The sequence below is a fragment of the Dasypus novemcinctus genome, chromosome 5 (genome assembly GCF_030445035.2).
Source record: "Dasypus novemcinctus isolate mDasNov1 chromosome 5, mDasNov1.1.hap2, whole genome shotgun sequence".
NCBI lineage: Eukaryota > Metazoa > Chordata > Mammalia > Cingulata > Dasypodidae > Dasypus > Dasypus novemcinctus.
Window position 1 is genome coordinate 54,741,081 of NC_080677.1, and position 144,179 is coordinate 54,885,259.

At 37.5% G+C, this 144,179-nt stretch overlaps 1 protein-coding gene and 1 pseudogene across 1 annotated transcript; both read right to left on the reverse strand.

Moving 5' to 3' along the window:
* Positions 1–9,035: 9,035 nt before the first annotated feature.
* LOC105747320 (protein tyrosine phosphatase type IVA 1 pseudogene) lies at positions 9,036–9,767 on the reverse strand (annotated as a pseudogene).
* Positions 9,768–31,005: 21,238 nt separating this feature from the next.
* On the reverse strand, positions 31,006–110,385 carry SDHAF3 (succinate dehydrogenase complex assembly factor 3). The gene is made up of 2 exons (XM_004470742.4): positions 110,084–110,385; positions 31,006–34,051 (listed from the first exon to the last, which is right to left on the reverse strand). Exons 1-2 carry the CDS (start codon positions 110,255–110,257, stop codon positions 33,848–33,850), a joined length of 378 nt encoding a protein of 125 aa, XP_004470799.1. The 5' UTR covers positions 110,258–110,385; the 3' UTR covers positions 31,006–33,847.
* Between the last annotated feature and the right edge of the window lie 33,794 nt (positions 110,386–144,179).

A 144,179-nucleotide genomic window follows, 5' to 3' on the forward strand; every position in this document is an offset into this window, starting at 1 on the left:
CCACATCAATGATATAAGTTCTTCCATTGCTAGAATCATAGTAAGTCTATAGTAGAATACAAGTCAATCCACTCTAGTCCACAGTTCATTCTCCGATCCTAAGGATTCTGAGATGGTGATGTCCACTCCACCTCTAATTGAGAGGGGACTTCAGTCCCATATGGCTGATGGATGGGACTCTCTTGCTTGCAGTTGTAGCTCCCTCAGTTCCTTGATATAGTGGTTGTCCATCATCACCTCCTTGTTAGTTGTCCTGGGTGAGTCTAGTGAACTGAAGAGTATGTGCTTCAGCTCCATTAAGGCTCAGGGCCTAACTGGCATATGGCAGCCCAAAGATTCAAGTCTCTTGGACATGTGCCTACCAACTCCAGCACCAACTATAGGTTCAAATAGAAGGGATCAAAGAGCTGTGTATAGGGAAACCACTATTAAGTCCAATTCTGTCACACTGTGGAGCACAAAACTTAAAGTAGGGCCCACTGGCAAGGCACTAAATTCATGAGCTATCTGCCCTGATCATAGCACCTGGGTGTCTCCAGAGCCCTCAGGAACCCTGCTATTTGGGGTAGTGTCTAATTTGGCAGTCAATGAGATCCTGCTGAGACGTGCATCAGTGTAACCTCTGGAATGACCTCTGACTCACTTTGAAGTCTCTTAGTCATATAAACTCATTTATGTTTAGCTTTTCCCCCTTTTGGTCAAGGTTTTTTTCCAGTTGCATTGCTAGTTGGTGTTTGGTAGTAATCCCCCTCAGTGTCAGGGAGGCTTATCCCTAGGAGTCATGTCCCACACTGGGGGGAAGTTATTGCATTTAAATGCTGAATTCAACTTAGAGAGAGGCCACATTTGAGCAGCAAGGAGGTTCTCAGGAGGCAATGCTTAGGCACCCTATGATGTGCTAAGTTTCCATTTCAAGAGGAAAGGCTCATAGGCACAGTTATCAATATCAAGTTCTCATCAATGGACCATTCTCCTTCAGGAGCCATTGCCTCTGTATTTGGGGGATTCTTATTTTACCATCAGATAATGAGGCAGAGATCACCAGGATGGGAATTCAATATTCTTTCAGTTATTGTGTGAATCTCTATGCACCATAACAATATCCCATGAACATTTGAACACTTTTATATGATTTATATGTATGCCCAGGTGAACTTCCTCCCATGTGTCCCCCATCACTGACACCCCACACAATTGGTCCTCTGCTGCCACAATTGTACCCTTCTGTTTTCCAAAACTTCTTAAAAAATGAGGCCAATAAAATAGCCAAATACAATTAATAAGGAAATGAAATAGTAATGATAGTTTTAAAAATAAGAGATAGAAAAAATTAGAAAATTGAAAAAAAATGTTGGATAATGAAAAAGTATTTATAAAAATTTTTTTACTCTTTTTCATTCATCACAGTAAGATCTGTTGTCCTGTTTGTACAGTGACATTTTCTTTCATTTATTCCCCCAATGTCTTACTTTTTTCATTTTGTCTTCAAAGAAGTTTTAGGTCACAGCAAAGTCATGTACAGAATATAAGGGACTCCCATATAACCAAAATCCTCTCCCTTTTTCCCCTCCCCTATTAATAAACTTTTATATGTGGATGGTACATTTGTCATAATTGATGTACAAATATTGAAACATATCTACTAACCATAGTCAATGGTTTACATTATGGTTTACATTTTGGACCATACACTTTTATAAATTTTGATGAAAATTAATTTGCCCTGAATCTATTATTGCAAGATCATGTAGAACATTTCCATCGCCCTCAAAATGCCACCTGTTACATCTGTTCTATTCCTCTCTCACCTAAGACCCATGGCAACCACCAGGTTTCACTCTTTGCAGGACAAGATTCATAGTTATTTGCAACAACACTGAGGGCTTGACACATTGGTCTGTCCTCCCCTACTGGGCACTACCCATGCTGTTGAGAGACTTTCCCCCCTCTATTTGAGAACATGGCAGGCATCCCCTGGATGGGAGTCCAACACCTTCTGACTCATTATGTGTGTCTCTACACACTGATATAACACATTATGTCAAGATGAACACTCATGCAATCTCTAGAAGCCTGCCACATAGGTACCCTGTCCTGAATGGCCCCCACATCCAATGCCCTAAACCAGTAACTCTACCTTGCCCTATTGCCAAAAGAGCATTCCCAACATTGTAGCTTCAACTACGTACCCACCAATTCCCATGTTCACCTGCTCCTTCCCCAAACCCTCCCCCCCGTTCCATGGACAGTCTAAAATCCCCTCCACACACAATCCCTGACATACCTACCCTACTTAACCCAATAGTATCACTGCCCACTGGCATGTCTCTCCACTGCATATAACTACACACTTTCACTTTATCATAGATTTTGCCCATATGGGCATTGGCTCACAGCCTTCTTCTCCCTTTCTATTTCCTGTAAACCTATCTTCCAGGCTCTCACTCTGTGAGCCTCCTCAGTTTGATCAATTCAAATCAGTGAGGCCATGTAATATTTTCCTTTAGTGCTCGGCTTCACTCAACATAAGGTCTTCAAGATTCATCCATATTATCCCATGGTTTAATAATGTGTTCCTTCTTAAAGCTGAGTAATATTCCATTATATGTACATACCACAATTCATTTATCCATTCATTTGTTGAATGGCATTTGGGTAGATTCCAACTTTTGGCAATAGTGAATAAGTTCGCTATGAGCATAGGAATGCATATATCTGTTCGTGTCCTTGCTTTCAGTTCTTCTGGGTATATACCCAGCAGTGGAATTGCTGGATCATATGATAGTTCTATAGTTAGTTTTCTGGGGAACTGCCATGCAGTCCTCCACAATGATTGCACCATTCTACATTCCCACCAGCAGAAGATGAGGGTTTCCATTCCTCTACGACCTCTCCAACACTTGTAGTCCTCTATTCTTTTTAATAGCTGCCAGTCTAATGGATGTAAGATGATATCTCACTGAAGTTTTGATTTGTATTTCCATAATAGCTAGTGCTGTTGAGCTTCTTTTCATGTGCTTTTTAGCCATTTGTATTTCTTCTTTGGAGAAGTGTCTATTCAAATCACTTGCCTATTTTTTAAATGGGTGTGTCATCTTTTTTTTGGGGGGGGGATAGAATTTCTTTATATATGCAAGATATTAGATCTCTATCAGATATATGGTTACCAAATATTTTCTCCCATTTAGTAGGCTGCCTTTTCACTTTCTTTTTTTTTAATAGATTTTTTTATATTTTTTAAAGATACATAGATCATACAAAATGTTACAATAAAAAATTCCCCCACTCCCCACCCACCTGCACTCCTCCCACATCACCAAATTCTTTCATCAGTGTGGCACATTCATTGCATTTAATGAATACATTTTGTAGCACTGCTGCACAGCATGGATTATAGTTTACATTGCAGTTTACACTCTCTCCCAGTCCATTCAGTGGGTTATTGCAAGATATACGATATCCTGCATCTGTCCCCGCAATATCTTCAGGCAAACTCCAAGTCCTGAAAATGCCCCCATATCACACTCTTCTTCCCTCTCCCAGCCCTCAGCAACTCCTGTGGCCACTGTCTCCACATCAATGATACAGTTTCTTCCATTGCTAGAGTCACAATAATTCTACAGTAGAATACCAGTAAGTCCACTCTAATCCATATTTTATTTCTCCATCCTGAGGACCCTGGGATGGCAATGTCCACTCAACCTCTAACTCAAGAGGGGGCTTAGATCCCATATGGCTGATGAATGGAATTCTCCTGCTTACAGTTGTAGACTCTCTCGGTTCCCTGGTGTGGTGGCTGACCATCTCCACCTCCCTGCCAGCTGTCCTGAGCAAGTCCAACAAACCAGAGAGTAGGTGTTGCAACTCTCCAGTGTCTTCTTAATATCCTTAATCTCTTCCTTCACTTCACTAAGTTGATTCATGATATTTGCTTGGACATCTCTGATTAGTTGTTCCATGTTCTGTATGCCCTCCTGTTTTTTAGTTGGTTCATTGGACTGGGCTATGTCTTCCTGTTTCATAGTAAAGGTTGTAATTTTTTGTTGGTGTGTAAGCATCACTTTATCTTGATGGGTTTATTCAGTTGATTGGCTTCTCTTTGTAATCTAGGGTTTTATTTTGTTGTTTTTTTAAATGTATGTGTGGTAAATTTTCTCTGTGACACTTCGTTCCTCTTTTTCTATTTCCCTGCTCTTGTCTATCTTCTTTTGAAAAAAAAATTAGGGCAGAGAAAAAGAAAGAGGTAAGATGAAAGGCCAGGATCATAGTAATAATAATAGTAAAAGGTAGAAGAGGAACTGTATGAGACCTAGGAAAATGAATAATTAACTCAAGTAAGAAGTGCAGAGGAATCAGAATTAAAAAGTGAGTATATACAATGAGAAACTGAATAGAGAAAAATATATAGGATGAATTAAAAGGCCAGAATGATGAGAAGAAAGGGAAAGAGAAAAGACAAATAGAAAAAAATGTTAAAAAGGGAAGAAAAAAAGAGAGAAATAAAGTCAAGGAAAGTTGAGGACCAAACAAAAAAAGAGGTGGAATGTAGGAACAACAACAGAAAGCAGAAGACAGAAAGATGAAGGAAGGAAAAGAAATAGCATAGGTGGACAAAATTGGTAAGCTAGGGAAGCATCTGTGGCTCAAGCAATTGAGTTCCCATTTACCACCTGGAGGACCCAGTTTGATGCTTGGGACCTCCTGGTAAAAACAGGAAAAAGGTATCCCAGACCTGCGTGGTACGGTGCAGAACCCCACATGGCATGGAGAAGCACAGGCACCCATGCAGTAAAGAGACACACCAAAAAAGATGATGACACAACCAGATTTTTTTAAATTGGTAAACATAAAAAAGGGAAACAAAGGGGAAACACAACAAAGAACAAAGGAGAGCAGCTACTGATTTTTTTAAAAGGGGGTGGGGGAAGAAAGAGGATAAAAAAAGAAACAAAAACTAACAAATAAAAACCATGGAAAAACAGTCTTCCCTCTTAGGAGCTTCTCAGGCTGCCAGTGTTGGTCAATCAATTGCCCTGCAGCCTGTGCTCTGCAGGTTTTGAACCGGATTTTAGCAAGTAAACTAAGTTAAATTTTTAAAAGGAACCTTTATAAGGAAAACAAGTAATACAAAAAGAATGTCTATATCTTCCCTGTCCTATAGCATCAGCTGTATGTCTGATAACCCAGTAGATCACTTGTCTAAGAAGAGCTGGGAATCAAACCAGGGAACTCATATATTCAAGGTGGGAACTCCTCCACTGAACCAAACTTTCTCCTTGGGTCAGTTAACCTTTCCCCCAGGCAGTTTAGAATCTTTGCAGTTGGCCAGAGTCCTGCCGATTAGGTGCTTTTCTGTCACCGCCCCCTTTCTATTCTAATTGCTTTCTCTCCCAGGGCAGCTGGGCATGACAACCTGTGTGAGCAGATACCCTTCCCCTCTCCTGGTCAGGTCGAGGTCCCTTCTGAAATTCAAAGGGGACCTTGGTGACTGAACTCACCACAAAGAAACCACTCTCAACTCTTCCAGATGCCCCCTCCTACCAGAGAACCCTAAATAGGCCCTTGAGAATTTATTGAGGTTTTCTACAACCTGCTTCCCTCCGGGGAGTTGGAACTGTGATAGTTTTCAGTGCTGCAGGACTTGTCAATTGCCTATCTCTGCCCTCTCCAGGCCTAAATTCATCTCTCCCAGGGCAGCTGGGTGAGTCAGGCTGCCTGAGCAGATTCCCCACACCCTTTTTCCTGGGGCCACCTTGGTGCTGGCTGTTATGCCCCCTAAAGTTCAAAGAGGGCCCAGGTAACCAAACCCACAGAAAGGAAACCCCTCTCTACCCTTCACCAGTATCCCAATCCCTTCCAGAGAATGCTCCCTTCCACTTGGTGGCTGGTGGGAGTCAGGGGGTTTGAGGAGGCTTTGTGCCTTGAGGGTGGGGCTTAGCCACCCACCATTTCCAGCCACAGGGGCAAGAAATTCACAGTTTTCCCTTGGGCTCTTTATGTCTGTGTTCAGTTCCCTCCAGATGGAAGCCCTGCTCTGTGGGTTCCAAAACAGCTCACTCAGGTAAGATTTCACCTTCTCAGCGATTTTTTTTCAAGAGAGTTGGGGAGTGCCCACCTATGATGACACCATCTTGCCAGAACTCACTAGAATTTCCTTTTTTAACCACATTCGAATATACAATTCAGTGCTCTTGATTATGTTCACAAGTTTGCACTGTCATCACTACTATCTATTACCAAAACTTTTCCATTGTCTCACAGAGAAACTGTATATTTTAAGCCTTAACTCCTTATTTCCTACTCCCACCCTATCACCTAGTAATCTATATTCCAGATTCTGATTCCATGAGTTTGCTTATTCTAATTATTTCATATCAGTGTGATCAATCAATATTTGTCCTTTAATGTCTGGCTTATCTCACTTGACATGATGTCTTCAAGGTTCATCCCTGTTGTTGCATGTATCAGAATCTCATTCCTTTTTGGAGCTGAATGTTATTCCAGTGTGTATATACCACTTTTTGTTTATCCATTCATCAGTTAATAGAAACTTGGGTTGCTTCCATCTTTTGGCAATTGTGAATAAGGCCTCTATGAGTCATTATCAGTCAGTGAGCAGGTATCTATTCGAGTCACTGTTTTCAATTATTTTTGGTATGTAACTAGAAGTGAGATTGCCAGTTCATATGGTAGTTCTATATTTAACTTTCTGAGGAACTGCCAATCCGTTTTCCATAGTGGTTGCACCATTTTAAATTCCCAATAGCAATGGATGAGAGTTCCTATTTCTCCATATCCCCTCCAATATCTTTAATTTTCCATTTATTAAAGAGCAGATAGTATAATGGGTGTGAAATGGTATCTCCTTGTGTTTTGATTTGCATTTCCCTAATGGCTAATGATAGCGAGCACATTTTCATGTGCTTTTTGACCATTTTTATATCATCTTTGGAGAAATGCCCATTTTTCAATTGGGCTGTTTGTCCTTTTATTGTTGAGTTGAAGGATTTCTTTATATAATCTGATTATTAAACCCTTATTATGTATATAGTTCCCAAATATTTTTGCCCATTGTGCAGATTTTATTTTACATTCATTATAAAGTCCTTTGAGGTGCAAAGGTTTTTACTTTTGAGGAGGTCCAATTTATCTAGTTTTCCTTCTATTGCTTTGCTTTGGGTATAAAATCTAGAAACCATTGCCAAACACAAGGTCCTGAAGGAGGTTCCCTATGTTTTCTCCTAGGAATTACATAGTTCTGGCTTTTATATTTGGGTCTTTATTCCATTTTGAGTTGAATGTGTATATGGTGTGAGGTATTATTTTGTATATGGAATCCGGTTTTCCTAGCACCATTTGTTGACGAGACTATTTTTTCCCAATTGAATGGTCTTTGGCCCCTTGTTAAAAATCAGTTGGATATATGGGAAGTGGATTTGGCTCACCTGATAGAGCATCTGCCTACCACATGGGAGGTCCAGGGTTCAAACCCAGGGCCTTATGACCCATGTGGTCGGCCGGCCCTTGCACAGTGCTGATGCGCACAAGGAGTGCTGTGCCATGCAGGGGTGTCCCTCACGCAGGGGAGCCCCATTCACAAGGAGAACACCCTGGAAGGAGAGCCTCCCTGTGCATAAAAGGGCAGCCTACCCAGGAGTGGCACCACACACACACCGAGCTGATACAGCAAGATGGTGCAATAAAAAGAGACACAGATTCCTGGTGCTGCAGACAAGAAAGCAAGTGCACACAAAAGAACACACAGTGAATGGACACAGAGAGTAGACAATGGGGGGGCAGGGAGGAAGGGGAGAGAAATAAAAATAAATAAATAAATAAAATAAATCTTTTAAAAAATCAGTTGGATATAAATGTAAGTTTAGAAATCTGAGCTCTCAATTTTATTACATTGGTCTATATGTCTGTCCTTGTACCAGTACCATGCTGTTTTGGTTACTTTAGCATTATGACAAGTTTTTTGTTGTTGTTTTGTTTGTTTGGTTGGTTTTTTTGCATTTCATTTTTTATTTAGCTGCTTAAGTTCTTGTATTAAGTTTTTACAAGCTGGTAAACACTGATAAATTATTTCTCCCACAGAACTATAACCACACATTCCCAGGTAGTATAAATATATGGTCAAACTAACATTAACACACATCACCATTTTATCAATTACATAATAAAACAAATTATCAAGTATCCAAATATTAAATTACACAGCTCAAAAGGCATATAAAATACTAGATGTCTGCTGAATTCACTAGCAGAAACCTACTTCTTTCTTTGCAAGAGATTGGGAAACGAAGGGAAAATTTGCTTATCAATAAAAAGTAATAGTTGATCAACAACTTACAGTAGATATGTAAAAAGTTACAAGAATTTCAGAAATTTTGTGGTTAAGAATTATTGTAGCTACCATAACAAAGCACATCTATCTTCAAAAATATACAGTTACTAAAATAAAGAACATATTCTTCATGTTCTGTACAAGATGAAAGCAACATTTTACTAAAAATATTTAATAGCTCCCTCCCATTCATTTGTCAGTCCCTCCCAGTTAAGTTACACTCCAAAGTGCAAACATTAAATTAACCATAAGACTTTTTTGTCTGGACACATTAAATACATTTGCTTCTATAAAATGCATGTTTTTAAAATGGAAGTTTCTCTAATGTCACAAAATGAGATTCACAGATATTCATTAAATAGGCACTGTAAGACTCGGTAAAAATCCAACAATATTCAAAGGTTGCATAAACCTGGTGTGTACTGGTATGAATGTGGGAGGTAGAAACATAAACAGGCAAATAACCATATAGATCGTACTTTCAACATTTGAAATGACTGAAGGAATAAACACATAAGATCTAGAGTGTTCATAGTTCCTGGGATTTTAATTCTGTATAATACTAAAAATATATAAGTATTGTGTGTGTGCATTTTGGCACCTAATCTCTCTAAATTTCTTGTATATTAATAAGATTCTGGCATGGGAATAGATTTAAAGAAGACTTATCAGTCAATACTGCATGGTTTCAGGAAAGGTCAACTGTTACAAATAATGAGTCCGTTTTAAATGCTGACCAGCAAGAATGTGTCCAAATGGGTTGATCATAACCAAAATAAAGAGGTTGCAATTCTGTGAAACTTGCAGCTTGGTAAAACTGCTTTTCAATCAATACTCCTATGGAAGCTTCAGTAGATTTATTCACCAATATGTTGGCAAGTATGTACAACAAATTAGGTCTTCTTTCAAGTTCCACTTCCAAGGCGATAGCTTTAGGCACCCCAGTTTCTCTGTTGTTTCTGTGACCATTGGCGTCTTTGAAACACAGCCACATTTTAGGACAGTGCTTCTCCGAATTCAAAAGTTGCTTTCTGTTAAAAGCTCCATGTTGCTTTTGTCTTATGAACTGTGCTACAGCTTCATATTTCATTTCATCTTCAATGAATGCTAAAGCAACAAGCCCTGGAGATCTCTCAAGACCTGCTCCACAATGAACAGCAATGCAGCAAACAGGTACTCCATGAAACTTAATTTTTACAAGACTTAACCAATCACCAATAATATGGTTGGATGGTGGTACACCATCATTAAAAGGTCAATCAAGAACTTGGACGCCTTCTTTCTCCACAAGAGCGGTGTCATAAGTTGCTTCACATACTCTTACTATTATGGTAATGCCATACTTCTTAAATTCCTCTATAAATTTTCTTAAGGTTGCATCTGTTGGATTGTGTGTAATAAGAAATCTCATGTTCTTATATGTGACTCCCTTCATTTGAGCCATGTTAACTTAGTTCAAAACACTCAAAAGGAATATGAAAGAGTTTTAAAAATTGAATACAGAAATGATGTAAAGAAACTGAAGTCTACTTCAATATACTCCACCTGAAATTCTCAGTGCTTTAAGTATGAAGTTGGGAATAATGGAAAATGAAATTAACCTCCTAACAAGAAGTAGCCATTCTTCAATCCAGTAATACCGAGGCAATATGAAGAAGTGCACTGAGGTTTACCCCATCCAGATCAGAACTCTTGTAAAATGCTCTGTGGATTTCAATTCAGCACTTCAGTGTCCAGGTTGCCTGGACTCTTGATGGAGAAGTAGTGAGTTTCTAAAGATCACTTGTCTACATAGAAGTCATGCTGTGCCTGCTAGTAATTTCCACTGCCCTTTAGAAACTCTAACTGGACCAAGATCTAAGAAATAGGTGTACCCATTGAAGACTGTGGCCTAATCATACAGCAGGTCCTGAGGCGATGGTCAAATAGGCAGGGCAGTAGGCAGGGCATTTGTAGCAGCTGCAGGGCAGAGGGTGGCAGGAGTCAACGTGGGACCAGGCTCTCTGTAATATATTTTAAGCTCAGGAAGTTAAGTTCTCCACTTTCATTCTTTTTTCAAGATGACTTTAGTTATTCCACATAAATTTGATGATTGGCTTTTCCATTTCTGCAAAGAAGATTGTTGGAATTTGGTTTGGGATTAAGTTGAATCTATAAATCTCTTTGGATAGAATTGACATCTTAACAATATGCTGCCTTCTAATCTATGGACAGGGAATGACCTTCCATTTATTTATGTCTTCCTTGATTTTTTTTAGCAATGTTTTGCAGTCTTTTGGTTACAAGTCCTTTACATTCTTGATTAGATTTATTACAGATATTTTATGCTTTTACTTCCTATTATAAACAGATTTTTTCCCTTGATTTCTTCTTCAGATTGCTTATTACTAGTGTATAGAAATAACTACTGACTTTGGAGTGTTGATCTTGTACTACACCACTTTGCTGAATTTATTTATTAGCTCTGGGAGCTTTGTGGTGGATTTTTCAGGATTTTCTGCACTTAGGATCATGTCCTCTGCAAATAGGGAAAGTTTTACTTCTCCCTTCCCATTTGAATGGCTTTTATTTCTTTTTCTCACCTAATGCTCTGACTAGAAATTACAGTACAATGTTGAATTAACACTGGTAAGAGTAGGCAGCCTTGTCTTGTTCTTGATCTTAGGAGGAACACTTTCAGTCTTTAACCATTGAGTAGGATGCTGGCTGTGAGTTTTCCATATATGCCCTTTATCATGTTGAGGAAGTTTCCTTCTATTTCTTGTGTTCTCAGTCTTTTTCATCCAGAAGGGGTACTGGATTTTGTCAAATACTTTCATTGTGTCAATTGAGATGGTTGTGTGTTGTTTTTTCCCTGTTTTCTGATTATGTGGTTTATCACATTAACTGATTTTCTTCTGTTGAACTACCCTTGAATGGCTAGAATGAAAACCACTTGATCTGCCTTCTTCCCCCCAGTGTGGGACATGACACCCAGGGATGAGCCTCCCTGGCACCGAGGGATCACTACCAAGTACCAGCTGATGACATAACTAGAAAATGACCTTGAATTAAAGGTTCAACGCGGACCAGCAGAATATCCCTGTCTACATATAATAACAGGAGTTAAAAATACTGTTTGACCTAAAGTAAGGGGGAAATGGAAAGGACAAATGAGTTTATATGGCTATGAGTCTCTAAAAAAGAGTCTGGAGGTTGTCAGAAGGATTGCCCTTATGCACACCTGAGCAGAGTCTCAGAGACAGATAAAGTAGATACAACCCCAGATATTGGTCCTTTTGAGGGCTAAAGAGACCCACAGGTTCTATGGTCATGGCAGATCGGGTTCACTGCCATGCCCGTTGGCCCTTCTTTGGAGCTGGTGTTTCTGCATGATGGAGCTGGACTCAGATGGGATCTCTTTTCACAAGCCTTTCATGCTACTTTACTGGAATTTAGTTGGTGCTGGGGCTTAAGATATATCTAGGGGATTTGAATCTCTGGACTGACCATATGATAGCCAGGCCCTGAGCCTCAACAGACTTCAGCTCCTACATTCTGATTTATTGGACTTACCCCACTCAGCTAACATGGAGTTGAAGAATGTCAACCACCACACCATGGAACCTAGAGTGCCTTCAACTGAAAGCAGGAGGATTACATCCAATATCCATGTGGAATCTAAACCCCCTCTTGACATAGATGTGGAATGGACACAACCAAGCCAAAGTCCACAGGAAGGAGGAATACAGTAAGGATCAGAGTGGACTTAATGATATCCTATTCATGAACTATTGTGGTTAATAACCAAGAAAATGTGGCATTGGTGTGGAAAAAGTGGCCATGGTGGCTGCTAGGTGCGGGGAATGGGAGGAAGAGATGAGATGTGGAGGCATTTTCGGGACTTGGAGTTGTCTTGGGTGGGGCTCCAGGGACAATTGCCGGACGTTGTATGTCCTCCCATGGCCCACTGGATGGAACGTGGGAGAGTGTGGGCTATGGTGTGGAACACGGGACATGGGGTACAGTGATGCCCAGAGATGTACTCACCAGATGCAATGGATGTGTCATGATGATGGGGGAGAGTGTTACTGTGGGGGGAGTGGTGGGGTGGGGGTGGTGGGGGTGAATGAGGACCTCATATTTTTTAATGTAATATCTTTTAAAAAATGAATAAATTGAGTAGAATTTGGGGAAAAAAATAAAAATAAAAAAAAGAAGAGAAAAAAAAAACACTTGATCATGGTGTATAATTATTTTAGTGTGCTATTGGATGTGGTCTGTTGGTATTTTGTTGAGGATTTCTGAGTCAATACTCATAAGAGATATTGGTCTGTACATTTCTTGTGGTATCTTTATCTGGTTTTGTTATGAGGGTACTGTTGGCCTAGTAGAATGAATTAGGGAGTGTTCTCTTCCTCTTCAATTTTTTGGAAGAGTTTGAGCAGGATTGGCATTAATTCTTCCTGAAATATTTAGTAAAATTCCCGTGAGGCAATCTGGTCCTGGGCTTTTCTTTGTCTGCAGGTTTTTGATGACTGATTCAATCTCATTACTAGTTATTGGTTTATGAGATATTTTATTTTTTCTGAGTCAATGTAGGTAGCTTGTATGTTTCTAGAAATTTGTCCATTCCATCTAGGTTATCTAATTTGGTGGCATGTCCATAGTATCCTGTTAAAGTCCTTTGCATTTCATTTGGGTCAGTAGTAAATCCCCCTTTTCATTTCTGATTTTAGTCATGTTTGTTCTCTCTCATTTTTCCCTTTGTTAGTCTAATTAAAAGCTTGTCAATTTTATTGATCTTTTCAAAGAACCAACTTTTGGTTTTATTGTTTCTCTCTAATTTTTTTTCTCTATTTCATGTATCTCTACTCTAATCTTTATTTCCTTCCTTTGTCTTGCTTTCAGTTTACTCTTCTTTTTTCTAGATCTTCCAGCTTTGAGGTTAGGTCTCTGATACAAAATCTTTCTTCTTTTTTAATGTAAGCATTTAGAACTCTAAATTTCCCTCTCAGCACTACCTTTGCTGTACTTTATAAGTTTTGGTGAGCTGGATTTTTGTTTTCATTTGCCTCAAGCTACTTTCTAATTTCCCTTGTGATTTCCCCTTTAAGCTTCTGATTGTTAATTAAGAGTACACTAAGAGGATCTTGTTTAATTTCCACTTATTTGTTAATTTCCATTTCTCCCTCTGTTACTGATTTCTAGCATCATTCCATTATGGCCAAAAAAAAGGTACATTGTACAATTTCAATATTTTTTAATTTATTGAGACTTGTTTTGAGACCTAAGATATGATTTATTCTGGAGAATGGCCCATATACACTTTAGATGAATATACATTCTGCTACTATCGGGTGAAAGATTCTATATATGCCGTTGGTATGATTGGTTTAGAGTATTGCTCAAGTCTTGTATTTCCTTATTTTTTTTTTAAGAATTTTTTTTTAATTTCTCTCCCCTTCCCTGCCCGTCCCCCCAGCTGTCTGTTCTCTGTGTCCATTTGCTGCGTGTTCTTCTGTGTCCACTTGTATTCTTGTCAGCAACACTGGCTATCTGTGTCTCTTTTTGTTGTGTCATTTTGCTGCGTCAGCTCTCCATGTGTGCAGCGACACCCTGGGCAAGCTGCACTTTTTTCTCACTGGGTGGCTCTCCTTACAGGTTGCATTCTTTACACGTGGGGCTCCCCTATGCAGGGGACACCCCTGCATGGCACGGCACTCCTTGTGCGCATCAGCACTGCGCATGGGCCAGCTCACCACATGGGTCAGGAGGCCCTGGGTTTGAACCTTGGACCTCTCATGTGGTAGACGGATGCCCTAGCTGTTGGGCCAAATCTGCTTCCCTGTATTTCCTTATTGATCTTCTATCTAGATGTTCTATAATTATTGAAAAAGGTGTATTAAGGTCTCCTACTATTAATGTAGAGCCATCTATTTCTCCCTTTAAATAGTCAGTATTTGCTTCATTTATTTCAGGGCTCTGTCATCAGGTGCATACATATTTTAATTGTTACAATCTTCTTGCTGATTTGTCCCCTTTATCAATTTAGAGTGAGCTTATCTTACAAGTTTATTAAGATATATACTTTAAATTTAAATTTTTAATATTCTTGAATCCTAGTGTTTGGCTCTTTTCAGTCATCTAATTGTGAATAGCAGCATTCAGTAGATAGATACGACATTACCATGCAGATAGTTATTCTGTTAAAGTTGCTTAGCAACAATTATTCAACATTCAGATTCTATCAGCTTTTCACTGAATTGTCTTAAAAATCTGAAAAGGGTATACTATTTCAAGTATCTAGCATTGAACTCTATCATTTTTTTTGCTAAAGCAGCACAAGTCAATCCTACAGTTTGTACAAAAATAATATTTTCATTTCTTAAAGCCCATAATAAATGCCAGTTGAGCCCAGCATTTCTGCATGTTTCTGTAAGTCCAATGTAGAGATGCTCAAAGCAAAGAAACTAGTTGGAATTAATGAATCTGTGTTTTAACTTCATTAATCCTGAGAGTCAAGAAGCATTTCTTGACCAAATAAACTCTCAAAATTAAATGATGAAAAATGTGGTTTTAGATAAATTTATTAATCTTATCAAATCCTTCAAATTCAATAATTTTACATGAATCTAATTGCCATTAGAAAGATTCTATTGTCTTTCCTCCATCAGGACTCTTCCCAAAAGAATAAATTAGAAACCAGAGGAAAAATGCAAACACCCCCTCATTACTCACTGCAAAACCAACTTAATTTGAAACATATTAATATAAAATGGTATCACGGATTAAAAAGTAAAGAGCTTTGTAAAAACTAAAAGAAGTACAATAACAGAGTGACTATTATTCCTATTTTATTTCTCAAATAGATATATTTTTATATTACATATTGAACAAGTTCATGAAGCATTATGATTAAGACAAAATTGGGGTAGTTGGATTATGCAAAAAAAAAGAGGATAATTAATTAGTATAAACGAAAGGAAACCTGTGGTTGGTCCTTGATTGAAATAAAATAATTCTTTTCCCACCTTATTATTTATTCATTCAAGGTTTGTTGTTATTACTTGTTTAAGAAGGCGATGGGACATAATCCCAAAAGCTAATCAGAATTTCAGAGAGCTTTTAAAACTACAAATGCCCAGGCCCCATTCTCAAAGAATCTTCAAGGTGAGGCCCAGTAATCTATATTTCTTAAAATCTATAGATATTTATGAGCCTCAGAGATAGGAATGCTTGGTAAAAATGTTTGCTTAGAAAACAAAACATTTGTACAAACTGACGTAAAACTATACAGACACATGGAATCTCAGTCAAGTATTTCCATATGGTGAAAAAAACAAGAGTACTAAAAGTCTGCAAGTATCTGAGCATCTGAGGCTTCAAGCTTTTTAGCCATCTTTTGGAGATCTGGCCTACTATATTAACAACCTGCTGGGGTCAGAATGCTCATAAAATCATAGACTGAAAACAAAGTTTCACTAACACTAAATTTCTTATAAATTCACCTTTCCCCTCCCATCCTCTTTTGTTTTTCCTCCCAATGCTTTTTTGGGAGGGATTTATCCTTATATCACCCATTCCTTTTCTTCCTATGACCTTAAGCAAGTGCCTCCAAAATCCTTTCAGAACGCCAATTTAGGGATAACATTTTCTTAATTTTCTCCTTCCTATATACCCTTATTTTGGACAACAGCTATCTTGTATACTTCAGAAGTTTACACTAGCTTAAAAATGGGGGTCAATGAGGTATAACACACATACTGAAGAATGTATAAACATGCATGTGTAATTTGAAGAATCACTAGAAAGCAAAAAGTCATATAAATATTGCCCAGCTCAGAAAAATAAGCATTGCCACCCAGGACTCCATAACATCCCCATGTAATCATTCGCAATCACAACCTTGTTTGCTCCCCTGAGGGAAGATACTAACCTAATATTTGTAACAGTCATTTCCTTCCATCTCTTTATCACTTTACGACTATTGTCTACATTGCTAACAATATCGATCCATTTGTATTTGACTTCTCTCTTTCAATCAAGATTATATTTATGATAGACTATAGTTAATTCATTTCACTGCTATATAGTATTTCCTTGTATGGTTACAACATGAACTTTTATGTTATGGTATTCTACTATTCAATCATTACACTCTTAGGGACTCTAGGACTGGTTCTAGTTTGGAGCTGCTAAATTTATTCCGACGTAGATATTCTTTTATAGTATTCTGATCCACAAGTGCATAAGATTATCTATTGTATATATCTAGTAGTGGTTTTGGGGGTTGTAAAATAATATTAATAATAATAATGATAAAACAATAATAGCATTTCTAATCTTTAAACCTATCATTAACATATCATTTTCCTACTAATTGAATTTGGTAATATATTAGGCTTCATTTTTTAAGAAATTTTGGATTACAGAGGGGTTCAACTATGGCAGGGGAGGAGCACTGGTGTGGGTGTCATTGATGGGGGATGCATGGGTCAGAGGGAGTTCTTCAGGGCATATATAGAGAGTATATAAATATGTTCGGATAGTCATTGGGTATTGTCATAGTATGTAGAGTTACACATAACAATTGAGGGAGTGCAGAGTTCCCATCTGGGGGAGCTCTGTTGCATTCCCCAATGGAACAGCAACAATCCCCCAAGTACAAGGGCAAAGACCAGTGAAGAAGGATGGTCCAATGATGGGCCCTTGACACTGATGACTATGTTTATGAGTGGATGTGCTTGAAATTTCAACAAGGCCTAGAGCTGTAGGCCTAAGAATTACCTCCTGAAAGCCTCCATGTTGCTCAAATGTGGCCACGCTCTAAGCCAAACTCAGCATGTAAATGCATTACCTTCCCCCCAGTGTGGGACATGACTCCCAGGGATGAGCCTCCCTGGCACTGAGGGCTTACTACCAATCACCAGCTGGTGAGACAACTAGAAAAAGACCTTGAATAAAAGTGAGAAATGGTAAAGACAGATTTTATATGGCTAAGAGCCTTCAAAATGAGTTGGGAGGTCATCAAAGAGGTCACGCTTATGCACATCTCAGTAGGATGGAGGAATAAAATATGGATTAGATGGACTTACTGGTATTCTATTATAAAACTATTGTGACTCTAGCAATGGAAGAAATGGTATCACTGATGTGCAGACCGTGACCACAGGAGTTGCTAAGGGCAGGGAGAGGATAGAAGAGGTGTGATATGGGGAAATTTTCAGGACTTGGAGTTGTCCTGAATGATATTACAGGGACAGATTCAGTACATTATATATTCTGCCATAACCCACTGAATGGACTGGGGGAGAGTGTAAATTACAAAATAAACTATAATCCATGAGGTGTAGCCGTGCTCCAAAATGTATTCACCAAATGCAATGACTGTGCCACACTGATGAAGGAGGTTGTTGATGTGGGAGGAGTGGAGGTGGGTTGGGGAATGGGGTATATGGCAACCTCTTATATTTTTTAATATAACATTTTGTGTGATCTATGTATCTTTTTTTAAAAGACAATAAAAAATTTGCTAAAAATACCAAAATCAATAATGGCAAGAGCCTTATGTTTATTATGTTCCTATAATGTTTTGAGCAATTCACATAGATTAACTCATTTAATCCTTACCATCACCCTGAGAGTGAAAATGTTCTTGAGGGGTGGTATGTGTTTTCCTTTTTTTATGGATAAACTCACCTGTTCAAAATCTTTTTTTTTTTTTAAGATTTTTTAAAATTTCTTTCCCCTTCTCTCCGCCCCCCCCCCCCGGCCCCAGTTGTCTGTTCGCTGTGTCCATTTGTTGTGTGTTGTTCTTTTTGTCCACTTCTGTTGTTGTCAGCGGCACGGGAATCTGTGTTTCTTTTTCTTGTGTCATCTTGTTGTGTCAGCTCTTCGTGTGTGCGGCACCACTCTGGGCAGGCTGAACTTTCTTTCGCGCTGGGCATCTCTTCTTACGGGGCGCACTCCTTGTGTGTGGGGCTCCCCTATGCGGGGGACACCCCAATGTGGCAGGGCACTCCTTGCATGCATCAGCACTGCACGTGGGCCAGCACCACACAGGTCAAGGAGGCCCAGAGTTTGAACCACAGACCTCCTATGTGGTAGAAGGAGGCCCTATCCACTGGGCCAAGTTCGCTTCCCATGCTCAAAGTCTTAAAACCAAGAAGATGGGATTGAAAACCCATGTATCCATATATAAAGAATTCCTACATCTTGAAAATAAAAAGATAAACAACCCATTTAAAAAATGGGAAAAAGATTTAAACAGACACTTCTCCAAAGAAGAAATACAAATGGCTAAAAAGCACATGAAAAAATGCTCCAAATCTCTAGCTATCAGGGAAATGCAAATCAAAACTGCAATGAGATACCATCTTACTCCCATAAGATTGGCAGCTATGAAAAAAACAGAAGACTACAAATGCTGGAGAAGATGTGGAGGAATGGGAACACTCATCCACTGCTGGTGGGAATGCAGAAGGATCCAGCCATTCTGGGGGACAGTTTGGCGGTTTCTCAAAAAACTAGTCATAGATTTGCCATATGACCCAGCAAATATGCCCAATAGAACTGAAAAGAAGGACACAAACCAATACATGCACAGCAATGTTCACAGCAGCATTGTTCACTATTGCCAAAAGTTGGAATCAACCCAAATGCCCATCAACAAATGAATGGATAAATAAAATGTGGTATATACATACAATAGAATACTACTTGGCTTTAAGAACAAATACACTACAAACACATGTGATAACATGAATGAATCTTGAGAACCTTATGTTGAGTGAAGCAACCCAGGCATTAAAGGACAAATACTACATGACTTCAATGATATGAAATAAGTAAACCAAGCTGCCTCAGAGAGCTAGAGGCTGGATGATAGGCTTACAGGAAATTGGGGGGTAGAGGAAGGATGTAAGCTGACACCTACATGGGTGAAATCTATGATAAGCTGGAGGTAAGTGTACAAGGAAGGGATAAAATGGGGGCATAGGGTTACCTTTGGGTGGGGCTTTGTGGGCTTGAGGGGGGCCAGGGATGGGAGGATGGGTAATATTGCCCAAGAAATTAGGGGAGGGGAGGGCAACATACGAACATAGGAGATTGTCAGGTATTTGGTTGAGTATAATGCTGAGAAAACCTTTTCAAAAATATAATAAGGAAAGTTACCTGTTTAAGATGCTTAAAGGGGATAATCTGATGCAGGACAGGCTCCTGGGGAATATGTGAATGCTCATTTTGTCATAGTGGGTTATATCATTGGATAGAGATCCATATAATGAGAGTGAAGGTATACCCACATCCTGGGGAGGACTGATGCCCTCAAATAGAGGGAATTGTATCTCTCAAGAGAAATGGTGACTCCCATTGGGCAGTTGAGCATGTCAAACCCTCAACACTGTTGCAAGTATCTCTGAACATGGCCCTTCAAGCAATGAAGATTGACTGTCACTGTGGGCCCTAAGGGGAGCGGGAAAGAGGTATTGACTAGATGGAACCAATGTAACTGTGTGGGCAATAGAAGTGTTCCACAAGAGTATGCAAGGATGGATATAAGACATGTGAAATTACACCAAAAATATATAGGGGCTGATAGGCTAAAATGTAAATCATAATGTAAAACATAAGATAACTAAAATTTTAGAAAATTGTATAGTATAAAATATAAACCACAATGTAAACACAAATGTTACCTTGTTTGAAAGCTATTGTCTCAATATCTGTACATCAGTTTCAGTAAATATAGTATGAATATGTAAAAAGATTATTGGTGTGGAAGGCAAAAGGTTTTATGTTGGATATGTGGGAGTACTGTATATTGCATATTTGAATTACTGTGATCTAAAACTCTTGTGAAGATAAGCTTAATAATTAGAAAAAAGAAAAGAAAAAGATAGGACATAGACACAGAGGAAAAGATGGAAGTAGTTGCCTTGCCAATTTGCATACAGGGCAACACTTAACTGCAGTGACGGAAGGCAAAACATCAAAAACAAAGCTTTTGCATTTTTTAATTTTTCAATATCCCCATTTATTTTTACTATAATTTTTCCAAATTAATAGTATTCTATATCTAACCTTTAAACTCATCACTATATTCCATTTTACTATTAATGGAACCTGGCAATATATTGGGCTTCACTTTTCAGGAAGTTTTGGATCACAGAGAAGTTCAACAATGGCAGCAGAGGAATACTGGTGTGGGATGTTATTGATAAGGGACACATGATTGGCAGGGAGTTCTACAGGGCATATATCCAGGGTACATAAAAATGTTTGGGTATTTTCATAGTGGATACAATTAAAAACAACATCTGAGGGGAGTGCTGAGTTCCTAGCCAGAGGAGTTCTATCACAGTCCCTAAAGGAACAGCAACAATCCCCCAAGTGCAACAGCAAAGACCAAAAAAGAAGGAAGGTCCAACAATGAGCCCTTGATACTAATGAATATGCTTGTGAGCCTGCGCACCTGAAATAAGAACAAGGCCTAGAGCTGCAGGGTGCCTAAGAGTTACCTCCTGAGAGCCTCCGTGTTGCTCAAATGTGGCCAGTCTCAAAGCCAAACTCAGCATGTAAATGTGTTGCCTTCCCCCCAGCATGGGACATGACTCCCGGGGATGAGCCTCCTTGTCGCCGAGGGATTACTACCAAGTATCAGCTGATGATGTAACTAGAAAATGACCTTGAATAAAAGGGTCAGCTCAGACCAGCAGAATATGTCAGTCTACATATAATACCAGGAGTTAAAAATGCTTTTTGAACTGGACCAAGGGGGAAATGGAAAGGACAAATGAGTTTATATGGCTATGAGTCTCCAAAAAGAGCTGGGAGGTTATCAGAGGGTTGCCCTTATGCACACCTCAGCAGAGTCCCAGAGACAGATAAAGTAGAAACAACCCTAGGTATTGGTTCTTCTGAGGGCTACAGAGACCCACAGGTTCTATGGACATGGCAGATGGAGTTCAGTGCCATGTCTGTTGGCCCTACATTGGAGTTTGTGATTCTGTGTGATGGAGCTGGACTCAGATGTGATCTTTGTTCACAAGCCTCTCCTGTTACTTTTACCAGAACTGTAGTTGGTGCTGGGGTTTAATATATACCCAGGGAACCTGAATCTCTGGACTGACCATATGATAGCCAGGCCCTGAGCCTCAACAGACTTCAGCTCCTACACTCTGGTTTATTGGACTTACCCCACTCAGCTAACATGGAGTTGAAGAAGGTCAACCATCACACCGTGGAGCCAAGAGTGCCTACAACTGAAAGCAGGAGGATTGCATCCAGCATCCATGTGGAATCTAAGCCCCCTCTTGATATAGATATGGAGTGGACACAACCATTCTAAGGTCCACAGGATGGAAGAATAGAATATGAGTTAGAGTGGACTTTACTGATATTCTTTTCATGAACTATTGTGATTAGTAATCGAAGAAAATGTTGTATTGGTGTGGAGAAAGTGGCCATGGTGGCTGCTGGGTGTGGGGGATCGGAGGAAGAAATGAGATGTGGAGGCATTTTCGGGACTTGGAGTTGTCCTGGGTGATGCTACAGGGACAGTTACCGGACATGGTAGATCCCCCCAGGGCCCACTGGGTGGAACGTGGGAGAGTGTGGGCTATGATGTGGACCATTGACCATGATGTGCAGTGGTGCTCAGAGATGTATTCACCAAATGCAATGAATGTCTCATGATGATGTAGGAGATTGTTGCTATGGGGGGAGGAGTGGGGTGAAGGGGGTGGGGGATATATGGGGACCTCATATTTTTGAGTGTAATATTAAAAAAATAAAGACAAAAAAGAGAAAGCCCATGTATCAGCAGCAGAATCTGTACTCAACCACCACAACATAGTGCAATGGTATTATAGAGTATGAACATTTTCAAATTTACTAGAGAATGTCAAACTTTCTCCAAAGAGTTATTCAAATCTACACTCCCATCAGCAGGATAAGAGAGTCTCTATTACTATGAATCTTGGGCAACATTTATTGTTGGCAGACTTCCCTATTTTAATCAGTCTGGAAATTGTGTAAGGATATTTCATTGTGATTTATATTTGCATTTCCAAGGATTTAAAAAAAATTTAATTATCATTTAAATTCCCTTATTTGTGAATTTTTTTATAATTATTTATTTATTTTTAAAAATTACATTCAAAAAATATGAGATCCCATTCAACCCCACCTCCCCCACCCCCCACTCCCCCCACAGCAACACTCTCTCCCATCATCGTGACACATCCATTGCACCTGGTAAGTACATCTCTGAGCATCACTGCACCCCATAGTCAATGGTCCACATCATAGCCCACACTCTCCCACGCTCCATCCAGTGGGCCCTGGGGGGATCTACAATGTCCCGTAATTGTCCGTGAAGCACCACCCAGGACATCTCCTCGTCCCGAAAACGCCTCCACATCTCATCTCTTCCTCCCATTCCCCAAACCCAGCAGCCACCATGGCTACCCTTCTCACACCCATTCCACATTTTCTCTGTGGACATTGGATTGGTTGTGTCCATTGCACATCTATGTCAAGTGGGGGCTTAGATTCCACATGGATACTGGATGCACTCCTCCTGCTTTCAGTTGTAGGCACTCTAGGCTCCATGGCGTGGTGGTTGACCTTCTTCAACTCCATGTTAGCTGAGTGGGGTAAGTCCAATAAATCAGAGTGTAGGAGCTGAAGTCTGTTGAGGCTCTGGGCCTGGGTATCATATTGTGTTCAAGATTTTGCCCATTTCCTACTAGGTTGCACATTTTTCTCAGTGATATATAGAAGTTTTTTAGATTTTCTGTACACTATTCCTTTGGTCATCATTATATTTTTTGCAACCATGTCTTCACATCCTGAGGTTTGTCTTCTCACTTTTGACTGCTTTTGAAAAAAAGAAGCAACATGTTAATCTGTCAGATTTAGTCAGTTTTCCCCTTGCAGTTAGAACTTATTGTGCCTTAATTAAGAAATGCTCTTTTACCCCGATATTTTGAAGATATTCTCTATGTTATTTTCTAAAAGTGTTTTGGTTTGCCTTTCACATTTAGATCCTTAAGCAACGTAGGGACCAAAGTTGTTGTTTTTTTTTCCCATAAAAATTCCCAGTTGTGCCAGAACTATTTATTGAAAAGCCATCCTCCTTTCCCCCACTGCAGCGTACTGACACCATTGTCATAAATCAAGTCTCCATGTAATAAAATGCTACATTATCTTAATGAATCTAGCTCTAATATGTTTTAATATCTGGTAGGTAAGTCCTATCACATCATTCTTAAAGAGTATCTTGGCTATTCTTGACCCTTTGCATTTCCACATAAATTATAAAATAAGTTTATCAATTAAAAATAAAAATGTTTGGGAATTTCATGGAGATTGCATTGAAACTGCACGTTATTTGGGAACAATAGATATCTTCACAATATTAAAGCTTCCGAGAGCTGAGCATGGAATATGACTTCAGTTATTTAAGTCTTCTTTAGTGTCTTTAAATAAAATTTTATCATTTTCTCCAGAGAGTTCTGAATATCTTTTGTTAATTTGATTCCTAAGTACTTAATATTTGTTGGTAATATTTTAATATTAGTTTTATAAATTCTCATGTTCTATTTGTTGCTGGTGTGTAGTAATGCAATTGTATTTTATACAGTGATTTTTTTTTCATCTAACAAACTTGTTCTCATTCATTCTAATAATCTGTAGATTCTCTTGGATTTTCTACATGCACAATCAAATTATGTGAGAATAACAAATTTGTCTTGGAAAAGTCCAGATGACAGACATTCTTATCTTTTCCTCAATTTCAAACAGAAAGCTTTCAACGGTTCATCATTACATTTGCTGCAGAAGTTTGATAGAAAACCTTTAATTAGATTGATAAAGTTCCTTTGTACTTAGTTTGAGAATATTTTTCTCATGAAAGGATGTTGAATGTTTAGCAAATTCTTTTTCCATATCTAATTAAATGATCCATGATTAATTCTCCTTTAATAATTGGGTGGGTCATAGTAATTGATTTTCTAAAATAAAAGCAACTTTGGATTCCTGACATCAACCTGATCAGGTCAGGATGAATCATCTCTTTCATATATTGCTGGATTTGTCTTGCTAATATTAGGCATTTATGTCTAATATTTATGTTCCTAAGTTGTCCCCGTCTCCTTCCCGCCCAGTATTGGCAGCCAGCACTGCCCCTCTTTCTCTCCTTCTCCGTCTTCCGCCTAGCCGTTATCTAGACAGCCCACACTTTCCCCTTCCCCTCCCTTGCTCCTAACCCCTTAGCCAGCTTACTGTCCAGTAACTGCCTACTGTCCAGTAACCGCCTACTGTCCAGTAACCGCCTACTGTCCAGTAACCGTCTACGCAAGCAACAGCACCCGCCGGCACCAATCAAGTCCCTTTACGTATCCCTAGACCCTATAAAACCATGTCCCCTTCTACAATAAAGCAGACTTGTGCCCAGACCTCATCTCCGTGGTGTTTTTGTTTGCACCGCGCGTCCCCCGTGCCTGAGCGGAGAGAGCGAGGGCCCAACGGCTTCGTGCCGACCCCCCTCCTCTCCTTTGACCGTGGGGCAGCCCCCGTCCGGAGAGCTCGCCCGGCCATCTGCGTTGACCCTCCCGGAGGCCCGCAGCTGCCCACACTAAGTGAGGGTGACCAGTGGTTTTATTTTCTCACAGTGTCATTTGGTATCAAATGAGTTAAGGAGTATCTCCCTTTTTCTATTCTTTGGAAGGGCTTTTTTAAGTTTGGAATTATTTGGTTCTTGAACATTTGGATCACTCACGAAAAAAGTTGTTGAGGCCTGGAATTTTATTTCTGGGAATATTTTTAACTATTGATTCAATCACTTGAATAGCTATAGCATTTTGTCTATTTTGGAAAGATATGTTTAGATTTCCCAGATGCTAAAATAAGTACCAAACAATGGGTTGCCTTAAAAATGAGAAATTTTTGGCTCATGTTTTGAGGCTAAGAGAAGTCCAAAATTGATGCATGAGCAAGGCTTTCTCCCCAAGGACTGTGGTATTCTGAGGCTGCATGCCATGATATCTGGTCCTTGGCTTTTCTGTCATATGGCAGTCCACAGGGCCATGTCTCTCCTGTCTCGTCTGGGTTCTGTTGACTTCCAGCTTCTTCCCTTGGTTTTCTCTAAATGTCTGAATTTCACTCTGCTTATAAAGGACTGCAGTATTCCAGATTAAAGCCCAACCTGATTCAGTAACATCTTCACTGAAGTAACATCTTCAAGAGATCCCATTTATAATGAGTCTACACACACCAGAATGCAGACTAAGACCAAGAACATGTCCAAACCAAGTACACAATTCAATCCACCGCACCATATTTTTCTGGAAATGTGTCCATTTCTACCACGCTACAAATTTATTGGCCTTAAGTTCATAATATCTACTTATTATCACAACAGGAATATTATTTCTTATTTTTCATTGCTGATATTGGTTAAGTATGCCTGATATCTTTTTTCTTGATTAACTTTGGCAGAGATTTGTCACTGATCTTAAGTGTTTTAACTGGACTTTTTATTTTTCATTAGTTTATTTATTTCCTTCCTTCTAGTTTCTTTGGCCTTATTTTATAATGCTTTCTAACTTATTAAAATACATTCTTCTCTCAATAATATTCAGTAGTTCTTTAGGCTAGACATATTTAAGGCTATCAATTTCCCTTCAGGTACTGCAACCCATAAATTTTCTTAAGTATTTATTAATTATTTTCTAGTTCCACTTATATTCTAGGTTATATTCAGATTTCTTCTCTCATTCACGGGTTATTTGGAACTGTATTTACTTTCTAAAATCAATAGAGCTGCTTAATCACTTTCTTCCCAGGTAATGCCAATTTAAAATTATCTTTCTAATGAATCAAACCTTTTATGATTATGAAATGACTGTCTTTATACAAGTAATACTTGTGCCTCAACAATATTTTTTCTGATAATAGCATATCTACACCAGTTTTCTTTTGGTTAGTATTTGCATAGTAAAATTTTTTCCATCATTTTTATTTCAACCTTTCTATATCATTATGCTTAGGTGTGTTCTCTTATAACAGCATATAGTTGGATTTCATAACTTAACCAGTTGACAATCTGCCTTCAATTAGATAACTTAAGCCATTTACATTTCATGTAATTATTGATATATTTGGTTATATCTATTGTCTCTTTTTTTCTATTTATCCTGCCTCTGTTATACTTCTCTTTTTATCCCCATCTTTTAGAATGATTATGTTTTTTTCCCATTCCATCTTTCCCTCTACTATTTTGGAAGTTATACACTTACTTCTATATAAGAAGCATTTGTAGTGGTTATACTAGAAAACACATTTGTATTTAACTTTAAATTAATAAGTATCTTTATTCTCCTCTCAGATCACACAATTTAAAATACTTATTCCAATCAACTCCTCCTTGCCAATTTATACATTATTGTTCTTGTTATTTTAAATCTCATTTATTTAACCCCATATGACATTATTATTCCAAATAGTAAATGTCTCTTTCATTCAAACACATCTGCTACCTTCTTGGTCCTTCTTGTATCACTTCCCTACTACATAAGGCACATCCTTCAGAATTTCCTTTAGTAAGAATTTACAGGTGGTTACATTGGTCATGTTTTGTCTGTCTAAAATTGTCTTTATGCCACCATCATTCTTGAAAGATTTCATGTGTATAAAATTTTATGTTGGAAGTTATTTTCTTCTCAACATGTTACAGATACTCATCCCATGTTTTCATTGTTGCAGTTGACAAGTCAGCTGAAGATCTAGCTCATAGCCCTTTGAAGGTTTTTTGTGACATTTGCTTTGACTGCTTTATGAGTTTCTGTCTCTGGCATTTTTGAGTTTCTGTCTTTGGCATTCTACTCTTTCACTATGCTATGTCCATGTGAGGAATTCTTAGTTGTTCTGTTTGGATTTTCTTTGTAACTTTATTTTTAAAGAAGTTTTAGATTACAGAAAAGTTACATTAAAAATACAGAAGATTCCCATAGATTCCACCCCTCCCCCTCACATTTTCCCCTATTAATAACATCTCATTCATATTCATGTGGTACATTTATTACCACAGATGAACAAATACTGAAGCATTGCTACTAACCATGGTCTATAGTTCACATAAAAGTTTATACTTTGCACCATACAATTTTATAGATTTGGACAAAACATATAAGACCTGTATCCATCACTACAATATCATGCAGACCAGTTCCTAAAAATGCCCAATGTTCCACCTATCCTTCCCTCCCTCATACTTCAGAACCTCTGGTAACCACTATCTTTATATCGATGTTACAAGTTATGTATGTTCAGCACCATCCAGGAAAAAAGATCACTGAAGTTGATAGACAGATGGAAATGATCATTAAAGAGATTTTTCCTAATATAGACAAAGTGAGGCCTAATAAAGAAATCTCTCATGTTTACCTACTTCCCACTATTTTAATTCCATGTTTAACAGGTGACCTTCTAAATACTAATTCAGTTTTCAAGAGTTTAATATAGGCCCACAATCCCTTATTTGCAATTCTGAATCAAAGTTGTTTTAAAAAATAAAATCTCTTTCAGATCTCATCTGGCAGCAAATCCTGACCAAAATGGATAGAAAACCTTTATTTATTCCACTTAGTATGAATAGTCAAATGTTTTACTACAGAAATATTAATGTATTTGATTACAGGGTACCACTCAAGACCCACTGGGGTGTTTCTTAAATTTTAGTATGTGCTCCTTATTACCTTTTTAAAAGGCTAAAACATTCTGAATTCTGAAACGCATCTGGAAGAAGGTTCTCTGGAAATGACATAAATATTTTACCTACTGAAGACTGGCTGCCAGCAATCCTGGACTCATTTGTCACATGGCAAGGCACATGGTAGCATCTGCTGGTCTCTCCCTTCTCTTCCAGGTTTTGTTACTTTCAGCTTCTTGCTTTTGTGGCTTTTTCCTTTTGTCTGACTTTCATTCTCTTATAAAGGACTCTAGTGAGAGGATGAGAGGATGAAGACCCACCGTGGGCTACACCTTAACTGAGGTAACCTCATCAAAAGGTCTTACTTACAATAGGTTTAACCCACAGGAATGGATTAGCTATAAGAATATGATTTTCTGGAGTATGTACAGTTCAACCACCACACATGCCTTTGTTCCTGTAGATATTTTCAAACTTTTATACTTTTAAGCATAGAAATGTAGCTTGTTTATATTATGTATGTGCCAATTCCAGGATCTGAGTTTTCTGGTGATACGTTTCTGCTCTTTCCAATATAGTGCAAATTTTTCTTGTGGTGTTTGCTTTTATCTACCCATCCATCCATCCATCCATCCATCCATCCATCCATCCATCCATCCATCCATCCATCCATTTCTTCATGTATTTAAACTTGATTATTTTTTCCTAGAAGAGTTATTTGTGACTCTTTGATTTGGTAGTAAGATTTGCTCACATCTGTCAGGCACTTTTCTTGGGGTTATCTTACACTAAATTCATAGCCTAAGTTCTATTTTTTTTGACCACCCAGATGGCTTGAATTTGGGCTTGTCTGAACATTTGCACAAGTAGTAGGGCAGGTTTACCTTTGGCTCACCCCACCCCAAAGGTGTAGTATGTAGGGTCCTTGCTTTATGGAAAATTTTCTCATGATTCTTTACCTCAAGTGGACTCGATATTTTGTCTTCTACTCATATGACTCAACGAGCCATTGTTTTAGTTTCCTAAGGTGCTCAAGCAAATACCATGAAATGGGTTGGCTTAAACTATGGGAATTTATTAGGTTATAGTTTTGAGGCTAAAAGAAAGTCCAAATCAAGGTGATGCTTTCTCCCTGAAGACTGGTGTTCTGGGCATGGCTGATAGTGATCCTTGGTCCTTAGTTTGTCAAATGGTAGTGTTTCCTGGTCTCTTATTTCTCTTCCAAGCCCCATTTAAGCTTCTTGCTTCCCCAGGCTTTCTGTGTGTGTGTCTGAATTTCATTCTCTCATAAAGGACTCCAGTATAATAGACTTAAGACCCATCTTACAGAGGTGGGTCACAACTTAACTGAAGTAGCCTCATCAAAAAGTCCTACTTACAATGGGTTCATACCCACAGGAATGGATTACATTTAAGAACATGTTTTTCTGCAATACATACAGCTCAAATCACCACAGCCATCAATTTCAAAGCTGAAGTTCACCCTCAGAAAAAATGCTTCAGTCTATATTTAACTGATTCTAGTTTCACTTAGATTTTTACCTTGTAATTTAATTTCTTAGGCTAATGCCATCTCCTTGATAGTTCCCAAAAATGTTTTTATTTTCTATTTGAAATTTTTAGTTTTCAGGAGGAAAAAAATTGCTCAGATTAACAATTTGCCATGTTACTGAAAAAGGAAACCTAACATCTTTGTGAAAATGCTACATATTTCATAGTGTCCCTTTCTCATTTATCAGCATCAAGAAATTTCTCATCATTAAAAATTATTGGTACACCTAAATTTAAATGATTTAATTGTAGATATCACAATTCATTTAATTTTCTGATGTTTGGGGCATTTTTGCTATTCCCAAATGTTTCACTGTCTTAAATAACATGACTAATAACATGTTTACACGGAAAACTTTGTTGAAGTTTTTCCTTAGGATAAAATCCTGGAAATGGAATTACACGGTCCAAAAGGTATGATCACTTCTTAAAGTTCTTAATGCATATTGCCAATTTATTCACAAAAGCTGTTACCGATTCCCTCTAACCACCACTACAAATGGTAAGATCCAAATTTTACCATTGTGCCATCTCTTACTAATGAAAATCCTAACTCCTCCCCATCCCAAATTTCAAGCAGGGAAGTAACATAATTAGATCTGCATATCAGTAAGGTTATGTTAGCAGCAGCATGGAGAATAGCATATTAAAGATCAGCGTGGAAACAAGGATACATGATATAAATTACTACAGAAAAAAAAAATTTAAGCCTAAAATAGGAGACTGATAAATGGACCAAATGAATGAATTTGAGAAAGTGTTAGGGTTTGAATCATGATCCCCATAAAAGGCACACTGGTCCTGTGGGTGTAAACCCATTTGTAAATAGGACCTTTGAAGATGTTAGTAGTTAACATGTGCCCCAACTGATTGAGGGTGAACCTTAATCAAACATAACATGTCCTTATAAGCAAAGAAAATTGGATACAGAAAGAGAAGCCAAGGAAAAAGCAAGCTGAAAGTTAAGAGAATCTAGAAAAGAAGGGAGAAGACACTAACTTGTGCACTGCCATGTGATGGAAAAGTCAAGAAAATCCAAGAAAATTCCAAAGATTTTCAGCTAGAAGACACTGATGCTGGAAAAAGGACACTTTGTAGCTTCTGAAACCATAAGCCAACAAATTCCTGTTTTTAAGCCAACCCATTATATGGTATTTATGTTAGCAGCCTAAAAACTAAAATAGATAGTAAGGCAGTAGAGTGTATTCACTTTAGCTGTGTAACTAACAACCCAAAACATAGTGGCTTAGAAGAACTACCATTTATTTAGCTTGTGATTAGCAATTTGGGCTAAGCTCAGCTGGGCAATTCACACTGAATTGTTAGAGTTTCTGAATAAGAATAAGGTCTCTAGGGAAATGGTGAAATCTAGGCTAAGTTACAGAATTCTGAGCAGGTGAATTGGACATATGTTAATATCATTCATTTATTGAGAAGGGAAGAAAAGTAAGTTTGATTTTAAACATGACTTGAAAATGTGTAACAGAATTTCAAATATACATCTGAAGTTCAGAAATGAAATTTAGGTTATCTCATTAGGTTATAGATTTAAGAGTGTAGTTAATATTTGAAGCAATCAATGTGCAAAGTGAAAGTGCTAATGGGAATCCCAGGGGACATTATTTAAAGAGAATGGAGAAAAATTATAACCTAAAGGAGAGTAAGACAGTATAAAAACCAAGCAGGGGTGGTTCAAAATCAGCAGAGAATAGTTAATACTATCAGACCTCACAAGATAACATATCAATCATACTGATTAATAGTCCATTGATTTTAGTTACCTAGGACAGCAGCAGATGAATAAAAGGAAAATAGATGATGACATTGAGCAATTGCTAAGTGGCTGGTTGAAGTGAAGATCATAAGGACAAGGGCAGACTGGGATGAAAATGAAAACTGTAGAGGAATGACATTTAACAAATTGAGTGGTCAAAGGACTGATGAGTTCACTATTAAAGAACATCCTGACAATCCCTCTTTTAATGGATCCCAAACTTTCTCAGTTTACATACCTTTAGTGTCTCTGTAAATTTTTCATAGCACCCATAAGCCAAAGAAACACTTCACAGTTTCATTTATTAAATAGTCCAATAACAGTATTTATATCCTAATAACTTATCACCTGTTTGGCACTACACAACTCTTCAAACTCTGGAATCAGACTGGACAACACTACCTTAATTTTGTTACTAATTTTTATGTAATATTTGCTTTTTATCATAGCAACCACTAAAAATCAAGGTTCACAAAGTCATGTCATAAAAAAAAAAGTACAGCCTAGTACTGAACTACTGCAATCTACTAATTCATGTGGGGTCCAACAAATTTTAAAATATCCTGCTACACCCCAATGAGTTGTCTGTGGTACCCCAGGGCATCTCAGTTCAGTTTGGGAGCCCCACCCTGCTTTAACTTTCTTTACAGTAATTATCACCTCTCATATTTTATGTTGTCTCCCTCCCTTAAAATCTGAGTTTGATGAGGGTAGGCTTTTTGTCTTTTATCACTGCTGTATTCCCAGAACTCTAGAAGGATACCTGGCAGGTGGAAGGTTCTCAATAGGTGTTTGTTGAATGAATGACTAGAATGTAGTCAAGTTGTTAAGATAAGAAATAGTGACAATGGCATGAATTGTTGTAATTCATAATTTCAGTATGGAACAGTTCTGAACAAAGGGACGACGGTTCAAATATAGTCATGATTATGGACGGCTGAATGAATAATGTCAAAGAACCATCAGACTAGTGGATAAGTCAAACACATGGATACTGAGGTCATAAAAATGATGGAAGACTTGAGAGGGAGAGACAAGAGCCAGCAGCAAAGAACAAGAGGAATAGGATAGTATAACCAAAAAGAAAATACCACAAAGGAACGATTACATATTGATGGTTTGAAAGGGACAAAACAGGGAGTTCTAGGTCACAGTGAGTTGTAAAAGAATTCACAACTTCCATTTATAAGACTACAGGGGAAGTAGTATCCTCATAGGTCTTAGGTTTTTATTAGGTACAAAGATGAAAAAAATAATACTTTAATAGTCTGAAGAAGTAAAGTATTTCTTCATGATGAAATAGAGTTCCTGAATTGCACAACCTGTTTTTAAACTTCTTGAGGACAGGGACTTGCTTATCTTATTCATTGTTTTATCCATGAAGCCTACGCTAATGTAGACACTAGATTAATTATTGATTAGGACTGACTGCCTATATTTCAAAGAGGAAAAGATCAACTAATCAACTGGCAGACTGACTCAAAGAAAGATGGAAAAAAGGATTGAGTGCCTGGCAGTCATACAAGAGAGAACTTGTGAGACAGCAAAATTAGAGAACAGATGAATTACGTTTTAAAGAGCTGACAATGCAAATGCATCTGAAAAATGATTGCTTCAGAAACTCAAAGTAAACACCCATAACTAAAGACAAAAATCATTTTAGCTTGCTGTATTTTTAAAAATTCATAATAAACTTTGTATGATATGAATGGGCTTACCATTTGATTTTTTTTAGTTTATATATCAACTTAAATGTAAGAAAAATCTATAGTATTTTTATTTCTCCAAACATTAGTCAATAAATGAGATTCTCAGGGTAACTAAAAATTATTTAAGGGGTCACTTCTTATTAACAAACACAATAGAAATGTTCTTCACTTTGTACAATGTATCATGCAAATGATAGTATAATACTGAATCTTAAAGCTTCTGTTTAATCATTCATTGTGAATAAACAATGACCAGGAAGAGAGGATTTTCAAAAGTATAATCATATATATGTTATTAGAATAGAATGATAAACTTTCAGAATGACAATGCATTTAAATAATAATCTTGTTGGAATTCCATATATGATCATTATCATGATATGCTTGTCTGTGACAAAGATACAGAAAAATCATACAGTTAATGCTTGAACAGGGGTGACATTAAAAATAAACGTACATATAAAAAAATTATCAGCAAAATTCCAGAAGTTTGTCCATTTTAGAGTGATTCTTTCTTATTTAATTAAAAAAATCAAATCCCATCCAGCAAGTACTGTTATTCCAATAATCTTGTGAAGTTTTTCAGCTGCCTACTAGTGATACCAACCCAACAGAGCAGAGCATTCATAACATCCAAAAGTAAAAGAATATTTCATTAACACCATCCTCAAAGTTTAAAAGCTGACAAAATGAATTTTAAAAAAACACTGATAGTTAAAATAATGGGCCTGAGCATTAAAATGCTTTGTTAAGCTTTATTGTACAGACTAAAATTCTGGTTTAGTAGATTCAGTAATACAAAACTGCCTATTGGGCTTAGTGGCTTCTTGCATGAGCTCATGCAACTGTCCAATTTGTTCATCACGAAAGTCATCCAGTTTTTCTGCTGGGAGAGTAGTTCCAAAACATGCTTTTTCATTTGTATTCTGTCTGTTGTCGTTAACTTGTTGCCATAGGATCGTTGAATATGCCTAGCAAAAAGAGAGAAAAATGTAGGTTATAGCTATACAGTTAAAATAAGATTTGTGTTCACTTATTTAATGTTGAGGGCTTGAAGAATTCTAATTCTAAGTCACCTTTTTCTGAGTTTTCTGAGTTTTCTTATTTCTTATTTCTAGCACTTTAAGACTTTTAGCGAAGTTCTTAACCTGAAGATCCTGAGGGGAGGGGGGCGGAGGCATGGATGGGCTCCAGAAGCACGCATAAACCACCCAAAAGCAAATGTGGAATTGTTATATGTACATATGTGCACATATTTCTGGGACCACAACTTTCATCAGATTTTCAAAGGGAGCCATTTATCTTAACAGGCTTCAAAGTATGCCTCAAAATTCACTAAGTTCATTTCCTTGTCTTCAATTAAAAATCCAATTTAAATCATCCTAAAGAACAGGAAACTTTCCAAACCTTTAAGTCTTTAATGCTTAATAATATCTCATCTCTGTCAGGGAAAAACTCTATTTCCATCTGTAATTTTTATTTTGTTCAGTCACATCTTCAGTTTCTCCAACTATCACTGTCTACACAAGTGCCAAGTTTTAGACACAGACTCAAACTCTAAAATTAATGTTTTAATCAGGTAGAAGTACCAATCTATTTCAGTTCACTATCAGCACACTCAGGGTAAGTAAATGAAATGGTTAATTCTGAAAAATGCTACTTTTCAATTTGGTTTGAGATATAAATTTCTTAGAAGTACTGGATTGCCAGTGTCATGAAAGAGAAGCTTTGAATTTAATTCCGGACATTTCCAAACTTTTTATATGTATTAGAAATATTTTCCTCATGTATTACAGAAAACCTTTTTTAAGAATAACAAAACAAAAACACTGCATACACTATAAGCTTCATCAATTCTACTTTGAGGTATATGTACCAGAGTAGTTTCTCAACCATGATACTACTGACATTTTGGATAAACTGTATTAATTATTTGTTGGAAGTGTGAGAGCCTGTCCTTGCTGTGTAGGACGGTTAGCCACATTCCCTGGCCTCTATCCACTAATTATCAGGAGTACCTACCCCAGTCTTAATCAAAAATATCTCCAGATATTGCCAAATGTCCCCAGAGGGCAACATTGTCCTTGGCTAAGAAACACTGCCCTATAGAAACTTTCAAATATTTGTACAAGGAGCGGCACAAGAATGTTTATTGTGACACTACTTGTTAAAGCAAAAAAAAAAAAGGAAACAATCTAATCGTACTTCAGTAGCAAAAAAGACAAATACACTGAGGTTTATTCAGGAAATGGATTATAAAGAAGTAACAGCAAATGGACTAAATGTCTATTTATCAATGGATGGCTCTCCAAAATAATGAAACATTTGTGAATATAATGTTTGTGGTTTGCTTTAAAATAATCTGGGGGTAAGGGGATTAGGTGGGAGTACAGATAAAATAAAACTGGCCATGAGGTGATAAATGTTGACGTGGGGTGATGGGTACATGAGGCTCACTGTATTCTTTCTATGCTGTATATGTCTCAATTTCCCCCTGTAATTTAAAGAAATACATATATATGTGCTATATACATATGTGTGTATATATATTTATATATATGTGTGTGTGTACATATATATGCATATATATATATAAACACATGGCACAAACACTTCAGAACTTAAAAGAATTAAAATTGGAACTAAATTTAAATAAACACAATTAACCACATAAAATATCACTCAACTAAAACTGTCAATTACTTGTAAGTTTCAACTATGGGTTTTAAATTTCACTTATCTATCAAATTTCCCAGGCAAAAAAAGCTACCCTTGGCCTCATCTAACCACAAGCTTATAACACTAGAGGAAACCCTTCTTATATTGCTTTAACTAAAAATCAAAGCTCTCAATTCTTTTTGTTTCAATAAGTGAAGCATACCAAGGGTCTTCACTGATAAATTCAAATTAATTTTTGAGATTTAGCAAAGAGAAGAGGAAACTGTATTTTATTCATTCAAATATTGTCTTTTCTTTGACATCTCAATTTCTAGAAATACTTTTCAAATAATTTTCTTTTGGATTCATCAGGGTCCAAACTATGGGGTAATCTTTTCTCAATCTTGGGACTGATTTTTATATTCCAATGATGTTATTATGATTACCTGGGTAACAAAGTTTTATCCCTTATAGTTCTTAACATTAATTATTCTTGTTTGATCATTATTCTTTCCTGCTGCCAACTGACCATTTCAGTAGATTTTCCCTTCCTCTCTAGTGTTCATTAGAGGACACACATTAAGGTTTTTTTAATAAAGAAAGTCTAGGCTTACCAACAGTTTTTCTTCCTTTTGTTTTTGGGAATATTTTCTTAAAGAAATTATTAAAATTTGTAAGCCATACACATTTTTTAAAAAGCATAATATACCAAAGTCATTTTTAAGAAGGTTTCCAGAAATTCCCTCACCAAAAGAAGATTTCTCACAATTGTTACTTCAACATGTGACTGGTAGACTTGATTTAATTCAATTTATATACCTTTAAATTAGCTTTTCTACTCATAAAGTGAACCACTGGATTTGTGCTACTTGTCCTACAAGCTGGAATTGAAGTAGAATACAATTCCTTATACAACTGGTGTATAAAAATTGAGATTATTCTTATGAACAAATCTGGGCCACAATTTTTTATAGATGCCAAAAAAGAACAGAGTTGGCAATAGGAGAAAATGGGGTTTGAGCATGGGATAATGGTGGTTGCAAAACAGAAAGTCAAAACTCAAGAAAATAAATCTAGGGATTTCAGTTAGTTGAGACTCTAAGTGTGAGTAACAGAAATACCAGGCAAAAAAAAACTACTGGACCAACTCTATCTTACAGAAATAGTCACATTGAAAGAGGTAAGGATTGGTAAAATTAACTATGACATATCTTACACCCATACTATAGAATACTATGCAACAGCTGAAAAGATTACAGTCAAATATCATATACTGACACAGAAAGCTCTCCAAGACAAGTGAACAAAGCAACTTCCAGAAAATATGTAAATAGTGTATCTTTTTCTTTGTTTTAAAATATATACAGATTTACATATGTAATGGAACACTCACACACTTATATATGTAAACAGAAAGGAGGGTGAAAGTAAGCCCAGAAAGTTTGGGGGGGAAGGGTAGCATTTCATATTTTATTCTAAACACCTCTCACCTCTGTATTATTCTCATCTTTTATAATGAATATTACTTAAGTTACTAATGTAAGGGAAAGAGAACAGAGAGGAGAGAAGCTATAGGAGAAATTCTGGAATGGTTATAGCTCTAATTTTTCATGATTTGTCCTGACAGCAAAGACCAAATCAATTTGTCTATTGGAATTAATTTGGTCATAAAGATTAACAAAATGAGAACTCAAGTTCTCATTATTTTGTTTAATCACATATTTACTATTTGCCCTTCTTTGTTCTTTAAAACAAAATTGCAACTCAAAAGTTCAAAAATACAGTAAAGAAACATTTTTACTTTAGGAAATAATGATATTATTAAAATCCAAACTAACTCTGTAAATAAAAGGATTAACTGTTTGCTTAACTAAAGGATATTCATATTTAGAAAACATTTATCATAGGACCCCTTTAACAGAGAAAGCAATTGCTTTAAAATACTTTATGAATGTATCATTTTTAGGTACTCATCAACTATATAGATGTAATTCAAGAAAATATCCAGCTCTCTAACTTCTGTCATTTTAAAACCTGAAATTTATTTTGTATTTTAACTGCAAAATTTCCTTGATAGCATAAAAAAGATGATTTAATCATAAAATGTTACAATTTTTCCATATACTATAATCAGTCCAAAGAAACCTGTCTTTATTATGAATTACATAAATCACATCATAAATTCCCTTACAAGATAGGCACATATTTTGTTGCCCTGTTTGCAATATCCTGGAAGCTAAAATGATAGTAATTTTTCAGAGCTTTGGCAAATTAAATTTTTTCACTCTTTCAGTATAATCTCATAGAGAGAAGGACTACTATATCTAGAAAGAAACAGTTACATTTCTTCCAAAGTTATTCAGTTCTTGTAAAGTTCTAATAGCAAAACTGAACCAACAAATTTAAGTTTGGAGCAGTTAGTCAAGCTTTCCCTAGAGAACTGATTAAAAATGCCATGCCTCCTCAAGGAGTAAATACATCCACCCCTCCCTCTCAATAAGAAAACTGAAAGTTACCCAATTACAATAACTAAATTCAAAGACACCTTGGGGATTTGAGGCACAGCTGCCCAAGTCATTAATACAGAATATTTAATACTATAGAAAAAATTGAATCTATACTGGCAATGATAATAAATTTGGTTTCTTGGCATTTTAGTCAGGTTTACTTTTTCAAATAATTGATGAGAGGTTACCTATTTTTATAAGAAAAAAATATCATCAAATAATAACCGATACTATTTTCTTAGCCAAGGAATTGTAATACATCATACCAATTCACAGAATACAAACAAACAAGACTAGAAAGAAACACCAGTGGCATTGATAAGTATATTTCTCAAGTGATCATGAGCATGGGTCTCTCTGGAGTGAAGCTCCCTGGTTTCCTCTGCCAGTGCAGCAAACCAGACTCAGGAGTCATCGATACTCTAGCAACTTACGGCAATAAAAAAAAAAAAAGAGAGAGAAAATAAAAACAAGAAAATTGAAGGTCCTTGGTTAGGGAAGTAAACATTGTGAGAAAATGTCACAACTACTCTTTACACCTGCCCACTATTAGACACATGAAAATCAAATATGCCATAATGTCAGAAAGCAGTAGTTAGTGCAAATAAATACGCACAATCTTATTTATGAAATTCCTCCAAAAGTTCTGAGCTTAAAATGATAGCACTGTATTTAAGGAAAACATTATTACATAACTTACTTTACTTAAAGGCAACACTTCACTACCTAAAAATATATCTGTAAAATTAATTTTAAAAATACATTTTCCCACTCATTTCAATAACTACCAAAGTCACTGGACTATTTATATGTTTAATACTTTATAAAGCAACTTTAATTTACCCTGTAGGTAGATAACTTGCATAAATAAATTTTACAATACTTTGTTCTATTATACAGGATTAAATATATAATACTACAACCCATTAACATAGGGTATTGAAAAAATGGTGAAAACTGTTATCCAGCCTTCTAACTAACTGGACATCTTTTTAAACCAGAACTACCAAATGTTTACAGTACAGTAATGACATTTGTACTATCTACCTTACAGGATTATTGTGAGAATTAAATGAGATTGATATTTTTTTAAAGGTATTTGTATCCAGGCTATAAAGCATTGTAGAATTCTCTTGAAAGGTGTCTTTGTATTTATCCCTTTGCCTGGAATGCTCTTCCGGCTGGCTTCTGCTCATCTCTCAGGTCTCAGCTTAAATGTCCCCTTCTTTAGAGATTAGAGGGGCTTGCCCAACTCACCTATATGCAATAGGCAAGCACTGCTAGTCTCTCATAATCCTAAATTTCCCGCTCTGTACTTAGCCCAATCTGAAATTATTTTGTTTCCCCCAGTAAAATTAAAGCCCATGAAAAATATAGACATATCTGTCTTCTTCTCTACTTAGTCCTTGCATCTACCATGGTGTCTGGCACAAGGAAAGTGTTCACTAAATATCCCCTTAATGACAAATAAATGAAAGTTATCTAAACACTTACCAGGAAGCAATCTTCCAGAATATTACATACACACTGTCAAATGCCCACTCTTCAAATATACCTCCTTGTTTCTAAATTTTATAAGGATCCAAAACTTAAATGCTGATATTTTCACTTTATAGGAACATCCATCCTACCTTCAATGTCTTATTTGTTACAGATGACATTTTCAAAGAATATTGTCTCTGTTCAGTGCTTCTCAAACTTTTTTGAGTCCCAGAAATCCCTTATGCTCTTTTTTAAAAAGAGCTTTAGTTTATGTGGGTTCTATCAATATTTGCCATATTAGAAATTAAAACATTTTTAAAGTATTAATTCATAAAATAAATTCATTATTCATGAATTGATAAACTTATTAACAAAATAAGCACATAAACTCAAACATAAAATAACAGCATATTTGTATGAAAAATAACTTTATTTTCCAAAACAAAAATGACTTGTGAGAAGAGTGGCATTGTTCTGTTTTATGTTTTTTCAAATCTCTTTAATGTCTAGCTTACTAAAAAGACAGCTGGAGTCTCATACCTGCTTCTGCATTCAATCTGTCATGATAAGTAATTTTGGTTGAAGTATATGGAGAAAATCTGGCCTCACAGACATGTTAGTTGGAAAAGAGAGAATAGCTTTTCCTGATAATTACGGATATTATTCTTTGATGCTACACCAAGAGCGAACAAATGGTAGTTTCTGAAAAGTTAGATGCAAGATATTACATCAATAAACTTTGCCTATTCTATTACGTACAAATGAGTTTTCAAGGCTAAGAGATTTCAAAGTGAGTCGGGAAATCTTTCCAGAGGTTACACTTATGCGTATCTCAGCAGGATCTCACTGAATGCCACAGTAAACAGTGTCTCAAACAGCGGAGCTCCTGAGGGCTCTAGAGCAGGGGTTCTTAACCAAGGGGTCCATGGAAAAATTTCAAGGGGTCTGTGAGCTTGAATTGAAAAAAAATCAATTCAATTATATGTCCAACATGATATGCGTGTTGCCTTGTCAAATACTACACCACAGGTTAATGTTCTTATTCAAAATAAACAACAGTCTGCACATTGACACGTCTTTAAAAAATAAAATTTAACTTTCCTATATTTTTGATGTATTGGATTTTATTTAATGTGATAAGAAAGCAGCATATACATATAGTATTATGTTTTTTATTTTAGTAACTGTATTTCAATATATGTAACTGATTTCCTTTGCAAACTTATTTTAGCATTTAAAAACATTATTTTTATGGGGACATGTTGGTGTGGGTACGATATATTAATTAAATAATACACAGTATAGTGTGGACTTAGTATGACTTTTATTTTGATGTAGCATGTTATGAGTGCAGTAACTCATAACTGCACTCAGTTTTGCAGTGCCTGCAAAAACATTGGTTAGAATGGTGGAGATGGTTTTATGATGCATGGGAAAACTCAAATTTCTAAATGTTTGCCGAAAATTAACCATTTGAACAGATGTTGAGCCATGTTAAGTTTATCAGGTATTGAAATTATGGGAAAGTTGTAAAACATAATTTTCAATAATCCTAAAATGTGAAGACATGTTGATGCTGTGTGTCATAAAACTGCAGCTACATTCTGAGAAAGGGTCCGCGGTCTTCATCTGACTGACAAAGGGGTCCATGAAACAAAAAAGGTTAAGAGCCCCTGCTCTAGAGACATCTAGACACTATAAGCAGGACAGACAAGATCAGGAATTTGGCACCCTGCCAGTGGGCCTTACTTTAGAATTTATGCTTCTCAGTATAAGAGTTAGCCTCATTTATAGTTTCCCTACACATGGCTCTTCTGCTCCTTTTACTTGAACCTATAATTAGAACTATACTTGTTAAATATATCTCACAGTGACTTAAATCTCTGGTCTGTTCACGTGCCAGTTGAGCCCTGAATCTCAGCAGAATCCCAACACCTACTCTCTAGTTCACTGGACTCACCCAGGTCAACTAACAAGGAGATGATGATGGACAACACCTACCCCAAGGAACCGAGAGTATGCAAATGCAAGCAAGATATTTTCATCCATGTGCCCCATCGGATCTAAGCCCCCTCTCAATTAGAAACAAAGTGAGCATCACCATACCAAAATCCTCAAGACTGGGGAATGAATAATGGACTAAAGTAGACTTATTATTACTCTATTATAGACTCATTCTAACAATGGAAGAACTTTTATCATTGATATAAAGGCAGTAGCCACCAGAGGTGGCATTTTCAGGACATTGGAATTGTCCTGCATGGCACTGCAATAAAGATACAGACCATTATATCTTCTAACATAACCTATAAAATTGTTCAGGGCAGAGTATAAACTATAATGTAAGTATAGTCCACAGTCAGCAGCGATGCTTCAATATGTATTCATCAATTTTAAGAAATGTACCACACTAATGAAAAATGTTGTTAATGTGGGAAAGTGTGGGAGGGGCATGGGGTAGGGAATATGGAAATCCCCTATGTTTTTAATGTAATATTTATGTAATATAAACTTCTTTAAAAATAAAAATAAAAAATTTAAAAAATTAAAAATCCATTGCTTTATCTTGGACTTGGGATGAATTCTTTATCCATACATAACCCTGTAACATCATGCATTTGCAAAATATCGATTTACTGGGTTTTGCTGATCTTCCAAATGCTAACTTATTTCATTGTACAACATCAAAACATTATTATATCACCATTGATCTAATCAGAAAAGCTGTCATGCCTAAAGTGGTGGAAAGAAATTTGCCAAAACTCTTAATTTTCTTTTGGAGGTTCAAATTTTATATTGGGCAATAAATACTGCCAGTTATTTTCCTTGAAGTCACACAGGCTCACTCCATTCATTTTTGAGAAAATGTAAGTAAATATCCAACTCTGAATAATGGCAGTTTCTCAGTTGTCCTCTCAGGTGAAAATGGTTTGCAATGAAAAATGTGGCTAATTTAGCTTACAATTCAGGTATCTGCACAGGTGCTTTTCTTCAGGACAACAACAAAACTTCAGTAGGCAGAAGTGCTTTATGCAAAAGGTAGTTCTGCTTAACATAACAATGGGGAATTAAATGCAACATCCCTGGGAAGTGTGGGCTATGGTGTGGACCATAGACCATGAGGTGCAGCGGTGCTCAGAGATGTATTCACCAAAAGCAATGAATGTCTCATGACAATGTAGGAGGTTGTTGTTATGGGGGGAGGAGTGAGATGAGGGGGGTGGGCGGTATATGGGGACCTCATATTTTTTTAATGTAACATGAAAAAAATAAAGACAAAAATAAAAATTCTTTAAAAATGCAACATCCTAAATCTATAACACTCTCACTTGCTTATAGTCTCACCAACTTATAGTCGATAGTATACATGAACTATGTTCCTATATCCTCCATCCCTCCACAGTTATGTAGTTCTTCCCACAAATTATATGTTTATACATTATGAGTCAAAAACCACTGATGTATTATTACATTTTATGTACTTGCCATTTTGATCTTGTAGGAAGTAAAAAGTGGAATTACAAACCAAAAATACAATAGTACTGCCATTTATATTTATTTGTGTCATTATCCTCAACAGAGATCTTTATTTCTTCTTGCAGCTTTAATCTATTTTCTATTGTTCTGTCCTTTAAAACTGTAGAACTGTCTTTAGCCAGTCTTCTGGTGACAAACTCCCTCAGCTTTTGTTTGTCTGGAAATATCTTCATCTCTCCTCCATTTTTGAAAGACTGTTTTGCCAGACATAGAATGCTTGGTTGGCAGTTTTTTTGCTTTCAACACTTTAAATATGTTATTACATTGCCTTCTTGCCTCTGTGATTTCCAATGAGAAAATGGCACTTAATCTTACTGAGGTTCCCTTGTACTTGACATGTTACTTCTCTCTTATGGCTCTCAGAATCCTCTCTTTATCTCTGGCATTTGGCAATTCGATAGCATGCTGTGGCATTGGTCTATTTGGGTGTATCCTATTTGGAATTTGTTGAGCATCTTAGATGTGTATATTCACATATATGGTTAGATTTGGGTCATTGTTTCTTTCTTTGAGTATTCTGTCTGTCCTTTTCTTTCTTTGCCTTCTGGGACCCCACAAGGAATATATATATTGGTGTGCTTGATAGTGTCCCCAGGTTCCTCAGAGTCTGTTCACTTTTTTTCTTTAGCTGTTCCTCAGACTGCATTATTTCAATTGTCTCATTTTCAAGTTCTCTCATTCTGCCTTCCACCAGCTCCAAATCGCAGCTGAACCCCTTTAGGAAATTTTTTATTTTGGTTACTGTGGTCTTCAGCAATGTTTGGTTCCTTTTCATAATTTTCATCTCTTTGTGCTAATCTACCAATTTCCTGATTTCCTTTGGTTCATTGTCCATGTTTTCCTTTAGCTCTTTGAGCATATTTAGGACCATTTTTAAAAAGTCTTTGTCTGGTATGTCCCAGGTCTGGTCTTCCTAATCGGCTTCTAATACTTTAATCCTCTCCTTTGCCCACGCCATTACTCCCTGTTTCTGTGTATATTTTGTAACCTTTTGTTGAAACCTGGACATTTTGATATTTTAAGGTGTAATTGCTGGGATTTTAGGCATCTCGGTGTCTGCTCCTTAAGCTTGTATCTAGCTAGTGTTGTGACAGAGCTTTCCTTGAATGTCAGGCTATAACAAAAAGAAAAAGAAAAATGGGGAGGAGGAGGAGAAGGAGGGGGAGAAAGAAGAGAAGGGGAGAGGAAGAGAATGAAGGGAGAGGAGGAAGAGGAGGAGGGGAAAAATAAAACACATTTCTTAGTCTATGCAGGTTGATCTAGGCAAGTGTTCACCCTCAGGGCCTACCCATACAATGAGTTTATAGAGAATAGCTCCAAGAAAAAGCATAGAAGCACCCTTGGTCCTTTCTGTACATGTATCTTGTCTTGGACATGCACGTGGAGCTCTAGGAATTCCCCTCTTCACACAGATATCAATGTCCCCTTTTCCAAGGAAACAGTTTCTTCAGGGTCCTGGGCACTGTATTGTATGTCCAATAGCAAGATATCCCTTGCCCCAGGCAGCATGACTTGACTGCTCTCCCACAGTGTTTTGTAGTGTTTGTTGCCACCTTCCACACACAGCAACTTCTGGGGCAGCGAGTCCTTCAGGCCACCACCCAACAGACTGGGCCAGACATACATGCTCTCAGTGTGTGCAGCAGGGTTACTCTCCTTCTCAGGACTGGGACCGAGGATCAACACACTGGAAGTATAGGTGAGCTGGGCACCAAGCCAGTGAAGGTTAGGTAGGATAGGGGCCAGTCAGGGCAATGTGAGATCCTACAGTTTTTGGGTGGTTTTCTTGAGTCAGTGTTTTCCCTGTTACTGTAGTCCTTTGACTGTTTTCTGGAACTTTGAGAAAGATGTTTCTGCCAGTTCTTGCTGGTTGTTTAAAGCTTCTGTTGGGGGATGGGGCCATGAAACATCTCACTCCACCATCTTGATTCAGGCAGGGCTGTAGGAAGGTTTTAGTTTCTTAAAAAATATGACTATAAAATTAAAGCAACTATAAGGAGTCTTATTTAGTAGGATTTCTGATGATTTTGTTCTACTTTGGTATATATTAAATTTCCTAAACAATGTTTAACGTACTCTTATCGAATAAAGGGTTTGGAGGAAGGTTACCTTTTTCAGTAAAACCTTTTATTCATTATGTTACGATGGAAATTGAATGTATTCAAAGTGATCTCAAGATAAAAAGAATAGACCTATAACTTATTAACTTAAGAAAAACTTTCCACAACATACAGTTTTACATATATCCTATTTATCATAGCAAAATGTCTGGGAAACTTATAGAAAAATATGTTATACTAGATTTACTAGAAACAAAGATATACATATTATGTTACAGTAAATAATTTCACCATTAATTATAAGTGCTAGACTTTAACCACAATAAAGAAAAATTTGGCAAATTTACATAATTTAGGAATTCACATTCCTAAATCAACTCAAAACTGAAAAATAAGAAAACATAATTTCTAATCATTTAAAATGCATCTGCCTATATAGCAGTTCTTGAACCTAAATTTAAGCTCTGGCTTGCTTCTCATAAATGTTATCTGTACTTGAGTAGTATCTGCTTAAGGAAAATTTTTCTATTGTGAAACAAATTTGCCATTTCAGATACAGCTCTTACCATTCTTTTTAAATGTAACTTCTCAAAAAGCTTTAAGAACTACCTTTAAAAGGCTCCTAAAGCAGCTTAAGAATAAAATTTCCTGTATAAAATTTTAAAATCATAAATGTCTGTAACAAACACTTCTCAATTATCGTAACAATGACAAGACACACAGGCCACACCCTGGTTAAATTTTATATACACGCCACTCAGAACAGAATTGGGCCTTAGGGTCTATTTCCAAAGGTAGTCTGACCTGCTAGTCTAGTTTTAGATAAGTTGTGATCAGAACTACTTCAGGTAGTTCTTAGTCCTTACAGGAGCCAAGAAGAATGTGGCAGTGACTAAGTAAGTTGATCTGTCTCCCATTCTGAAAGATATGCTGCCTATTGAGTAAAGGGAACACTACCTGAAGAATGCTCTAATCCTCACCTTTCTCATTTCCTAGTTTTATATGTTAAGACAAAAAAACAAAAAACAAAAAATGCAGAGAATTGGAGATGCTGCACTCCCTAGGATTTATGGTCCTATATCCCTCAGCAAGTTTTCTCACTGCATTAGGCCTTGGCCTTTTAAAGAGCCAGGTTCCAAGGCACATGTATAATGTCCATGTGCATAAACCTAGTATAAATTTTATACTAATCCTCCCCTAGTTGCAGAACAAGAATATTTTAAAGAAGACATATTTATAAAATTCAATATTCAACCCTAAATTGAATTCTTTAATATCTCTAAGCTTCATTAATAGATATAATGTTAACAGATAATATACATAATGTTACAATATACTAGGAGAATGCTTTTGGTGTTTCTACTTCCAACAATATAGTCTATAGTATACTGTCTTCCAATTAAAAGAAATATATTACTTTGGTAAAATACACTTAGGGAGCAATTAAAACTTCCATGATCATATCCTTCCTTTTCCAATCTAATTATGGATTGATTTTTAAAGGAGAAATAGCTTATAAGTCACTGGAGAGAAAGTATTTTGAAATCCCCAAGAGGTAATGATTCAGTTTATATTATATTTACAAAATATACTTATCCAGATAATTAAAGTCTCTAGTATTCCACATTGGAAACTGGCAAGGTACATTGGAATTTTTTATAAATTTCATCTTACTGTCTTTTCATAGAATACCTGCAGGCCTGTAAACGAAAGATAGAAAAAAAAAAGATGCTGGCCATTCAGGTCTTTCTTATATCCAGTACAAAGTAGTGAATACATAGCACAAAGAAGTAAAAATTAGTCTCTGATTAAAAACTAGTCATTCCTTCTTCCAATTTCCCATCAATAGCAGCTGATAATTGTGAAGGAGGATTCAACAGACTATACACTGATTTGTTTTAAGAGATGACAAAGAAACAGACAGAAGTAGAAATTAATTTGTTAGCTTTTACCGAATTCTAAAAAATAGTTTTCCCATTTCCAAAAGAAAGAAAAAGAAAAGCCCTGTTGCACCCATTTCACAGGTTTCCTTGTATGGACTGACTGTAGATTTTTAATTTTTTTTCCAAACCTCAAGTCTTGATAACACTTTGCTATTCTTTATAAACTCAGGTACAAATTCCAAAACCTCAACATTACCAATCCAAAACCTAAGCTGAAACCCTGACATCTGCCTTCCATGCCAGTCTCATATAAACAATTGCCTACACTGCATCTCCAATTGGATACCTTTCCATTTGCTTATTCTTAACACATCCTTGTCATTATCATCTCTCCTTTCCCAATGTCATCAGGATAGAAATATTATCAAACATAAAAATTCACAGAACTGGATATCAGTAAAAATGGTAGAGATCCAGGGATCTACCTCTCCACAAAAGCAACAAATGAATTAGCAAAAACTATTAAGAATCAACTTTCTCAGAACTCTGGGAACTAAAGGAAAGCTTGCAACAACCAGGGAAATACTTAGTTAAGAAGCAACAGCTGAATCTCAGAGCTTTTTGGCATTTTAATATTCAAATCAGTGGTGGCCTTGAAGACAACAGCTCACATTTCCAGCACAAGTATTAGGTACCAGAAAGAGTAGAATGGACCTCTTTTCAAAGAATTAGGGTTGTTTGTTTTGACCTCTTTGGAGGTTCCTAGAAGGACCTGTGTTGTGGGAAACTGGCTTATCTGTTGCTTCCTGTTATTGTAAATGTTGCAGTTGCTTCCTGTTATTGTAGATGTTGCACTTACTTCCTATTATTGTAGATGATGTTGCAGTTCTGACAGTAAACAGCTGCTCATTAGTTTCCAAATAAATATGATGTGGAAACTAGGGTTGAGTCTGTATAATCTGCTGTAGTTATAAATTACGTATAAAATGCTGTTCTCTGATTTGACATTGTTACTTAAACAAAAAGCACACAATGAACCCTTCAGGGTCTGAGGCTGGAAGAAACCACCTAATCTGTGTTCCTTGCTTTATAAAAACAAAAAGGGGGATACGTTGTGGGAAACTGGCTTACCTATTTGTTGCTCCTTTTATTGTAGATGATGTTGCAATTGCTTCCTGTTATTGTAAATGTTACCTTATTGTAGATGTTGCAATTGCTTCCTATTATTGTAAATGTTGCAGTAGCTTCCTGTTATTGTAGATGATGTTGCAGTTATGACAGCAAACAGCTGCTCATTAGTTTCCAAATAAATAAGATGTGGAAACTAGGGTTGAGGCTCTCAGTTCCAGAAGCTGTGAGCCCCCTGGTCCTATCTTTTATCTCCTCTCCTGTCTCTCTCGCTGTCCTTTATTTTGTGAAGTTTTGTGTTGCCTTCCCTTTGAGGCAACTGATTGCTGACTTAGTGCAACAGAGCAGCTCAAAGGGCTTGCCTTTATCTACCCTAACTCAGAACTCTTCCCAGTAATGATGCGGCTACCTGAGGTGTTATTCAAAATATTTAAAGGGAAATGTACTAGTTGTTGCTGCCCAGGACAAGGGAAAACAGTCAGGGCAGATGCCACCCTGACTTAAAAGTCTCACGTCCCACTGCAGCCAAATTCTCTTTTAACAATTCCATAGGTCAGCTTCCAGGGTTTCTTCCAGGGATATCCCAGTTATAAGAGTCACTGAACAGATAGAGGAGACTTCAAAGAAACTAGACTAATACTTTGTTCGGTAATTTTGACTGCAACCATGTAAAGAGTTTACATAATTAAAAGACAAAATCAAATAAAAACTTAGAAATAGCTGCTAAAATTGGAAAGCAAAATGATCAAATGGATGGCTTAGTCATTCTCCTCTCTATCCCCCGTAAGTAAACATTTTCAATAATTTCTAGTTTATCCTTTGTTTCTTTAGTATATTTATAAATATATGTTAATATATATTTGTTTCCCTTTCATATGTTTAAGGCCTTTGGCATTTCTTCTTCAGTAAAGTGTCATATATTTTAAGCTAGTCATATTTTTTTTTGCTTGTGTTTTAGTAAGAATTTTGGAACTTTTACTCTCTATTTTTAGAAACTTGTTATTCAGGATAAGAAACCATTTTTTGGTCATACAAGCTGCAAGTAATTTTTCCCAAGGTTGTCATAATCTTTTACCTTGCTTATGGTTCTGTTTAGCCATGCAAATTTTTTTTATTTTTAATGTAGTTAAATGTATCTATCTATTCTTATTGCTTTTGGATTTTTTTTTTTTGGGGGGGACCATCTACTTTGAGAAGACCTAAAAGCAATGACAAGCCCATTAGCAGTAAGCACTCCTAATATAAAGATTGTGTTCTTTAAATACCACTTCCCACTATAAGAAACAACTCCTTGGAGAAATAGCTGGTTCCAGGTATGAGGCAATAAATCTTCTTGGAAATGCTATACAATAAGATATACACAGATCCACATATGGCTTATTCTTGCCAAAAAAGAAAAAAGAAAGAAAATGTAATCTGATCAGGTCTCTAGAGCTAGCTACAAATTTGTGGGGAAAAAAAAAAAAAAATACAGGGGCCAGAGAAACATATCACCAAAGGGATTCAATCAGTAAAATCCTGAGTAAGAAGTTTTATAAGACAAAGGTGATAGTTTCTTCAACAAATGAAAGCAAGGGGGGAAAATGCAAGGGATATTTATAGTTTAAAAGAGACTTAACATAAAACAGATGAACTAAATGACAGAGTGACAGATTAACTCCTTGTTTTCGTAAACCAACTGTAAAAAGACATTTATGAGACAATGGGAGGATTTTGATATTAATTTACGTTTGAGATGGTTTACAGGTTGTTAAAAATTTTTAATGAGTATTTCTTGATACATACTTAAGTATTAAATATTTAAGTGTGAAATCAAGTCTGATATTTATTTTTAAATAATCTAATGAGATGGGAGATTGAGATGGATAAAAATATTGCTCATATGCTACTAATTGGTAAGGCTGAGTATTAGGGGCACAAAGTCTCCTAATTTTAGCCTATTTACTTTAGTGTGTATTTGAAATGTTCCACAATAAAAATATTTTAAAAATAATAGATAGAGGGATAAAGTATGGTGATTTCAATCTCTTAATGTTTATCATTATATTTTTTCTTAAAGTATTATTTTAAGAACTAATATCCCTTTTGATGATAAATATTTATCAGGGATCCAACAATTAATTCCATTTCACTTAAAGTGTTTTTTCTTTCATAAAATTAGATTTACTATATTTTTACTTTTAAAAAGTATATACAGGATCATTGTTATAAAATTATTTCTATATATCCACCTCCTAGTAGAAGTATCTGGAACAACTATTACTACATGTTAACACTGAATATTTCTAGGTAGTAGAACTTCTAATTTTGTATGTTTCTGAATTTACTCAAACTTTTTATAATGATCATTTCTATAACAAAGTATAATTATTCTTGAAAATGATAAATGTGGTAATTATGTTAAGGGAAAATTCTTAATATATCATGATGAAATTATAGGCTTTTGGAAATAGAGGCTTGACTGATACTGCAACATATATAGTAGCAATGATGGTATTAAACTGACTACATCTTGCAAAGGAAATCTACAGGATTGGGTCAAAGATACGCATTGCTTAATACAAATGGTTAGCTGCCAAAAGACTGGTGAAGGATGACTCAAAAGCCTTATGATACCAATGGATCCAATATTTCAATTCATTTCTAAAAGATTTAGAGGAAAGAAAAAGCCACAGAGTTAAAACAAAAGCTAGAAACAGCCTAATTTTACAAAAATGTTAAAACATTTAATGTCCATAGGAAATAGTATTATGAAATACTAAAAATCATGTTATGACGATAAAGATTTAGTGATATGAAATCATCTATGACACAATGTAGGAAGAAAAAAAAAGGATCTAAAGCAGTATTTCATGTTTTGATAACGGGTGGTGGTGATGAAAGCATAACATTGAGGACACAATTAACAGCACTGAAATATATATCTGAATGTGATTAAATGGGGAAATGTTAGGTTGTATATATGGTAACAATAAAAACTTTTTTTTAAATTCATGGAACTATACTATACAAACTATGAACCCTAAGTTAAACCATGGACTATAGAGCTAATAGTACAATTATAAAAATGTGCTATCATCACCTGTAACAAATGTTCCACACCAATGCAAGGTATAGATAATAGGGTGATATATGGGAATCCTACATTTTAAATGTGATTTTCCTATAAACCCACAACTTCTCTAATAAAAAAAAGTTAAAAAGAAAAAACAGCATTTCAGAAGGATCACAATAGTACAATATGTTTATCTGTGTATGTATGTATAAATATCGTAAGGCTATACACGAAAAGGTTAATTATAATAAACCTACAAATACATATGTGTACTAGTCAACCAAAAGGGGTGCTAATGCAAAATACCAAGAATGGGTTGGTTTTTATAAAGGGTATTTATTTGGGGTAGGAGATTACATACCAGGCCATAAAGTGTAAGTTACTTCCCGCCCCAAAGTCTATTTGGAGCAAGATGGCTGCCAACATCTGTGAGGGTTCAGGCTTCCTGGGTTCCTATGTTCCTGGGGCTTGCTTTTCTCTGAGTTCAAGGTTCCTTTCTCCCTGGGGCTGGTTTCTCTTTCCTCTGTGATCTTAATTCCCAGGGCGCCAGCTTAAGTCTTCAGCATCAGACTCCAACATCAAAACTCCAACATCAGAAATCCTCAACTCTGTTCTCTGCCATATCTTTTATCTGTGAGTCCCCACACCCTAATCCTACATCAATCATGACCAGGTACAGATCTGATCACAAACATAATACAATATCTATTTTTGGAATTCATACCCATATCAAACTGCTACAGTACATTAGAATAAAAAACAGGGAGTGAAAGGATAAAAGCAATTTGCTCATATGTTGCTTCTAAATTAAATCAAACCTAAGCCTGAAATAAAGAGGAAATCTTCATTTATATCAATTATTTCTTAAAAATTCAAATGTATATTACTATCATATTATGTCTGCCACCAACAGGAAAGAAAAAGTCACATTTTCAAGATGACTATGGTATCTATTAATTTTATATCATTTTGTAGCCAAAAATACATATTATAAATTTGAAACAAAAAATCTTTTTGTTTTAGTTCTATATAAACAAAAACATAAATCTCTTGAGATTTAAGAATCTCATTAATGTAAAATTAACATTTATTCCAGGATTAGTTGGGGAGGCATTCTCTATAGATTAAGATTACAATATATAGTGAGACATATTATACATATATTCAGTCATTACAATATATAGTGAGACATATTATACATTATATTCAGTTATAACAACTAAATATTCAAATCAAGCTTCATATAAGATATCCTATCTACACTGTGCATTGCACTATCCCAAATGCCTACTACAGCACTTCAAACATCTAAATCACTGAATATTTATGAATTAAGTAAATAAATATAATTGAATGAAAGAATAAATGATATATTTTTTGCTTGATCTTCAATAACATATAAAGCAAAAGCAGACCCAGTGGAAAAGTATACAGGTGCTATACACATAAAATCCTTGACCACAGTTTTGAGGCTGTCTAAATCACACCTGAAGCAGCATTATGGCATAACTCTATTTTCAGGACATGAAAACCCTTAATAGCACTAATAAGAGAGATTTCACATTAGACTTTCAAAATAATGTTTTGTGTAACAAAGAATTTAACTATCTTCTAAATACAGAAATTTGAACTTCATAAAAGCCACTTCCTCAATTAGCACTCAAGCTGAATTCTCAAGCATCTTCTACATTAAAATTAGTCATTTCTAAACATCAAAAATTTCAACAAAGTCTAGTAAATTGTAGCAGAGACAAATGCTAAGTACTCACAAAATAGTTCCCACTCCCCATCCTTCCTGGAAAACAGCTGAACTATATTTCATCCAGTTTTTCTTGCAATTAGACTGGGACTGGGACAATGTGACTCAGTTCTAACAAGGAAACTGGGTGGAAGTGATGTACACAACTTCCAGCCCAGATCTTAAAATTCCTAGTGGAATCCTCTCAACATTCTCTTCCCCTTTTATAGCCACAATTTTGACCACATATTTAAAAGGGAGTTTAGATTCCAGGATCACTGCTTAGAGGAGATCCCTCCAAAATATCTGCCTGAATAGCAACATCTATAGTGCACTTTACAAGACCAAGACATCAATTTTTATCGTATGAACCACTGAGACTTTGGGGTTGTTACAAATGCTGGCATTAATTACATGATTAATAGAGAAGAGGAATTGTAGGAACCTGGAAAATATGTATGCTATTTTGTTTTAGAATGAAGAACCTGTCATAAAGAAAAATGTGTTCTTTTTACTATATTTTGCTCAATTAGGCTTTCAGCAATCATGTTTTCTCTAAATTGCTGAGTTAATAAGAAAAAAATGTAAAAATAGCCCCAGACTATATACTATTTATATATGTGTATATTTTTTAATGAATTACTTTAAGTAGTACATGTTGGCCACCAAATCTTAAAATTCATAATACAAACCACTAACATTATATATACTCAAAAGTAACTTTTCTAGAGTACATCTATTTTACAAGGTGAGTTAGACCTGAGTCAAAGAATTTTAGTGTTAACATCTGGGAGCAGTAACTGAAAATAATAACCATGGACAAATTTCAAGCTAAAAACAAAAAGCAAAACAGTCAATACAAATCTATTCAAACTGTATTAAAATCCGTACCATTACTCTTCTAAACAATAATGTCTCAGATGATAAATATATGACAAGAGAGTAGCTCTGAATAATTTAAAAAGTCATTTGAAACACTGCAAAGGCAATGTAACAAATGGAAAAATATGCAACTGTTAAGAATTTAAACTGTAATGACCAAAGCCCTAAACCTGCACTCATTGTGTTAACTATTCTTAAACAAAGAAATTAAGAAAGTAAAAGAACTTGGATTCAGGAAGAAGCATCTCAAAAAAATATCAAATATGCATAAAATATTAAATTTCATGAGCATGTTACCATATACCATGAATTTCTTTACAGTAATAATAAAATGTCAGTTTCTGCATTCAGCAGTTTACCTCTCTTAAGAGGTTTGACCTTTCATATTATTTAATGTGGATTCCATTTTCTGAATATTACAAATGGTTCATAAATGCTGAATTAAAACTAAAATAGAATATGTTATAATCTGAATGTATAAGGTTCATATTTTCTTTAAGAATATAGATAACCCCCAAACTGCCCCAAAAGTGTCATGAACACTATATATATGAAGGATAATAACATGTGAAAGTAAGATTGTTCAAATATTGCTGTGTACAGGATCTATTAAGTAGAATCTCTTAACAATAGGAATCTGTCAAAAATACCTAAAAATATATGCTTTACTACTTTATAACAATTGTGAAAAAGTCACATGGAGCAAATTTCTGTAAATTGAATTATTTTAATGAACTACAGTTAAAATCTCTTTGGATATAAAATAACTATAAATCACTATTCACTGGGTTTTCTCAAAGTGATCTGTACATATTATTTTCCAATTATTTTTTCAAGTGTTAAAATTCATTTGTCTTCCCATTTCAAAGCACTATTCATAAACATGAGGAACCTAGGAAAGTATTTACGAAAAGAAATGAAGATTAAATAAAAAAAAAAGATCAAGCATTAAAGCATTCAAGTTCCATATTCCTAGAGAATACGAATGTCAGCCTCCTAAAAGTGTTTTCCCAAGTAACCCAGTGTCCTAAAAGAACAATTTTAAGACAGATAATATAGCAATAGTTGGGATTTCTACAAGTTACCCACGTTGTTGCCGTTTTGTTGCTAGTTTTTTAGTTTCGTATTTTTTAAGCCATGTGGGGTTTAGGAACCAGTATATAGTCAGTCTTGTTAGGAATACTAAGTTGAGAAAGTCTGGAAAGCATAGAAAAGAATCAATTTCCGGAGCCACTAAAATGATCTTTGAAATTCTGTGAAATTCTTTGATACTTTTTCATTCCACAGATCCTTTTGCCAATCAGTTAAAAACCATGCACCCCTTCTCTGAATTCAGTGGCAGATAGTTCTATGATACTCAACTATCATCAGGTCTAACAACTACCATAATTTTGAAGTATAGATGAGTGTAATTTTTCGAGATATGTAACAACTGTAATAAGGTATGAAATGAATACTACTGTAATTTATTGCATATATTCATAAGTGAAGGAAATGCTAGATTTCAGTTAGACATCAGAGAAAATAAAAATAAGTTGATTTTTTTCAGTTCAAGCTCATGGACCCCTAAAATCAGATCCCTGGTTAAGAACCTCTGCTCTAGACCATTAGTCTCCAGAGTCAGACGTGAGCAATTCAGGGATACAATGTGCAAGGCATCCACTGGGGAAAGGGAAGAAAATATTAGGACTTCTATTTAAACTTTTTAATTTAAAAATAAGGAAAATTTTGGCTTATTAATATTTCAATTATAAGTTCTCAATGACATGTTCATGACTGTAAACATAAAGCCAGAGTCATGAAGGATACAGGCAATAATTAATATGAGGGACGAAACAGTTCTCCGCGTTGGAACTGACAGAGACCTTCCCCCTAACAGCCACATTTGCTTTCAGTGTATGGTATTTGGATGTGCTACAGTCTGATGTGCCACTTAGATGAATTTATAATTTATATTATTTAGCTTAATTAAATGACTCCTTATAACATGGACAGAAAGTCTTTAAAAGATGCCTATCAAAAATCTTCCAGGGGTTTGTGGAAAGATGGCAATGGATTAACAGGCAGAGCAGAATAGTCTCACAAAAACAACAGAGAAAGAGCCAAAAGCTGTGCGAGGGACCTACTTTGGGGGTCAGCAGACAAAGACAGTGCTACACAACTCCCAGCAAGGTGAGCAACAGAGAGACAAAGAAACCAAAGTGAAAAACGTGAGTTACCAAGTTGCCATGTCAGTGGGGAAGGCTTCCTCCCATACCCCCAAGATACCAAGATGGCGTAAACCCCTGGCTCAACGCAGCCAACTGACAGAGCAACAGACATCTTCCTCCCTGTCAGCTGTTTTCAAGAGAAGAGAGAGGGGAGCTCAGGGTGCTTTTCTTCAGTGAATTTGACCAGCAGAGCCCACTTTGATTCTCTGATCTGGAGATTCAACACAGGAACACACGAAAGCTGAGACTGAAAAAACTCCATGGAATGGTGTGCTGACAAATGCCATTTACTGGCTGATGAGGAAATTACATGGACAAAAACTGTTCTCTATGCTCCCTGTATCCCACCCCTGTGAGAAAATCTGGACCTCACTAGTGAGTCCCTGCCCTGATTTTGAAAACAAGCTGGGAATCTTAAGGACTTAGAGAAAGTTAAAACAAATATAAAAGAGCTGTGGGGGAGAAAAAAACAATAGGCAAAAGAGAGAAATTGGCCAGCAGAGTAAATTCACCAATATATTCAGATGCCTAGAGTTAACAAAAAACTACAAACTATACCAGGAAACAAGAAGAAATGGCCCTGTGAAAAGAACAATCACACAACTCTCTTAAATCATTTCAAAGAATTTAAAGAAACTATGACTAAAGAAATAAAGGATATTATGAAGACACTGGGAGAACATAAAGGACAATTTGAAAACCTGCAAAGAAAGTCACAGACATTATGGGAATGAAAGACAAGATGGATGAGATTAAAAAGACATTAAATGGGAAGAGCATGAAGCTTAAGCGATTGGGCTCCTATCTACCATATGGGAAGTCCAGGGTTTGATTCCCAGGGCCTCCTGGTGAAGGAAAGATGGCCCACATGATGAGCTAGCCTGGGCAAAGAGCTAGCCCACGTGAAGTGCTGGCCTGCATGGCTAGCTGGACCGAGTGGAGTGCTGGAATGTGCAGGAGTGCTGGACCATGCATAAGTTAGACCAAGTGGAGATCTGGCACAGCAAGAAGATGCAACAAAAAGAGACACAGAGGACAGACAGTAAGAGATGCAGCAGACTAGGGAGCTTAGGTGGTTCAAGAGATTGAGCATCTCTCTTCCACTCCAGAAGGTCCCAGGATCAGCTCCTGATGCTGCCTAAAGAGAAGACAAGCCAACACAGAAGAAATCAGAGCAAATGGACATAGAGAGCAGACAACGGGGGGTGGTGGGGAGGAGGGAGTATAAACAAATAAATATATTTTTAAAAATACATTAGAGGGAAAACCAGGAAGATGGCAGTAGAGTATGGAGCTCCGAGAGTCAGCTCCTGCTACAGGGCAGTTAGTAAACACCCAGAGCTATCTGAAGCATCTGTTTGGGGGCTCCAGAAGACCAGAAGAGCATCTTGCAACATCCTTGAAGGAATGGAAGAGACCACCTATCTGCAGAGAAGATTCGTAAGTAGAGTGCTCCATGACACAGAGGCCAGTGCCCATCCTCCACTGGAGGTACAAGCTGTCTCAGGAGCTGCTCCACAGCTGGAATTGAAAGCTCCACTTCCCAAAAACAGGGGAGGAAGAGATGGTTGGGCACCAATTTCAGCTACTAATGAGTAAATTCAGCGGGCTAAAGTAAAACCCTGAGAATACCTGAAGTTTGAACCTGTCCAAGTCAGAAAGAGGCTAGTAGCCACCACCTTAACTCCATGCTGGCATGAGGGGAAGCAGGGCAGACTGAAAATCACATTGTTGGTAGGGACTGGCTTCTTTCCATCCACATCAGATTGAGACTCTAGCCTAGGCCCCAGCCCCACCTCTGGCAGGGAGGAAGCTGGGGGGACATGCACCAGCCTCTCTGGAAAATTACCAGACAAACCATAGATGCCAGTATTATCCTACTTTGGCAGCACAGATTACCCCAGGAGCTATTCTATGGCTGGAATTGAAAGCTCCATTTCCCAAAAAGGAGGGAAGGAAGAGATGATTGGCCACCAACTTCTGCCACTGATGAGTAAATTCGGCTGGCTAAAGTATAATCCTAAGAACAGCTAAAGTATGAAACTGTCCAGGTCAGAAAGAGGCCAGTAGCTGCCATTTTGACACCACCCCTAGCAGCCCTAGGGAAAGCTGGGATGTATGAAAATCACAGTGATGGTAGGGAATGGTTTCTTTCACCCAGGTCAGCCTGCAACCCTAGCTTAGGCTTCAGCCCCCAATTCTGGCTGGGGGGAGGCTGGCAAACCCTGCATCAGCCTATCCAGGTAACTGCAGGTACATTTGGCTGGCACAGACTGAATAATCAGAAGTCTACCGAAGCAACTGCAGTCATCTTGGACCTGCACTGCATAGACTACTGCCCACACCTGCAGATCCATCCCTACCCCAGGCAGGGCAGAAAGGAACGTGAAGCTTCATCAGTCTCTCCAGGCAACTACAGTCTAGGCCTGCACAACTAAGATTATTCCACACAGCTGTGACTCTGTCCCTACCCCTGGCAAAGGAGAAAGTTGGGAGAAGCTTCATCGGACCCTGGCACAATGAGGGCAGCTTGAGACTCCACAGCTTATAACACCAACTACATCCTTGGCTCCTACTATACAACCAGCAAGGGAGAAAGGTTAGGAACCCCTAAAAAAAAAAAAGAGAAAACCTGTACCCAGAATAAATACTCCAGTATGTCAGAGGTAAGACACCAACAAAAAATTACAATCCACACCAAGAAACAGGAAGATATGGCGCAGTTAAAGGAACAAAAGCCTCCAGATGACATAAAGGAGTTGAGACAACTAATCATACATGTTCAAACAAATCTCCTTAATAAATTCAATGAGATGGCTAAAGAGATTAAGGATATTAAGAAGACAATGGATGAACACAAAGAATAATTTGAAAGCATACATAGAAAAAGAGCAGATCTTATGGGAATGAAAAACACAATAAATGAAATTTAAAAAGCATTGGAATCAAATAACAGCAGATTGGAGGAGGCAGAAGAAAGGATTGGTGAGCTTGAAGAAATGTCCTCTGAAAGTGAACATACAAAAGAACTGATGAAGAAAAGAGTGGAAAAAATTGAACAAAGTCTCAAGGAATTAAATGACAGTAAAAGACATGAGAACGTGTATGTCATGGTTGTCTCAGAAGAGAAGAGAAGGGAAAAGGAACAGAAAGAATATTTGAAGAAATAATGGTGGAAAATTTCCCAACCCCGCTGAAGGACATAGATATCATGTCCAAGAAGCATGACATACTCCCATCTGAAAAATCCTGAAGAGACCAACTCTGAGACACATACTAATCAGAAAGTTAAATGTCAAAGACAAAGAGAATTCTGAGAACAGCAAGAGAAAAGCAATGCATAACATAAAAGGGATACCCAATAAGATTAAGTGCTGGTTTCTCACTAGAAACTATGGAGGCAAGAAGACAGTGTCTGATATATTTAAGATACTACAAGAGAAAAACTTCCAGCCAAAAATCTTATACCTGGCAAGATTGTCTTTCAAAAATGAGGGCGAGATTAGAACATTCACAGATAAACAGAAACTGAGAGAATTTCTAACCAAGAGACCAGATTTTTGGGAAACTCTAAAGGGTATGCTAGAGCCTGAAAAGAAAAGACAGGAGAGGCCTGGAAGAGAGTCTAGAAACGAAGAGTATACCAATAAAAGTAACTAAAAGTGTCAAAAGAGTGGTGAAAATAAAAAATGACAGATAAAACTCAAATAGTCAGGAATAAACTTAACCAATGATGTAAAGCACTTGTATTCAGAAAACTGCAGCTCAATGTTAAAAGAAATTTAAAAAGACCTAAATAACTTGAAGAACATTCCATGCACAAGGACTGGAAGACTAAATATCATTAAGGTATCAATCTTACTCAAATTGATATATAGATTCAATGCAATCCTGATAAAAATTCCACCAGTCTTTTCTTTTTAAATTAAAAACACAATTATCAAATTCATTTGGAAGGGTAATGACCCTGAATAGCCAGAAACATCTTAAAAAGGAAAAGCAAACTCTCATCTCCAGACTTTAAATCATATTACCTAGCTACAGTGGTAAAAACAGCATGGCATTGGCATAAAGACAGTCACATAGACCAATGGAACCAAATTGATGGTTCAGAAAGACCCTCACATGCATGGTCAAGTGATTTTTGACTAGCCTTTCAAACCCACACAGCTCAGGCAGAACAGTCCATTGAACAAATGGTGATGAAAGAACTGAATATTCATAGCCAAAAGAAGGAAAGAGGACCCCTACCTCACATCTTATCTAAAAATTAACTCAAAATGGATCAAACACCTAAAAATAAAAGCAAGAACCATAAAGCTTCAAGAAGAAATTGTGGGAAAATATCTTCAAGACCTGGTGGTAGGTGTTGAGTTCTTTTTTTTTTTTTTTTAAAGATTCATTTATTTATTTCTCTCCCCTTCTCCCCCACCCTGGTTGTCTGTTCTCTGTGTCTATTTGCTGCATCATCTTCTTTGTCCGCTTCTGTTATTCTCAGCAGCACAGGAATCTGTGATTCTTTTCGTTGCGTCATCTTGTTGTGTCAGCTCTCCTATGTGTGTGGCACCATTCTTGGGCAGGCAGCACTTTCTTTCACGCTGGGCAGCTCTCCTTAAGGGGCGCACTCCTTGCACGTGGGGGTCCCCTATGCAGGGGACACCCTGTGTGGCACGGCACTCCTTGCGCACATCAGCACTGCAGGTGGGCCAGTTCCACATGGGTCAAGGAGGCTGGGGGTTTGAACCACGGACCCCCCATGTTGTAGATGGACGCCCTAACCACTGGGCCAAGTCTGCTTCCCAGGTGGTGAGTTCTTAAAGGAGATAAGAGAAGGACTGAGATGAACTAGTGATGTTTAATGTACGTAGGAGTATTAATTAGTTTTACTGTAAAAGTGTGGAAATATATAGGGTGGATGGTAACAGAGATCAACAGCTATTTTATAAATGAGAATGTGGCTGGAAATGGTAGTCTAGGTATGTAAATGCCAACTGACAGAATGGTATAGAATAATCTACAAACTGAATAGCACAGTAAACCAAGAGGTGGATGAGAATTGTAGTTGATGGTACAGATGCATGAATGTCCTTTGTGAGCTGGAGCAAATGTACATCACTACTGCAGGGTGTTGGGAATGTGGAGAAGCATGGGAAAAACACAACTGGAGTGACCTATGTACTATATTTAGCAGTAATAATACAATATTCTTGCATCTATCCCAAAGATGTACTATGTTGTTATGTACACTATGTTAATGTACAGTATGGATGTGGTAACAATCAGTTGATATTATCTTATCTGTAACTAATGTTCCACCACAGTGTGTTGTGTTGATAGAGGGGTGTTGTTTGGGAATTCTGCACATATGCAGGATTGTTTTATAAGTTTACAACTTCTTTCATAAAAAATATATTTAAAAAATAATAATAGGGTGGGTTGGGGTAAATATACACCAAATGTAAGATGAAGAGTATAATTAGTAGTAAGATTTTGACAACATTCTTCCATAATTTCTAACAAATTTCTCAAGACAATACAAGGTATCGGTGGAGGGTTGATGTATGGGACCCCTGTATGATGTTATGCATGTTTGCTTTGTAAGTTCACAACTTTTACTATACACTTAGTGTTTATGTATGTTCATATAGAAATTATATAAAGATAATACAAATAATAGAGTGGGTTTGGGGAAAAATACTTTGGTTAGTAATAATATTTTGACAGTGCTCTTTAATCATCAGTTTAAAATGTGTAACAGCAATGTAAGGTATTGGTGGTAGGGTGAGGAACAACTAAGTTCACAACTATTACTATACACATATTGTTTATGTATGTGTATGTATGAGTGATATAGTTAATTAAATTTTTAAAAATACATTAGAGGCACATAAGAACAGATTTGAATTGAAGACAGAATTAGCGATTTTGAACACAGGACATAGGAACTGGAAAAGTCAGGAGAATAGAATGGAAAGAAATGGAACGGAGTCTTAGGGAATTGAATGACAATGTGAAACATGCAAACATTTGCATTACTGCTGTCCCAGAAAGAGATGAGAATGGAAAAGGGGTAGAAAGAATATTTGAGGAAATAACGACTGAAAACTTCCCAACCCTTATGAAGAACATAAATATCAATATTCAGGAAGGACAACACACTCGAGAGTAAATCTGAATAGACTTACTATTCAGAATGACAAATATCAGAGATAAAGAGATGATTCTGAAGGCAGCAAGAGAAAAGCAAAGCATCAAATACAAGGGAAACTCAATAAGATTAAGGCTGACGACCTCTCATCAGAAACCATGGAAGCGAGAACAAAGTGGTATGATGAATTTAAGGTACTGAAAGTGAAAAACTGCCAGTCAAGAATTCTGTATCCCACAAAGCTGTCCTTCAAAAATGAGGGTGAGTTCAAAGTCTTCCCAGATACACACAAACTGACAGAATATGTTACAAAAAGACCAGAATTACATACTAAAGCAGGTGCTGCAGCCTGAAAGGAAAAATCAAGGGTAAGAGATTTGGAGAAGAGTTTAGAAATGAAGAGTATTAGAGACAGTAAACTAAAGGGAAAGACAGACAATAAAATGATACAACAACAGAGAGCAGAAGGACAAAATGGTAAAATAAGTAATGCCTTTATAGTAATAACACTGAATGTTAATGGCTTGAACTCCCCAATCAAAAGACACAGGCAGACAGAATGGATTAAAAAATATGACCCATCTATATGTTGTCTACAAGAGACTCACTTCAGACATAAGAACACAATCAGATTAAAAATGAAAGGTTGGAAAAAGTTATTCCATGTAAATAGTAACCAAGAAAGAGCTGGAGTAGTGATACTAATATCAGACAAACAGATTTCAAACGCAAAACTGTTATAAGGGATGAAGAAGGTCATTATATATTAATAAAAGGAGCAATTCACCAGGAAGAAATAACTATAGTAAATATTTATGTGTCTAACCTCCATGCCCCAAGGTACAAAAGGCATACAGTGGCAAAATTGAAGGGGAAATAGTTGTCTCTACAATAACAGATGGAGAGTTCAATATACCACTCTCAGTATTGGATAGATCATCTGGACAGAGGATAAATAAAGAAACAAAGAACTTGAATATTAAGATAAATGAACTAGACCTAACAGACTTGGAGAGCATTGCACCCCAAAACAGAAGGATATACTTTCTTTTCAAGTACTCATGGATACTTCTCCATGATAGACCATATGATGGGTCACAAGACAAGTCTCAATAAATTTAAAAAGACTGAAATTATACAAGACACTTTCTGTGATCATAACAGAATGAAGCTAGAAATCAATAATGGACGGAAAAAGGAAAAACTATAAATATATGGAGATTAAACAACACATTCTTAAATAACCAGTGGGTCAAAGAAGAAATTGCAAAAGAATTCAGCAAATACTTTGAGATGAATGAAAATGAGAACACAATATATCAAAACCTACGGGACACCACAAAGGCAGTGCTTGAGGGAGAAATTTATAGCCCTCAACGCTTACATTTAAAAAAAGAGTGAAAATTGAAGATCTAACTGCACACCTGGAGAAATAGAAAAAGAACAGCAAACTAATCCCAAACAAAGCCAAAGGAAAGAAATAGTAAAGATCAAAACAGAAATAAAAGAAATCAAGAACACATAAACAATAGAGAGAAGCAAAAAAACCCAAAAGGTGGTTCTTTGAGATGATCAACAAAATTGACAAACCCTTAGCTAGACTGACAAAGAAAAAAGAGAGAGAAGACACAAATAAATAAAATCAGAAACAAGAGGAGAGACATTACCACTGGCCCTGCAGAAATAAGAGATCATAAGATAATACTATGAACAACTGTATGCCAAAAAAATTAGAAAATATAAACAAGATAGACAAATTCCTAGAAACACATGACCACCTACACTGACCCCAGAGGAGAAAACCTCAACAAACCAATCACAGGTGAAGAGATTAAAACAGTCGCCAAAAAGTTCCCAAACAAGAAAACCTTAGGACCACATAGCTTTACAGGTGAATTTTACCAATCATTCAAAGATGATCTAGTACCAATCTTGCTCAAGTTCTTCCAAAAAATGTAACAGGAAGGAACACTACCAAACTCATACTATGAAGCCAACATCACCCTAATACCAAAACCAGATAAAGAGGCTATGAAGAAAGAAAGAAAATTACACACCAATATCTCTAATGAATATAGATGCAAATATCCTCAACAAAATACTTGCAAACAGGGAAGCAGCTGTGATCAGTTGGGCTCCCATCTACCATATGGGAGGCCCTGGGTTTGCGTCCAGGGGCCTCCTTGTGAAGGCAGGCTCGCCCGCACACTGCAGAGATCTGCCCAGCCTGCAAGCACCGTGGAGAGCTGACTCAGCAAGGTAACGTTATCCAACAAAAAGAGAGACAAGTAAAAACACAGAAGAGGGCACAGAGAGCAAACAACAAGCAAGCTGCAAAGGACGGGGGTGGGGGGGAGGATAAAAAAAAATACTTGCAAACAGAATCCAAAAGCACATTATAAGAATTATATACCACAATCAAGTGGGTTTTATCCTAGGTACGCAAGGGTGGTTCAACACAAGAAAATCAATTAGTGTAATAAACAACATTGATAAATTGAAGAAGAAAAATCATATGATCCTTTCAATTGATGCAGAAAAGGCATTTGACAAAATACAGCATCCCTTCTTGATAAAAACACTCCAAAAGATAGGAATAGAAGGAAGCTTTCTCAATATGGTAAAGTACACATATAAAAAACCTATAGCTAGTATAGTACTCAATGGTGAAAGACTGAAAGCTTTTCTGCTGAGATCAGGAACAAGATAAGGATGCCCACGGCCACTACTGTTATTCAATATTGTGCTGGTGGTTCTAGCATGAGTCTAATTAATAATTAGGCTAGACAAAGAAATAAAAGGTACCCAAACAGGAAAGGAAGAAGTAAAACTTATCATTACTTATTAGTGATATTATCCTATATCAAGAATCTCCTGAACAATTCACAACAGAGCTACTAGAACTAATAGCCGACTTCAGCAAAGTGGCAGGATACAAGATTAATATGCAAAAATCACTAACGTTTCTACACACTACTGAAGTGCAGTCTGGGGAAAAAATTCCATTTACAATAGCAACTAAAACAATCAAATATTTAGGAATAAACTTAATCAAGGACATAAAGGACCTGTATTAAGAAAACTAAAAAATATTGCTAAAATAAACTGAAGAAGACTTAAATAAATGGAAGGACATTCCATGTTTATGGAGTAAAAGATTAAATATCATTAAGATGTCAATTCTATCCAAAATGGTTTACAGATTTAATGCACTCCAAATAAAAATCTCAACAGCTTTTTTGCAGAAAGTGGAAAAACAATTATCAAATTTATTTGGAAGGGTAAGGTTCCCCGAATAGCCAAAAAGATCTTAAAAAAGAAGAACGAAGTTGGAGGACTCTCACTTCTGGACTTTAAAACATATTACCTAGCTACAGTAGTAAAAACAGCAAGGTACTTGCATGAAAACAGACACACTGACCAATGGATTCAATTGAGAACTCAAACAGACCCTTACATCTACAGTCAAGTGATTTTTGACAGGGCAGTGAAGCCTTCCCAGCTGGGCAAGAAGAGTCATTTAACAAATGGTGCTGGGAGAAATGGATATACATATCCAAAATAAAGAAAGAAGACCCCAATCTCAACCTTATCAAAAATTAATTCAAAATGGATCAAGAACCTAAATGTAAAAGCGACAGTCATAAAACTCCCAGAAGAAAATGTAGAAAAACATCTTCAAGATCTTGTGGTAGGCTGTAGTTTCTTAAACCTTATACCCAAAGCATAAGCAACAAAAGAAAAAATAGGTAATATGGGACCTCCTCAAAATTAAACACTTTTGCAACTCAAAGGACTTTGTTAAAAGGGTGAAAAGGCAACCAGCTCAATGGGAGAAAATATCTGGCAATCACATATCTGATAAGGGTTTAATATCTATGATATACAAAGAGATCATACAACTCAACAATAAAAAAACAATTAAATTAAATTAAAAAGTAGACAAAAGACCTGAAAAGACAAATGTCCAAAGAAGAAATACAAATGGCAAAGAAACACATGAAAAAATGTTCAACATCACTAGTGATTAGGGTAATGCAAATCAAAACTACAATGAAATATCATTTAACATTTATTAGACTGCCTGCTATTAAAAAGTTGGAAAACTGTAAATGTTAGAGAAGATGTGGAGAGACAGAAACGCTTATTCACTGTTGATGGGAGTTTAGAATGGCATAGTCACTGTGGAGGGCTGTTTGGTAACTCCTAAGGAAATTGAATATAGACTTGCCATGTGACCCAGAAATACCATTACTAGGTATATACCAAGAAGAACTGAGAGCAGATATGAACAGACATCTGCACACTGATTTTCATAGCATCATTATTCATTATTGCCAAAAGTTGGAAACAACCCAGGTGTACCATCAACTGAAGAATAGATATACAAAGTGTGGTGTATACACACGATGGAATATTATGCAGCAGTATGAAGAAACGAAATCGTGAATCATATGACAACATGGATGAACCTGGAAGACATTATGTTGTCGAAGAAGCCAGACACAAAAGGACAATAACTGTATGATTGTGCTATTATGAACTAAATAGACCATGTAAACACATGGAGCTAAAAACTGGAATATAAGTCACCAGAAAATAGAGAGAGGATAGAGAATGGAAAGCTGAGGGTTAATCTGTGCAGAACTGGTAAAAAGGTTATTTGTACATCTTTGGAAATGAACAGATGTGCTTAAAGCATATCGTGGAGTTTGTATCTAGCAGTGCTATTGTATTGGTATGACATGATTGAAAAGGAAAGTCTAAAGTCATATTTATTACTAAAAGGAAAACCAAAAACCAAAACATGGGACTGTATAAAATAGCAAAACTTCACGTAAGACACGAATATGGGTGATATTGCACATATAAGATGTTTTTACAAAATATAAATACAAATATATAGAGAGGAGAAAGAATAGCAACTATGTACACCATGAAAGGCATAGAGAGATTGAGAGGTGATGAGTTTTGTTTGTTTCTTATTTATTATTACTATTGGAATAACTAAAGTGCTCTGGTAGTGATTGGGGTGATGTACACAGAAACATGTGATTACACTGAATACCACTGATCGTACTCTTAGGATGGATTTATGTTTTATTAAGATGTATCAATAAAACTGAAAAAAATGCTTAAGAAAAATATGAATGTACAAAATAAATTAGAGAAATGGAAATGAAATAGCAGCTATGTATGGCACAAGAAGCTTAGAGAGATTGAGAGGTGAATATTAAGTTTTTTGTTTAGGTTTTTTTTATATTATTACTATTAATATTGGGATACTGAAAATAGCCTAGTAATGATTGAATTGATGAATGCACAACTATGTGATTATACCAAATACCACTGACTGTACACTTTGGATAGATTATATGCTTTATTAATGTATGTCAATAAAACTGATTTTAAAAATCTTCTGATCGAAGACAATATTAATGCAAACATAAGTAATGATGAACGTAATGGAGAAGAGACACTTGCATACTTACTAGTACAAGCTCATCAGACACATTAATGTGGCAAAAAAAAAAAAAAAGGCAAAAATGTACCCATGACATGATGTAATGAGAACTGTGCTTTATCTCCATTGTCATCCTCCCGCAAAAACCCAAAACCCCAGTTTAATCATGAGATACACATTAGGCAAATCCCAACTGAGGGATACTCTACAAAATACCTAACTAGTACTCCTCAAGACTGTCAGGATATCGAAAATAAGGAAAGCCTGAAAAACTGTCACAGTCTAGAGAAGTCTAAGGAGACGTGATGACTGAATGTAATATGGTCTCCTGGAAGGGATCCTGGAAGAAAAAGAGGATATTAAATAAAAATTAAGGAAATATGAATAAAGTTTTTACTTTAGCTGAATAAGTAACAATATTGGTTCACTGGTTGTGACAAATGTACCATACCATAAAAAATATATATTTGCAAGTCTAAAAAATCTCAGCCCCAAATTACAAAAATAAAACTTGAAATACAAATTTACATCCATGGTTAATAACGAACATCTCCCTAAGTGTATATTATGCTCCAGATATTAGCTAATGACAAGACACACTCAGAATTTATAAAATAATAAAGATAAAGAAGTAGACATAGAGGTAGATAAAGACATCGACATCGACACAAAGATATATGCTCCAAAAGTCTGGATACCACCATTCTAGAAAATGAATAGTCATCATAAATATAACTTGATATGATACTATTATTCATATATCATCAATTATTTATTGAATACACACTTAATATCAGGTACTAGGGATACAAGGAATTTCTGATTCAATGATGCTTATAATTTAGTGGAGAAATAGACAAGTAAAAAGGTAATTATCAGGAAGCAGATAAGGCTCAAGTGATAGATCTTCCATCTACCATATAGGAGGACCTGGGTTCGATCCCTGGGGCCTCCTGGTGAAAGAGAAGAAGAGAAAGCATGCCCACATGGCAAGCCAGTACCCGCATGAGTGCCCACAAGGTGACCCAATGCCCATGCAAGTGCCCAAGCACATGCCCATGTGGTGAGCCAGTGCCCCACGCAAGTGAGTCACGCAGTAAGATGATAACGCATCAAAAGAAAGACCAAGGACTTTTTTTTTTTCCTCCCTGGCTGCCTGAAGAACTCCAGCTGTCATGAACGACACTGTAACTATCCAGACCAAGAAATTCATAACCAACAGACTACTTCAGCAGAAACAAATGGTCATCAATGTCTTTCATCCTGGGAAGGCAAGAGTACCTAAGACAGAAATTAGGGGAAAACTAGCAAAAATGTACAAGACCATGCCTGATGTCATCTTTGTATTTGAATTCAGAACCTATTTCAGTGGTGGCAAGACAACTGGCTTTGGCATGATTTATGTTTCCTTGGATTATGCAAAGAAAAATGAACCCAAAAACAGACTTGAAAGACATGGCCTGTATGAGAAGAAAAAAACCTCAAGAAAACAGTGAAAGAACACAAGAACAGAATGAAGAAAGTCAGGGAGACTGCAAAGGCCAATGTTGGTGCTGGCAAAAAGTGAGCTGGAGATAGGATAACAGAAAAAGTAAAGATTCTTCAGTGATTCAATTGGTGATTATGCAGATTTTTCACCAGAGAATTAATAAAACTATAAAAACTTATAAAAAAAAAAAAAAAGAGAGAGAGAGAGACAAGGGGAGAGTCAAGGCAAAGTGCAGCAGAAATCAGGAACTAAGGTGGCGCAATTGACAGGGAACTTCTCTCCCCATCAGATGTCTCCAGGATCGAATTGTGTTGAATCCTAGAGGAGAGAAAATGAGAAGAGAAGACATCACAGAGAGCAAAACAGCAGGGCAGGAAGAGGGGAAGGGGGGAAAAATAAATAAATCTTTTTTTTTAAAAAAAAGGTAATTACCATATAGTATAATAATGAAGAGGCATGACTACATAATAATCACCATAATTAGAAATGAACACCAAGTAAAACAGGAACACTTGGACTGAGAAATGAGACTTGTGGGGTAGAAAAGGTGTCTAGGACAAGGTGCCATCTAAGTTGAGTCTAAAAGAATATGAAGTTGAGCTGGTTCAATAGGAGGAGAGTGTTTCAGAAATAGCAACTAGTATATAAAGGAGTCTAGAGTTGCTTTGCTCAAGAGTAGTCATGAACTAATATGGTTACTGAGTACTTGAATCTGGTTACTGAGCCAGAGAAACTGAATTTTAAATCTTATTTTATTGAAATTTAAAAACTGAAGTACTTCAGCATAGTAAAGATGTCAATTCTTCCCAAATTGATCTATAGATTTAAGGCAAATCCTATCAAAATTCTAGAAAATGTTTTTTGTAGATGTAGAAAAGTTTATTCTAAAATGTATATAGAAAGAAAAAGTCCCTAGAATAGCCAAAACAATTCTGAAAAAGAAAAAAAATGGAGGAATCACTCTTCTGATGTTAGGACTTAGTATAAAGCTATAGAAATCAAATCAGTCTGGTGCTGGAGACATATGGAGCAATGGAACAGAACAGGGAACTCAGAAACAGACTCACACAAATACATCCAGCTGACATTTTACAAATGCAATTTTATAATATTTGTAACAATTCAATGAAGGAAAGACAGCCTTTTCAACAAAGGGACCTCCATAAGCAAAAAAAGAACTTCAACCTAAACCTCATACTATATGCAAAAGTATTCAAAATGTTACACAAACAAATGTGAAGCACAAACCTATACAATTTTTAGAAAAAATAGGAGAAGCAGATGTGACTCAAACAGCTGGGTATCTGCCTACCACATGGGAAGTCCTAGATTCAGTTCCTGGTGCCTCCTAAAGATGATGAGCAAGATAAAAACACAAAGAACAGACACAGCAATGGCAAACAAAGAGGGGAGTTAAAATAAATAAAAATCAATCTTAAAAAAAAAAATAGGAGCAAATATTTGTGATCTAGAGCTAGGTGAAGAGTTCTTAGACTTGACACCAAAAGCATGATCTATGAAAGGAAAAACTGTTAAGCCAGACTTCATCAAAATTAAAAACTTGTTCTAAGAGACATCCTGTTAAGAATATGAAAAGGCAAGGTACAAACTAGAAGAAAATATTTGCAAACCACATATTCAAATAAAGACTAGTATCTAGAATATATAAGGAATTCTCAAAACTCAATAGGAAAACAATAATCCAATTAGAAAATGGACAAAAGACATGAGCAGACATTTCAGTAATGAGAATATACAAACAGCAAACAAGCACATAAAAATAAAAAAGTTAAAAAATAATTAAACATAACTCATTGTTACGACAGGAAACATTTCACTTTAACACATTTTGTGTCAGACAGCACTCTGTTGTACTGTATTGTATTGTAGTGGGGAGGGTGCCTATGTCACTTCTGGTATTACATACAAACATGTTTCCAGTCTAGTCAGTACCAACAGATTGAGATTCAATTTGAATGATTTTTTCCCCCTAAGCACCAATGTAATGAATATTGGAATATTTAATGCAGGACAGTATGACTTACAATGATATCTAGGTAACTCATAACTGGTTAATTAAATTATTTATTATGTTTAATTATAATATAATTTTTAGTTTATAATTTTTTTAGCTTAGAAATATCAGTATGGACAACTTTTTAAATTTAAAAAAAAAAGGCATATTTCAGATCAAGAATCAGTAGAAGGAAGCAGATTTAGCTCAACGGATAGTGTCTGCCTACCACATGGGAGGTTCAGGGTTCAAACCCAGGGCCTCCTGACCCATGTGATAAGCAGGTCCACGTGCAGTGCTGATGCGCACAAGGAGTGCCGTGCCACACAAGGGTGTCCCCCGTGTTGGGGAACCCCACGTGCAAGGAGTGCGCCCCATAAGGAGAGACGCCCAATGTGATAAAAGTGCAGCCTGCCCAAGAGTGGCGCCGCACACACAGAGAGCTGACGCAGCAAGATGACACAACAAAAAGAGGCACAGATTGCCGGTGCCGCTGACAAGAACACACAGAGAATGGACAGAGAGAGCAGACAACTGAGGGGAGGGGGGCGGGGAAGGAGAGAGAAATAAATAAAAAATAAATCTTTAAAAAAACAAAAGAATCAGTAGATAAGCAAAAGCTAGTACTATAACCAAAACAGTAAAGAAAAAAAGAGAATTGAAAAAAAATATCACAAATGTCACGATGAATGGCAACTACAATTTGCTGGAACAGAGCAAATTAAAAAGATTATTCTTACGCTGATTATTTATTGCCTCTCAGCTCCAAATTCACCCAAAGCCTGCTCTGTGAAATGGACCTGGGCCCTTTAAATATTTTTCCTTTGCCAGGAGGTACAATGCTAAGCTTTGTCAGTAGAGAGCAGAGGAGACAAAGGTTTTGCTTCCTGGTTCAAGTGTACTCACAGGTGCTCTGCTTTCTCCAGCACTGGCTCCTATAGCACTCAGAGCTTCCCCAGTGCCAGTGGCCAAACAGCTTCCCTTGTCACACCCTTAGACAGTGGAGGGCCACCAGTGGGATACATCCCTGTGAACAGCTTTCCTCAAGACCCAGAAGGGCTAATTTCCGGCAGGTTCCAAGCAAGTCAACATGGTGATAGTGAGTGACAACCATGCCCTCTCAAACAAGGTCTAGATCTCAGCTCTGGGGTGGAGAAGTCTTCCTTGTGTGCTCTCTCTCAGCCTTGGGGATAGTGGCCATTTCTTTTATCTATTATTCCTATATTCTTACTTGTCACTCCAATCCTGTTATAGTTAATAATTATTTATATTAAACTCTCCTACTCAAATTACTAAATGGCATCCCTCTTCTGATTGTAGCCAGTTGTGTAAAAAGTATTTTTTAAAAAATATTTTATGGGAAACGGACTTGGCCCAGTGGTTAGGGCATCCGTCTACCACATGGGAGGTCCGCAGTTCAAACCCCGGGCCTCCTTAACCCGTGTGGAGCTGGCCCATGCACAGTGCTGATGCCTGCAAGGAGTGCCCTGCCATGCAGGGGTGTCCCCCGCGTAGGGGAGCCCCACGCGCAAGGAGTGCGTCCGGTAAGGAGTGCCTCCCAGCGTGAAAGAAAGTGCAGCCTGCCCAGGAATGGCACCGCCCACACTTCCCATGCCGCTGACGACAACAGATGCACGTGGACAAAGAAACAAGCCGCAGCAAACAGACACAGAGAACAGACAACCGGGGGGGGGGGGGGGGGGATTAAATAAAAAAATAAATAAAAATTTTTTTTATTTATTTCTTCCACCCCTCCATGTTTGTGCTGTCTGCTCATCATCTTTTTAGGAGGCACCAGGAACCAAACCTGGGACCTCCATGTGGGAGGGAGGTGCCCAATGTCTTGAGCTACCTCACTCCCTAAAAAGTATTTTAATGATAATGAAGTGACAATATTAAGAGACATTTTCAGCAGGTAGTGAATTTGATAAGCAGCTTCCCTTCAAAAGTCACAAAAAATTTTAAACAGCTTTTAATATAGATCTGAGCTTGTAATTTTGGCCAACTATGAAATAGGTTGGAAGGGAGGGGGGGAGGGAGAAGAAAGGCAGGAAGGCAGGAAAGAAAACTATTGTCAGATGGAGTGATGGCAAATTATTATTTCAGTGATAAAAATTTCAGTAGAAAATTATGAGGAAAAAGCTTAAAAAGACATTTCACAAAATGTGAAAGATCTTCAATTAAGTCGTCAAAATTACTCATGCAATATAAGACATTTCTAACCATAGATTTTTCAACATATCACTCCGAACTTCCATTTTCAAATCTTAGTTTTCTTAAGTGGTATGTACCACGCACGAGATGCAACAAATACTACTACTTTGTATCACTGATGTAGTTTTTTTTTTTTATATATATTTCTCTCCCTCCTCCCCCCTCCCCCCGTTTGTAGTTTGTCTGTTCTCTGTGTCTATTTGCTGCGTGTTCTTCTTTGTCCACTTCTGTTGTTGTCAGCGGCACGGGAATCTGTGTTTCTTTTTGTTGCATCATCTTATTGTGTCAGCTCTCTGTGTGTGCGGCGCCATTCCTGGACGGGCTGCACTTTCTTTCACGCTGGTCTGCTCTCCTTACAGGGCGCATTCCTTGCGCGTGGGGCTCCCCTACGCGGGGACACCCCTGCGTGGCAGGGCACTCCTCCCGTGCATCAGCACTGCATGTGGGCCAGCTCCACATGGGTCAAGGAGGCCTGGGGTTTGACCAACGGACCTCATATGTGGTAGAGATGCCCTAACTACTGGGCCAAGTCTGCTTCCCATAGATGTAGTTTTATCTCTTCCTCTATATCCCAATGTACCTTGAGGCCCCAAATCATACATTAAACAAAACATCAAACCTAATAGATACACTACAAATATTTGTTAAAGAACATACCATCTATTTAATTAAAACTTGTTTTTTTAAAAATACATGGCAGCTATAACCATTACACCACACTGGTATAAAGGGCAGAGAGGATGATAAGATGATAGGAAATTCCCTCCCACTAATATCCCCATCAATGAAGCAAACAATCCTCATCTAGCTTTAAAATGAACGCTGACACTGACTACCATAATTAAGAAATTGATTGTCTGAGTAGATACTACAATAGAAAAACAACCAATGGGATACTTGGCATTTTTTAAACACTGACATGTTTGAAGTATTCTTATTTAAATACAACCGAAAATTATACAACTGATAATTATGCAAAATCAAAGTATAGAGACATGCAAAAAGCTGTTTGAGGAGTATAATAAGCCAAAATTAGTAAGACCATTACATTGTTTGTTTGTTTGTTTTAGGATGCACCAGAACCAAACTTGGGACCTTCCGTGTGGGAAGCAGGCACTCAACTGCTTGCGCCACACCCAATCCCAAAACTTTTATAAAAATAGATTTTGTTTTAATAAGAACCACAAACATTAACCAAAATACACCATATGTTTAGTGACTATGTGCCTTGCAAGGTTAGGCAGGGAACTCCAGAAAACAAAGATTTTATCTCTTCTTGTTGCTGTTGTTTTACCACTATCAATCATCAATGTCTAGTATCTGAAATAGAGCAGACATTTAATAAATGTTTATTGAATCAATGAAATTCTTAAATTAAGACAGAGAAAATTTCAGACAAGACTTTACAGTGATAAGAGAAAGAAGGCAGGAATGAAAACAGTGAAGAGAGAACAAGATGGTAATTCAAAATTCTAGATAAGTTAATAAAAACAAATGTATACTGAATTCATTACTTAGTTTCTAAAATAAAGTCTAATAAAATTCATATATTGAGTTATATATATTTATCTATAAATTGTAAAACTGTACTCATTTTCCCCTATAGTAACTTACTAAGAAAAATAAGACATATAAATAATAACTTAAAACACTATTCAGGAAAAACCCAAGAGATCTTCAAAAATGGATTAAAATTGTATCTGACAATCAGAAAAAAAATATTCCATGTTAAATTAGTGAACACATTTTAAAATATTTAAAATGGCAACAAGTCTATAAGACAATATCAACATGAAAATTATGAGTTGAAATATGAAAAGACAAATTATTACAGATAAAGTCGAAATATAAAGTTTTCTGAATTTCATTCAGTAAAGACTTTCTAGATATGAGGATATTCTGCCATCAAGTGGAAATCTTTTAAATTACACTTACTACAGAAGAGTTACTATACCTGACTGAAGTATTCAGTAACCCTTCATTTCCCTGTATGTGAAAGGGTGAATCCAGTGGTAAAAAAAAGTAAATACTTAGAAGAATTCTGTTGAAATGATCATGCAAAGTATTCCCAGCTTGACTTTCTGCTCATTGAGTGAAGATGGTGTTCATTTGTAACTGCATGGCAGACACAACTTCTTTAGCAAGACTCTTAGCATTTACGGCTATCCTAGATCTCTTCCAGTTCGTGATATCACATTCCTTTAAAGCTCTCTCCTTATCTCTCCCCAGTCTTAGGCACTTAAACCACTATGTTAGGGAAGCAGAAGTGGCTCAAGCAATTGGGCTCCTGTCTACGATATAGAAGGTCCAGGGCACGAGACCAAGGGTCTCCTGGTGAAGGCAAGCTGGCCCGCGCAGTGAGCTGGCCCATGTGGTGTGCTGACCCACGTGGAGTACCTCCCCACGCAGGAGTGTCAGCTAACACAGCAAGATGCTCCTGTGCAGGAGTGTCAGCTGACACAGCAAGATGATGCAACAAAAAGAGACACAGAGGAGAGACATCAAGAGACTTAGCAGGCCAGGGAGCTGAGGTGGTACGGGAGAATGACTGCCTCTCTCCCACTCTGGAAGGCCCCAGGATTGGTTCCTGGAGCCGCCTAATGAGAATACAAGCAGACACAGAATAGCACACAGCAAATGGACACAGAGAGCAGACAGTGGATAGGGAGGAGAAATAAATAAATATTTTTTAAAAAGAACAAAAACACTATGTTATTTGGAAAAGCAACAGGAACATTAAGGTAGCTTCTTAACTTGTCCTGAATAATCAGGAACAAAGAAACCCAATGTAAGTTTTATAAAGACCAAAAATTAATAACCACATAGCACAAAAATTATAAAAACTCAGTTAATAAATACCATCATATGCCTAGTGACATGACAATATGTCTACATAAAAACATGACTTAAAGTGCTTATAAAAGTCTAGTACCCTGTGAAATTTAATGCTGAATTCTCATATATTTATCAAAAACTATTTAATTTAAAATTTTTCATAGGGTAAAAGTATTTGCTTAAACTATTAATTTTTATAAAGGCGACAAGTCACACATTTAATTGGTTAACTTTTTCCCCAGCTGTAGACAAGTTTGGTGGTCTTCATCTGAAACATAATCACTAGTCCTTCTTTTGGGGGTTAAAATAAATAAATAAAACAAGATTTACTGAGAACTATTATAAAAAAATACTCTCCTGGGAACTTTAAAGTATACAAAGACAATTAAAACAGAGTTTTACCTTCAAGGAACATACCATCTACTAGAGGCAAAAAAGGATGTACACAATGCAGAAGGATGTACTTAATGCAGAAAGCATTAAATACCAAAACAGAAATATCAAAATAATGTTTTGGAAAATTAGAAGATATAGAGATTTGATTCACTGGAGGAATTAATCAAGAGAGTGACAGCACAGGATTGGAGCTGTTTTGAAAGATATTAGGATTTGGCCATGCAGAAAAAGGCAGGAAAACATTTAGGCCAAATAAATAGTGACCATGAGAGCTAAAACAACTTCAGACCACATTCAGAATACTACACTGTTGACTATGTCTAGAACATAGGACGTATAACAGAGAACATTGAGATATAAGATAGGAAAAATATAGTCAGCCCAGATTCTTCAGTTTTGAACTTCAGGTTAAAGAGAAGTCATTGGTGAAATAGTGATGGTTTTTAACAAAGGTAATAATACAAAGTTGTGCTTTATAAGCTGCAGTTAAGAGAGTAAAGACAAAATTCCTTGTGAAATTACTACAAAAGTCCAGAAGCAAAGACAATGGAACAGAAGCAACAGGTCAGAGTTCAGATATTGGAAATGTGAAGAATCAATAGGTTAAGACAACTAAATGAATATGGAAGAGAGACGGAAGAATTAAAAACCATTGAAATTACAAAATTTGTTGTCAGCACTCCCAAAGCTCTTACTTAAAAATCTTGCCTCCTTTCTAACAATCTCCTACCTAACCTACACTAGAGTTAAAATAGCTAACATTTATTGAGCATGTGTAAGGCACTGTTGGTATTCCCATTTTATGGATGAGGAAGCTGAGGTTTGGAATGATTAATAAATAGCCCAAGGTCACAGAGTAAGTGGCTGGAAGTTAACCAATGTCAAATAATCATGAAAGTGTTAGCTGATAATAGTTTGAAGTGGAAACCTTCACAGGGTTAATTACATTTTAAAAGGAAACTCAAAGATAAAAAGATCTTCAAAATCCAATGGAATGAAGTCACATGAAAGAATGGCAAGTGACATGGTAGATATAGTGGGTGGATAACTGCCTATCATAAATTCAATGGTTAAGGGAAAAAGAAGTTTTTCCTCCCATACTCATACAACTCATAGTCTATCATTTGCTCACACCAAAAGATCAATAACCTCAACTATTCTTCTTTAAGGTGCAAAGGGTCTCACTATTATCTTATACAGACTTCTAGTATATACTTATAAACTCCTCAAGGACATTAATCATGTATTAATCTCTGTAGTCCCTGAAAAACAGTGGGCACTGAATGAGTGAATGAATGAATGAACTCTTAGTTGGATCAATTCAGTTCTAGTACTCCCTGGCATGGTGTAACGAAAACCCTCACAACACTTAAGGCCTACATATTGAACAATGTCTCTATGCCCCACCTTGAAACTGATCTTAAAACCTCAGCTCTCAATCCTTTGACTCTTTTCTAGTTTTTTACTTCGGGTTTATTTTTGACATTTAACGATTTCCTTGGGATTATCCCTGAAGTTCAACTTGTTAAGGCCATTGACAAACAAATGACTGGCCCCATTTATATTAGAAGGGGTGTTTCCCCTAGATTCTAGGAAATTTTCCAAGGAATTCCTAACCCACTTCTTCTTCAGTTATCAAGGAAAGAATTTACTTTCCAAGGGATCTAACAGTACCCCATGCTAGATCATGAGATGGAGCCTCCTTTGACTAATCTGTAGCCTGTGGGGAAGATTGGAGATTGAGAGATGGAGATACAATCCCAATGTCCTCAGTTTTAATTTGTATATACTTTCCCAGAGAAACAATGTAATAAATAGTAGACAGACAGGCCTGCATAAAGAGCCTATTTAACCCACAGTGCAGAGAAAATATTATATAATGGCAATGACGTTTTATTTTTTCATTATAAGTCTATCATATTAAAGTTATATTATGGACTAAGTAGCTGTTTATGGTTAACTCTGGTTAACAACATTCCAGTATTTAAGCTAAAAAGAGGGTGAATTATCCTAAGTATTTTCCAAGTAATAAGTAAAGCAATAAACTGTTGGGTATCATCAAACTAGTTAGTAGTAAGCTAATAAGCATAGTATAATTAAAAGCACTATATATACCTACTTTTATAACTACAGACTAAAATCAAGTAAAATTCTTAAAGAAAAGCAAATCATTAGGAAAAAGGATAAAACTATGAAAGAACTTTTTAAACTTTGCATAACTTCATAATCCTGTTACTGTTTAAGAAAATATAGTTAAAAAATATATTGCAGTTTGGGGAGTAGATGTAGTTCAGTGGTTGAGCACCTGCTTCCCACATACAAGATTCCAGTTTCAATTCCCAATACCTCCTTTAAAAATACATATATGGGGGGGGGGGCGGAGAAGTTCAATCTTAATAAATAAATCAACTCTTACTACCCCCTACCCCCTTAATAGAATGTAAAGCACATTTTGATAGCATCTTAGTTTCCCAGCTACTTAAACAAATACCAAACAATGGATTGGCTTAACAACAGGAATCTATTAGCTCAGTTTTGAGGCCAGGAGAAGCCCAAAATCAAGCACCAAGACAATGTTTTTGAAGCTGGCTAGTAAGATAGGTAATCAACAGACGGATCTGGAACCTGGCAAAAAGTCCATGTGGACATCAATAACCCCAAGATGGGGGAGATGAGGTGGCACAAGAGAATAACCTCAAGATGGCTGTTGGAAGACCCTCCCCAAGATTCTGCCACTCAGAAGAAGACTTCCTCCAGAAGCCAAGACAAGCCCTGGATATTCCCGAAGGACTTTATCATTGGGCCCTCCTGGGAGATGATAGGAGAAATAAGCAAACAAAATGGTAAACAGCTGGAACTCCTCCCCTGCTATTAGCAAAGGGGTGGGATAATCAACAGTTCAAAAAGGCAGGCACGGGCCTAAGCACTCTCTCTCTCCTCTGGACCCCGACTCTGGCTGCCTTCTCCCCTGCTTGGATCACTACACAAGTAAAACCTGGGCATTTATAACCTATAATGAGGAATTGCAGTCTGTAAATCAGCCCTCTTTATCACTTTTCAGCCCCTTCCTTTCTACCTGGGACCCCTGATCTCTTATTATCTCCCATTCCTCGTCCCTCCCTACCTGAATAAATTACTGGCCTAACTCACTCATCATGTTCTTGAAATTCATTTCTGCAGCATAGTCAAGAACCTAATCAAAATCCAGTAACACTTTCTCATCAAAGACAGTGGCACTCTGGGTGTGGCTGCCAGCCATCTCTGGGTCCTTGGCTTTTCTGTCACATGGCAGTACACATGGTGATGATTTCTCCCTTCTCTTCTTGATTCCGTGACTTCCAGCTTCTACTTCTCCCTGATGGCTTCCTCCCTGTGACCTTTCTCTATAAGGCCTCCAGGAATAGAATTAAGACCCAACCTGATTCAGTTGGCCACAACTTAAATAAAAATAACAACTTCAAAAAGTACTGTTACAGTGGGTTCACACCCACAAGAATGGATTAAGATTAAGAACATGTTTTTCTGGGGTACATAATTCAACCTAACGCAGACAGCATTTACTTGAAAAAGAATGGAGTTAAAATAAGCTGGTATGTCTCACTTATCAAAAGTGCCAAGTCTAAATTTGTTCCTCACATCAAACAGAAATTAAATTTTCTTCTTTTTAGACACATGCATCAACATTTGTAGACATACTCTATTTAAAACAAATTTGATGTATGCAAATGCAGGTTTACACAAAGAAACAAATTATGGGTTGATTATTCACTTTACAAAAGGATTCACAAAAGAATTCCTCATATAGTAACTTTGACAGAATATGTAAAATAGAATTAAATTTCCAAAAAAAATGAATTTATAAACAACTTTTCAGAAATATACTCATAACATAAAATTAGTTATGACTACCAAGCTTCAAAAACCCTTATTTTTACACTCTTTGTCCCCATTGCTGACAAATCTAGCAGGTGAAACTAACGGTTAAACAGCTGAAAATGGCATCAAAATGTATATTAAGACATATCTTAGATATGCACTACATATATTTTATTACTATCTTAATAATCATGAACCTACCTTTCTTTAAAAACATATTCAGATATAAATCTATAACTGCTCTAAAAAAAAAAGTCTATTAAAAAAAACATATTCAAAGACTAGCAAACAACAGAGTCAATATACCTAAAAATGACCCTAAGAAACCTTCTAAGAGCAGGCAAGCCAAGAAGTATCAAAGATGAAAAATCTGGATATCCCCATCAATGCTGCAACTTTCTAAGAAGTGATCTGGGAGATAAAAAAACAATGCAGGGAAAAGGAACTAAAGATTTGATCATCTAGAAATGAAGCGTTTTGAACAAGATAATGGAGGCAAGAAGAAGGATCCTAATGCCCTCAAACAGCCACACTGGATGTTCTGCTCAAGGTTCTACCCTAAGATCAAATCCATAAACCCTGGCATTTCCCTGAAGACCAAAAAGCTAGGTGAGATGTGAAATAATCAGAGTGATAAAAAAAATTACCTAACTCAGGAAAATTTGATGGCGTAAAGCTGGCTAAAAAAAAAAAAGGAGGAGGAGGAGGAGGAAGCTGACAATGACAAACATAACAGAAGGATGAGGAGGGATTTGAGGAAGGGAGAATTGAAGATGAAATAAATCTGAATATCTGTTTCCATGTGAATTTCAAAGAGTAGGGAAAACACCATAGTACACCTGTCCTTTGAAAAGATCTTTTCAATCTTATTATGTTTTAAATACAAAATTAGAAATATGATCATATTGCAGTTTCTAAAAGTGCTCTAGAAATTGTTAAATAACTTACATGATTTGGCAGGAGTATCATGAGAACTATGAAACTATATCAGAGCTGTATATATTTCCAAACACTTTTAAAAAGTTCTTCTCACTCTAGAGTGCACTTTGCTCGTAGTTTTGTTAAGGTATTTAAAAAACATTTGCAGCGTTTTTTAAAAGGGTGTTTAATTCTGGTTTTATTGGCTAGAAATCCTGAGTTATCAATTCTACTTACCTTATCAAATGAACAAACAACACAAACTCTGGAGGCCCACGCTTGTAAGCGTGAAGCAGTGAACACTTTGCCATTTGAAAGGGTCACAGCTCAGTGTACGTGCTGTGAGCCTAGACCTATTCAGCATGAACAGGGATCCAGCTCCACAACAGGCATCCACCTCCCTCAGGCATTGTTGTATTTATCTTTTATATACATATGTATAGTTGCTATACCATCTGCTGCCATTTTTAGCTTTGCGAAAGGTGGGGGTGGGAAATCAACTGGTATGAGAAATGTGTGGATTTTTTAATTAAGTACCATAGTTTATAAACAAATTGTAAAGCTACTTCATCATTAGAAAACTAAAGAGTCAGAGTCACAGAGTCAAGTTTATAAATATACAATTTGCAACTTTCTGTTATTTTGTTTGGATGTTTATATGATGACTTTTTTTAAAGGAAAATAAACCATATTATATTTTTTAAACTATTCAAATAAATCCTAGATATTTAAGCATTCTAGAGTTCAGAAATAATGCAATTTACTTTCTAAATCCTTCAAGTTTCAGTGATATAGGGGTACAGAGAACAAAAACCTGTATATAAAATAAACAAGACACTCACTTGGGGTTAAGCTAATTAACTCAATACAATGGGAAGAATCTGAAATCTCTCCAGCCAAGAAAAATTAATTATGTAGCTTAATCTAGTCTAGTAATACATTAAAATTATTTTTAATGTGCTACTATTTTTAAAATTAGTATTATTATGCCTCAACAGAAAGAAGGTGATTAACATAAAAATAAAAGATTGAAAGAGGCAAACTTGACAATATATGTTCAGCACTATCCAGGAAAAAAAAAGCAGTGACGCTGATAGTCTGATGAAAATGATCATTAGAGGTTTTTTCCAATGTAGACAAAGTGAGGCCTAATGAAAAATAACTCTGTTTATCTACTTCTCACTATTTTAATTCCATGTTTACCAGGTGACCTTCTAAATATTAATTCAGTTTTCAAGAGAGTTTAAGAGAGTCCCACAATCCCTTATTTCCAATTCTGAGGTCAAAGTCGTTTTAAAAAATAAAAACTCTTTCAGAACTCATCTGGCAGCAAATCCTGACCTAAACAGACATGAAACCTTTATTTACTCCACTTAATGTGAATAGTCAAATGTTTTACTGCAGAAATATTAATGTATTTGATTACAGAGTACCATTCCAGACCCACTGGGGTGTTTCTTAAATTTTAGTATGTACTCCTTATTACCTTTATAAAATCTAAAAAACTCTGAATCCTGAGACATATCTGAGAGAGGGTTCTCTGGAAACAGATATAAATATTCTGACTTCTGGAAAAGGGGAGAGCCCTTTCCACCTCTCCTATCCCCATTCCCGGCAGAAACCAGTAAACTGACATACTGGTTTATACCCATTATCATAAATTCAGCGTAAGCCTGTTGCCAATAATCCAATCATCTCTGGGTATGCTGGTAAAGTTCAATTTCAGACCTAAAAGGTTTATTACCAGGCCTTAGAATCACAACCCCGGGTGGCACATAGCTACCTAAGATCTCTTTCTTAAGCCTACTTACTTTCCAAGCCACCAAGGGAGTTTGTTTACTTCTCTCTCATCCTCCCTGTCTAGACTTGGCAGGAGATAAACCAACAGCTAAGCCTATCTCCCCTCTCTGTCCCATCTCAAGGTCAACCTTCACTCAACCTTCTCAATCCTTAGAAAAAGAAAAGACAAAAAATTTAAAATACAATAAGTAGCAACTTTCTTACTTTTTATCAAATTAAATTACTGGAGAGTCACTGAATATTTGTGTATGATCACCAAGAAATTAAAACACAAGATTCTTCATGTTGTAAAAAGACAAAATACTGCATCAGATAGATAACCCTGATGCTGCTTCTGTGATCTCAGTTTAGAGCCATAAAACTCGATTTCTTCTAGTGACTGGGTAAAAAATAAGTAACTAGGTAAATTTAACTTTGAGTCTAAACATGTTTAAAGATATTTTTCATTCATTTCATTTACAAAACTCAGCAACAAATCATACAAAATATATAGCTAACATTAATATTTATTACAAAAAAGTCTGAAGTTTAACCTCCAAAATTTAAATGGCAAAATTAGGAAATTATAAGATTCTGGCATCTGAGTCATTGAATGTGTTTGCCTCGATCCTTTGTGAAACAAAGCTGATGACAAAAATATTGAGTTTAACTGCATTTTTAAAAAGAGCATTTATTGGTTTCTTATAATCACTAGGGGAATACATAATCTTTGCAGAGAATCTAAATCATTTGTGGTACAAAGTAAAAAAATTTAAATCACCCTTAGTCCTACAACCCAAAGATAAACATTGTTTACATTTCATTATTATGAGTTTTCCAAGACATTAATTCTTCTGAAACACCATTTCTATTATCTGCATGCCAACACATCCATCCATGTTATAAAAAGAATTTCATTCTTCTTCTACTGGACATCTACATCGCTTTAAAATTTTCACTATTACTACATACATGCAACACATCAATTGACACCTTTATACATAAATCATCAAATGATCTGTTAAAGTCTCATTTGGCCAGTCTTTTATTAAAGCTGTTGGTGCTTATCCTATCAAGCTGAATAAGCTCATCTTATATTAATGCTATCAGTCATATTAATTAAAATAAAAATAATAAAATAAAGTGTACTGTATTTGTATTGATGTGAGCTATGGGTGAGACGCTTTTTGTCTCTTCAGAGATAATCTAAGCTGTCGGTTTTGACTTGTGGGCGTGGGACTGTAAAAGGCTGCAGTCCTGCCCTTGGTAACCATGGCAACAACTCCAGTCCCAGGAAGCAATTTAGCAATGCAAACTCTATATACATATCAGTCAGTCCAGGGAAACTCTGATGGTGGTGATGCTGAAACTTAAGGGAACTTGGACTTGGCCTTGAATGGGAAATATAATACAGCCTGTGCATAAATTCAAAATCATCTAATTCTGTATCCAAGTGTGCCTAGTCTCTAGAAATCCAGTTAAGTGATATGGGCTTTGAATGTTCAAAAAAGATGTAAAACTGAATGTGTATTCAAAGTTGCATCCAGAGGGAATGTGGGCAAAATGCTAATTCAAGCTCACCTGAGATCCTGAGATGTGGGCGATAACCAAAACCTGATATGTTAATCCAAAACCTATCTGGTACTCAGGCAAAAACTTAACTAACAAAGAAAGTAGTTTTCTTTGATAAAAGCACCATTTGACTCCCCACCCTGTATAAAAGGAACTTGGAGATCTTGTTTGGGGCTCGGGTTTGAAACAGAAAGGTCCTGAGTCAAGCCGGCTGTCAATAAATCATTTTTCCTTCTCAAAATCATTCCTGAGTCCTGGCCTTTCTATATGCAAATAATTGAACTTCTCTCAAATTCTACAACAGTATTACCCCATTCTATTACTATACTAACTCATAACTTTAAAGCTAACAGAAAAGAATAAAGAGAAAAATCATGCCAATGAAAAGTGTTAAAGTGGTATAAGGTATTTATCTGAAAAGTTTTAACTCATAATATAGTCATATCTTAGATGTAAAAGAAAACTTTTTGGTCCATCCATAATTTCAGGGATAAAATATAACTTTCCCTTTTAAGACAACGTTCCTTTTAAAAGGCCCAAAAAAGCCTTCCAGAAATTTATACAGAAAATATATATGTGCCTGATTTGTAAAACAGTTTAAGAGTTATAGTCCAGCAATCTCCAATCTCATTTTATTATTGATATGAATCTTTGAAATGGAAATGTACAGCACCTCTGACTAACAAACATAAAAATACATTATTACTTAAACATTATATAAACATTTGTCTATAAGGCATTACACTGAGGTATAGAAAATAGAAAGGTGCCTAATAAGGTTCCCTTTCCCTAAGGAAAAAGATCTTTTAAATGAAGGAAGACTCAAACATAAAAACAAATTGTAGCAGGAAAGCAAGCAACATTCAAAGAAATAAAATCTGTAATCCTTTTACAGTGCCAAAGTTTAATAGTTTTGGGGAAACATTAATTTTCAAAGTATTCAGTAGATTTTTATGAGGCAAGAGCTTATGATTTTTGTTATATCTAGCTGTGTGACACCAAACAAGTGATTTTGCTACTCTAGGCCTTAGTTTCTTCTTTTTAAATGACAGGACTGTGGATTTCCAGCTCCAGATGGCAGAAGGGAGAAATCATAGGAACTTACCTCTTCTACTTCCCCAAACACCATTAAACTGGTAGCAAAGAAATTTTTAAAAGGAGTAATCCATAATGACTAAAACCAAGAGAGGAGTCATCAGCAGCAAAGACATTTCAACAAATTTCTCAAGTTGTAAAGGAGTTACCACAGCTTAGAGATGTACAGCTGAAAAGAAAACCAAACTGCTGCTGAACTCAAACACTCAAACTCAAACACTCAAAATGAAGAAAGCAGGAGTGGGAAGCCAATACAGGGAAGAGTCATTGAAAGAGTCATTGAAACTGTCACCCTAAAAATAATTCCCCAGTCAACAAGCCCACCTATTTACAGAGTTCTCATCAGTTTCTTATTACTTTATTCATCAATATGGATGGATAATCAAAATTCACAAAACATTTGAAACAAAGAGATCAAAACAACCAAAAGAAAAATGTCTCCAGAAGAAACAATTAGGGAACAGAAAAGAATATATTGTTCTTTATCATAAGCCCTTTCAATATTAAATAATTTTCTCAACCATGTGCATATATTGTTTTGATTAATGTAAAAGTGCAATGAAAAGCAATATGAAGCTAATTTTCAGTCAATCCTAATACTCTAAGTAAAATGTCAGATGTATTTATTGTTCTTATAAAGCAACCATAAAGAACATTTAATTCCCTAAAATAGTAAGTAAATGAATAAACCTCTATCTTCATAAATTCTGTGCAAAAACGTACTTCAAATTTTTAGGATTGCATAAGACACACACACAATCTGTTTTATAGCTATGACCACTGGCATATTATTATCCTGTTACTATTATTTTTAAGTCATTTAAATTTAAGAAAGCATACCTTCATGTTGCAGTACTATACTATAAAATCAATAATAAATCAATCAAATTATGAATTTTGGGGGAATGGATGTAACCCAGTTGGCTGACCCATGTACAAGTTCCCGGGTTTGATCCCCAATACCTCCTAAAAACAAACAAAAAAAAAACAGCTTTCATTGGGGAGCATATGTAGCTCAGAGGTTAAGTGCCTGCTTCTCATGTATGAATTCCTGGGCTCAAACCCCAGTACCTCCTGAAAAAAATTATTAATTTTTAAAACACCATTAGTTACTTTAGAAGGTCAGCATTGTTATAGCATATCTCATGACACCAATAAAAATTAAATATTCCTAAAAAATAACAAATTAACAAAAACTTTAAAGCTTCACTAAATCAAAATGCCCAAGACATGGAAAAAAGCAAACATTTTATGTTTCAAAGATACACTGTTTCATAACCTCTCTTTTATCTTTTTTCCACTCATTAAGGACCACAATGTAGCTAAAATTTTTTAAAAAGTAAAACAGTGCAGAAAACATAGATTAGTGGTACATCACCATTCAATAACCACTGTCATTCAATAAACCATAACAAAAATGCTATATTAAGTAGCATGTAGAATAAACAATAAAACTGAGAGGTTCCTAAATGACCCTCTCATACTTCGTAGATATATTCTCCACACATACATCTACTGAAGAGAGAGGCAATTCATCTCTCCCACAAACTAAAGTACAAACTACAAATCAGGATGTCCAGAAGTAACATAATGAGGTTTCCAAATTAGTTCAGAGAGGTTGCAATTATAAAAATTACCTAAATAGCCAACCAACCCTAATTATATTAAGTTAAAGAAACTGTAAATATAAGTGACACACAACTGAATCATATATTTTTATCTGATTATCCACTTCAAAGCCATAAATAAGAAAAAGATATCCCATGCAAATTACAAATGAACGGCTACATGAAATCTAAAGCATTTCCTTCTAAAACAAATCCAACAAAACAAAAAGCAAATGTTAGGTTATGATATCTAGACTATCATACAAGTCTAAAGAATTAAACATAATCGATAAGGAAGAAAGTATGTTTCTTTACAAAAATAGCTAGAACTAAATGCGAAAGAATAAAAAAGAAGAAAATAGTTGTTCCAGCACCTATTGCTAACTTCATCTCTCAATTCCTAAATGTTAGTGTTTTATCTTTGACCACTTTCTCCTATATTATACCCAACATGGAAAATTTCATCCACTACTTTGGACCACCACTTACAGATATGAATTTCAAATATTACCTCCAGTTACAGTCGTCTCAAGAGTCTCAGACCAATTCATATCTCACAACATTTCAACTTGACTGTCCCAAAGGAATTTTTTACTTAAAATGCACCAAACTGAACTCATTTCTCACTTGCTCCTCTGATATATTCTATTCTGGCTTGTGGTACCATTTTCCAAAACCTGGGAATCATCCATTCTCCTTACTCTCTCCCCTCACTAATCCTTTATCAGTCACCAAATCAAGTCTATTCTATCTTAAAAAGGAAAGACATCTCATGAAGCTAACCTTTCTGTTCTCAATACAACTGCCTTGGTTCAGGCACATATATATTTGGGATTACTATAGTAGTCTCCTAACAGTTCTTTCTGCCTGTAGTCTATCCATGTTTTCAATTATCCCTCTACATTACTGCTAACGTGACTTTTCTAGAATAAAATATGGAACATTTCAATCCCTGCTAAAAATCTTTCAACGATACAAAATAAAAATCTACAAACCTTAGCATAATAATCTGTCTCTTGCACACCTCTTTAGTTTTATTTCTTCCCAACCCCCACTTATAATGCCCTAAATTCCAAACACATCATTGCAGCTCTTGGAAAAAGCTATGTTTCTTACCTTGTGTATAAAACCGCATGTGTTATTTCCCCTTTCTAAGTCTTTTTTATTTTTTACATTTTTATTAAAGTTAATAGATCACAAAGAACATTACATTAAAAAACATAAGACGTTCCCATATAATCCACTCCTCACCCCCCATTCCCATCATTTTTGTAAATTATATTTTTTGAAGCTATACATACCACAAAAAAAATGTTAAATTAAAAAAAAAAAACAACCCCCCAGCGTGGGACATGACACCTGGGGATGAGCCTCCCTTGCACTGAGGGATCACTACCAAGTACCAGCTGATGATGCAACTAGAAAATGACCTTGAATTAAAGGTTCAACGCGGACCAGCAGAATAGCCCTGTCTACATATAATAACAGGAATTTAAAATGCTGTTTGACTTAATGTAAGGGGGAAATGGAAAGGACAAATGAGTTTATATGGCTATGAGTCTCTAAAAAAGAGTCTGGAGGTTGTCAGAAGGATTGCCCTTATGCACACCTGAGCAGAGTCTCAGAGACAGATAAAGTAGATACAACCCCAGGTATTGGTCCTTTTGAGGGCTTAAGAGACCCACAGGTTCTATGGTCATGGCAGATGGGGTTCACTGCCATGTCAGTTGGCCCTTCTTTGGAGCTGGTGTTTCTGCGTGATGGAGCTGGACTCAGATGGGATCTCTTTTCACAAGCCTTTCATGCTGTTTTACTGGAATTGTAGTTGGTGCTGGGGTTTAATATATACCAAGGGAACCTGAATCTCTGGACTGACCATATGATAGCCAGGCCCTGAGCCTCAACAGACTTCAGCTCCTACACTCTGGTTTATTGGACTTACCCCACTCAGCTAACATGGAGTTGAAGAAGGTCAACCATCACACCGTGGAGCCAAGAGTGCCTACAACTGAAAGCAGGAGGATTGCATCCAATATCCATGTGGAATCTAAACCCCCTCTTGACAAAGATGTGGAATGGACACAACCAAGCCAAGGTCCACAGGAAGGAGGAATACAGTAAGGATCAGAGTGGACTTAATGATATTCTATTCATGAACTATTGTGGTTAATAATCGAGAAAATGTGGCATTGATGTGGAAAAAGAGGCCATGGTGGCGCTGGGTGCGGGGAAGGGGAGGAAGAGAAGAGATGTGGAGGCATTCTCGGGACTTGGAGTTGTCCTGGGTGGTGCCCCAGGGACAACTGCCGGATGGTGTATGTCCTCCCATGACCCACTGGATGGAACGTGGGAAAGTGTGGGCTATGCTGTGGAACACGGGACATGGGGTGCAGCGATGCCCGGAGATGTACTCACCAGACGCAATGGATGTGACATGATGATGGGGGAGAGTGTTATTGGGGGGGGAGTGGTGGGGTGGAGGCGGTGGGGGCGAATGGGGACCTCATATTTTTTTAATGTAATATCTTTTTAGAAAATGAATAAATTGAGTAGAATTTGGAAAAAATAAAAAATAAACAAATAAATAAAACGCTAAATTTAGGTTAGGTATGGCCCATCTGAATGAGGGTGGGTCTTAATCCAGATTACTGGAGGCCTTATAAAGAGAAGAAACTGGAAGTCAGGTATCAGAGAAAGGCACAGGAAGGAGCTAGAAGTCAGAAAGAACCCAGAAGAAAAAGGTGAAGACACTGCCATGTGATAAGAGGCAGAGATACAAACTAAGGAAGCCTAGGAATTGCCAGTAGCCAGTACCAGAATGCTTCAGATTTTGGGGGAGAAAATAAGATTTGCAAGTATGTTGCTTTTGAACTTCTTCTAGCCTCAAAATGATGACCCAATAAATCACTGTTGTTCACACACACAAAAAAATTAAAAAACACAAGAGGTTCCCATATCCCCACCCCCACCCCACTTTTCCCACACCAACAACTTCCCCCATCATTGTGGCACACTCATCGCACATGGTGAACACATTCTGGGGTACTGCTGTACCACATGGATAATAGTTTACCCTGTAGTTCATACTGAGTCCTTTTCTTGACATCGGTAAGTTTGGCTTCTTCTTCAAGACCAAGCTCAGCCATTCTATGTGGCCTTCAACTTCCTCCATTCCCTCCCTGCTCCCATAGCCCTTAATTAGACATCTGTATTAGTGGGTGTGTTCAGAGAAACAGAACCAAGATATCATGAGATTTATTATTATAGGAACTGGCTCATGCAACTGTGGAGACTGATGAGTACGAATTCTGTAGGGAAGGAAACAAGATGGGAATTCTGATGAAGGTTTCAATGAATTCCCCCAGAGAAACTGGCTGGCTGAAGTAAAGACAGAAATTCTTCTTTCTGACTGCTGAAATCAGCAGTTCTTGCTTTAAGGCCTTCAACTGAATGGATGAGAGTTCTCTCATTGTGGAAGGCAATCTCCTTTACTGATTGTAGATATAATAAGTCATAGATGCAATCGACTGACTAAGATTTAAATTCAGAAAATACACTCACAGTAATGATCACAGTATAGTATAGATACTATAACCTAGCCAAGTTGACCCATGAACTTACTTTATATCAGAACATTTTTTTGTACTTAGTATAATTACCTATTCTCCTTTACAACACTTTGTGGACACTGTGAAAGTAAAATATATTTGTTATTCATTTCTGTGTTCCAAAATGCCTACACATTACCTGGCAATATAAGTGATTAATAACTATCTGGGGAAGCGGACTTGGCCCAATGGATAGGGCGTCCGCCTACCACATGGGAGGTGCACGGTTCAAACCCCAGGCCTCCTTGACCTGTGTGGAGCTGGTCCATGCGCAGTGCTGATGCATGAAAGGAGTGCCATGCAACGCAGGGGTGTCCCCTGCGTAGGGGAGCCCCACGCGCAACGAGTGCGTCCCGTAAGGAGAGCCGCCCAGCGCGAAAGAAAGTACAGCCTGCCCAGGAGCAGCACTGCAGACATGGAGAGCTGACACAGCAAGATGACACAACAAAAAGAGACACAGATTCCTGCTGTCACTGACAAGAATACAAGCGGACACAGAAGAACACACAGCAAATGGACACAAGAGAGCAGACAACTGGTGGGGGAGGGGAGAGAAATAAAAAACAAACAAATCTTTAAAAAAAGAAAAAGGCAGAAAATGGTTTTTCTTCAGTGAATTCGGTCAACAGAACCCGTCTGACTCCTTTTTTTTTTTTTAGATTTATTTTTTATTTATTTCTCACCCCTTCTCTGCACCCCCCCCCCCAAGTTGTCTGCTCTCTGTGTCCATTAGCTGCATGTTCTTCTGTGTCCATTTGTATTCTTGTCATTGGCACCGGGAATCTGTGTCTCTTTTTGTTGCATCATCTTGCTGCATCACCTCTCCGTGTATGCGGCACCATTCTTGGGCAGGCTGCATTTTTTTTTTTTTGCACTGGGCAGCTCTCCTTAGGGGGCACACTTCTTGTGCGTGGGGCTCCCCTACGCAGGGGACACCCCTGTGTGGCACAAACACCTTGCGCACATCAGTACTACGCGTGGGCCAGCTCATCACGTGGGTTAGGAGGCCCTGAGTTTGAACCCTGGACCTCCAATGTGGTAGGTGGATGCTCTATCCATTGAGCCAAATCCGCTTCCCTGTTTGACTCTTGACTCTGGCCAGACAAGAATCATGGGCAAGTTGAGGTTGAAAGAGTCACCTCCACAGAAAAACTGGCCAATGAAAGCAATCTACAGGGAAACATGCAAGAGGAAAACATGCTTTCAGGTGTTTCTTGTCCCAAACTCTTGGAAGTGGATCTCCACACAGTTATTAAGTCCTTGGCCCTATTTTGATAATTTAATCTGGGAAAATTTAAAGGGTTAGAGTAAGTTTAACCAAAAATCAAAGAAGAGCTGTGAAACAAAACCACTAGGAAAGAGATATAAATTGACCATCAGAGTAAATTCACTAACATATTCAGATACCTAGACATCAGCAAAAATTACAGGCCATACTAAGAAACAGGAAGATATGGCCAAGACAAACGAACAAACCAAAAATCCTGATGAGACACAGAATTAAAGCTACTAATCAATGATAATCACACAAATCTAAATCAATTCAAGGAGTGGAAGGAATATGAGATAAAGGATATTAAGAAGGTACTAGGTTCTTTGTAAGCCTGCAAAAATTAACAAAGCTTATAGGAATGAAAGACATGATGAACGTGATTAAAAATACATTAGAGGACACAATGAGCAAGATGGCGGCAAAGGAAGGAGCTCCTAGAGTCAGCTCCTGCTACAGGACAGCTAATAAATATGTAGAGTTTTCTGGAGGCGGCTAAAGAACCTGTGTGGGGGCTCCAGGAGACCAGAAGAGCATCCAGCCACATCCTTGAAGAAATGGAAGAAGGACACTACCCATCTGCAAAGAAGATTCATAAGTAGAGTGCTCCATGCCATGGAGGCCAGTGCCCATCCTCCAGTGGAGGCACAAGCCACCTTGGGAGCCATTCCATGGCTGGAATTGAAAGCTCCACTTCTCAAAAACAGGGGAGGAAGAGACAGTTGGGCACCAACTTCAGCTAGTGATGAGTAAATTCAGCGGGCTAAAGTAAAACCCTAAGAACGGCTAAAGTTTGAGCCTGTCCAAATCAGAAAGAGGCCAGTAGCCACCATCTTAACTCCATGCCTGACACAAGGGGAAGCGAGGCAGACTGAAAATCACAGTGCTGGTAGGGACCGGCTTCATTCTATCCAGATCACATTATAGCTCTAGCCCAAGCCCCAGCCCCACCTCTGGGAGGGAGGAAGCATCTCCACGATGCATCTCCAGGAAATTACCGGCCAAGCCATGGAGGCCAGTGATTATCCTACTCTAACAGCCCAAGCTGCCCCAGGAGCTATTCTGTGCCTGGATTGGAAGCTCCATTTCCCAAAAATGGGAGAAGGAGACGGTTGGCCACTGATTTTTGGCCACTGATTAGTAGACTCGGCTGGCTAAGGTTTAACTCCAGGAACAGCTAGGGTGTGAATCTGTCCAAGGCAGAAAGAGGCTGGCAGCCACCATTTTGACTCTGCACCCAGCCTGAGGAGAAACCAGAACCAAAAATCACAGTGATGGTAGGAACCAGTTTATTTCACCCAGATTGGGCTGCAGCCCTAGCCTCTGGCACAGAGGAGGCTGGCAGGCCATGCACCAGTCTTTCCAGGTAACTGCAGGTACCGTTGCCTGGCACAGACTGAATAATCAGAAGTCTCCTGGGGCAACTGTGGTCATCTTAGACCTGTACTGCATAGATTGCTGCCCACACCAGCAGCTCCATGCCTGCCCCAGTTAGAGGAGATAGGGGTGTGAAGCCTCATCAGTCTCTCTCTAGGAAACTACAGTCTAGGCCTGCATGACTTGGATTATTCAACATAGCTGTGACTCTGTCCTAACCCTGGCAAGGGAGAAAGTTGGGAGAAGCTTCATCCATCCCTGGTGCATTGAGAGCAGCTTGAATTTCCACAACTTATAACATCAAGTACACCCTTGGCCCCTACTGCACTACCAGCAAGGGAGAAGGGGCAGGAAATCCTAAACTAAAGAGAAAAACTGCATCCAGAATAAATACTCTAGTAAGCCAGATGCCAAGATACCAACAAAAAATTACAATCCACACCAAGAAACAAGAAGATATGACCCAGTTAAAGAAACAAGATAAGCCTCCAGATGACATAAAGGAGTTGAGACAACTAATCATACATGGTCAAACAAATCTCCTTAATCAATTCAATGAGATGGCTAAAGAAATTAAGAATATTAAGAAGACACTGGGGAAATGGATTTGGCCCAGTGGTTAGGGCGTCCGTCTACCACATGGGAGGTCCGCGGTTCAAACCCTGGGCCTCCTTGACCCGTGTGGAGCTGGTCCATGCGCAGTGCTGATGCGCACAAGGAGTGCCGTGCCACGCAGGGGTGTCCCCCACGTAGGGGAGCCCCACGCGCAAGGAGTGCACCCATAAGGAGAGCCGCCCAGTGCGAAAGAAAGTGCAGCCTGCCCAGGAATGGCGCCGCCCACATTTCTGTTCCGCTGACGACAACAGAAGCGGGCAAAGAAACAAGATGGAGCAAATAGACACAGAGAACAGACAACCGGGGGTGGGGGGCGGGATTAAATAAAAATAAATAAATCTTATTAAAAAAAAAGACACTGGATGAGCAAAAAAATGAATTTGAAAGCATACATTAAAAATGGCAGATCTTGTGGGAATGAAAAGCACAATAAATGAAATTTAAAAAACACTAGAATCATATAATAGCAGACTTGAGGAGGCAGAAGAAAGAATTGGTGAACTTGAGAAACGACCTCTGAAAGTGAACATACAAAAGAACAGACGAAGAATGGAAAAAATTGAACAAGGTCTCAGGGAACTTAAAACCAGCAACAGACATGCAAACATACATTCATGGATATCCCAGTGGAGAAAAGAAGGGAAAAGGGACAGAAGGAATATTTGAAGAAATAATGGTAGAAAATTTCCCAACCTCATTGAAGGACATAGATATCCATGCCGAAGAAGCACAACATACTCCCATCCGAAAAAATCCAAACAGACCAACTCCGAGACACATACTAATCAGAATGTCAAATGCCAAAGACAAAGAGAGAATTCTGAGAACAGCAAGAGAAAAGCAATGCATAACATATAAAGGCTACCCACTAAGAAAAAGTCTTAATTTCTCACCAAAAACCATGGAGGCAAGAAGACAGTGGTATGATATATTTAAAACCATGGAGGCAAGAAGACAGTGGTATAATATATTTAAGATACTACAAGAGAAAACTTCCAGCCAACAATCTTACAGCAGCAAGACTGTCTTTCAAAAGTGAGGGCAAGAGTAAACAATTCACAGATAAACAGAAAAAGAGAATTTCTAACCAAGAAATCAGATTTTCAGGAAATTCTAAAGGGCGTGCTAGAGCCTAAAAAGAAAAGACTGGATAGAGAGGCCTGAAAGCGAGTATAGAAATGAAGATTATATCAATACAAGTAACCAAAAGTGTCAAAAGAGTGGCAAAAATAAAATATGACAGATAAAACTCAATAGGAATAAACCTTACCAACAATGTAAAGCACTTGTATTCAGAAAACTGCAGCTCAATGTTAAAAGAAATTTAAAAAGGCCTAAATAACTGGAAAAATATTCCATGCTCATGGATTGGAAGACTAAATTTCATAAAGATGTCAATTCTATGCAAATTGATATATAGACTCAAAGCAATTCCAATAAAAATTCCACAAGCCTTTTCATCTTAAATTAAAAACAAGATTATTAAATTTATTTGAAAGGGTAAGGGGTTCTAAATAGCCAGAAACATCTTAAAAAGGAAAAGCGAACTCTAATCTCCAGATTTTAAATTATATTACCTAGCTATAGTGGTAAAAACAGCATGGAACTGGCATAAAGACAGACACACAGACCAATGGAACCAAACTGATGGCTCAGAAACAGACCCTCACATGTATGGTCAAGTGATCTTTGACTAGCCTATCAAACCACACAGCTCCGGTAGAACAATCCATTAAACAAATGGTGCTGGAAGAACTGGATATCCATAACCAAAAGAAGGAAAAAGAACCCCTATCTCACACCTTATCTAAAAATTAACTCAAAATAGATCAAAAACCTAAAAATAAAAGCAAGAAACATACAGCTTTGAGAAGAAATTGTAGGAAAATATCTTTAAGCCCTAGCCATAGGAGGTGGATTCTTAAAGGAGATAAAAGGAGGACCGAGATGGACCATTGATGTTTAACATATGAAGAAGTTTTAATTAGCTTTAATGTAAAATTTTGGAAATGTATAGAGTGGATGGTAACAAATAGTGAGTAAAAGCTAGTTTATAAATGAGGATGTGGCTGAAAATGGTAGTCTAGGGATGTAAATGCCACCTGACAGAATGCTAGAGAATAATCTACGAAGTGAAGAGCACAGTAAACCAAGAAGTGGATGAGAATTGTGGTTGATGGTACAGATGCAAGAGTGTCCCTTGCGAGCCAGAGCAAATGTACATCATCACTACTGCAGGGTGGTGGGAATGTGGAGAAGCATGGGAAAAATACAACTGGAGGACCTATGGACTGTGGTTAGCAGTCATAATGTAATATGCTTGCATCTATGCCAAAGATGTACTGTGTTGATAATGAGGCAGTATGGAGAATGTGTGCCAAATGTACACTATGAGTATGATAACAATCAGATGATATTATTTTATCTGTAACAAATGTTCCATCACAGTGTGGTGTGTTGATAGATGGATGTTGTTTGGAAATTCTTCACATGGGCATGATTGTTTTATAAATTTACAACTTCTGTCATAAAAAATATATTTAAAAAATAATTATTTATTTTTTAATGGACTGGGAGGGAAATACACCAAATATGATAAGGATTATTACTAGTAGTAAGATTTTGACAATATTCTTTCATAATCTGTAATAAATGTCTCATGACAATGCAGGGTGTTGGTAGAGGGTTGATATATGGGACCCCTGTATAATGTTATGCGTGTTTTCTTTGTAAATCCACAACTTTTACTACGCATTTATTGTTTATGTATGTTCATGTATAAATGATATAAAAATAATAATAACAATAGGGTGGGTTGGGGAAAATACTTTGGTTAGTAGTAATATTTTGACAATGCTCTTTAATCATTAGTTAAAAATGTTTAACAACATGCAAGGTACTGGAGGTAGGATGAGCTATGAGAGTCCTGTATGACGCTATATATGTTTGTTTTATAAGTCCACAACTATTATACTTACTGTTTATATATGTTCATGTGTGAGTGATATACTTCAATAACTTAAAAAAAAAAAAATTAGAGGCATATAACAGCAGATTTGAATTCCTGGAGGAGAGAATTAGTGAAATCAAGGACAGAATGACTCACCTTTCTGGACTGACTCCATCTGGCTCCCAGAGGCAAGATACCCTAATAAGGAAGAAACAAACAAACAAACAAACAAAAAGGCTGGGGGATTAAACTGAACTGCTAAGATAGGGCTGGTCCCAGAACTGAAAGGAGCAAGGATAACAGGGCATTGAGTGAGAAAGAGAATTTAAACAAATCATAGGAGCTGGTGAGAAAATTCTGCACAAAAGCAAACAGAACAAATTGAGATTCCCAGAGAAAGAAAAGAGGAAAGGAAGTTTTCTCCTGGAGGTAAAACAAGTATACAAAAAGTGTTATCATAAAAGTTGAATTGCATACCCAGGAAAATACTCAGATGAAGAAGAGCTGAGAAAAACTGGATCTGCTAAACACAGGCTATTCTAAAGGTCTAGAATAAATTAGACAAAGTGTCAAAGAAAAGCCTTACCACAAAGTCAACCAACAATAAAACCCCAGACAAAAGGGAGAAACAGACCTTCAGATATAATGCATCAGGATAATCAGATGCCTAAGACAACAGCAAAAAATTACATGCCATACTAAAAACAGGAAGATATGGCTCAATCAAGAGAACTAACTAAACTTCAGAGGGGACACAGAACATGGAACAACTAATCAAAGAAGTTCAAATAAATCTCCTGAATCAATTCAAGAAGGTGAAGGAAAATATGCATAAGGAGATAAAGAACATTAAGGAGACAGTTTGTGAGCATAAGAAGAATCTGAAAGTATAAAAAGAAACAACAGAAATGATGGGGATAAAGGGCAAAAAAGTAGAGATTTAAAATACCTTAGATAGACCAGGGGCTCTTAACAAGGGGTCATAAGCTTGAATTGAAATTCAAGGAAACATTATTCTTGTAGGGACATGTTGGTGCAGGTGTGATATATTTATTAAATAATACACAGTATAGTGTGGACTTCGTAAGTGGTCTATGGTTTTCACCTGACTGGCAAAGGGGAACAAAATAGGCTGAGAGGTCCTGTCCTAGAGGCATACAACAGAAGGTCTGAATAGGCAGAAAAGTCAGTGAACTAGAAGACAGGAAAATCAAAATCATGTAGACAGAAGAACTGATAGAGAAAAGAACAGGAAAAATTTGAGCAGGATGTCAGGGATTTGAATGACAGCATGAAGGGTGCAAACATACATGGTATGGGTATCCCAGAAGGAGAAGAGAAGGGAAAGGGAACAAAAAGAATATTTGAGGAAATATTGGCTGAAAACTTCCCAATGCATCTGAAAGACATAAATATACATGTCCAAGAATTGCAACATACTCCAAACAGAATAATTCCAATTAGACATACTCTGAGACCCATACAAATCAGAATATCAAATGCCAAAGAAAAAGAGAGAATTCTAAAAACCGCAAAAGAAAAGCAATTCATCATATATGAAGAATCCTCAATAAAACTAAGTGCCTACTTTTCATCAGAAATCATGGAGGTGAGAACGCAGTGGTATATTTAAGGTTCTGAAAGAGGAAAAGTGAGGGCCAAAAATTTCCTTATCTGGCAAAACTATCCTTTAAAAATGAGGGAGAATTTAAAATATTTACAGATAAACAGAAACAGAGAGTTCATCAACAAGAGACCTGCCCTACAAGAATTACTAAAGGGAGTTCTGCAAGTTGAAAGGAAAAGACAGGAGAAGGTAACCTGGAGTAGAGTGAAGAAATAAAGATCTTCAGTGAAGGTAACTACAAGGGCAAATGCAAAACCCAACAGTCCTGTATCCTCAATATACAACTCTTCTCTTTAATTCCTATAAGAGCAAGAATGCAATTGAACAAGAAAAAGGTCTATTTCCTGACAATGGATATGCAAAATATAAAGAGGTAATGTAGAACAAAAACAGCATAAGGGAAACTGAAGTATATGCCAGTAAAGAACATGTATGCTTTTGAAGCTAAGCTGGTATCTTCTTAAATTAGTAGATTATAGATGTGGTTGGGTAATACAAACCACAAGATAACCACAAAGAAAGTAATCTAAAAATATACGAAAATAGAAATAAGAAAGGTGTCCATCAGATACATCACAAAAGATCAACTATACAGATAAGTAGGTTGCAATAAAGAAAACAATGTGACATATAAAAACCACAGGACAAAATGGCTAAAGTAAGTACTGTCTCAACAATATGTTACTGAATGTTAATGGAATAAACTCCCCAATCAAAAGACATAGAGTGGCAGAATGGATTGGGAAAAAAAAACATGATCCAACTATGTGTTGTTTACAAGACTCACCTTAGACCAAAAGACATAAGTAAGGCAAAAAGGAAAGGATGGAAAAAGATATTCCATGCAAGGAGTAACCAAAAAAGAATTAAGGTATCTATACTAATATCAGACAAAATAGACTTTAAGTCACAAGCTATTATAAGAGATGTATTAGTCTGCCAAAGGGATTCTGACGCAAAGTACCAGAAACCTGTTGGCTTTTATAAAGGGTGATCGCTGCCTGGTCTCTTGGGCCTTCTCAGGTGCTCAGCTGCTCTATTCTCTTCAGTTGCAAACTATCAGGCAAATGGCTCATCTCTCTTCCCCGGGCTTTAGCTGTTTGAGCCTTCTCCTTTCTGTCACATGATAGGACCAAAATGATCAAGTTCTCTCTTCTTCCATGTGTCTTCTTAATTGAGTATCTGTCTATATCTGCCCACCAAGGGGGCAGGGATTCAGTATGAATCATGACCTACTGATGTGGTTGAATCAAAGCCCTAATCTTAACAGGTATTTTAATCAAGGCATGTCAGCTGAATCTAATGCATTCTAAGGCTATCACACACAGAATAGATCCAAGTTTACACATAATCTTTCTCTTTCTTGGTGGGGGAGTTGGTTCATAAATAATATCAAATTGCCATAAAAGACAAAGAAGGATACTATACATAAATAAAAGGGGCAACTCATTAAGAAATAACAATCATGAATGTTAATGCACATAACAATGGTGGCCCCAAAATAAATGAGGCAAACTTTGGCAAAATGAAGGGAGACAGAAACATTTCTGCAAGAGTTGAAACCATCAATATATCACCCTCATCAATAGATAGAACATCTAGACAGAAAATCAATAAGGAATCAAAGACCTTGAATAATACAATGAATGAACTAGACCTAACAGACATATACAGAGCCCTGCACCTCAAAATAGCAATATATACATTCTTCTCTAATGCACACGGATTATTCTTCAGGTTGGACCATATGTTGGGGTCACAAAACAAGTCTCAATAAATTTACAAAGATTAAAATCATACAAACATCTTCTCCAACCATAATATAATTAAGTTAGAAATCAATAACAGGCAGAAAACCCAGAAAATTCACAAATATATGGAAGTTAAACAACGTACTCTTAAACAATGAGTGGGTCAAAGAAGAAATTATAAGGGAAATCAGTAAATATTTGAGATGAATAAAAATGAGAACAAAACATATAAAATCTTATGGAATGCAGACAAGGAAGTGCAGAGAGGGAAATTTATAGCCCCAAATGCTTGCACCCAAAAAGAAGAAAGAGCTAAAATAAAAGCCCTATCTGCACACCTGGAGGAACTAGAAAAAAAAGGAAAAAAACACCCCACAAAACTAATCCAAAAGTCAGCAAAAGGAAAGAAATAACAAAGAATAGAGCAGGAAGAAATGAAATCGAGAATAAAACAACAGAGAGCATTAAAAAAAGAAAACGCTGGTTTGTTGAAAAGATCAATAAAGTTGACAAACCCTTAACTAGAATGACAAAGAAAAAAAGAAAGATGCAAATGAATAAACTCAGAAATGAGAAAAGGGGCATTACTATTGAACTCAAAAATAAAAAGGATCATAAGAGGATACAACTGTATGCCAAGAAATAACTTAGATGAAATGGACAAACTCCTAGCAACACACAAACAGCCTACACTGACTCAAGAAGAACTCAAAGATCTCAACAGACCAATTACCAGTAAAGAGATTGAATCAATTATCAAAAACCTCCCAACAAAGAAAACCCCAGGATCAGATGCCTTCACAGGTCAATTATGTCAATCATTCCAAGAAGAAATTAACACCAATTGTGCTCAAACTCTTCAAAAAAATTGAAAACGAGCTAACACTACATAATGCATTCTATGAGGCCAACATCACCCTAATACCAAAGCCAGATAAAGATAATACAAAAAAAGAAAATTACAGACCAATTTCTCTAATGAATATTGAAGCAAAAATCCTCAACAAAACATTTGCAAATCGAATTCAACAGCAAATCAAAACAATTATACACCATGATCAAGTGGGTTTTATCCCATATATGCAACAACGGTTCAACATAAGAAAATAAATTAATACACCATATTAACAAAAAGATGGGTTTAAAAAATATAAACACATGATCATTTCAATTGATGTAGAAAAGGCATTTTACAAAATCCAGCATCCTTTCTTGATAAAAACACTTAGAAAAATAGGAATATAAGGTAACTTCCTCAACATGATAAAGGACATACATGAAAAATGCACAGCTAACATCATACTCAATGTTGACAGACATTGGAAATCTTTCCAAGATCTGGAACAAGACAAGATGTCCAGTATCACCACTGTTATTCAACACTCCACTGGAAGATCTAGCCAGAGCAGTTAGGAAGAAAAAGAAATAAAACGCATTCAAATTGGAAAAGAAGAAGTAAAACTTTCCCTATGTGCAGGTAACATGATCCTATATATCTACAAATAAATTTAACCAGGGATGTAAAGGAATTATATATGGAAAATGACAAAACTTTGCTAAAAGAAATCAAAGAAGATCTAAATAAATGTAAGGACATAACATGCTCACAGATTGTTAAGATGCTGATTCTACCTATTACCGGTTCCCCCTTACAAGGTTTGCAAAGATTAACAGGTCATAAGGCTGTAACTCCATTCAAATGGACTGAGCAAGCTGCCTACGGGTTGGAAGGCAGCTCATCCCCTCCCAAGAATAAATGAAGTGGCACAGATAGGGCCCTTTACCCCCTATAAGCCCAGGCACCAAAAACCCCTCCTGCATGGACTCCTATCCCACTTCCCCCTGGCCATTTGGCCCCAGGATATACTTGGTTTCCCCACCTATTGAGGTACTATATAAAGTCATACCCACCACCCTCCAAGGGCAGGCTGAAGCTTCTCTTCAGATCCCCACCATGCTGGCAGGGGGAGCTGAAGTCTATTCTTCAGACCACCTCCATTGGGACAGCTTCCCAACAAACTCCCTACCTGCAAGCATCAGTCTCCATGTCCCAGCAAGTGCTGTTTTTCTTAATACTACCCAAAATGATTTCCAGATTCAGCACAATCCCAATTAAAAGTTTCAACAGCCTATTTTGCAAAAATGGAAAAGCCAATTATCAAACTTATTTGCAAGGGAAAGGGTCTCAAACAGCTAAAACTATCTTGAAAAAGAAGAACGAAGTTGAAAGACTCATACTTTCTGACTTTAAATCTTATTACAAAGTTACAGTAGTCTAAGCAGCATGGTATGGGCACAAGAAAAGTGTTAGAGACCAATGGAATGGACTTATAAGTTCATAAATAGACCCTAACATCTATGGGCAAATTGATTTTTGAGAAGCTGCTAAATCCATTCAATTGGGAAACAACAGCTCTTCACAAATGGTGCTGGGACAACTGGATACCCATAAGCAAAAGAATGAAGGACTCCTATCTCACACCACTTATAAAAATTAACTGAAAGTATATCAAATACCTAAAAATAAGAAACAGGACTAGAAACAAATGTAAGGAAGCATCTTAGACTTTATACCTAAAGCACAAGCTAAAGAAATAATAAATGGGACCTCATCAAATTTTAAAACTTTTTTGTATCAAAGGACTGTCACAAAAGTGAAAAGACAAACTACTCAACTGGGAGAAAATATCTGAAAACTACATGTGACAGTTTGAAGCTTTTTGTGGACCCCAGAAAAGATCATATTCTTAGAGTTCATCCATTTTTGTGGGTATGGGACCCTTTGATTAGATTGGATTCAGTTGGGGGTCTTTGAATGGATTACTTCAGTGAAACATGACCCAGGGTAGGTATCGGTCCTCTTGCTGGAGTCTTTTATATATGGAAAACTGAAACAGAGACACACGGAAAAAAAGTCTCAGAGACAGAAGGAACATTCCCAGAGGTTGGAGGCTAAAATCAGCACAGTACAAGGCATGGGAAGTAGCCCCTAAGAGGCTGGAGGAGCTTGAAGCTGAAGAGACAAGGTCTGCAGGGGAGTAGACAGACAAGTGAACCAGCATTTTGCTTGCCATGTGCTTGGAGAAAAGGATCTTTGCCACCATGTGCCTGACTGCCCTCACCTGCAACTTGGTGAGACAGAATTTCTTGATGACGCCTTGATTTGGACACTTTCACAGCCTCAGAATAGTAAATTTTCAACCGAATAAACTCCCAACATAAAAGCCAACACACTGCCCTCCACAATGGCTGGACCATTCTACATTCCCACCAGCAGTGGATGAGGGTTCCCATTCCTCCACATCCTCTCCAACACTTGTAATCCTCTGTTTTTTTAACGGCCACCAGTCTAATGGGTGTGAGATTGTTGTAGAGAAGTCGGGTGGTATGGAAGGCCAGGACACTGGAGAACTCTGAGAAGGAAGTTGATTTATTTCCACCGGCCCGAGGACTCCTGTCCTAATAAAAACCAAGCCCCAAATAGAATTTTTCAGTCCCTTTTATACAGAGGAAGTAAGAGTACGGAGACAAACGGTGTTTGTATGCAAAAAGACTTTTTGTTAGTTTCTTCAAGCATTTTATCTGAGTATTAGATAGGTTATTTCCTCCAGGTAAGTTTGATTTAACACATATTCCCCACATTCCAAGCCAGCTTGAATTTAGCTTATCCTCATTTCGGTGGATGCAACCTTGAATACACATTCAGTCTTATATCCTTTCTGAACATTCAAAGACTGTAGGGCCTATAGTACTTATTTGGATTTCTAGAGACTAGGTACACTTGAAAACAATTTTGAATTTATGCACAGGCTATATTAAGATGGTATCTCATTGTAGTTTTGATGTGCATTTCCCTAACAGCTAGTGATGCTGAGCATCTTTTCATGTGCTTTTTAGCCATTTGTATTTCTTGTTTGGAGAAGTGTATGTTCAAATCACTTGCCCATTTTTTAAATGGGTCGTTTGTCTTTTTATTTTCAAGATACAGGATTTTTTTTAATATATACTAGATATTAGGCTCCTATCAGACATATGGTTACCAAATATTTTATCCCACTGGGTAGGCTGTCTTTTCACTTTCTTGACAAACTCCTTTGAGGTGCAAAAGGTTTTAATTTTGAGGAGGTCCCATTTATCTATTTTTTTCTTTTGCTGCATTGAAGGGCAAACATTACATGACCTCTCTGATATGAATTAAGCAAACTGAGCTGACTCAGAGAGCTAGAGTCTAGAAGAAAGGTTTACAGAAAATAGAAGGAAGAAGCAGGTTGTGAGCTAACGCCCATACAAAATCTATGATAAGGTAGAAGTGAGTAGTTGTGCAGTGAAGGGATATGACAGAGGTGTAGTGGTACTATTGGGCTGGGCAGTGCAAGCCTGACAGTGGGGTAGGGTGGGAAGGATGGAACTAGGGGGAGGGTTGAGGGAGAGAGCAGGTGAACCCTGGGGCCTGGCAGGTATGTGGTTGAAACCACAATATTCAGAAAGCTCTGCTGGCAATATGACAACATAATATAAACTATGGACTATAGTTAATAGTTCAATTATAATATTCTGTAATTGGAACAAGGGTACCCCACTAATGCAAAGTGTTAATAATAGGAGTTCATGGAAGTGCTGTAATTTTTACATGATTTTTTGGTAAACTTACAATTTCTGTAATTAAAAAAAAAATTAGGTAGACATAAAGAGAAGAATGAAAAACATTGCCTAAATCAGCTATTCTTCAAAATGGAGCATAGTTAGAACTTAATAAGCCCCATTCCATTTCAAGAGGTGATTCCTGAAAGGATAAGGACTGAGATAACAATGGATATTTTACTAACCTGTTATGGAACAATCACCCTAACAGATTCCCAACACCTCTTCTAGTTTATATTCTCCATTAGTAATCACCATTAACTAAATAAATCCACACCACACCTAGTAGCATCTAGTATAACAACTGTAAATTATATATTTTGAAGAGCACGTGGAAGGAAAAAAGAGAAGGCTGTTATTTACCTCAGGCAGGTTTTTCTCCCCTCCAGATCATTAGCAACTTCTCTAGCCCCAATCCTTGATAATTCTCTCACTGTAGACTCCATTCTACCTCTTCTAATTCCCAGGCTTAGACAGAGCTGCCTTACAACCATGAGAATCATTATTTTATCCAAATTGATCACCAGGTTTAGAACTCTCTTTAAACAGCTATTAATTCATTAACTACAGGGCCCTCAGCCCCATGGAATACTCATTTCTTCATTAGTAAAAATGCTAAACCAATAAATTGAGATGATAAAACTCTTCCTTACAGAAGCATTCCAATTAACAAATGTAGATGGAATAAGGGAAATAGAAACTTACCATTAGAACACAATGACAAGACCCACCAAAGACATCAAAGACAAGACCCATGCTAAAATTAGAGGATAAAAGTTTAAAGAGAAACAAGACATTGCATGGCCTCAAATATCTACTCCAAAATATGCATTAATTCCAAAGGAGAAAACAGTAATTTTATAGCTGGGAAACTTGGCAGATACCACTTTAACCCGTGATCAAGATTCACATCATGGGTAATCAGAAATCATATTGTTATCATGCATCCTCTCATATGATGGGCTGTGTATTAGTCAGCCAAAGGAGTGCTAATGAAAAGTACCAGAAATCTGTTGGCTTTTATAAAGCGTATTTACCTGGGGTAAAAGCTTACAGTTACAAGGCCCTAAAGAGTCCAACTCAAGGTTCTTTTCTCACCAAAGTCTATTGCCATATGTTGAAGCAAGATGGTGGGCGATGTCTGTAAGGGTTCAGCCATCCTCTCTCTTTTAAGGCTCTGTGGGTCCAGCTTCTTCCAATCTCAGCTGTGGGCTGGAGGGCTTGTTTCTTTCCAGGCCTTCTTAGCTGCTCAGGGCTCTGGTCTCTTCAGCTACTTGCAGACTATCAGGCAAATAGCTCGTCTCTCTCCAGAGCCCCAGGATCAAGTTCTCTCATCTTCTCTGTCTATAAAACTCTCTCTATTCCCATGTCTTTTTCTGTGTGAGGGTTCATTTATATAGCCCACCAAAGGGGTGGGGATACAACCCTGCAAGCCCTAATCTTGATTTAATCAAGTAAGTAAAGCCTTTGAGTTTAAATCAATCAAAGGGTATCATGCCCAGAGGAACAGACAAATTTACAAACATAATCAGTATCTCTTTTTGGAATTCATAAATAATATCAAACTGCCGCAGGCTGAGACAGGCACATCACCCCAGTGGTATTCTTCCCAATAATGTATAACATCAACTTAATCATGAGGAAAACATCAAGCACAAAAGAAAGACATTCTACACAATATCTGACCAGTACTTTTCAAAAGTGTCAAGGTCATGGAACACGAAGAAAGGCAGAGAAACTGTCACAGACTAGACTAAACAGACATGATTACTAAATGCCATGTAGGATCCTGGAACAGAATAGAGTCATTAGTGAAAAAAAACTGGTAACCTTAGTTAATAGTATTGTACCAATAACTTCTTAGTTTTGATCACGGCACCGTGATTATATAAGATGTTAACATAAGGGGAAACTGGAATTAGGGTATATGGGAACCCTGTACTGTCTACAACTCTTCTGTAAATCTAAAATTATTTCAAAATAAAGAATTGATTAAAAAAAAAAAAACTCCCACAGGAAGTGGAAGTGAGGGTGCCGGAAAATAAATATGGTTTCTATAATTAAAAAAAAAAAAAAAAGAATTGAGAAAAAGCTAGGGAAGTGGATATGGCTCCAGCAGCTGGGTGCCTACCTATCACATGGGAGGTCCCAGGTTCAATTTCCGGTGCCTCCTAAAGATGAGCAAGAGAGTGAGCTGACATGACAGGCTGGCATGGCAAACTGAAGCAACAAGATGATGCAGAGAGATGACACAATAAAGAGACACAAGGAAATAAAATGAGAGACACATCAAGTTGGGAGTGGAAGTGGCTCAAAGCCACTGGGCACCTCCCTCCCACATGAGAGGCCCCAGGTTTGGTTCCCAATGCCTCCTAAAAAAAAAAAGAAAAAGGAGATAGGCACACAATGAAGAAACAGAGAGAGCAGACAGCAAACATAAACAACGAATGGGGGGGGCGGCAGGAGAAATAAATAAATCTTAAAAAAAAAAAAAGGCTAAATTCCTAATACCAAGACTTCTCCTGGGTTGATCAACACATTCTTGATTTAACCCTCTCTCTCTCCTCCAACCTATTATCACAATTATACTGAGTTCCTACTCTTTCCTACTTTTCTCCTAAAAACCTTCCAAGTTCTTATAATTTAGTACCTTTCAAAGTACACTTACTCACTCCCCATAAAGGAATAGACTCTCTTTCCTATCTCACCATAAACCCACCTGGCTTAAAAGATGTCACATAACAAATATTTTAATATCTTCACTGCCATTACAATTTACAAAGTGCTTTTAAATACATTTTAACACACAATTATGACTTAAATGTTGTGAACACTGTTACCATTATTTTAGAGAAATAAAATGAGACCAGAAAAATTAAGTGGTTTGAATGGATTTGACTGGATCCAGTACTTCTGGCTCCAAGACCAAATTAGCATATTAAAAGACAGATCTGCATATAATAAAGATTCTACTCCCCTGGCTCCAGGCAGGCCTGGCTCCAAGCAGGCTAACTGCATTTAATTCATCATGATTTTTAGGAAAGTTCTACATCTCACCATTATCCTAAGTGTTCTCTTTTAAGCTTCAATGACTCTATGATTACGAATTCTAGAATTTAGTGAAAAAGTCCTGTATTCATCCTAAAACCTTTATGATTCTTTTTGAAAACAGAGTTCAGTTATTGCCTTTTAGCTATCAATTTTTTAGGCTGAAGAACTGTTTACCTCTATTGTCATATCAAAGCTGCTTCATGCTATAACGTACCTAAAATAATGCTCTAATTTCCAATTTCATTAGTTTCTTGATATTAACGATGAGCACTATGGGCAATCCTGTAGAGCCCCCAGCCCCCAAAAAGTTCTGATTATTTTTTTCCTTCATTAAAAAACAATTTTTTTTAAGGCTAAATCTGTCTCTTTAAGATTTAGTGCAATAGCACAGGGCAATGAAAAATATTACCAAGCAAAAGCAGGGTTCTTTTCCGCTGGATGTACTTCAATGACCAATTCCTGAGATACCAGGGTTTCAAAGTGAGAAAGGGTTTATTGCCAGCACACAGGAAAGGGGTCATATGGCCTAACAACCTAAAATCTATCTCCCAAACTATTTTAATTATAATAGTTTTATAGACAGGCAGGTTTATGCTAATGATAATTGGGGTGGGGCTCAGGTTCCTTCTTTAATAAACTTTAAGGGACTGTCTAGAGATCATCAAGCTTTAATCAGACTTTAAAATTGCAAAACAGGACAGGGGTGGTACAAAATGGGAGTCACAAGGTTTTTACAATCACAAGATAAAGGTTATATGTTTTACAATCATTATCAGACATCAAGGTTCTGGATTCTAGTTCAGCAAGTTTCAGTAATTTCAGGTATTTACTTTTGGCTATTCTACAGTATATTAGAAAAAAAAAGGCATCTATATAATGATTCCGTTATCATAATCAGTTCATTCTTAACTCTTGGTTAGTAAGATAATGTGGCTTGAGACTCCAAAGTAATCAACTCTCACCCAACTTAATTCTGACCAGCATTTTTCTCCTTCAGTGCAGGAGTCAGTCTCCCACAGTCTTTTTTTTAACGTTATCTGATTTACTAATAAAGTGAAAAACTTTAAGACCCAACCAAAAGCTCTGAGATAAATAATAAATTATAGTAACAAACCTCCAGTTTTGAAAACTAAGTAATGACAGAACCATTGAATTATTAATTCAATCATAATTAATCATCAATAATTAATTATTAATAGGTCTTTGTTACGTGCAAGGCATTGGAGGGGGCAAAAAGCTGCTACGCTTTTATTCCATTTTGTGACCTCCCACACCTACCCCTCCGGCGCCTGGCATCAACAAGAGCACAAAAATTTGAGGTAAATTGGAGACGCAGAGGTAACGGGATCTGCTGCAGTGAAGAACCCGTAGAAGAAACAGGGGGCCTCGGAATGTAACTTTGTGAAGTGTTTGAACAGCTTTATGCTGTTTAATTCAGACGGGACGGGCGACCGCTGTCTCTTACTGCAAGGGGTCAGGGTAGATCAGCCGGGGCGGGTCTGACAGGGACAAATCTGAGCACTACTGAAGGGCGCTAAAGTTTTGGAGCAAAGAGGGGGCACTTGCCTCCCATTCCTTCAAGAAGCGCTGGGCCTCGGCAGAACCAACGGTCTTATGTCTCCTAAATTCATCCTTCACGTACTGGTCCCCCAAGGCTTTGAGATCAGGGGGCAGAACTCGGTGCAGCAGCAAGATGCGCCGATACAACGTCCGGACGCGTGACACATGCCGGGTAGGCATCTCACCGCGCGTGGATCGCTGACTGCGCCTGTGCAAGGAGACCGCGCACTCCACAGAATATCAGTGTTTAGGAGGAAGGGGGCGGAAGACTGAACGCGACCTCCATCCGGTTTGGTCCGTTCTAGAATGAGGTCCTTCCGGAAACCCGCACGCCTGTGGCGGGCCAGAAATGGACCTATCTTTTCCAGGGAGGGGCGTGGCTTTTGTAGTTTCGCGCTTGCGCTTTGCCTTTGCCCGGTGAGGTCCGTGTCTCACGGAGTGAGGGTGGGAACCTGTGATCCAGAATGTGTCAGTTGTCACCCTTTAGCGTCACCCGGTCACCGTTTACATTCACCGTCGTCCCTCCTTCCTGATACAGGCCTGAGAAGTCTTCATCAAAATCGGTCTCCTCCAGGAAGCTTCCTTTTTTAACCCAACACATCTCTGGCGTCTTGCATCATCCTGCCGTGTAAGAGGGATCAAAATGGGGTTAATTTCTCTATCCCCAACCCCTCCAACCCACACATTTTGCACGGGCCTGTGAGCCCAATTTGCACTCTAAATGGGATGTGTTCCTCCAAATAACACAAGTGAGCCCTCGGCCCGCACTCTTGATTAAACCAAGTTAAGCTGGCTATGGAAGGGTCATCACGGCAGCACTTTAAATGTATTGTACTGGTTCTGTAGGTCTGGGGAAAACGCTAAATCTGAACCATCGCAAATCTACATCTTTTGTAAAGATGATGCTGAGAATATAACTGGTTTCCAAAACTAACAGCACAACTAAAGAACTCACTTTTGGTTCCTTGACAAATCCTGATGTCTCACCATCAAAATGACCCCGAATTGGACACTTTCTCACCCTTCCCTCCACCACAATCATTTCCACTAGATTTTGTGGTAGGTTCCTTATTGGTGTTCCTGCTTCCATTCCGACCAACTTTGGTCTGCTCTCAATCCAGCAGCCCACCTAAACTGCAGATCAGATCACATCACTCCTCAGAGAAAAAGCCGAAGTCCCTAAACTTTTCTCCTACTGGTCTCTCCCTAGTTCACCAGTTCCTGCCACACTGGTTTTCTAGCTTTTAGCTCATCTTTGAGCAGGCCAGGCAGAATTTCAACTGCGGGTCTTCACACTTGCTATTCCCTCTGCCTCCAATGCCTCCTCTCTTCCACAGAGAACTTGGCTAACACCTTTACTTCATGCTTCTCATAACCTAAGTTCTCCTTCGAAAGAGACCCTAACAACTCTATTTGAAATTGCAACATCATCACGCTCAAGAACTCCCTAAACCCTTTTCCTGCTTTTTGTCTATAGCAGTTACATAGTTTACTTATTTGTTTATTGTCTTTCTCCGTCCCACTAGAATACAAATTCCATGGGGAAAGAAATATTTGTGATTTGTTCACAGCTCTATCAGTGACCTGTCCTAGACTTGTAATAAGCTCTCAAATGTCTGTGGAATTAATATATAAAGCTCATTAATGGTAAAACTCAAGAATGCCAAATGCCTCTGTATGCCAGCTTCTGCTGATGGGGCAAGGGTGTGGGAATTTGTGTGTCCCTCACAGACCCCAGATTTTTGTGTGGGTAAAAACTTTTTGAAAGGTAAGGATGACATGCACAGAAAATAGGGACTTAACAATTTTTGCATCCTTTGTCAGGCCCACCACAGCACCTTCCAATCAGTAAGCATCCCAGTATTTATTGATTTCAATGGAGTATTTTCTTTTGCTAAACATTAGGAAAATATTTGCTTAAAAGAACATGGAACATTTTTTTAATGGATTTAATTTGGTATTGTGACAAACCACATTAATGGCAAAGTTTGAATGTCAATGTGGTTATTTTATTTCGGGACTTTTTTTTCCTAACCATACTTCATCTGTTAATATCCCTGTAAATGGAAAATTAATTTCTTGTTAACAGTTTACATTTTTTCTGGTTTACTTTTGGGTTAGAGAACAAGTATAATAAATACTTCTATCACAGTCAAAGCTCTTATAAAAATGTGGAAAAAGACATTCTGCCAATGATTTAATTTTAAAAACTTTTTTAAAATTTATTGAAATATATCACTCATACATAAACATACATAAACAATAAATGTATAATTGTTGTGAACTTACAAAACAAACATGTGTAACATCGAATGAACATATATAACATCTCACCCTACCACCAATAACTTCCATTGTTTTTAAACCTTTTTACCAATGATTAAAGAGTATTGTTAAAATATTACTACTAAACAAAGTATTTTTCCCCTAACCAACCTGATTACTATTATCTTTATATCATTTATATATGAACATACACAAACAATTTGGTATATAGTAAAAGTTGTGAACTTAGAAAGCAAACATGCATAACATCATACAGGGGTCCCATACATCAACCCTCCACCAACACCTTGCACTATCATGAGACCTTTGTTACAAACTATGAAAGAACACTGTCAAAATCTTACTACTAATCATAGTTCTTATCTTACGTTTGGTGTGTTTTTCCCCCAACCCACCCTATTATTATTTTTCAAATGTATTTTTTTAACAGAAGTTGTAAACCTATGAAACAATCATGCACATGTGCAGAATTCCCAAACACCACCCCTTCATCAATACACCACAATGTGGTGTGTCATTTGCTACAGATAAAATAATAAAAACGTTTTAAAAAAATTAATTCAGCCTACAGGCAGCAGGAAAGTTCCCCCAAGAATTAGGCAGTCAATACTTAGAGATGGCAGATGATGGGTGAAAAGAAAGCCAAGATATAGAGATGTGGTTAAGCCTTAAAGAGAGTAATCAAACAATAACAGTGAGAAAAATAATAGATGACCTTTATTGTTTACAATGGGCTTGGTAGTAAGCTATGTTTTAAAGAAAACATATCATCATATACAAAATATACCATCCACAATATACTAGTGAAGATCAACACAGCAATTATACTGTTTGCAGTTGTGTTTGTGAGGACTTGCTCCTGAACAAAAAGAGATGGAAGAGGAAGCTAAAGTTTTTTATCAAGCAGAGAACCTTGGGCTCAAAAGAGATGGAAAGAAATTGGTGAATAAAGAAAAAGAAACTTGAAGGAAGGAGAAAGGAAATAACTGCATGGAGCACACTGAATTGCTACCTTATATTGTACCATAGTCTTTATATTAAAATGGCAAAAATTCGTCCTGCAAATAATTTAAAAGCATTTTCCTCTACAGCAGAAGTGAGACAGGATTGGGGAACAGGAGAGGCTGGTGGTGACTTGGAAACTGCTTTGTCATTAGATATGAAAAAAAAATAAAACACACCCATAGACAGATTCTGTTGCAAAAGTGACTGGCTCAGTTTTCACTTTTTGATTACTCTAATTCCAAATTCTAAGTTGATGAGAATGAAAATAAAAGCCTGGGATAAGGTATATCTTTGACTCAAAGAACCTTCACACCTCTAGAGACCTGAAGAGATGAACAGACCTTATCAACCCTCATAACTACCTAGAGCTCCCCCAAAAACCACCAAAAATGATCTCTCATTTTTCATCTTCCCTTGAAATTCCAGTAAGATACACCACTGTGTGACAGTAAGAAATGTAAGGAGGATTCAGGAATTCTTTATGTACTTTTACACAGCATCTGAATATTTTTAGTTATTGTAATGCAATGGTAAAATAGCAAAAGTCTTGAAAACAGGAATTTTTAAGCTTAAGCATACAGTTCAAGGAACAAGACTAATCAGAGGAGGGAAGCAGACGTAGCTCAACTGATGGAACATCTGCCTACCACGTGAGAGGGTCCAGGGTTCGATAGCCAGGGCCTCCTGACCTGTGTGATGAGCTGGCCCATATGCAGAGCTGCCGCACACAAGGAGTGCCATGCCCCATGTGCAAGGACTGCACTGCACAAGGAGTGCACCCCACAAGGAGAGCTGCCCCATGTGAAAAAAGCACAGCCCGCCCAGGAGCAGCACCGCACACACGGAGAGCTGACGCAGCAAGATAACGCAACAAAAAAGAGACACACTTTCCCAGTGCCGCCGAGGGTGCAAGCGTACACAGAAGAACATACAGTGAGTGGACACAGAGAGCAGACAATGGGTAGGGGAGAGAAATAAATAAAATAAATCTTTAAAAAAATAAAAATAAAGACTAAGCAGAGGAAAGCAAACCAATTCATGGAAAGTCAATTCTCTGAAAGTCAGCTGGGAAAACACATTAGTCTTTATTTAGTATTTTCCTGAATTTCTGAAACATGCCACATTATAATGTCAAAGAGGAAATAAATATGTGTTTGTTTGGAAAGACAGATCAAACTATAAGGGATGTTTTTAAATTTTACTATTTTCTCTTAATGAGGATGGCAAATTAATCAAGAGTTCAGATAAGGGAAGCAGATGTGAATCAAGTGATAGAGCATCCACCTACCATATGGGAGGTCCAGGGTTTGAACCTGGGGCCTCCTGCCCTGTGTGGTGAGCTGGCCCACACACAGTGCTGCAGTGCATGAGGAGTGCCATGCCACACAGGGTGCCCCCTGTATTGGGGAGCCCCACGCACAAGGAGTGCACCCCACAAGGAGAGCCACCCCTCATGAAAAACACAGCCCACCCAGGAGTGGCACCGCACACATGAAGAGCTGACACAGCAAGATGATGCAACAGAGAGAGACACAGATTCCCAGAGCCACAGAGAATGCAAGCAGACACAGAAGAACACACAGTGAATGGACACAAGAGAGCAGCCAATGGGGTGGTGGGAAGGGGAGAGAAATAAGTAAAATAAATCTTTAAAAAAAAAAAGAGTTCAGATAAATTGTCATGTTTAATAATTTAAAGTACTAACTATACATTAATAGACTTAAGGAGAAAAACAAATAATCTTTGCCACAGGATCTAGAAAACATTTGACAAATTTAATACCCATCCCAATTTTTAAAAATCATAATGATAAAATAGGAATCCATGGCTTTTCATCACAAAAAAACACATCTTAGGTAATGAGAAAACATCTGACAAAATAAGTCAGCTTTTGTGTACAAGGGGAATGGAAATAAGAATATGTATAATATTTCCTTAGTTATGCAAAAAAGAAACTATTGAAGAATAAATTAAAAACTGATTTAAACAAAAAGTTATCTATGGAGGTGAATGAGTGTGGGAGGCAAAGTAGAGATGATAAGACACAAGTGAGGGAAACAGGTTTGGCTCAACGGATAGAGTGTCCACCTACCACATGGGAGGTCTAGGGTTCAAACCCCGGGCCTCCTTGACCCGTGTAGAGCTGGCCCACATGCAGTGCTGATGCGCACAAGGAGTGCCGTGCCACACAGGGGTGTCCCACACATAGGGTAGCCCCACGCGCAAGGAGTGCATCCCATAAGGAGAGCCGCCCAGCGCAAAAAAAGTGCAGGCTGTCAGGAGTGATGCTACACACACACAGAGAACTGATGCAGCAGGATGACGCAACAAGAAAAGACACAGATTCCCGGTGCTGCTGACAAGAATACAAGTGGAAACAGAAGAATACACAGCGAATGGACACAGAGAGCAGACAAGTGGGGGGTGGGGGAGAAATAAATAATAAAATAAAATTTAAAAAGATACAAATGAGATGTTTCTCAGTTTACACTTTCATACAGTTTTGACTTTTGAACATGGAAATGTCTTGCATAGTCAAAAATACAGGAAAAAAAAAAACAATATTGAACACCAACCAAAAGAACTATTTCTGAATAGTACTTTGACCATTTGTTCCAAGTTTTGTTCCTCTTTACACAAAAGTTATTAGTTGTTGTAAAAACCGATTTTCTACTGTTTCTTAACTGTTGTCTGACTTTATTGTTCATTAATTATATTGTAATCAGGGAATATGACTTCCAATTTATCAACTTGTCAGGGAAGGAGAATTTCTTCAGAATTCTTTTGTGGTCTAGTACACAAGTTCAATGAGGTTTCCAAGTATTTATTAAAAGAATGTTGTCTTTATTGTGCATGTACAATTATAAATATCTGGGAAACAGGTCCAAATTTCCATCTTGGAGACACTAAGGTTCTGGAAAAATTACCCAAGATATTAAGACACAGTGTTAAAAACTGGTTACTAAATGCCCAGCCTTTTCAGTACTAAAGAGCTCCTGCAACAATGGCAACAAATACCTTTAACAATATATATATATATATATATATATTTTAAGATTTATTTATTTATTTATTTCTCTCCCCTTCCCCTCGCCCCCCCCCCCCCATTGTCTTTTCTCTGTGCTCATTCGCTGCATCTTCTTTGTCCGCTTCTGTTGTTGTCAGCGGCCAGGAATCTATGTTTCTTTTTGTTGCATCATCTTGTGTCAGCTCTCCGTGTGTGTGGCGCCATTCCTGGGCAGGTTGCACTTTCTTTCGCGCTGGATGGCTCTCCTTTTGGGACGCACTCCTTGCGCGTGGGGCTGCCCTATGCGGGGGGGCACCCCTGCGTGGCACGGCACTCCTTGCGCGCATCAGCACTGCGCATGGCCTGCTCCACACGGGTCAAGGAGGCCCGGGGTTTGAACCGCGGACCTCCCATGTGGTAGACTGATGTCCTAACCACTCGGCCAAGTCCACCGCCTTTTAACAATATATTAAACCATAAAAGTGAAACATGTCTCTGAGGAAGATAATGTAGCATGAAAAGAGCAAAGATGTAACTTTGAGTTATATGCACATTTATAAAGCAGTCTTTCTTTATTACAGTCTTTCTTTCTTACAGTCTATCTGAGGAGCCTACCTTAGAAACTGCCCAATTCTCACATGCCCTCTCCACAATACCACAGTGGAAATGAGTATGCTTTCCAAATAACAAATGAGTTTTCACAACACAGCTTACTTATACAATATTGATACTTTGAATAAAGACCCACAAAATCTATTATTTGTATCTTCTTCCTTCCCACTCTCCACTAACAAGACTTTCACCCATACTCTTATAAAACCCCAATTCTCCTGGAAGGTGGCTGCTTAGTAATTTCCTCATTTTTTCTCTCACTGACATCTTCAATTATTCTCTTTGTGAGATTATTCCATTCAGCTCATAAACATTCACAAGAATATGTCTGCCTCCCCTTCAAACCACCCTATCACTCTGCTTTCTTTTATTGGCAAACTGGAAATATAGTATATTCCCACTTTCTCCATCACTAAGCCACTTCTCCATTTATTTCCTTTGATCTGGCATTGGCCCCACTACTCCTCTAAATTCACTTTCTTCAAAGTCACTAATCACTTACTTCTGTCTATACTTCTACCCAATCATGACTTCCTAGAAGCCTTTCCATCTTCTTGGCTTCCATGTATTTCTACTATCCAGGTGATCCCACATCTAGAATCCCCTTGGCTCTGGCTCCTAAACTTGCTGTAGTTCCTCTTCTGGCCCCCAGGTGTAAACACATCCAAAGGTTCAGTCCAAGGGTCAGCTTCCTGTCAATGCCCTTGTACTGTCCCCCTGTCCCCAGCTATTGGCAATGCTCTGCTGCCCCCAGCTGGCCAGGTCCGCTTTAACCACTCTAGCCTTTGCTGGACTCTTACCGGGACCTTCCAAATCTCATACACGCCCCGACTTCTGACAGTTTCAGCCCACTCCTCTAACTGCTGGATAAGTCCAAACTGGGTATCCTGTCATCCTTTTAGAGTCCCTGCCCCAAACTCATAAATTTTCTCAAAGAACTCTCTCTACCTTTTTTTCAACTTACCTAGACACAAGACTTGGGAGCCATCTTTGACATCTTTCCTTCTCTTTATACATATTGTTATTGAGGAATCCATGTTGAGACTTCTTTTGTAAATCAGTCAGTTGTTTTCCGCTTCATTGCTCCACTTGCCTAGACTCCTTAGCCCTCAGTTAAATGATTGCTATAGCCTTTTAAGTGGACTCCCTTTCCTTAGTCTTTCTTATCTCCAATTAGCAGGACATACCATGGTCAAATGAACCTTTTTGAAACATAACATGACTTACATGTTCCCCACAGCTCAGAGTCTCCCAAATCTTTCCCATGGTCTTCAGGATCAAGTCTGTGCCCTCTAGGATTTAAAATCACATTGCAATCAAAGGCAAGATTTGCAGCTAAACTATTATTAATCTACTTTTCCTATTACATTGTACATGGAACTCAAAATTGAAAAAATTCTCAAGAGTAAAGTCAGACAAAAATTTCTACTTCATATGCCAATATTTTTTTAAGGAAGCACCGAGGATTGAAGCTGGGACTTCGTACATGTGAAGCAGGCACTTAACCGAGTTACACCCTCTCTCTTTATGCCAATATAAATTTAACCTACAGAAAGCAAAAGTAAGTAAATATATAAACAACTGCAAAAGTATATTCAGATAAGCAGTCATCCCCCCTTCACCACCCAAAGAAATATAATTTAATTATTTAATTATTTAAATATCCATTTATTGTTCAGAACCATAATAACCCAAATTCAGCATCATTAAAGGAAAGCTTTAAAATTTATGCTGTTTCATCATTTTTATTCTGTTTAGCAAATGAGCCCTTCGTATCATTCAGAGCTGCTCAAGATTCCTGAGGAAATCTAACCTGAGCACACAGAACGTTTCCTCTAGTGCTTCTATTGGAGACCTGGCATAAAATCAAGAAGATGGGTCTGAACATTTGTCCAGAGGCCTTAATCCTAAATCAGGGCTTCTCACACATTAATGTGCATACTGATCATCTGGGGATTTGTTAACATGCAGGTGCTGATTCATTTTGTCTGTGGCAGGTGAGATTCTGCAGTTCTAATAAGCTCCCAGGTGATGCTAATGCTGCTTGACCATGAACCACAATTTAAGAAGCCAAATCCTAAATTATAATCCCTATCATAAACTAACAGAGAGAGACATTTTTGTTCCCCAAATTTTCTTATGCAGATGTGTGTAGTGGAGAAATTTAGGTGACTTGTAGGCATTTAAAATTTCTCCAAATCGAAGTTGAAGTGGTATAAGATGTAAAAAGGGGAAAAAATTACTCTTTTTAAAAATGTAGTTATCATATAAATGGGTAGCACAAATCTTCAAGGGTAGAAAGGAACAAAGTAAGGCTCAAGTATATTCTTTGGACCAAAGGACTAATGCAGGAGAGACAGGAAACTACAAAGATGAAGATAAATCTGTCCAGCCATGGATATGTTGTCTTCAGTTTCGCAGGTTGCCCAACCTCTGTAGATTGTTTTGTATGGGGTATGGGGGGGAGATGGGAGTTGAATCTTAAGTACTTAAGGCTAAAAGTATTCACTAAGGTCTACAGTTGCCTAATCAAATTGCTCTTATGCCTGAGGATCAGCATTACATTACCCCACGGGGAATTTAAACGCAACATAAACATGTATTTAAATAAACCTAGAAGAAAGCTTGTTGTCCTGTCTCCCGTTTTAATTAGCTATGTCTTATGTAAGAAACATAAATGCAGACTCTGTGGTTTCCCTGGCAGGGCTACAGCACTAAGTAAATCCACTATAGTATTATTTTGTTTGCTTTTTTTCCCTTAATTAAGTTTTTAAAGTTTCCTTAGCTCTCTGTGTGGCTGCTTCAGCTTTGGCAGCCGGGTCTGTGGTGAAGGGCTGAGAGAGCACATACCGGGCTCCCCTCACCCCTCCTCGGCGCCGAACCATAACCTCCTGCACAGCTAGATAGGAAAGCCGAAGAAAAAGGAGGGGAAAACATCCCAACTGCACAATAGGTTCATTTCATATAAATCCCCCTATATCATATACTTAAGAAAAGCACACTATTTTACCTAACATACTGATGGGGGGCAGAGGGCAGTGCTCAAAATTCCTCCAAGTATGTGGCCAGCTTCCCAAGGAAAACAAGGAAAGTGTCCAATTACATAATGCCAATGTATTCAAATATTTTTCTGGCCCAAGTGCTATCTTCACCATAGATCTTTGGCTTGGAGGCTCCACTGGAAGCAAGTTTCAGAGGCTGCAAGTATGTGCTTGCAGGATAACCAACATGGGACAACATACAGGCCTCTGACGTCTCTCTTTCTCTCATTAAAGCTTCCACAAAGAAAGCCAGGGCTGACTGGTGGGCATGAGCTGCTGAATGCCTAGTTAATTTGTAAAGCTGCAAAACTTAGTGAGTCTTTGCTGCATTTTGGATTTTGTTCTAGTTTAATATTAATATTAGACCTTAATCAAATGCTGCTATAATAAGATCAAGAGCAAAAAGAAACATGTGCATAGCATGAGGATAATACAGTAAGCCCCCAAAAAGGTGACTTTCAAAAAGGTGACTTACAACACCCCCAAAAAGGTGTTGTTGTTGTGTAATATTGTGACATCAACTCACGGCACAGGCTAGCTCACAACAGCATGGGCCAGGTCCCAGGACCCCCCATATGGTAGATGGGAGCCCAATCACTTGAGCTACATACGCTTCCCTATAGGTATATATCTTCATATCTCTTTTATGTCTTAAGACTACAGCAGGGAAGAAAAATTAGTAAATCATTAATTTATGCTTCTGTTCCCCAGGTTCATGATATATTTGTTTTAAATACATTAAAATTCATATTTGAATAAACGTATGCATAGAGAAAGCCTGGAGGAAATACATTGAATTGTTATCAGTGATTACCTCTGAAAAGTAGAATTAGAAGTGGTTTTTAATTTTTTTCTCTTCGTTTTCTTCTCTCCCACCCTACTTCCCCCAAATTTCTAAGCCTTTTAAAACAAATACAAACAATTTAAAAAGACTATAAACAAACATAATTAATGATTTTCCTTGTTGATATTTGGTCCATAATTGTTACGTAGATGACTGAATTCAATCCTTCCACACAATTTATTAAGAATCTCCTATGTACCAGGCACTATGCTTGGCATTGGGAATACATGGAAATACACACATTGCATGTATTTGTCAAACAGATATCTCACTAAATGTCCTCCATTCACCTGGGGAAGGGTACCGGAAATGCAGGCTTCCAGTTACCCCCTCCTCTGCTCAAGTACTCCACACTCTTCACCTCTCCTTACCATGAGGGGAGCAGAACTCCTCTCAGTAAGCAAGCCTTCCATCACTTTACTTTGATCTTTAATGGAAGAAACGTCAACCTAACAGTTCAGGAATAACTGCTTGCAGCCATGAAATCAGAACTGTGTGGGCCTCACGTCCATCTCTTCAGGGGTTGGCGCCGAGAGCCAGTAATGGCAGAGAAGCCTCCACACTCCTCTGAGGCGGGGCAGACCTAGCGGGGCAGCAGTAAGCAATTGCTCCTTTCCCTTCTGAGGAGACTCGGATTTGGGAAGCCCCAACACAAGCTGCAGGAGACCAGACTCATCAAACCAGAATAAACAAAAAACTGTTCATTTATTTCTCTCCCCAAAGCCTGTAAAAATATGCTTAGCTAGTTAAACAAAGATCTTCAAAATGGAACTTTTGTGTGTGTTTCAGGTTCCTGAAGAGACCACCATGATTAGCGACATCCAGCTAACATTTAAATTCTGATGCAAGGAAGCAGACTTGGCCCAGTGGGTAGGGCATCTGTCTACCACATGGGAGGTCCGCGGTTCAAAGCCCGGGCCTCCTTGACCCATGTGCAGCTGGCCCATGCGCAGTGCTGATGCGCGCAAGGAGGGCCATGCCACGCGGGGTGTCCCCCATGTAGGGGAGCCCCACATGCAAGGAGTGCGCCCGATAAGGAGAGCCGCCCAGCGCGAAAGGAAGTGCAGCCTGCCCAGGAATGGCACCACACACTTGGAGAGCTGACACAACAAGATGACGCAACAAAAAGAAACACAGATTCCCATGCTGCTGACAACAGAAGCGGACAAAGGACAAAAACAAAAACACGCAGCAAATGGACACATAGAACAGACAACCGGGGGGGAAGGAGAGAGAAATAAAATAAAATAAAATAAAATAAATAATAAATTCTAATGCAGCTAAGTGGTGTTCTTCACCGTCTAGGTGTAGTGTTCAGTTAAGAGCACAGGCAGCCAAGCTCATCCTGTTGCTTTCTACAATAGGCTGTACATTAAAGAGATTTCTTGACCTCTCCTAGGTCCTTTATAAACTGGTCCCTGCCTTTGTTCCTCCCACTTCCTTCCTGTACAACCTTTTGCTCCAGTCAATTGGCATAATTCGCTGGTCCTAGAACATGCCTCCCACTCTCCAACTATTGTTGTTTTGTCCCCAAAGCCCTCCTTTCTTTCCTCCATGTTACCCATCCTCCAATGATAGTGGCATTCACTTCATCCAGGAAACTTCCTCCATCCTTAAACTCCATGGTGCTTCTCTCTTTGGAATTAATGTGGCCATCAGTGGATCTCAGGGAGTAGGTGGTTTGGATTAGGTGGAGTTATCAGTACCAGCCCACACACTCGTAAAGCACCTTCTGTCTCTAGCACCTTACCATTTAGCACCGTTGTTTTTGCATTTCTCGTCTCTTGCCTGCACGAGGCAGCCCATTTAATAGAAAGCTTAGATCAGTTTTCAATGGACCATTGGGCCCTCTTGTGTTGTACAGTGTATAATGGGTATTTTAAAAAACAGTTAAACCAGTTTTATGTCTCATTGCTTTTTAACTTTCCAATATTGGGTATTTTATCTACCCAAATAGACTTGTGCTTTTTGGAGGCAGAAAAATCGTCTCATACTCCTTTTCTCTCTCAGACCTCTCAAGAGCTTTGCATGCTTAATAAATATGTTTGTGATTTATTTCTTGTTCAACGCTATCAATAACAAACTGCTCCCACAGAAACACCTCAGAGTAAAGAATTTACCTTATAAATCTTGAGGTGGTAAGCCCTTTTTCTCCATCCCCTTGAGACCCTCTAACAGACCCTTTTGTTACTCTGGGAATTCCCCCAATGATCCCACACTGGATGTGGCTGCAGTGGCTCAAATGAGAAAAGGGAGAGGGAAGAGAACGTGATAGCTTTAGCATAATGAAACTTTCTACAAACAATTCCATGTAGAATCTGTAACTCAAGTTTTATGGCAGAAACTGTTTATTATTCCTCAATACCATTTTCCCTTCTCTCATTTAGAAGTAAAAATCCTATGTTTAAACAGAATATATGGCTGCCAAGCTAGGAACTATATTTTCCCGCCTTCCTTGCATCTAGGAAGAGGTATGTAACTAAATTCCTCCTATGGACTGTGAACCAAAATGATGTACTTAGTTCTGGATCAGATCCTTTGAAAGGAAATCACGAAAGGAAATCACTTGCACTCTTTTCAATTTATTCTTTCTCTCTTTCCCTTGTCCCAGGCAAAGCATAGAGCTAGCAGGTCAACTTCGAAGATGTTGCCATTCTGAAGGATGGTATAACAACAAGTTAGAAGGAGCCCGCTTTCCTGAATGACATCATGGAGCAGAACCACATGGACTCTAAATTGGCTATTGACTCTGGGTTATTACTTGGGGGAGACATAAAATTCTATCTCAGTTGAACCATTGTCTTTTTTAATAAAATTTTATTGAAGTGTATCATTCATACATGAACATACATAAACATTAAGTGTATCGTGAAAGTTGTGAATTTACAAAACAAACATGCATATCCTCATACAAGGTTCCCATACATCTTGCCACCACCAAACACATTACATTGTTGTGAAACATATGTTACAAATTATGAAAGAGCATCATCAAAATATTATTATTGGAAGTGGTTGTGGCTCAACTGATAGAGCGTCCGCCCACCATATGGAGGGTCCAGGGTTCGATACTCAGGGCCTCCTGTCCCATGTGGTGGGCTGGCCCATGTTCAGTGCGCAAGGAGTGCCCTGCCACGCAGGGGTGTCCCCTGCATAGGGGTGCCCCACACGCATGGAGTGCACCCTGCAAGGAGAGCTGCCCTGCGCAAAAAAGCGCAGCCCACCCAGGAGTGGCGCCGCACATGGAGAGCTGACACAGCAAGATTACGCAACAGAAAAAAGCAGCACAGTTTCCCAGTTCCACATGACAAGAATGCAAGCGGACACAGAAGAACACACAGTGAATGGACACAGTAGACAATGGGAGGAAGGGGAGAAAAATAAATAAATCTTTAAAAATATATATATATTATTACTGATTATAGCCCATATCTTACATTTGGCATATTTTTTCCCACAACTCATCAGATTATTAATACTCTATATTAGTATAATATATTTGTTATAGTTCGTAACAGAATGTTCTCACATTTGTTCTGTTAACCACAGTCTATCCATCATTCACCACTGGATTCCCTGTGTTACACAGTCCCATGTTTTGTATAATCCATTCAACATGTACACTCAGTGGCTTTTGTTTTCATCACAGAGTTGTGCTATCATCACCTCGGTCAATTTTAGAATGTTTTCATTACTCCAAAAACAAAGATCCCTTACCCCCTTATACCCCTCTATTGTCCCTTAGGATTGAAAAAAATATCTTCTTGCCATTGCTGCAAATTATTACAATGTATCTGTTAACTATTGCCCATAAGCTACATTAGTTGTAATTTTCCTGAAACCGCTATATTTTCAGATCTCTCTATAAATGTAACTGAGCCTGTATACAGGTATTTTCCAAATAAATAGGATGTGTTAAGAGTGCCCTCTGTCCCTTGATTTTATCACATACTTTACTTTTCAGCAATCTTACATCAATGGATCTGGCTTCTGTCTGTATTTATTTCAAAATATGAAGTGGCCTAAGATTAAAAGAATAATACAGACATGGTGCATCATCTTTACCTTCTGTTACCTTGTTTAAGTTACAGGGTGTGGTTTCTCAAGGATAAGCACCATGAAATTTTGGCCTCCTCTCATCTTGCCTTTCTTTTGCCAAACATAGACTTAAATATCACTTCTTCACAAGTTTATGCATACATTTGAGGGTTTTCCCAGAAAAACCCAATACTCTAAGGCACCGATTTGTGTGTAGACATCTGCCATATGACATTTTCTCCAGGAATGCATTATGTCTGAAAACAAGAGCACGGTTTTTAGAGGCACGGTAACAACAATAACCAACATTGTTCTCCTCTGTTTAACTTATTTTTTTTAATGTATTCTTTGTCCAGTCACAATTTTTTATTAAGTAAAACATGCTCTGGAAAAAAATGCATTGGTTTATAAAGGTCAAGAGTGTATATCTTCAAAATCTGCTAGCCACAAATAGGCATTTATAAATACTGTGCAATGGATTTGAATTTAATAATTTAGCACCAAACCTCTCTGAAAATTCTGGATAACTTAGAAGAAAAAACATAAAAACTGTACTTTCCTTCTCATATTTTTACTTGTGTTAAAATTTCCTTAATGTCTGTAAATCTCACTAATAAGTTCTGGCTAGTATCTGTTATTGCTTACCATTGCATCTTTAGCACTTAGAATGAGTCCAGGCACATGGCTGGAATTCAATAAATATTTGTTGAATTCATCATTATTATCACCCACGTGTAAAATGCTGATGTCTTTCAACTAACATATCCAAATTGTCCTTAACAAGATTATCCATCTAGGTAAAAGACCAGACTGAACCACAGCAACACTATTTAGAGTGATGGTAGGCCAGTACCATATATGGAATAATTACTGCTCAATAAAAAAATATTGCCACAACCTACCTGCTACAACCATCCTGTTTTGTGCCTTACAGCCCTGTTTCAGTTATCTAGTTGCTTTACAACAAAATACACCAGCATTTAGTGGCTTAAATCAGCAATAGACTGTTTTTGTGCTGTGGGGACTGCTTGGCTGCTTCATAGCATGAAAACTGGGCTGCTTCATAGCATGAAAGTAGAATTCACATATCTCTTAAGTCCCAGCCTTGGATACAGCTTCCACCTGGTTTGTTGGAATACTTGCTCTAGAGAACTAAGCTGCCATGTAAGAAGTCTTCCAACCCCAAGGCTGCTGTGCTGTGAGGAAGCTCAAACTAAGCCCACATGGAGAGGCTCTGAGACTATAAAGAGAGAGAGTGAGAGAGAAAGGGAGGGAAGGAGGGATAGAGAGAGGCCAGGCCAGTTCCAGGCTAAGCCAGATAGTCTAGCTCTAACCACTGTCTGACTACAATCAGATAAAAAAAAGTTGAGCCAAACTGCCCAGCTGAGCCCTTATTGAATTGATGACTGCCCCAAACCAAGAAAGATTATAACATATATGCTGTTGTTTTAAGACACTAAATTTGGGAGTAGGTTGTTACACAGCAACAGATAACTGTAACTGAGTGTTAAGAATGAAAAAATCACTATGACTACTAAATTAAAATCACAAAAAATTAATACCTGAAATTCCTGAAGCTGTGATTGGAGTGGTCTCGTCCCTACTTATGGTTATTCTAGACCTAACCGCACCCTTGTGTATGTTTACTATTGGGATGGTAACCCCTCCACCCTCCTCTGTTTAATATTCACATGGAAAACCTTGAGACTGCTCTACTCTGTACTTTCCTATCTCAGCACCTTGATCTCTGAAAATGATTGTAACTTTGTAACTCCCCCTGCTTTGGGGTTTGCCCCCCACCAGTTCAACTCCTTAATGTTTATTAATGAAGGAGCTGGTGTCCAGCTCTACCCCAAGTATTTGTTAGCATCTCGATGTTATAAAATATTAGAATTTCTGCAGGTCGGGGAGACAGTTTTGGGGCCATCTAAGGAGACTGACCTCCTTTTCTTGTGCAGCCAAATAAACTTTTTCTCTCTTTGACACTCCTGATGTCTCAGGAATTGGCTCCAAAGACGCATCAGGAGAAAAGAACCTGCTTTTGCTCAGTATCATAACCAGAACAGTCACCAAAAATACAAAGCCCACTACCCTGGGACTGTGAGGGAAGGGTCGTATTTCTGCCCAGGGATCTTGCTGCCTAAGGATTTTAGCATTTGGAATACAGGTTTTGGAATCAAGAGCCTTCATTTTTATGCTTTGCTCCATCCAGATAATAAAGAATGACACTAAGGAATTCACTTGATTTTTTTATTTTTCAGATTCAACATCTTCAAAGTAAAGAGAACTTGTTATTGTTTCTTGTGTGGGATTCTGGAAGGTTGCAAGGGTCAAGAGCGTCCTGTAGGAACAATTCTCCCAAGGCAGATAGATGTTCAGTAAATGTCAACTGTGGCTTGATTTCTTCATACCTGCCCATCTACAGGAAGGTATTTTATGAAGCGAACGCTGCATAAAGTGGATAATAATTCAATGGCTAGACTTAACTCAAGGACGACTTCAAAAGACAAGTCTTGAGTCATAAGTGTCAGTTACTGCTGATTGTTAAATTACAAATAAAAGACACTAGCCCTTCCATGATTTGCAGAGGAGAGTACTGCTTCCCATCCTAAACCTCTGTTCTGGAACTCTGTAGCAGCAGTTTCCACTACATTTCAATAGGAGAAACAGTAGAAAAATCCTTCTCTCTGAAGGGCCTTTTTTAATGAGCTTAGCTCTCCATGCATCTCAGAGAACATATGTGGTCAGCATCATTTCTTCCAGCACCACAGCCCTTTTAAAAATTCCTTCTTTGGCAGTCAGCAGATCCCTTATAATCTCCCGGGAAATAACTTTTCCCTGAGAATAATCACCCTGGCAATGAGGCAGGTAAGATCATTTAACTATGTCCCAGGAAAGCCATGTCAGAGGCAGTCATTTAATTCCAATTTTAGAAAACTATGGCTACTACTGAAGGAAAACATTGCCTTGATATAGAAATCAGGCTCTGTGGCTGCTCTGCATGGGTGGCCTGACAACCAGGTGGGAAACAACTGCAGGGACAGTTTTACTGTATATTCAGATATTTATCCTGTCTCTAACCAGACAGAAGCAGAAGCTGAAAAAGCTACTACCCTAAAAACTAAAATTGAGATCATTTTCTGAAAAAATATGTGTGTATGCCCTGGGGTCTCATATTGTTCGACCATTGTTATTTTGAGTGAATACCTTAAGCATGCAATTTATTAAAAGATAGACCAGAAAAACTCCCTGTTTTTTTTTTTTAAACAGAAAGATGGTCACAGATCATTGAGACTGTGCTAATTCGGATTCTGGAAATTTAATTAAAAGTTACATTGAATTCAGTTAAATAGATTTTGATTGTATCAAAATAACTAATAGTGTCCCACAGAAAGATGTACATCTAGAAGAATGGGTTGTATTTTATAGACCATGTCTTGGGTGACATTTTTCTCACATTTCAATCTGTTTCCATAATCCTATTTTTGCTGAAATAGGAATACAAAGAAATCTTGTTTGTGGGTTGGGTAGGCTCCCTTCAATTTTAAAAAATCTCATGTGAAGAAAACTCAGTTCTAAAGGCTATCTTTCCTCTTAACTTCAAAAATATTAAAAATACTATTTGCAAGACATATTAAAAGATATATGTATTTGAGAGATAGCTATATTTAAGCTATTAGAGATTTTTTAATTGACTTTTTCCCTACTATAATAATTTTTAAGTGTTTCAGGCTTTTTAATGGAAATTTTCAGGGCTCTATCCTAAGGCATTTAATTTCTGTTAACAGATCTATCCTGGCTTCTTATTGGCATTTATTCCTGTGCCACCCACGTAGAACTCCAAATGTGGATTCAAAGAATGCTGAGCTGTGAACACTCTATTTGTATAATTCTGCCAGTGACCACCCTTAAACCTCAGAAGAATCAAAGGAAAGCAAAGATATGCTGAAATGTTTAAAAAAAAAAAAAGACTTTGAGGATACAAGAACGTGCCTTCTTCTGATACTACGCCCAGTCAAATCCGGGTTCCAAGGGTCAAGACCACCTATGGACAGTTTTGGGCTGCTAGGTGTTCTGAGCATGATTTGTGGTAAATTTGTATATGCATATATACCAGCCTGCCCAAAGCTCCACACAAAATATTAAGACTGTCCACAGCCTGAATAAGGAAACCCTCCTTTGGAGCAAAGAGTAGGTGAATTGTGAGCTCTAGGTCCAAATGTCTTCTTTTCTCCTCCCCCATCTTTAAATAGGAATTTTTTCTTTCTGATACTTTGTGCCTTAAATCAGAATGAAAAGACATGAGTCAGTAGGGCTTCCCCACTCAGCAACTACAGATTAGGTGAAATTTAAACGAAAAGAACATATAGTAGTCCTTTGAACTTACAGTACTTGACTTTCTTGTCAACATCACTAACACTAAAGGCTTTGTTTCATTTTCATTTCAATTTTATTCAGTATTCTGAATGAAAGTGAGGGTAACATCAGTTAATTATAAGTTTATTCTGGCATAATTTGGAATAAATTAAATGATTTCTTGGTTCACATAAACATATTGTAATCATAAACTGGGATTTTAGACTTAGAAGAAAGCTTTGAAATCACTTCTCATTCAAACCCCTCATTTTAGAGATGAAAAAAAAAAAAAGGGAGATACAGTGTGATTAAGTGACCTACCTAAGACCATACATTTAATTAGAAGGTAAGAAAGATCAACATTCCACATCTCCTGCTTCCCTATCTGGTGTTTTGTTTTTTATTCTATTACATCTCAATTTTTTATTAGTCCTAAAAAAGAAGTAGCAGTGGCCTGGATTAAACAAAATATCCCCTTTACTTGTTCCTGGGCTTCTTGAGAGTGGGGTTATTTTGCTTTGCTGTTTAATTATTTTTATATCCTCTCCAGCATCTAACACAGTGAAGATTTTCAGAAAAAAAAAATGCTGAATTAAATATACTGGATAGGGAGTGATGTTGCTCGAGTGGTTGAGTTCCTGCCTCCTACATGGGAGGTCCTGGGTTTGGTTTCTGGTGCCTTCTGAAAAAAACAAAACAAAGCATAAAACAAACCAAAAAAACCAACTCAGGGGCATTGATGTGGCTCAGTGGTTGAGCACCAGCTTCCCACATACAAAGTCCTGGGTTCAGTCTCCTGCCCCTGGTACAATAAATAAATAATAAAAAATATACTGGATAACTGGGGCCCCGTTCAAGTGCCAGCAGGGTAAAGCTAACTTTAACATCATGGATGGTGAAGGAGCACAGTCTGACAGATGGAGAGTGATGGGGATTCGTCTGGAATTTACCTTTTCCATTTCTTTACCACAAAGAATGAACCACAGGGAGGTAATAGAGACTTAGGGAAATAAAAATAGCAGTATTATTCATAGCATGTGAATGAGCCATTCCTTTTTCTCATTAGCCTTCTTGAGTTGTTAATGAATCATATTCTAACATGTATAACTCTTCTTTGTAATTTGTTCTTACTTCTCCAATATAATTTAAAATATCTCCCATTTGTTTCTAGTATAACAAGCCCTGAGCTTATGAGGTTTCAAATAGGTTGCTAATTAAAATGTTAGCAGAAGCAGTATCACATATTACAAAGAACATGTGAACTGAGAATTAGTACTTCTCAGTAATGAGCTGTGTGACTTTGGACAAGTAATACAAGCCTACTGGTGATCTCCCATCTTCCTTCCAGCTTTAAAACCATATGACTTTCAAGCTTTTCATTGTTTCACCCACAAGCTCATGTGGTTAAATTGAGACATCTTTCAGCCCTCTACTTTCTCTCTACCACAAACAGGGTAACAATATGCCCCTTATATGACATCAAGGCCTTTCTACCTGGTCCCATTTTTTTTTTTAATTAATTTTTTTTTTATTTTTAAAGAAGTTTCAGATTATATAAAAGTTACATAAAAAATATAAGGGATTCCCATATGCCCCATTTCCTCCCCCTCCCACACTTTTCCCACATTAACAACATCCTTCATTAGTGTGGTACATTTGTTACAATTGATGAACACATATTGAAGCAATGCTACTAACCATGGACTACAGTTAACATTATAGTTGACACTTTGTCCCATACAATTTTGTAAGTTACGACAAAATGTACAATAGCCTGTATCCATCACTGCAATGTCATGCAGGACAAATCCAATATCCTGAAAATGCTCCCGTATTACACCTATTCTTCCCTCTCTCATCCCTCAGAACCTCTGGTGGCCACTGCCTTTATATCAATGATAAGAGTTTTTCCATTGCTAGAATAATAAGTCTATAGTACAATAATAATGTCTACTTCAGTCCATTGTTCTTTCACCAATCTTGAGGATTTGGGGATGGTGATGCCCACTCCATTTCTAATTGAGAGGGGGCTTAGATCCCATGGGGCAGATGGATGGCACTCTCTTGCTTGGAGTTGCAGACAGTCTCAGTTCCTTGGGATGGAAGTTGTCCATCATCATCTCCTTCTTTGTTGTCCTGGGTGAGTTCAATGAACTGGAGAGTAGGTGTTAGAACTCTGCTGAAATTTAGGGCTCAATTGGCACATGAATGGACCAAAGATTTGTCTCTGAGACACATATTTATCAAGTATACTTCTAATTATGGGTTCAAATAAAAGGGACAGAAGGGCCATGTGTAGATAACCTATAAATGAATCTAACCTACTTACACTGGGGAGTATAAATTCCAAAGTAAGGCTTTGCTCACAGATTGGTATATTGTGGTTTAAGATTTTTCAGAGTTGTAGAAGTGGTGGCACCTTTTATAGTAGAGAAAGTTTATAATAGTACCAAGTGTAGCTCTATTGACTTACTCTCTGGTAGTTTGACAAAAGGCTGAGTGCTTTTTAGAAAAGTTATATAAAATCTATGTAATTATCTTTGTTTCATACAAAGATATCCTAAAAAGTGGGATCTGTAATCAATGTGCCTATGCAATTTCTATTACTTCCAGCTATTTGATTAAGAACTACTTAGCAATGACCTTCTCTACAAGTACTGAACAGGTAATATGAATTTATGATATATATTATCAAAACATAAGTTGTTGGTGTTTAGTTTTGTGAGATGAATACGATTATGCATTTTTTCTCTTCATTTTTTTCATTAATAAGGAGTACTTAACTATGTCATTTAACAAATCTGTGTTCATCCGTATGTCTTTCTGAACAATGGAGGAACAACTGAGTTAGTAGGTAGAATTAGATGAGATAAAAGTGCCTGAAAAAGAACTTTTTAGGAATAATGTTTCTATACTGAGCTTTTTCTGATCTTTTTTTATTCTGTTGAATTTAATAAAGTTATTAAAAAATACTGTAATATTCTTGCATCATTGCCAAAGATTACTATGTTAATAATAGGGGGGGTATGGGGAAAAATATGCCAAATGTATGCTATCGACCATAGTTAGTGCTATTGATTCCATACCTGGCAGACCCTCTCTTCCTCTTCCCACCCTTCTGATTACTATCAGTTGTAGTCTGAAATATTAGCTTATAAACTGTAGCAAATGTTCCACCATAGTGTGGTGTTTCGGTGAAGGGGTGGTGTATGGGAATTCCACACATGTGCATGATTCTTTTGTAAGCTCACAACTTCTATAATAAAAATATATTTTTTAAAAACCATATGACTCAATAGCCTTTCTTAATGAATTCACAGATTTTGATTGAGCACTCCTTAAGACTAATGTTTATTGCTCTGAAGAAGGTGACTACCTCCCTTGGGAAGAACAAACGCAACACACCAAGTTATCACCATTATAAATAGATGATTCAAGACACCAAGGAATGGTGAGTAAGGGACTTGATGGTAGAAATAAGTATAAAGCAGGGCTTCTGCCTTGGGAGGGTTTAACAACCCAGATGGGGGAACGGAACCTGCATGTGAGAGGGTAAGTAACGCATGTACATTAGTATTGTCCATGCTAAGGGTCTAATTGGTGTCCAGTTGGTTTTATTTGGGGAATACTGTTTTAAAAGTACTAAATTTGGTTATACAATCTTTAAACTCCATGAGTTTTAGAGACGAGACAGAGAAAAGGTGACGTAGACTAGAACCACAGGTCCTGAAACAAGAAGACAGCAGCAAGATTAACTAGCCAGGTGCCTCTTCCAAACAGGGCCCCATGCTCAGAAGGGCCCCGCAGCTGGAGTTTAATACTCTGTAGCTGCCGACTTGAAATTCTTAATAATGTGACCTTTGAATTTGGATTTTATGAGTCCAGTGCGACAATGGAGCATACTGGGGAATCTTGGGACCTCAGCTCTCACATGGTCCCACCTCCCTCCTTCTCCCCAGGAGGTTTCCAGCCACCTGCTGCCCCAACCCTTGGCACCCACATCCACAGTTTCCTGGCTCTTGTCCCACGACTGCGGCTACCCCCCGACCCCCCACTCCGGCGGGGTCTGGGCGGAGCATGGAGAGGGCCGGATTAGGCAGGAGCGCTCTGCAGCATGGCAGACCTGGGCTGGTGGTGGCCACATCTAAGGGACAGCGGCCAGAGGCTGCACTGAGGTGGTGGCGAGCCTCTCTTCTCCCTTCGCGCCCCTGACCACATTCCAGCGCGGCGGTTTAAACATCCATGCGGGCCACGTGCTGCTCCGCAAACCCGCGAAAGGGGCGGTAGACTCGGCCCTAGTTGAGGCGGCTGCGTTTGTCTGCTGCCTGGCCGGAGGGGAACCAGGAAACTGTCAGGCCTAAGCAAGCAGGGCCGGGACACCTGTGAGTGTCTGCCGCATAGTACCCCAGCACTCCTTGGGGGGGGGGGGGGTGGGCTCCACACCTGGGGGACCCTCTTTTCCTCCTTCCACCCTTCCTAACTTGTCACTTTTGTAATTTTGTGTAATTTTGGCCATTACACCTCTGACTTAAATGCTCTGATATTTGCATTTTAAACTGGCATTGTATAATATGTAGATTAAGGGGTAAATTCATGTTCATAATTTAAGATTTTATTTCCTTTGAATGACATTAAGTAGCAAATTAAAAGCACCATCACAGGTCAAGAGACTAGTCATGAAATAAAGAAAAAAGCTGCAAAAAAAATTCTTTTAATGAATTTTTCCCCCTCTCCTTTTTTGTTTTGTTTTGTTTTGTTTAGGGATTATGGGGAATTGAACCCAGGACCTTGTACATGGAAAGCAGGTGCTCAACCACTGAGTTACACCCACTCCCACCCCCTGCTTTTCTCTCTCTTTTTTTGTCTTTATTTTTTTAATATTACATTAAAAAATATGAGGTCCACATATACCCCCCATCCCCCTCCCCCCACTGCTCCCCCTACCCCCTGCTTTTTTAAACAAGAGACCCTGTATTTTTATTTTACACTGGGCCCTATGAATTATGGCCCAGTACAAACAGAAATAGGAATTCTGTCCTAAAAAAGATTTACTGAATTGCAGTGATATTTATGTTTTCAAAAAGTTGGAGGACTTCCACCATTTCCTAACTTTCTGCTATTCTTTAATTTGTTCCCACAACTATTTCCTTGAAGAGTTGTCAAGTCCCCAGAAAACTTAAATTTTAATATCTGATACTGTATCACACTAATGAAGGATGTTGTTAATGTGGGAAAATGTGGGAGGTATGGGGAGCAGGGCATATGGGAATCCCCTATATTTTTTATGTAACATTTATGTAACCTAAGTATCCTTCAAAAAAAAGTATGTATTATGGGCACATTTTTGGGACATTGGAATTGTCCTGAATGATGTTGCACTGATGGATACAAGCCATGATCTATCTTGTCATAATTTACAAAAATGTGTGGGAGAGAGTTGAAACTACAATGTATCTATCGTCCACACTTAATGGCAATGCTCCAGTGTGTGTTCAATTGTAACAAATATACCACACTAATGAAAGATGTTGTTAATGTGGGCAAGTGTGGGAGGGGGAGGAAATCCCCTACATTTTTTAATGTACATTTATGTAATCTAAGTATCTTTTAAAAAATAAAAATAAATTTAAAATATCTGATACTTAGTTGCTCTGCTCTCACTAGTGAAGCCATTAGTAAGATAGGGAACCAATAGATTGATCTGGAACCTGGCAGAGAGTCCATGTGGACATCGATAACTCCAAGATGGCTGCTGAGGACCCCCCCCCACACACACACACACACAAGAATCTGCCATCCAGAACAAAGACTTCCTCTGGAAGCCAGGAGAAGCCCTGGATATTCCCCAAGGACTTATCATTGGGCCCTCATAGGGAATTGATGGGTGGGGTAATCAATCAAAAGAACAAACAGCTGGAACTCCTCCCCTGCCATTAGCAAAGGGGTGGAATAATGAATGGTTCAAAAAGCAGGTGCAAGGCCTGAGCACTCTCTTGCTCTGGACCCTGACTTTGGCTGCCTTCTGCCCCGCTTGGATCACTACCCAAGTTAAACTGGGGATTTATCATCTATAATGGGAAATTGTAGTCTGTAAATCAGCCCTCTTTATCACTCTTCAACCCCTTCCTCTTTACCTGGAACCCATGGTATGATATTTTCTCCCAGCCTGAATAAATTACCGGCCTAACTCACCTGATGTGCTCTTGAAATTCATTTCTGCAGCACAATCAAGAACCTAGACAAAATCCAGTAACATATTAGCACAACTCATGTCAACTATTTTGAATCAAATACACTAACTACAAACTGAATGGTGGAGAGTCCCTAGATGAATAAACAGCTCTTCTTGCACAATGTTCTCAATTTAGAAGAGCAAAGTCAAGTGTTCATTAGCCCAGTATTCCCCTCTAGAGCTCATGGACTGAGAGCGTATGAAAGCATTAGAAGCATGGGGAAAAACATATTAAAAATCTATTAAACTGGCCCTGCCCAACGAAGATAACAAAATGGACACTTCAGGGTTCTGTCCCCACACAGAAGCTTTGAACAATCAGCAAAAACTGACAGAAACTGGTTTCTCAAAGCTCCAGAAAACAGTTGAAGGACTATAACAGGGTGGGTGCTAAATCAAGAAAAAACACTACTTAAAAGCAGTAGGTTCTCTTAGTATCCTGGCTGGCGCCTCCCTTGATTCCCAACCAGCTCAGCAAAAAGCCAGCCCACGCTCACTGTGCAGATCCTTGATCCTGGTCTGGAGGTGGCCGAGTAACCCTCGTGCACATACTGGGAGCATGCATGTTTGGCCCAGTCTATTGGTGGTGGCCTGAGGGACTTGCCAATCCAGAATTTGCCTGCATATAGAAGGCAGTTCACAGAGCTGTCCTACAAACTGCTGTGAAGGTGCAGTCAAGTGGCTGCCCGGGGCAAGGCATTGCTGGCTGTAGGGTATAGAGTGCAGTACCCAGTGTGAAGAAACTGTTTCTTAGGAAGAGAGACATTTGTATCCATGTAAATGGGGAAATTCCTAGGGTCACAGACGCATGCCCAAGAAAAAATGCATTGAAAGAAGGCCCCTATACTTTGGCCTGGAGCTATTCTCTAAAGTCATTGAATGGATAGATTCTGAAGGAGAATGCTGGCACAAGTCAATCTGCAAAGACTGGGAAAAATGGGTTTTCTTTTTTTTCTTTCTTTCTTTCTTTTTTGTTAGCTCCTGGCATTCAAGAAAAACTCTGTCATAGCACTGGCTGTATACAAGCTTAAAGAATTCCAATGGCAGCACATTAAAATATCAAAATGTTCAGGTTTCAACAAAACATACAAAGAAATAGGAATTAATGACCCAGGCAAAGGAGAAAACTAAAACAGAAATTATCAATAAGGAGAACCAACCTGGGACATACCAGACAAAGATTTTTTAAGTGGTCCTAAATATGATACGCTTCAAGAGCTAAAGGAAAATATGGACAAAGAACTAAAGGAAATAGGAAAATGATAGAGAACATCCATAGAGAACACAAGGGGAATATCAATAGAGAGATGGAAATAATTGAAAGAGAGAAAACATAAATTTGTAATACAGAAAATATGATAGAAAAGAAAATATCAATTACACATCTTTCCACAGTAAACACAACCAGGAGGTTTAATGGTTGGGTGATATTACCCCAAAATGATCTACTATAATTTACGTAAGATTTCCTTACTGTTGGATATTTAGTTATTTTAGTATATTTTGTGTTTTATGCACAAAACTCTTCTGTGTCTAGGGATGGTTTCTTTAGGATAGATTCACATAAGTAAAATTACTGGGTCAGAGAATATGATATTGCTATAAAGAATATTGATAAGTATTTTAAAATTGCTTTAAAAAAGACTGCTGCCTGATTCGAGCAGGCAGTGGGAAGCAGGCCAATACTCCATGTACATGGGAAGCAGGTGCTCAAACAACTGAGCTACATCCACTCCCCAATTGAGTTTATCTTCTTCAATAAGGTAGACTTTCTAAAAGACAAAAATCAACTGAATTTTCTACCCCTGCAGACTTGAACATCTTACAGCATCTTTTCCAACATCAAGATTATAATTTAATCAATCATTTCCCAATTCAAAAAGCAATAAGTCATTCAATTGTTTCAATTTGCATTGCTTTTATTATTAATAAGACTGAATATTTATTAATAATTTTTAGTTCCTTTTTAGCAGACCTCCTTTTATGTCTTTCTGCAAGGACAAATAGGCTAAGATGGCAAAGATAGGCAAAATTAGCTTCAAGCTTACAGCCTATCAGTTTAGCCATGTCAGCAAAAAGAACTTCTCTTTCCAAAACTGACTCTCACTGGCCTGGACAGGATAACCTACACACTCCCGCACCCATGACCACGGCCAAGGGTTGAAATAGTACCTTCATTGCAAGTCCTTGGTCAGTATCAACCTGTGAAGAGTCAGCCCCAGTTGAGCTGAGAATAGCAAACATCATTGCACAACAAAAGTTCCTGAACAGGACTAAGGAAAACTAGACGGTATCCTAACTTTAGAATCATGACATATGATGTTCCATGTATTTCCATGTCTTCAATTTGGTATAAATGCTCCTAGGTGAAATGGAATTGGGGAAGAGAGAATCATAAAGTGAACATTTGTAAAAGACAGAATGTACTTGCAGGTGATCAGTTGTCAGGTACTTAACTTCCCACAGACAAAAACAAATGCTCCCTTTTAGAACTACATGTCTGCTAAAAGCAAGTATTGGACTAGAACTATTGTGCACAGTATTTTATGAAAACATCAAGTTGTATCTTTAACACATGCCCAAACAAACCTTTCCTTCCTTTCCTCTGAATGAAATTTGTCTGGAGTGAAGTAGACCAATAAAAACCTTTGTAAAAAATAATAACAGAAAAGTATCTCTTTTAAGAGATGCACTTTCAGCTTATAGGGTTCAGTTAGATGTAAACCATGGGAGAGTTGATTGAAATGAATTTTGAAATCTTGAGGCTCAACGATGCAGAGAAAGGACTCTTCTGAAGATGTAAACAGAAGGAACATGTTCTGTAAGATTACCTCTTATTTGGTCTTCTTAATCATACTCTCTTCCACTTATATTTTTATCACAAAGAGACCAAGTATCATAAAGTACCAATTTTCCTTACATCAGCCCTAAAATGCATGTCAGTATTATATTCTTCCCCTGTTTTTCACTGACTCATTCATTCCTGCAAAAAGAGGTGATGGCAGGGACATAAAGAAGCTACGTAAAGTGTCTGACGTCACGAGGACAATCACTAACAGAGCCAGAAACCTAAATCCTGTTTCCTCTAGCCTAATCCACTAAAACCCTCCAACAAGCATCAAAACCTCCAGCAACTGACTTCTCTGGTTTGCATTCCGATGGCTAGAAACCAGGCAAACTGTAAATACCACCAGCAAATGCTAAATATGAACTAGTGAGCACTGAGAGCAGAACCCAAATCCCTACTCTAAACACTCCACAGTCAATCCATCTTTCACATATTTTCCTGAGTTCTCCTGGATATTATTATAGCTCTGGAAAGAGAGTTGGTTGGAAAACTTGGAATCAACTGTGCAAATAAAATGTAATGAATAAGTTATTCTTTTGAGACAGTTTATTTCTTCCAAACATTGGTTCAGAAGCTGTGGAAGCAGCCGTGTTTAATTAAACAAATGCTAGGAAACCTCATGTTTTCAGTGGAGCAGACAGTTTCTACCATCTGTCTTTCTGCAGTTGTTGAGTCTCCACATAGAAGATGTGCTAGAAAGAAATCATGATTGGATTCTTTCCTAACAAACATTTTTCATGAAAATTGTCATCATCTTAATTACTGTTGGAATGAGGAAAAAAAAACAAAATACATATCAAAGGCATAGAATTTCCAAGAAGGTTTTTGAAAAGATCCTGATTTCCATCATATACTGTCCATTTCCTCACTCAAAACACACATACAATTGTTACCCATTCCAAAACGAACATTTTAAAAAATGGAGCTTTTAGGCCTATGAGTGAATATACGTTTCTTGATTTTGAGGACAGCGGGGGTACCTTAAAGTGCCTTGAAAAAAGTATAATTAAGAAAAATGCAGAAAAAGGAGATGCCACAGTCTATAATGCAATATAAAACAGGATGAGAATCATTAATTTAACAGGATTCAGTTTTCATTTTGGATAAATCACTAACTTCATGCAGGTCTCCTTTTTGTATTTTCAGGGTTGGAATAGTGGTATTACTCATACTCAGGGACATTTTATAGTTACGCAAAGGATTTTAAAAATACTTATTAGTATAATCACAGTCATTTCAGATTCTCACCTCTAAAATTATTTATAACATAGAACAATATAGGGAAGTGGATGTAGCTTAAGTGACTGGGCTCCCATCTATCCCATGGGAGGTCAAGGGTTCAATTCCCAGGGCCTCCTGGTACAGGCAAGCTGGCCTACATGGGGAACTGGTCCGAGCAGAGTGCTGACCTGTGCAGGAGTGCTGGCCTGAGCAGAGAGCTGGTGCAGCAAGATGATGCAACAAAAAAAGACACAGAGGAGAGATGATAAGAGATGCAGCAGAGCAGGGAGCTGAGGTGGTGCAGGAGATCGAGCACCTCTCTCCCACATCGGAGGGTCCCAGGATCAGTTCCCAGTACCAACTAAAGAGAAGACCAGCAGACAAAGAAGAACACACGGAGAATGGACACAGAGAGTAGACAAAGGGGAGCATAAATAAATAAATAAACCTTTTAAAAAAAGAGTAATAATATAAACCCCACTTCTAAAATATTTCTTATAGAGAATATTTCTCTTCATTCCCACTGTCATTATTTTCACTAAACTGTCATGATCTCATCCTAAGACTGCTGCAACCATCTCCCAACTCATATTTCTGCTATTGCATCTGCCTTTTGCTAAGGGTTGACTTTAGAGATTCCAAGTTCTGAGACGATTATGATTCCCTCTCCCAATCCCATACATAATCCAAAAGAAAATTTTAATCTTTTAAAAAGTTTTTAACATGTAACTCTGAGAAGCAGTTTCTTTTCTTCTGATTTTTAAGATAGACATGTGGCTTGTTACATTTATATACTGTTGTTTGGTACAAGAGTGCTTCATTGTATCTGGATGCTCTGCTTTCTGGTTCATGTTAACTGGAAACTAGAACTAAGTCTAATGGGTAAAAAAGGCAGGAAGATCATAGTTTCACATTAATGAATCTTATTCAAAATTTCAAGCTCAAGAATCACTGTGCACAGTACAACAAAAATTTAGCATGTAGTGTTTTTTATTTTTGCAAGAGAAAATGCTTTTGAGAAGAATACATTTGTTGTTTTTGCCTGCTCAACAGGCAAAAACAGTAACTGTTCTTCTTTAGGGAACCATGCTTCACCATTGGACATGATCTTGAGGGGGCTTAAATCAAAGAAATAAGTACATGATCCAGGTTAGGCCAATCAGAAGCTCTCTTCCTGGAATCTGAATCTCAAGCAAAGAGCAAAGACCAAAAATTTCAAGTTTATTTCTCCTGATGGCAATGCCTACTGGTTCCTGGTACTGCTATTTCTAGAGCTATTCTAATTCCCATCCTTTGGAGACCAAGTTCTTTGGCTTCTGGGAACAATAGCCTTATAGTAATTTCCTTTTTTTTTTTTTTTTTTTTGTTTAAATTAGCCAGATTTGATTTCTATTTGTTGCTTGAAAAACCAAAGAACTTTACTGAAAGAGCTTTCACATAATTTTTGCTTAAATACTATTTATAATACCTAAATAGTACTGTAATCTAAATTTCACAGCAAAGGAAGTTATAAAATAATATAATTAATTAAAAGGGGGAAAATCCATAACACATGTAGTTCTGGTCACTCTTCTTAGTTAGGAGATGGTATTAAAAATATCCTAATTTTTTTCAACCATCCAACACACAAACACATCTACACATCCCTGAATCTGCTGTTATTCCAAAGTGAAGCAGCTCAAGCACATTTTTCATTGAGACTAAGAACATCTTCAACCCAGGAGTCTTGGCCATTCCCAGTGATTCCAATGTGCTGAGATTTCTTTTTACCAGTCTTTTCATAACTGAGGGTCTGAATACCTCCTTCCAGGTCACCGGCAGGGCCTTCAGATGGAAAGGGCTGAGGAGATTAGGGGATGACAAAGCAGTGACCATGTCCAGTCCAGTTATCTTCCAATCAACCCTCCCTTCATGATATTCTGAGAGATGAAATTCCTCTAGTTTCAGTAGAGATTTTTAAATAAATATTTTATTATCCAGCTTATTTTTATGTCAAATTCTAACTATAAATTAATGAAACCTAGAAAAATAAGGAGTAACAGCATATATAGATCCAAAAAATATTATTTAAAAAAATAACTCAAGATGCTATACATTTAAACGAATGGTGCCAAAACAAGTCTTTGAGAAACCTCTTGCAGAATTAGCTAGATTTTTATGATGATCAAAAGATTTAGTGACAAGTCACTAATTTTTGTGTCTGAAAATCAAGTTTACACCCAATGAAAAGAATGGTCATTTTCCAAAGAATAGTCAAAGTTTCAGAATATGTATAGTAAGATCCCATTTTGTAAAAAACAAATACAAATATGTTCAAGACACACTTCCTTTTCTATTTTAGTGTAGAAATGTTTTTTCAATCCCAAAAGCTATTATAAAGTTAAGATTCACCTTGCAATCATTGCATCTTAGCAATGAAAATATTATAGTAACCCAAATATCCCCAAGCCTTCCATCCTACTTAATATACCTTTCCTTTGATATCTAAATCAGATGACTCGAATTTCTATCCAATTTCTGCAAAATCTAATGCTCCTCTGAAAATACCCTAGAAATCCTTAGAGCCCCTATCATCACATCTTGGTCTGAAGATGTACTTCACTTAAATTTTAACTCTACACTCATCATCTCGCCTTCCTTTTCTGCACTTCTTCAAATGAGTAACCATTAGCCTTCTTGGTTTCCTAGACATTCAGATTTTCAACTAAATTTTGAGGAAAATGGAAACATATTACAGGTCAACACAAATTGTAGGTAACTTACAATAGAATTTTATAAATCTTAAAGATTCTTACTCACGCCAATCTTCAGGAATTTCTCAATAACAGTTATTATACCTGGGCTCCATTTGCCACCATATTTTGGAGGTCTACTTCTCCTTAAGGCATATATTTCTCTCCCATTTTTCCCTTTTTCAGGCCTAAGGGGCCCTCTCTAGAAACAGGCTTTTCCCCTGTTGTTAGAGAAAATGCAAAATATCTGATATGTATTATGCAGAATAAGCAGCTCTTAACCTCTACTCCAGAGCAGATTCACAAAATATTATCTCATACCTTAAAAAAGCCATTGATTTACTTCAAACAACTATGAGATGGAAAGGGACTGAGTAGGTTGCACAGAAACAAGACTGGACATTAGCTGATAATGTTTGCAGCTAGGTGATGAATTCATTTTACTAATCTCTCTACTTTTATAGATATAATAAAAAAACTAAAAGGCAACTAGAAATCCTTGTAGGGTAAATGTAAGTTGCTTCTTCTGTGCAGGTAGATGTTGTCTCTCTTTTGGAAGTCAGTAAATGTCTACAGAGCAACTCACACAAATAGTAAGGAAAAGTTGTATAGAAGCATGTATTGACCAATTCAACTTTCTTAAAAGGTTTGTTAGGTTGTTTCATAAAACACAGAATCCATAAATACCTTGATCTCTCTTTCCTCTCTCAAACTTGGCATATGCTAATTCCTCTACCTGGAACACTTGCCTCCACCCCCTTCCCCCACATTACCTGCTAACTTCTATTTGTATTTCAGATCCCACTTCCTTTGGAAGGCAAAACACTCTAAAATGACATAGATGCTCCTGCTCTCTGTTCCCACAGCATCCTTTACTGCCCCATCTCAAGACTCATCACACATTTTATATATTTGTTTAATATCTTCCATCTTAAATTATATGTTTCTTGAGGGTAGTGACAAAATATGTCTTGTCCTCAGCTATAGCCACAGTGTCTATCCTAGTGCCCAGTATATGGCAGGCATTCAATAAATATTTGTTGAATAAATGATTGATTGAATGAAACTGGGTAAAAACACTGACCTAGTGCATGGTAAGTAGCAGGCAGTTGATAAATGTGTGTTGGGAGAAGAAAAAATGAAGAAATAGAGATTTAGAATTAGAGTTGTATAGAGGTAGAAAGGAATATAGAAAAAGCATTCAAGCTGGGTAAACCCCACCTTCGCAGAAATTCAGAAGGTTATGGAAACTGAGGAAATGGAAAAAAACAAAATGTTTAAAATCACACGCAAAAAAATGTTTATTTATTTTCAGATCTATTATATTTTCTTTCAATCTATCATCATTGCCCTCATGCTTGACTTATCCGTACTTAAATGTCTATCAGTCCCACCATCTTTTAATATAATTATTATATTTAACCCAGAAACAAAGGGTATTGATACTGTATTTATCTTAAGGTAAGACCAATTTATTTATGTGCTAATGTTGTGAAAGAATGAGCCAAGATGATAGAGGGATGAGAAGTTAATTGTCTTCTTTCATGACTTGTGTGTCTGTGCATGTGTCTATATGTGCCTGAATAAATTTTAAAGGGAAGCGGACTTGGTCCAATGGATAGGGTGTCCGCCTACCACATGGGAGGTCCATGGTTCAAACCCCAGGCCTCCATGACCCATGTGGAGCTGGCCCATGCACAATGCTGATGCACACAAGGAGTTCCCTGCCATGCAGCGGTGTCCCCCGCGTAGGGGAGCCCCATGCGCAAGGAGTGCGCCCTGTAAGGAGAGCCACCCAGAGCGAAAGAAAGTGCCGCCTGCCCAAGAATGGTGAGGCACACACAGAGAGATGACACAACAAGTTGGCCCAATAAAAAGAA

What these genes read in the sequence shown, in the direction of transcription:
- SDHAF3 (XM_004470742.4), bottom strand. Translation starts at nt 110,257, where the DNA reads ATGCCTACCCGGCATGTGTCACGCGTCCGGACGTTGTATCGGCGCATC. An exon ending in GCTTCTTGAAGGAATGGGAG is followed by an intron (nt 34,052 to 110,083) that starts GCAAGTGCCCCC and finishes TCTTTTTGCTAG; the next exon opens with GCATATTCAACGATCCTATG.